At 52.9% G+C, this 140309-nt stretch overlaps 3 protein-coding genes across 6 annotated transcripts in view; 1 reads left to right on the plus strand and 2 right to left on the minus strand.

The window, feature by feature from the left end:
* The window catches only part of CAPN11 (calpain 11), a 13386-nt gene extending 11619 nt beyond the window's left edge, over positions 1 to 1767 (minus strand). The window contains exon 1 of one of the 2 annotated variants that reach the window (XR_015258029.1): positions 655 to 950. The gene's annotated coding sequence lies outside the window, so the exon portion shown is untranslated. Of the gene's footprint in view, positions 1 to 654; positions 951 to 1649 lie in introns of those variants that run through there. The other variant, XM_086743716.1, reaches the window with a different exon arrangement.
* A 2479-nt stretch (positions 1768 to 4246) lies between these two features.
* On the minus strand, positions 4247 to 52341 carry TMEM63B (transmembrane protein 63B). 3 transcript variants are annotated; one of them, XM_086743982.1, is made up of 24 exons: positions 52209 to 52341; positions 23334 to 23532; positions 22620 to 22699; positions 20746 to 20784; positions 17038 to 17128; positions 16189 to 16226; positions 15262 to 15404; positions 14944 to 14995; positions 14555 to 14663; positions 13961 to 14031; positions 13065 to 13145; positions 12815 to 12938; positions 12599 to 12732; positions 12354 to 12491; positions 11917 to 12070; positions 11563 to 11669; positions 10680 to 10766; positions 9199 to 9264; positions 8897 to 9059; positions 8635 to 8740; positions 8314 to 8481; positions 8058 to 8173; positions 7744 to 7824; positions 4247 to 6698 (listed from the first exon to the last, which is right to left on the minus strand). In XM_086743982.1, the coding sequence occupies exons 2-24, from the start codon at positions 23508 to 23510 to the stop codon at positions 6534 to 6536; spliced, it is 2490 nt and encodes an 829-aa protein (XP_086600108.1). In that variant the 5' UTR covers positions 23511 to 23532; positions 52209 to 52341; the 3' UTR covers positions 4247 to 6533. The 3 variants fall into 3 exon arrangements, with proteins under 3 accessions (XP_086600108.1, XP_086600106.1, XP_086600107.1); XM_086743980.1 differs by lacking the exon at positions 52209 to 52341 and adding an exon at positions 38476 to 38580; XM_086743981.1 differs by lacking the exon at positions 20746 to 20784 and having other exon boundaries at positions 52209 to 52334.
* Positions 52342 to 52439: 98 nt separating this feature from the next.
* On the plus strand, positions 52440 to 64330 carry MRPL14 (mitochondrial ribosomal protein L14). The gene is made up of 3 exons (XM_086745559.1): positions 52440 to 52501; positions 61094 to 61187; positions 63685 to 64330. Exons 2-3 carry the CDS (start codon positions 61114 to 61116, stop codon positions 64046 to 64048), a joined length of 438 nt encoding a protein of 145 aa, XP_086601685.1. The 5' UTR covers positions 52440 to 52501; positions 61094 to 61113; the 3' UTR covers positions 64049 to 64330.
* The last annotated feature ends 75979 nt before the right edge of the window (positions 64331 to 140309 follow it).

Genomic DNA, 140309 nt, shown 5'->3' on the forward strand with positions numbered 1-140309 from the left:
CCCACTCAAAGCAGCGGGCTCGCATGCCAGCGCTGGCCTGCTGCCTCCCCAGCACCCTGTCCCAGGGGAGCAGGGTGCAGCCTGGCTCCGGAGAGGCGGCTCTCCTTGTCCCGAAGTTGTGATAGCTAAGTGAAGGCAGGCAACAGCAAAAAGGGTGCAAGCTCTTGTCATGTGTATAGGGCACAAACCTGGCTGCTAACCCAAGGGGCTGCCCTAGCCAGAAGCTTTTCAGAAAGAAAATCTATGCCTCCCCATCACTCCGCCTGCCCTGGGATGCTCTAAACCCACTATCCTTCTCCAAGGCAGTGCCAGCCTTTCTCTCCTCTACAATGGCCCCAAATCTATGAAGCTCAGCACTTTTTCATCATCTCTTCCCTCCCACTCCAGCTCCGCAGCCAGCACCCTGGCAGCCTTTCCCAGTGGCAGGGCGCTCATTGCCTGCAGAGCTGGCAGGATGGCTCCTCCGGTCGGAGCCGCTGCCCAGAGCCCAGGGGGGCTGCGAGAGAAGGAATCCCAAACATAGCCGCCCGCACAACCTCCAGCTCCCACCTCACCACCTCCCCAGCACTCACACAGCAGCCTGCCGAGGGCTGGGGAAGCCCCCCTCCCCACAGCCCCTGCCAGGCTCCCTGCACCCTCTCCCACCCTGCCTACCGGCACTGGACATGGCTGCGGACACGGGCACCATGCAAGTTATTCTTAGCTCTGTGGCTCAAAATACTCGGGAAGGTTGTGCTCAGTGGCAGACGGAGGTCACGCAAGCGCAGAGTGAGGAAAAACATTTCAGACCCCAGGATGGGACAGGAACCATGCAGAGCCTTGAGCAGCGGGGTGGGTTGCTGACACCCCCGAAAGCTGATGCTGATGGTCACTGCAGGTCCTCCACGGGAGAGGAAAGTGCGTGCAGGGATAAGCCAAGCCTGCAGGACAGTTTTCCACACCAGGCAACATCCAACCACAATATGATGCTTTCAGAATCGGAGCCACCTCTGGTCCCTTCCAGGTGGGAGCAGAAAGACACGCCGGTCCCCGCATGGTCCCTGCCACCTCCTGCACCGTAGCCCGTACTGACCCGCCCCCGCCCCTGGACAGCATCATCGCTGAAGTCCAGCCAAAAATCTCTGCAGACCTCTGGTTCGCCAGCTGCTATCGGAGACCGAAGGAAGGGGGAGCTCCCTTCCTTAAAACAGCCCGGCCGAGCCCGGGCACCGCATCCTGCCGCATACTCAGCTCGGGGCGAGGAAGCCAGAGTCGCCCCTTAGGGTCCCAAAACTGCGCAAGCAGCTCTCGGGCCCTTCCCAACCCTTCGGGTCACCAAGACTCCTCGTTTCCCACAATCTCCCCTTGACGTTCCCTCGCCCACTCGACGAAACCCCGGCCTTGCCTTGGAGGTCAGCACCGCATCCCGCCTGGCTGCGGTATCCGGTTGACTCGCCGCCCTGATTTGGGAAGAGTCTGGGTGTCTTTGCGGCTACGTTATCTAACGCAACAATCCCCGCGGATAAAAAGGGGAGGGGTGGAGGGGGGATAGGCAAGCCTGGAGCAGCTCAGAGCCCAGGGGAAGCAGCCGGGGGCCACCCCCCACCCCGGTGCTAGGGGTCGGATAAGGGTGAGGATGAGGATGGAGGAAGGGGGGATGATGGACTTACGGAAGCTGCCGCCGCCACCGCCCTGCCCGCTCCAGCCCAGCCCGGCTCGGCACGGCCTCGCGGAAGGTGGGGTTTGGGCGGGCAGGATGTGCGAGCAAAGCCGAGAGGGAGGTGGGAGGGGGAATTAAAGGGGCAGAAGCGCTGACAGCTTACCGGGAAGGGATTTACCGGGTCTGCTGTCCCCCCCTCCCAGCTCCCGGCGGGGGGGCGGCACCGCCGAGCTCCTTCCGCCGCTGCTCCGAGCGAAGGGCTCGGCGCACACAGAAACCGGCGCTGGGAGAAGAGGAAGTGACTTTCCTCTGGGAAAGGGTTTTGGGGGAGTGACATGGCGCTACCCCACGCTGCTGGCACCCCAGCTTAGCTGGGTGAAACTCTGCACTGCGCCTCGTCCCGGGACTTGTTGTCCTCTTGGTGCCAGGGCTGAGCACGGTGGTCACAATGGATGTCACCCGCTGTGGGGTCTCCTCTCCTTTCCTCATGCCTGGTGAAGCCGTGCCCGCACCACCTCACTCCTGCAAGCCCCAGCAGTCACAGCTGGCAACCCCACCACCAGCTGACCCAGCATCCCTGGCAGTCATGGGTGGGCACCCACCCCACCAGCTGCCCCTTGCAGGTCCCGCTGCCCTGGGGCTTCCCGCAGTGGGGCTGCCCGTGCACGCCCTTCGTGACTCATGGTGTGGCTATGCCGGCTGGTGCCGCTGCCAACAGGCATGGCCACAGCGGCGCTCAGCCTGGCACCGCACTGCCCAGCGTGGTGCAGCATGGCTCTCTCTGGCATGGCACGGCCCAGCATAGACCAGCACAGCTTGGCCTGGCCTTGCTTAGCCCAGGATGGCCCACACGGCCCAGCATAGCATGGCTTGGCCTGGCATGACCAGCTCAGCTCACCTCGTTTGGCATGGCCTGGCCCAGCCCTGGGAAAAAGCTCCACACCGCCGTCCTTCTGGTGCTAGGGCTGAACATGGTGATCCCAACAGACGTCACCAGCTGTGGGGCTCCTTCTCCCCTTGTGCCTGGCTACAGCTGGGCAGGCCGTGCCCGTACCACCTCGCTGCAGGAGCTGCCATCCAGCTGCTCCCCACGGGCCTGTGCAGAGCACCTGCTTTCTAACCTACCCCACCTTGCCCCAAGGCAGCAAACCCCAGCTACGCAAGGAGCAGGCTGCACACAGTCAGGAGCCGTGTCCCTTGCCCGAGGGAAGGGCAACCAGGACATTCAAAACCAGCTGTAGCACGGTCCTGCCACCACACCCACAAAGGAACGCTCTGGCCCTGTCCCCATCCCCACCTATGAGAGCCCGACACAGGCAGCTTCTTCTGCCCACCCTGGCGTGGAGGAGGCTTTGGGATGCCCTGCTTTGGGTTGCCACAGGGGCCGCTCCATCTTACCCTCAGCGAGGCAGCAGCGTGCTCTCTGACAAGGAGCAAGCAGACCTGCAAGGCCAGGGCTTGTTCCTGCTTTGGGCTTCTGCCTGAACGGTTCTGCTGGCTTTTTCTCTGGCCTTGCCCGCTCAGATTCACCCAGGACAGCGCCCGTCTTTGTTGTGACCCTGTTCTTTTCCTGTTCATCTCCTGCCTCTCGGTGGCCGTTAAAGCCGCTTTCACAGCTGACTGTCCTGGGGTAGGAGACAGCTCCTGTGTAATCCTGTCACGTAGGCTATCCCGTGTCCTGCCCCTTGTGCTTGGGAGCAGTTTCCGTCAAACACCTGCACAAGTACTTGCACAATTTCCTTGTTCCCTTCCCGCAAACTTCCTTGTGCAGTGGTGCCTCCAGGGACTTGGCAGCCAGCACTGTTCTTCTTTTGGTCTTTGGCTCTCTTTGTGCCCAGGCGTTGCCTCTTCCCAGTCCTTTGGCTGTGGACTGCCAGGGGAAGAAGTGCTTTTTGTTCCCTGTTCACGCTACATCACTGGCACACAAAGCCACAGAGCCTAAACGCAGCGAGGTGGGAACGGAGCTGGAAGCCTGGGGGTTACTCGTCTGCCTCTCAGAGGCCAGCCCCACACCTCGCCTCTCTGTTGTGCCATCTTCCCAGCAATGTACACAAATCAATGAGCACGTAGCAAGGAGCCGCCGTGGGGACTGGCTGCTTGCTGCCTGCCCCCGTGCTTAGGGGACAGCTGAGCTACAAGCAGCGGCACAGGGCAGGCAAGCGCTCCCAGTCAAGCTGCACTTCAGGGGTCTACCATCCCTCACCCTTTCCCAAAGGCTTTGGCTGTCCACCCAAAGCAGGCTAGGAGACAGGTTCCTGCATGGAGACGGCAGAAGCAGCCATGTAAATTGTTACTGGGACCATAGGTTAGGCTGACGTCTGCCATCAAGGCTACCAGCAAGACTCCCATCCCAGTGCATGCAGCTCCCCATCCACCTGCTTTTAGTAGCAAAGCCTTTGACGCCTCTGCAAGTTGGAGGGAGAGCCCACTTGCGCCAGGAGAGCCCGTGAGCCACAGCTGGGTTCCCAGCAGCAGGGCTTGTGCTCACACCCACTCCTCCTTTTGCATCACGCATGCTCCTGCATCCCTGTTGCAACTGGGGTCCTCTCCTCCCAGGTCCCAGCCCCCAACCCACTCCAACAAAGAAAAGACTGCAAGAACAATAGCTCATTTTTTTCCTTTTTTTTTCTTTTGTACACAAATATATACAGGGTATTATACACATCTCTACACAGACAGTGCCACTCAGAACACACAGCTCTCCACAGGCAGAGCCCCGACAGCTGCAGGGGCAGCCCTGGGCCACAGCCGTACCTACAGAGGCTGGAGCATCCCAGCCCGCCTGCTGGGCTGGGGACAAGGGCAGTAATGTGGATGCAAGAATAGAGAAGCAGGATCAATGTCCTCCTGCCCCAGCCTGGGAGCAGACTGGGAGCTCTCAGCTCATATGTGCATTTCATTTCTAGCCCGCCTCCGGAGGGGACGGGTGACACTCGCAGTGCCCCTCTGCACCCACATGTGCTTCAGCCCCAGCTGAGCCCTGGGAGCTGGGTGGCCTGCCCTCTCCGTGCATCAAAAACCCATATCTCTTCCCTTTCATCCCCCCTTTCCTCCAAGGCCTGAGTTTCCTATAGAGAGGTGTACAGGAAAGTCAGTTACCTCCCCTGCCTGCTCCGAGGGTCTGGCTCCTCTTCTCTAACGGGGGACAAAGCGGAGAAAAGCCATGGATCACGACCGCCCTTCCCTGGAGAGGAACTGAGCAGGGCTGATGCTTCACTTGTTCAGGTCTCTTAAAGTGCTTGGAGCTCCAGGGCCAGCACAGGTGACTGAAAAGGTAAATGCCTGTCCCCTTCCACCTGGCCTGTTGGACCCTGGAGGGCACAGCCCCAGCGAGCCAGTGCAGCACCCACAGATGTCAGGCAAGGGGAGGGTGATAGTGTCTGCAATGAGCACCAAACAGGATGGCGGTAGGGGGTTGAGGGAAATAAATATAGCTCAATAGCAGGGAGATTTATTATTTTCCTTTACATTTTACACAAGGGGAGGGGGGAGGCAATTGAGGGCAACTGATCCTGACCAGAAACCTCCTCATAAGGAGCCTTTAAACAGGGTCAGACGTCCCTGCAGGTGCCAAGGGCTCTAGTCCACATCTCCCATCATCCTGTCCCCTGCCTGCCTCTGGGACACAGCTATCACCAGGGAGGGGGCAAGGGCAGAGGCAGGGGAGGAACAGCCTCCCTTCTCTCAGGCTGGGTGTTCTCTCAGGGGAGCCTATACTCAGTCAGAGCAGGTGAAGAAAGCCAGCACGGCCCCACGAGGCTTTCGCACTCCTGAAAATGGTGGTCTGGCTTGGAGAGGGCTCCCAGGGGCTGCTCTGCTTTCCCAGGGCTCCCTCCATCTCCAGCAACCTCGGCTGGGGGCCTGTGGCAGCTCACGGGGCCCCGTTTCAACCAGGCAGCACCAATGCCGCAGGGTGCTGAAGGACCCTTCCTCCCCTCTCCCTAGCACCCAGGAGACCCCCAGTACAGCCTCCCCACCCCAGGCCTGACCCTGCTGTGCAGACACAGGGCAGCAAAGGGGGCCGTGGTACCACACGGGGGTCAGGTTGATTTGTTTGAAAGGGGAGTAAAATGTGCAAAAAAATGCCACTTAAAATGATGCTGCAATCCCCTGCCTGTGCTCCTGGGGGAAGAGTGGACAGGACCTGGGGGAGAGGCTTCCTGCGCCTCTTCCTGCCCATGGGAAATACCCTCAGCACCCCTCACTCTGCGTGAAGCTGCCCAGCTCACACCAACCATGCACCCCTTTCCTGGGGCGATGCCACCCCTGACCGCAAGGCCAGGCTGTTACCTTCCCCGTAGTGGTCTCTGCCACCACCCCCCTGGTCCAGCTCCTGGCATGTCACATCAAGGGGACACTGCAAAGGGTTGAGAAAGGGCACACATGGGAGGAAGGTGCAACAAAAGGCACCCCCCCCTCCCTAGGGGGGACTTGAATACACTGACTAAAGCTTTTTGTCACCTTTCTGTAAATCTAATAAATTATTAGTGTTTCTCGCCAGGAATAGAGGGGCCTGCTAAGGAGTTCCCAAAGGTTCCCTTTGGGCTCCTCCCCATAAAGCACCCAGCCTTCCTCCTCCCTGTGGGTCCAGAGCAGCACCACAGGGGTCACAGTCCCCCTTCTCCCCAGCCCCTGGGGTTTTGGGGTCCAGGCACCCCTTAAAGAAGGTAGCTAGCAAAAAGCATGCCTGCCGAGCTGCTGGGCCGGCGCAGGGGTGGAAGGGCAGGGAAATGGGAGAGCTTGTGGCAGGGCCCCCGCCCTTGCTGAAGGCAGTGGCCCTGGGGGGTGGATGGGCGAGGGCAACGGCCAGCTCCCTCAGTGCCTCTCCCTAGGTCTCCACGCGCACAGCCTGCCTCGCTCCTGGGCCTCCTTCCCCTCCCTCCCTCTGAGGTCCCTACTGGTGGATCTCGTTCTCTATCAGGCTGTCCTCACACGACTGGAAATCCGTGTCGTTCATGCCATCCGCGTTGATGAGCTCCTCGTCCTGCGATCCCTGCTCCTCTGACTCCGTTGCTTCGCCCTCTGGCGAGGAGTCCTGCAGCACTTGGGCGATGTACTTCTGCCAGGGCCAGGCACAGGGAGAGAGCAGAAACATGTGTGAGCCTGAGTGGCTTCCCATGGCAGCAAAGCACCACACACAGAGCACCATGCAAGAAGCTGAGCACTGGGATACACTGGGAGAGCAAGGGAGGGTCCAGACTCTGTGGGATGTAGCAGGAAAGGGGGTCATAGCAGGCTTGGCTTGGTCTTGCAACAGTGGATATGTCAAACCCCAGCATGCTGGGACAGGCAGCACTCCCAGGGAGCCAGGACTGAGAGAGCATGGGGCTTTTCAGCTCTTTGGAGCCCACGTGGACTGGAAGACTGTGCTCCCTTTTTTTGCCAGTGGGTGTATCCCTCTGAGGTTATGCCTGCCTCCTCTGGGGAATCTCCTTTTGGAGAAATGTTGCTGCTCTTCGGTACATGGAGGAGCCTGGATTACACGTGCACACCCCAGCCCTGCTCTCCCAAAGAAGCAGGAGGCTCTGCTTCAATCCTTCTCTGTGTGTACCCCTTGAACAGCTCTGCACAGAACTCAACTAGAAAAATCTCACGGTGGAAGGAAGCAGCTGGAAGGAGCCAGTAAGCCAAGGAGAAATTCAGAAAACTGACTCTGGGATCTCAGAGTTGGACAGGCGAGGGTAGAGTTCCCAAAGCACCTCCATGGCCTTCAAGGCAATGCCCACGTAGACCTCTTTGTGTTGGCACTAGGGCCAGCCCAGTGGGTGACAGCCTTTGCTGATGGGCAAGAGCGCAAAGATGCAGAACGAGAAGTGAGACTGACCCAGCTGGATGCACTGTGTCAGCCGAAAGAGAGGCAGAAAGTAAATTCATAGTGTCAGAGGAGCAGCAAGAAAGGGTTGTGTGTTGGGGGAGGGGTTACACTTAATCACCAAACTCAGATGAGGAGCACAGCACCCAACGCTTGCCTCCCACCCTCATTAGGAGACTCCGGGTGCTGCCTCAGAGGTGAGGAGTGAGATATTTGGACAGGGAGTTAGCTCCCTCTTCCCAAACCTGGGTAAGGAGTGTGCCAGGGCATGGAGGTGGGGACAGGGACTCACAGCTGATTTGGGAGCCGGCAGACTGGTGGCAGGTCTCCCGTTCTGCCTGTTTTCTATGGTGTCCACCTCCGTGTGGTCAATCTGGAGAGCAAAGGAGAAAGTGAGAGACTGCCAGGGCAACAAGTTAGCTGTCCCACCACGGGAGAAGCATACAGGCAGCAGGAACAGCCCTGGGACTGTCCCGTCCCTGAAGTTAGGGCTGAGAGGCCCTGCCAGGGAGCAGTCTGGGACCTCCCAGAATGCCCACTGTTTTGCAGCTGCCCTGTTCTCCCAAGGACAAGGGTCCCACACTCCCACCCAGCACTTGGCCTCACCTTGTAGTTGTGAGCGCTGAGGTATTTGAAGTGCCCAAAGCAGACATGACACAGGCAAATCACAATGGTGATCACAAGGACCACAAAGGTGAACATGGAAGTGGGGGCCAGGAACCCTGGGGCAAAGGAAAACCAAAGTGGCAGTGTCAGAGGGACCCTGACCATGCTCTGAGGCTGGGGGCTGCCAGGACCACAGCCTGGCCAGGGAAGTGGCTCCATAGGAGGCCAGAGGCTGGCATCCCAGCCCAGCGCTCACCTGTGCGCATGGTGGAGAAGAAGAGAAGCCAGAAGAGACAGAGGATGGGGGCTGCCACCACCTGGTTCACAGCCCCTGAATGGATCTTCTTGTCCAGCTTGGCAGGCAGGTAAGCATAATACAGGTTGTATCGGTCCACCAGGTGCTTAAGCAGCATGTACATGAGCCCTGGGAGAATAGCAGGGATGCCAGCAGAGTGAGGAATCAGCCTCTTACCCAGTATTTCTGACAGGGAATATCTCCCCCATCCCATCCGTCTTGCCTCCTCTCCTTGAGCTCTCCCAAGCCACTGACACAGGGAGGTGGAGTGGCATCACTTACCAAAAGGGACAATGATGGGGCAGGTGATGCTGTACGTCATGACCACAGTGAAGACGCACATCATCCAGGCATAAGCAGCCCCAAACTGGAACTCATAGGCCTGGTGCTGCAAAAGGGAACAGAGACCCATCAGCACGACCCCAGGGGTGTGCAACACACCCAGCTGTACACACAGCATCGGGCGAGCCCCATCGGGACCCCATCACAGCACCCCCATCCCCAGGTGGAGGCCACAACCCACCCCCTCAGCCCCACTACGTACTCGTTTGACATTCCTCCGCTCAGCAGCTGAGCGGGCCAGGCAAAGGCGGATCATGTACATGAGCAAGCCGGGGATGCGCAGCAGGTCCATGGCGTTCCCGATGAAGGCAGAGGCGATGACATAATTGACGAAGAAGGCCCCGTTGTCTGGCAGGAACACACACCTAGGGAGGCGCAGCAAGAGCAGGCTGCAGGAGGTGCTCCCCTCTTGCAGGGCGGCAGCCAAGAACCCCCAGTACCTTTGGATGCCAATAGAAACCTCCCCCCATTGCAAAGAAGGGCCTTCTACCCAACTCCACTTACTCAAATCGCACAGCGGCTTCAGCGAGGAATTTTTTGTCAAACAACCAGCGGAAAAACACATCCAAGCTGTGGGGGAGTGGGACAAAAAAAAGAGGAACAATCAGAAGCAGCGACTGATGGATATGTACGTGCAAACATGTGGAAGTTGCTCTAGGAGGATCCAAAGCTCTGACCATAAACTGTTTTGTTCCCTCTTGAGATGTATCACCAGCGATTACGTAAATCAGACACTGAGAAAAACAGTGCAGCACCCAAGAAGGGACGTAAAGCTTCTCACTCTTATGTGTTCTTCTCCCTTCTATTCTATTAGTAAACTATTCTCTTCTCTCCTTCGTTTGGGCACAACATCCATGCAAGGAACACATGACAGACCCTACAGAAGAAACTGGTTAGGTACAAAGTACCTTCCAACACAGAGATTTAAAAAAAAAAAAAAATCCCTTAGGAGAAACAAATACCATTTTCCTCAACTGTGATTTTTTTTAATACAAAACTGTCCCATCCTCTGGCGCTTTGGATATTGGTGGAGTACAGAGCGCCAGAGGCAACAGCAGGGGGTCTGAGTCCTCAGAAGGAAGTGTGGTCTGTTTAACAGTATCTGGTCAAAGTACAAACCTTCCAAGGGCATTAACTTGCCTAGGTCATAAGGTTGTATGCAACAAGAACAAGGCATTTTTCATCTGGCTGGGAAACATTGCTGTAGTCACTCATCCTTCTGCCTCTATCAGAGGCCTCGTCTATTCTCAGGAGCTGCCTCACTTAGCCACTAAGTGGCTGTACTAAGGGCTATATCCTGAATCCCGAATTTAGGAGGGTGTAGACCCCCCACCCTACAACACGTAAGTAACTCCCTACCCACAGTGAGGGCCCCCCATCTCACTCCCACGCCCCACACTGTTCCTTCCTCAGTTTCCTTACACAGACACTGTTCAGTGCTGGGAGCCCACACCAATGGCTGGCAGCTGATGCACCGCTGTCTGCTACAGGGCATTTTTACAACCCCTGCAGGAAGATTGGGGGCTCACATCCAAACCGATGAGCGTTGCTGCAGCCTACACGTAACTATCCCACCTAGCCAAGCAGTGCAAGCTACTAAATTCTGGGTCAAATGGGGAATTCACTAGTTTTGTGCAAAATTCGGAGTGTGCACGGAGCAGAGAGGCAGGGAGTGCCTCCTTCATCAGCAGACCTCAAGCAGACTTTTCACATTCAGCCGTGCCAATTTTTCCCGCTCTATTTGTAACACCACAGCACGTGTTGATGCGTCTACAGATTGATTCAACAAGCTCCTAGAGATGCAGCCAGGTACGGTCTGGCCTGGACCCCCAACCAGAATTAAACACCACCTTCCCAAGGGGATGGTGGCCAGGGTGCTTGTGCAGTGTGGAAAGGATGTAGGGTAAGAGAACAACCAGGGGCGCATCTCAACCCTCCCTGTGCTCCAGGTCTCTGCCCTTGCTTTTCCTTCCCACCACCCCTACCTGCTCAGGCCCAGTGATGGCAGCAGCAAGACCATGAAGATGAGGAAAGTGTAACACTTGTGCATGGTCGTCCTGTTCTCTCCAGACCTGAGGGCAGAGAGGAGGCTGTTAACCTTTCCCTGTCACCCTGCCAGCCCCAGGAACAATGCCCCCACTGCTTTCTCATCAGAAAGCACTTCCCGGTGTCTAATCTGAATCCCACCCTGTCCACTACGTGTACACAAGTATAGACCCCTTCCCTCCAAGTGTGTCTGAGGTCTGTTCTCAAGTCCGAGTTCCTCTCCCCTTATCTCACAGACCCTCCCATCTTTAGAGGACTGTCTGCAATCATCTCTCTTGACCTGCAGTCCTCAGAGGTGGTGACATCCTCCCCACCAGTCTTTGCAACGTAGAGCAGAAAACAAAGCTTACATCGCACGTCCTGTAGGGAATGTGCAACACAAGCAGCACATTTCTAGTGCTCTGCACTCCAAATACCTTCCCCTGTGGCCAGAAGCCAGAGCATCTAAGGTGATTTTCCCTTGGAAACGCTATGACTTACACATCGGTAGAGGCACACCACCCCTGCCCGCTCACCTGAACCAAGACTTCCCTTGCTACTAGCATGTCTCACAGCCCCAACTCCTCCCAGCTTTCTTCTTCTTGTAGACCTACATCAGGCTCTGCTCAGACAATCGTGCTGCACGACAACAGCTAAGGATTGGCAGAACAGCTGTCCACGGCAGACCCCAAGTGTCCAAGAGGTGCAACATAACACCACCCTTGGAGTGGAAGAGAGAAGTTCAAGAAGAAGGATCCAGCCAGGTGCTTTACGTCAGTGTGAAGTGTCTAGTGGCCAGGCAGCACGCTAGTATGACTAAGAACAGGCACTGACTGCCCTTACCTGGTCCAGTGCGCTTCGAAGAAGGCAGAGTAATACACAATGGTGGGCAGCAGAGCAGAGAAGCACCACAGCAGCAGGGTGGGGAAGAACTGGGTGATGATGGGGTTCTGCAATGAGGCAAAGAGACCACGCGTTACCCCGTGCAGAAGCTCTTGCGCCAGCCACAGGTACAGCTGCCTTTGCTGACACCGAGGCTCCAGCACCACAGCTGCCACTGCACCCTGTTCAGGCTCGGCACCTCCTTCGTGGTCAGCCTGACATGACACTTCTCCCTACCCCCTTCCTTGCAGGGGCTGTTGTGCCTCAGGCTGGTTCCCATGCTACCCATCCTGCACCCATCCCCAAAGGCCTTACATTGAGGTACTCCACAGGCTTGGTGACATTGAACTTGTCCATAGTGGTGATGATAATAGCGGGGGTGGTGAGGAAGAAAAGAAGGATGAAGAGGACCACATTGATCACAAGGCAGCGGATCCACCAGATGAAGCCCCGGATGGAGAGGTGCTCCCTGGGAAAGAGGGAAAGAGGGCATCAGAGTGGCTGCAAGGGGCAGAAGGGGGGATCCAGGGCCTCACATTCACATCATGGCCCAGCCTGCAAGAACAGCATTGGCACTGGGGTGCCAATCCAAGGCTTTCCCTCTCCAAGTCAGAACAGACCTCAGCTCAGCCAGGCTGGGCTTCAGCAAGAACAACTCATTCAGTTTCCACAGGAGCAGATGGGGAGGGAGACAGGGAGTGTGCATCCCTTTCCCATCAGCTCAGCCCACTGAGCCCCACAGAGTTACTCACCAGTAGATGTTCTGTGGGTCAGGGGCATAGCTGACGGTCCAGTTGGAGACATGGAGGGACTCACTGCAGGAGGAGGCCCTGGGCTCCCCACGGCATGCACAGCCCTGGCACTTACAAGCATTGAAATCTTTGAGGATTCTGGAGAAGACAAACAGTGGGATACTTTAGTGCTGGCATTCCTCTGATTTAAGGTGCAAGCTGGGACAAGTCACCTTCCTGGGGAGGGCAGGACCCTTCGCACTCACATGGCCGTGATGGTCTCATTGTGGAAGGTGACAAAGGCCATCCCCAGAGGCTTTTCATTCACCTTCTCCTTCTCCCGCTTGTAGTCATCTTTGAGCTTCTCTTCTAGCTTGGTATAGTACTCGATGGCCTCCACCTGGGCAGTGGGAACAGGGGTCAGAGCAGAGACCTGAGGAACCAAGCCCCCATGTGCCCCACCATCTCCAGCTCTCCTCCACCTCCTCACAGCCCCTGATGACACAGCAGCACAGGTGGCCACAGGGCTTGGGGTTGATCATGGATGGGTTACTCTCTTTGCTCTGCAGGTTGGTGAAGTAAATTCGCCCACGCTCAGCTTTTTTCCTGAAACAGGAGAGTGGAAGAGAAGGAAGAAAGAAAGAAAGCTCAGAAAAGCTCCTGTGGCACCAGACTTGAGGGGGAGCTCCCAGCCCCTGCCCACTCTGCCCTCTCTCCCAAACCAGGGGTTACCTCTCCGCATCAAGGAACATCAGCCGGGCCACATCATAGCAGGGTCGGGCCTCCAGGACGGTGCAGTTGGCATAGGCCTCCCTGCAAACAGGAAGTCACCAGGTTACCACACCGGGCAGCCAAGGCTGTACCCTCAAGCAAACCCCACGCATCCAGGACTTGTCTCCTGCCCTGTCATGAAGTGCAGCAAGAGCTTGCTGGGGGTAGCAGCAGAGCCTGAGGGCTCTGTCCCTTATAGCAGAAATAACACACGGGGCAAGCGTTACATCCTCTGGGCTCTGGCATGAGGAGCCTCTTTGGACTTTCACCCTGTGGCAGCAAGGCATCCCTCTGACCTCACACCCCCTCTTTGCCTTCATGGGCCACAGGGCTTGGGTCAGAAAGAGGTGGAAGGGTTCCCAAAGGGTACAAAGCATTTCTTCTCTCCCTATGGTGCTTCTAAACGTGGCCCTGTGTCCATTGAGGTCCTGACAGAAAAGGAATTAAATTTTTTCATTAAAAAGAAAAATATCTTTTCTACAAGGAATGTGATTAGGGCAGAAGTAGCAGCACAACATCCCATAGTCACTGCTTGAGTGCCTCCTGCCTGCATCTCATCTCTGAACTCGACTACATCTCTGGACACACCCCACCGACTATTTGCCATGCTGACTTCCTACAGCTCTGCAAGAGATAGTTAGGCATATCCCAAAGCAAAAAACCAAGGACGCTACACATTCAGATAAAAATTTGTACAGAAAAATAACAGTGAGATGCCCAAAATAAGAGTGTTCACTGATTTTGACTAGCTTTCTGCTCACCATGTATTACTGCCATTCCAGGTAACACTAGCACTACCCCAATAGAAACATCCCCATTACAGAGCAGCCTTTAATTAGGGACACAGTGAGACTCACTCAAAATGCTTCTTGATCTTCTCTGGCTCAGCATATTTTGAGATCCCATTGATGAAGAGAGTTCGCTTAACCTGGAAGGAAGGAAGGAAAAAGGAGAGGGCAGGTAGGTGTGGATGATGAGAAAGATCAGACTGCAGCAAACCCCCCCACGGCCAGAGTCAGGAATAGGAAAGGGCAGTCCCATCACTTCTAGCACCCAAGGCTCCCCCTTTCCTATCCTTCCACTAGCTGTTGGCATCCTGCTGCGCTGCAGATTGACAGGGTAAGGGCTTACGCTGCAGCTGCCTGAACAAAAACAGGGGGTACTGTTAAGAAATGAAGGTGGCAAAAGCAGCTGGGGCAATCTCTGACAAAGGCACGGGGTCCCCCTGACAGGTTCACCCAGCACAGGCCTCTCCTGTTTCCCCACAGGCAGCCAGAGCTGCTGCTCTGGAGGAGATCTGCCTTTGGCTAGGCAGAGTAAAAGAACAGCCAGAACAAGAGAGCCCCAAATTGCTGTGGGAAGCAGGGTGCTCGGCACTCTCTCCGAGGCCACCTGACTAGACAGAAGGGCATGGGAAAATGTGCCTGGGAGAGCGGCCAGATCCTGCTCACCAAGTCATCCTCTTTGTAGCGCATCTTGGAGGTGTGCCGGCGCATGCTGTAGACTGTCAGCAGCAGGTACAGGAAGGCGAAAGACGTGTGCAGCCACAGCAGGTTATTCCTGTCATAAGGGAGACCACAAAGGTCAATGCAAGGTTGCCACTACAATGGCTGGTCAGGCCCTGAAGGCGCTGGGGCCACAAGCGGCCTAACTGGCACTGTGCCCACATGCTCTACAACCAAATTCCAGGAGCTCAGCTTGGAAATTGGAGCACAGACAGTAGCCTCACAGCAAGGGCAGAAATGCAGCCTTCAAGGAGGTGAGGCTCTGCAGCAAGTTGATATTTACAAAATAGCCCCTGAGGGCCTCAATTATCCATCCCACCCCTGCCCACACATACCCAGAATTCAGGTTAGCGATAGTTGTCCTCCCAAAGCTGTAGGCGTTGTTTTCTAGGGAGAAAGAGGCAGACACAAGCACATTCAGTTATACTGAGTGGCACAGAGCACCACTGGGGTGGGCTATGGCAGGCATCTCACCTGCAGAACACCCCAAAACCCAAACTGCCCAGGTTGACCCTCTGGATGTGCCATACTCAAATTCAGACAGTAGTCAGGGTTTGTCTCAGTCCTGGCCTGCCCTCCACTGCTCCCCAGTGGTCTGGGACGCAGTGTTGAAAGCGGCTCCCTCAGCCAAGCCAAAGGCTCCCTGCTCTCACCTAGCAGGTCCCCTGAGAAGTTGACAGGCAGCACGATGCCCACGGAGAGCACACCCACGGCCACCAGCAGCCCAATGATGTGCCTCTGGAAGGACAGGTAGTGCACCGCATCACCCCCGCACTTGTCCCGGATCTCGTCATCCCTGCCAGGGAGAAAAAGCCTATCAGGCAATCTTCTACATTCCCTCAAGTGCTGAAGAAAAGCACACGGTCATGGCTGCACGCCTGGTTTGAGCCCACACAGCACCACACAGGTTCTGCCCTACAGAGCTGTGGCCAGGCCCCGGGGTAGGGAGCCCAGCACCCAGCCTTGAACCAAGCTGGGCAGAAATCTACCCGAGTAACGCTTACTACAGCTCAACTCCCCATACCCCCGCCCTCTGCCCCCCAGGACATGAAGCTGGACACATGAAACCCCCACCTCACACCCTTCTGGTGGGCCTTGCCTCCCCTGCTGAGGTATGGGATGGCTGACACTGTCTCACAGAGCTCTGAAGCCACAAGGTGCTTAGGAAACAACTCCTGAGCATCACCAGCCTGGCGGGTGTCTCCTGCACCCTCCAATCCCTGCTTTGTAGCCATTCCTCAGACAGCAGTGCCCCTAGCAGGAGTCCCAAGGAGAGGAGCATCTCTCAGAGCAGCGGACAGTGTTTCCAAGATAGAACTGAGGCAGAGAAGACCTGCGCTGGGTGCTCTCCTCTGTCACAGACTCACTGTGCGACCTTAGTTTTGGCTTTAGGACTCCTAATTTAGTCCCATCTTTGCTTGTCCTCTCCAAAGGAGACACTTTGCTTGTGCTCTTCACAGAAAGGGCTGCAACAAGGGCAACAACTTCACACAGCTGTACTGCACTGGGTGTCCCAATGCCCTGCACTGCCTCTCCTCCTTCCCTACGTGAGTCCTCCATGCAGGCTCTGTGGCACTTACTTTATCCTGAAGATGGCTGTCAGCCAGGAGCAGAAACCCTGTGCAAAAAGAAGACAAGAGGGTCTCACATTACTCTGTGTTCCCATACCTCTGCTCCCTCCTTCAAAGGCTCAGGGGACTAGGCTGGTGTCCTTGCAGCTCCACAGACTTGGCACAGAGGGGGACAGACCATGAGCACCCAGATATGCAGAGCCACAGATGGGCCAAGGTGAAGCAGATGACAGTACTACTCCATGGGGAACAACACAGGCTGGACTCTGCCATGTGGCTGTCCCCTACCAACTGGCTACTCAACCTCCTAAGTGACCCATGGGCTCCTGGCTAGCACAGAAGCTCTCCACAGCCTGGGGACACTCAAAACTCACCATACAGGTACTTTATCCATCACCTTGGACAAGAGAAGCTCTGCAGCGACTGAGAAAGCAGGCTGGGCTAAGCTAGTGCTTCTCAAAGGACACCTGAGGAGGGAATATTTCCTGGGACCTTCACCATCCATCCATCACACCTTGCTATCCTACTGAACTGTGCCTCTTTAGAGAGGAAAACAGCAGTAGAGGCAGACAGTGGTGTGAGGAGGAGCTGGCAAGTATTGTTTGTAATGCTGAGGTGATAGGTTGGACAGATGCCTGTTAAGCTACAGGGATGTACAGCCTACTTATTTAAGCACATGACTACAAGCCTCATAGTTATGTCTCTTTGAGCTCTGTATCACACTCACACACTACAAGGTGTGGAACTTAAGGCCCAGGGATGGGTAAAAAGAGTTTCTTCTGAAGCGCCCTTGGTTCAGACAAGCTGTGGGCTCCCGGCCACTCAAAGGCAAGGTATTTGACTTTTGCTGCTACTCACGTTGTCTCTCTGGTCGAAGTCCACAGAGCTGGAGACGGAGGTAAGGCGTTCATAGCGGTCATGGTTGTCAGAGTGCAGGGCGGAGGCTACACTAAAATAACAAGCGGGAGGCAAGGGAGAAAGTTAAAAGATTTGAGGAGGCAGCCTGGCCAGGAACCAAGAACATCCAGAAGATCAGAGGTTAATTCAGGTTAGTTTGACCCAGGTGAGATGGAGAGAGATAAGATCAGAGAGCAGAGGTAGCAGTAAGCAGAGACCCCTCCCCAGAGGCACCCTGAGTCCAGCAGCACCCACCAGCTTGGCCGTGGATGCTACTCACTCAGCACCTTCCGAGAGGCACCCACATTACGCAGCAGCCCCTGCCAGGAGGAGCTGCCACTGGCTGTCACTGAGGAGAGATGAGGTCTGTTCAGGACAGGTTTTAGACAGAGTAGAGGAGGTGGGAACCAGAGGATGCCCCAGTCCCTCTGGCTCCAGTGTGGCCACGAGGCGGCAGCCCCAGTGCTCCAGAGAGGCCCTGGCAGCGGCTCCCATCCTGGAAGGCCTCAAACACCTTAGGGAAGAGGAAGGCTGGGAGTCTGGTAGGCCATATTCCCGCTACATCAATCCTCCCTGCCCTTAGTGCTTCAGCGCAGGAAAACCCAGGAGAAGAAGGAAAGCAGCTGAGTCCCAGCAGCCATGCTGCCAGGAGCCAAGCTCAGCCCAGCCTGCTCCACAGCCCCAGCTGGGCCTCCTGCCTGGAAATCCCTCCCGCAGGAGCGGGGCAGGCAGCTAGAAATGAATGACTGCAGGCTAAAGAACAGGAAAGCAAGGGAGGTGAATATCCCAGACCGCTTTACTCCAGACACAGGCAAGGACCTAGATGAAGAACCCACAGCAGAAGCATCCGAGACAGATAATAGCCTCCACTACAAAGGAAGGTGAGGGGCAGCTGGCAAAAGGAGACAAGAAAACAGTCCAGAGACCTAAATTAAAGAGTACTTGCAAGATGATAACAGCAGGCTGTGATCTTGAAGGTGCAAGAAGATATATGGCTGATCTGAAGGCTAGAAGCAAGGGAAAAAAAACAGATGAAAATAGTCTCCCTGTAACCACTACAGGCTCAAGGAAGACCAGATGGACAAGAATCTGGAGATGAAGTAGCTGAGAGGCAAGTGCTAGAGATGAGGTTTGGATGACGCTATCGGAAGGAGAACAAGCAAAGACCCTCGTGGCCCTGCTGAAGGAAAGAGGATGGGATACATGGCCTTCCTCAGAGTGAAGCAGCACCTGCTGAGTCCCTAGCTGGAAGCAAAGGAGAGAGGGGAAAGGAGATTAGCTGAAGGTCATGGGACTACAGGAGTGCAGATTAGACAGCGGCGTGCAGCCTTGCAACTGCACAGCCCAACACCCTGCTTTGCTCGAGGGACAGAGTGAGCTTTGAGCAAGCTCTCAGACCTTCAGCCCTTTAAAATCCCAGAGGCCTTGTAGCTGGGTGCAGGGAGCAAGGGTGAATTTCTGCTGTCTGCAGCCCTGAGGAGAGCCCAGCATGGTGTGCTTTTGGCTCCTGGAAAGCAGAGGGCAGAGCAGAGCATCACTGGAAAGAAAAAACAGAGAAGTGCTGTGTTATGAGATAACCAGGCTAACTCAGCACTGTTCAGCTGGATGCAGTGATGATAATCAGGGTGACCAGAAGTGCTGAGAAGTTAGAGGGGGGCAAACCTTACCAAAGATGGGAAGCTGAAGAGGAAGCTCCACCAGTACCTGATCTGGCTGGAGGCTTTTTAAAGCAAAGCACTAACAAATCAAGTGAGTGGAGGCAAGGTTACCCTAAACTTCAAAAAGATTAAGGATGAGATCCCAGAGGCCTTCTTCATGCCCACTGCCCCACATTTGGTGCTGGCCCTGCCAGGGAGGGAGAAGGATGGGGTCGGAGGCATGGCTAGCCTCAGGCCAAGGGAGTCACAGGTTCTGGGAGAGGAGGTCAGGCATGCTGTGGAAGCAGCTTGCTGCAGTGCGAGGCAGAAGGTGGCTGTATGGGTAGAAACCCCCCCAGGCCTCTGTGATCACTGCCCTTACACACAGAGGTGCAGGTAGGTCACCACGACCTCCCAGTGCAGACTGAGTCACCAATTAAGAGCGCTGATGGCTACCACAAGCCCTGGCAAGGGACAGGACAAGAGCACTTGCTGGTTCTCAGGCAAGGGGACACATCAGAGGAGGATGCTCTCCCGCACTAAGAGCAATGCTGCACATTCAAGGGCTGGGAGCAGCAGGTGGCATATGCATCTCCTCAACCCACCACCTACCACTGTACCCCAGCACAGAGAACACCTGGGATGGGAAGGTGCCACCAGCCTTGCAAGAGTACAGCCCAGATGAGGTTTCCCTGCTGAGATGCACAGGCTTTTGGAAGTTTCTGGCTACCAACACTGTCCCAGCTCAAGCAGTAGGTTTGGGGGTGGTCAGAAGAGAGCTCCAGCAAGTCCAGATGAAAAGTGGGAGCAGGAAGAAGCAGACCCCTGGAGAGAGACAAGCACTCATAAGGATAACTGAGGTGGCCTCCCTGAAAAGCTTCAGAGCACCTCTGCTATCTCTGCCTTACTCCCCTCGACAAGATGTTAGCAGCAAGACACCTGAAGCAGGACCAACCACTAGTGAAGCATAAGCGAGCAGTCCCCTCTGTGCTATGTGCCACAGCTACCACCACCTCTGTTTTCACAACTTCAATTGCTCTGTTCCTTTGGGGGCGAGGAGTAACCACAAAAACAGGAGCATTCCTGTACCCTCTCAAGGCATGAGGGAAAGCAGCGACGGAGTTCAAGAAGCAAGGTTGCTTCCGAGTTTCAGACAGGCGTTAGCCTGGCTGGAGTGACTATTACAGGCTCTGCACTGCCGGCTGATCATATCCTCTGCAGCGTACACTACCCAAGCCAGTGGGCAAGGCACGGGGGATGCTTTCTTAGGCATAAAAGCAGCAAGAAAGAGGAAAGAACAGGAAGGGATGGTCCGTGACAGTGCTTAATGGGCAACGCCTGGACAAGGTGCCAGAGGATGCTCTTAGCAGTGCTGAGGCAGGAAGTTTGCTTCTGCACAGGGAAAGAAAAAAGGCAGAAGTGCTGTCTAGCCAGGTGTGCTGCCAGTCAGGGGTAGGTGGCAAGGGACAAGGGCCAACACTTGCCCTGGTCCTCGCAGCCTCACGGGGTGAAAGAAAAAGAGAAGTCTTGCAACCGCCTGCCAGATCCTCTCCATGCACCCAGTGGGCTTTGCAGCTGGCGTGGGAGCAGCCTTTGTGGCACCCCAGCACAAGAAGGATCACATACAGGAGGCTTCTCTGCACCTGAGTGACCCGAGTGTGCTGTGGGGTCAGGCAACCAGGTTTATTTTCTGCATCATAAAGTGGGATAGCTGGACACAGGCCGGTAGAATAGGATATGTGACATGGCACTCCCTGCCTCAGCTGAGACTGGGAGCTCCTCAGCACTGCTGCCCTGAAGGAGCATTTAAGAGCTACTAGGGGAAGACTGGGGTGCATCCAGCTTTGGTAGTGGCTGACACAAAGGGGAGGAAAAGAGAAGTGCACAAATCAACCAAGAGGTACAAATCCAAGCCCAAACTCCCAGGCACTTAGATTAGTTCAGAAGACAGAAAACTGTAAGAGAAAAGGAGAAAGAGAGAGAGCATAGGCAAGAAAGAGAGAAGAAATGAGACCCTGAAAAGACGACATACTATTCCCGCTCCTCTCGCTCCGTCTGCCAGCGTCGGTGCCTGGGGGCATAGAAACAGAAAAGGAGAGGTTACAACCACATGACCAGGTGCTGGGTCTCCTCTGTCACAGGGAGCTATGCACCTGACAGGGCTTCACACCATCCTGAGGAAGAGAAACCTGCCAATGGTCAGGCTGGAGAAGACCTTCCTTCCAGAGCCCAGTGCTGTCCCAAGCCACAACATTCCAGAGCCCCCCAGGGGCACAGTGCTTTGCCGCCAGCTAAAGGGAAGCCAGCTTTACTGGAAAGGTGGCCTGGCTCCACACCATGGGTGTTCCAGGATGCTCCTGAGGGATGGGACCAGACAGGACAGCCTGCCAGGGCTGCCCAGCTGCCATCGGAGCTCCCCTTCCATGTCTCTTCTCCCCACTCACGCAGACAACACACTTGCATTGTGCCCTCCCAAAATGCTCATCCCACCCTGTGGATGGGCCAAGCAGCAGGGGCTCCTCCCTGGGATCCCAGTCCTAGTGATCCACAGCCCTGCTGTCTGTCTCCCCACGCTTACCAGCGTTCCCTCACCAAACAGCTGGCACTCCTCTGCCTTCAGCCACTGCTCCCATTCCTTTGCACCCAAGGTGCTCAAGCACTGCCTCCAAGAAGGGCCGGTCTTCTCTCCCCATTGAAAACCAGAGCTGTGTAGCCCCTGTGGCTACCGGCCAACACCTGGGTCTAAATAGCTTAACCCCAAGGAGCCGCTGCCCTCTCCCCTGTGAGGTGTCATATGGCTATTCCCTTCTCCTTGCTTTCCCCCAGTGCCCCTGCGTTGCTGATTTCCCCAGCCAGACCAGGAACAGAGGGGCAGAGGAGCCACAGGGACACAACTGCTTATCTAACACTATCCAGGACTGCTTACCTAAACCAGGAGAGTTTCTGGTGCAGTGTTAGAAGAAAACAACTCAATCTTTTCACTCTTGTGCAGGGAGTGCTCAAGAGCATCTTGCTTGAATCTGTATCGCCAAAGGAACCAAAGAGGCTGGAGCTCAGCCCCATCCGAGCCTCTGGGTGCGATGAGCTCATGGAGTTGATCAAGGGAAAGAAGCTACCACTGCCAGCCTTCTGAAGCCACACTTTGCCTCCAGCACATGACAAAGCACCGTGGGCACAGCAAACCACCCCTGGAAAGAGGCGAACTACCCACACAACCACTCTAGTTTAATCAAGGAGAGTTCTTTGATCTGCACTGGAAGAAAATAATAATTGTCCTTCCTGATGCTGACAGCAAAACCAAGAACAGCATCTCACTCTGCCACGGAGCTGCCATCTTCAACAGGCCCCGGCTTTAAGCAGACAGACACTGTAGCCCATGAATGCATTGGGCAGGAAGGATCAACACCCAGACAAACCCATCAGCACTTCGGATGAGAGCTAAACTCGCACTAGCCCAGCAGTGTGACACCTGGAAACACAGCCTACCACCTTCAAGTGCTCTTAATGAGAGCTGCATCCAGCAGAGCCACAAAGACACCTTCAGAGGTTTAACAAAGCCTTCACTGTGGCAGCCCTCACCCTTCCTGTGACCTCTTTTCCTCTCTCCTCCCTCCCCTCCATCTGCTGTTCCTCTGTAACAGCCTCTGCACACCTCTGTCACTGTAGGGGCCATAAGTGATATGGAGCCAGTGGGGATCACTCCCTGTGTTGGGAGAAGGATGCTGTAACAAAAAAGCCAGTAAGTGGGGATTTTTTCCTGTTCCTGGAGCTTAGGGGATATAACTGGCATGCTTGCCTCTCCTCCTCAGCTGCCTCCAGCACACACAAGGGGATTTATCCCTTCTGTCCTACAGCAAAGAAAGGTACCACTCATGCCTTGCTTTCCTGCCCCTCTGCCGTTCTTACCTGTCAGCATCAGTCACCAGGGCCAGGCGTCCGTAGTCCCAAGCAACTTTACGCAGAATTGAAAAGACAAACAACAGTGCCTGGAAGAGAGCAAAGGGGAAGCTGTGAGATGAGGCATTGTCCAGCTCTGTCTTTGTCCTCTGCATGTAGAGCCACAGGAACAGGGAGAATAGGAGGGGACAGGACTGCTAAGCTAACAGGATACTGAGGCCATGGGACAGTACAAGTTTTCCAGGGCTGTTAAAATCAGACTGTCTGGGTGGCTGTAAGAGGCAGAGGTCCAGGATGCAACACACAGTGGCTAAATTAACCACAGGATCAAAAGGCCCTCAGGTCCCAAGGAGGCAAGATCATAGCTACAACATCTGCGGTCCCGCAGTTCCTAAGGAGGAACAAGCAAAGCCTTTGGGTGGGTAAATCTGCAGGGACTCAGTGCCACAAGCAGGAGTTTTGGGATGCAGGACTGACATAACCTGACCCACGTTCTTAGGAAAATTTGCAACACTGTTCCATGGGCTCATTGTGGTGGTACTGGAGTTAAGTCAATACCGGCTAAGCCCACAGAGGCTAATGGACACAATCAGGGCCATAAAGACAGCCAGCAGAAAAGTCCAGGATGGCACCTGGGGCCCTTAACTCTAACCACTCGACCACAGTGCTCCCTTCACGGCTAACTAAGGGATAAGGTGCTGAAACAACAGTAGGTAGACTTACGAGAAAGCACATAAAGTCGAGGGCTAGGACAGTGGGCACCCCACCGAAGGGCAGCCCCTGCAGCACAGTGCTGCGGATGCGGGCACTGTAGCAGTAGTCCTTGGTGCTGTTGTTGCATGTGGAGGCTTTGCAGGCAGCCCCTGCTGAACCCAGGGTGGCGATCACGTAGGGAAGCATCTCTACAGCTTCATCGTCTTCCCTGGGGAAAGGAGAGAAAGGCCTGGTTAGAGGCACACCAGCTGGACAACACCATAGCCCCGTCAGAGTTAGGGGCCAACCTTGCCCACTGCCTCAGGCTCTCCTGTGCTGCAGGATTTCCCCGGAAATCAGTGTCCAGTGACAAGGTCATCTGGAGAAGCCTGCTGAGTTTGGAGGGCGGTGCTGGAAGAGCCTGGGTGCCCCAGCAGCTGTGGTCCCACCACGCACAGTCCCAGAGCCCCCTTTTCCTTGTTCCCTCACTTGAGTGCACCTCTTTATCATGGCCTACTCCTTTTCCCAAGGACGCAGTGTCTCAGCCCCTTCCCCTCGCCACGGAGAACATTTAAGTACAGGAAAGAACGGAAGGGTGGGGTGGTGGGGGATCGAAGTGACGTCTGGATGACAGAAACTGCTATGGGACAGTTGCTGCATCATGATCCCACAATTTCCTTTGCCTGGCTGTCTGCCGTCAGCTTTATTAGGCTGAATCACCACGCTCTGTGCCTCAGCCCTCAGCTCCCAGGACACCCATCAGGGGCTGGTTACATCCCCTGTTCCTTTTCTTTCCTTCCTCTGACTTGGATGCATTTAGACACAACTGCACAGAGGGTAGAGAGGAAGTTTAGGCTATGCTACTTAGCTGGTCAAATATTTTATTTATTTCAGTGCCCTCCCCAAATTGCTACAAAATCCACAGCCAGGTTCGGGTCAGCATTACTGCAGCATCACTGCTTGGACATGCGGAGATCACCCTCCTGCGCAGAGCAGCTCCATAGGAAACACGGAGAAGATCATGCTAGCAATGGATAAATGCAAATTGAGCATCACCGGGATGCTCTGGAAATGACAAATCGACAGGAGAACACAACCACTTTGTGGAACAGAGGAGAGAAAACCCCATCAGCTGCAGAAGGAAGCAGCGACAACAGATGGGAAGATCTACCCAGGCTGCCAGTCCCAGGAATCACCTCTCTTATCTAGCACCCACCAGCCACCCCAAATCCTTCACTACCACTGCATACCACGCGAAAGGGCTGGCTGGCGCAGCGTCACAGCTGGGCAATGCTCAGGGGCTGCTTACCCAAATCCAGAAACACTGTCCTGCTGGGCTGGGCAAAAGAATAGCCACTTGCCCAAAGCACAAGAAAGCCACCACCACTGCCCTGTGCTCATTTTGGCCTCTTGTCCCAGAGACGCCCTCTACCACCAGCCCTGTCGTTCTAGCTCCGTGTTGGACGGTGACATTAGCAGAGAGGGCACAGAGCTCTCCCCTCCAGCTCACAGGTATATCCTGGCAATCTCCCACCTGGCTGCAGAGATTTATCAGCGTCGCAGCACAACGCTGGTTGGATAACAATCACCAAAGTATTCACTGCCGTGTCCTAGAGAGCTCAGCTTCAAAGTGATCTCTCCCACCTCAGCTGGTACGGATGCAGAGATGCAAACCAGCTGAAGCATGGATGACAAAGGGCACCACGAGGAGCAAAAGCCCAGCTGGGTACAGATATTGAAGTGGGTCAGGGTCAGTCAAATTGGAAAAGTCACCAAGCAGCCTGTTAAGAGATACACACAAGTACAGTACTGGAGCAGGGCTGCCGGGAGCAGAAGAGGGGAGTAGAAGAGCAGGAGAAGAAAGCCAAGCCAGGAGATCACAATTGGGAACCAACTGGGGAGCCAGGCAGGATAATTCACCCTGGCTAAATTAACGAGACACTCAAAAGCTCCAGGGGAGGGATGGGAAGAAATGATGGGATGAGACTCAAAGGAAAGTCACACGTTTTGGAGCATGAATGGTTATACCCCTCTGTTTTTACCTCTGAAGTGCCAGCCTAGATGGACTCATTGCAAAGAGAAATACCTCTCTTTCCTCTTTTTGGGAATCTTGTAATCTTTCAGGTTGTAAATGGTGTCTTGCAGCAACAAGTTCCAGATGTTGCGTAAAAGACTATGATCCCAATGCAACTCCACTGCCTTCAGTTCTCCTTGCACAGAGAAGAGGTAAAGAATAAAAGCCTTTCTTTTTCTAGACCTGCTAAGCTCACTACTGTTAAGTGCCCTCTCCTTCCCATGACACAAAGTGTCTTTCAGCTCTAACCACCCTCACCGCACATCCCCAATATATCCTCTCTTTTGACCCTATGGAAAGGTGACCAGAACCGCATACGATATCCTGGGTAGGAAAATGACCTTGATTGCCAGAATAGCATCCTGATGCTCTCAGCATCTCTCCTTACACTACTCCTCATGCAGCTGAGCATGATTTACTTCTCCGACAGCATCCTTGCCTATTGAGGAAAAGCATCTCTGTAACCAGCCCACAATGCTGCTGCCCTGAGCAGCCGTGGTAATTCAGAAGCCCGCCACGTCCCAGAGCAAATCCTTCTTTCCAATACACTCAGGCTGCATGCTTCTCGGTATCCACTTTCTCCTCCTCTCACACCCTTTGCTTCACGCGGTATCACTTTGGAGTTGCTTTGTCTTGACAAATCTGAATAATTCCAAGGTATCCAGAGATTCTGGGTACCTTGCTGCACATCACCTTTTCCAGGTCATTAACAGCAAAAGGACCTCACCCCTTTGCTCACCACGCTGAAATTGCTCATTCATTCCTATGCTTTGTGGCCAGTTTTTGATCCAGGGCTCAGTCTCCTACAGTGGATAGTTTTCTTAACAGTCTTTTGTGAGGAATTTCAGAGGCTTTCTGAACATTCAAGCAAATCACACAAGCTGGCCAAGTATTACCTATTGTTTTACTGAAGTACTGAAAGACTTGCAACAGATCAGGGAAGTAAGATTTTTTTTTTTCCCCTGCAGAGACCAAATTGTTTACCTCATTCCTGCATGTTTTATAGCCCCCTTTTCCAGTCATCTTCCTAAAAGAAACGAGGTTTGTATGCTCACATTGCCCACGACCCTATCATAATCATTATTTATACAAACCATTACGTGTTCAAGACAAACTTTGCAAGCCTATGGGTAATTTAAGCCACATTTCACAGAGACAGGTCCTAGAAATGTACTTGTGTTTCTAAAGCCTAGAGGACAGACTGACTGGAAGGGACTTGGGATAAACCTTCCCAGCCTCTCCAGTAACCCGACCAGAACACTCAGTAATGGAAAAGCTGTGGCGTATGCCCAAGGGTTACATTGCCTTTTCATCAGCCCAGCCAGGTGGCACAGCAGCAGTTAGCACCATCCCTAGGGTACGCAACCTCCTGCCCAGCTGGTGAGCATGAGAAGGGGCTCCCCATGGAGACAGAGATGCTTCAGGTGTATGGGAAGGCTGGGAGAACTTGCAGTGATGTCCTGAGTGCTTCTGCCCTTCCAGTTCCCCCCAGCTGCAGGCACACCCAGCAGCAGTCTAGAGGCGACCTGCTGTGACAGCACTTCAGGTCAGGCCCACCAAGGTGCCCAGCTTCTTTTAGGCTTACAACACAAATTAGGCAACTAAGTAAAAGCTCGTCAGCTACCTCGGATTCAACTGATAGTGCCGACCTAACATCCTTCATCTGAAGGTCTTCCCTAGGAGCCTATCGGCAGAGCAGGAGGCTGGCTGGTCTCACCAGGCACAGTGCAACTCGTGGGCCTGGCAATACCTCCGTCCTCACGCTCAGTTTTCACCTTGGGTCTCAGATGGCTGCTCCAGGGGACCCTCTGTCCCCGGCCTCGACGGGGCAGGGCACACCGCAACACGTCCTATGCTGCAAGGTGGAGGGCTGGTCCTGGAGGCAGCTGACATCAGGTGCAGTGTTTTAAGCAAAGCACTGGCAGGGAGAACAGAGCAAGCTTGGCCACCTGGGCTGTGATGCTAACATCAGCATGAGCTCCTGCTAATCAAGACAGCCAGGGCCCTGGGAGTTGGTGGGAAGCCACTGCGAGGGCTGGGGTGATGGGAACCAGCCCCAGGCATTCAAGCCCTTTCCTGACCGCAAGCACGGCTTCCCACCAGAGCATGCAGTGGGGCCAAGGAAGCAGTAAGAGCAGGTCATCAAATTAGGTCTCACTCAAGCCCTGGAGCCTTCCCCTGCTGCACTCTGGCATTTAATGCTGACTTCCCCAAAACAGCAAGGACAGCATAGAAAGACTTGCCAAAAGGCATTTTCAGCTCTTATTCAGCAATACTAGACTTCATCGACTTCTCTATGAGAGCAGGAAGTGGGGAGGGAGGAATGGCAGTCGCCCTGCTTCCCTCATCTGCAGAGAAGCTTTCTCCCTGCCCTGCACCACAGCCTCTACATCCCCAGCAGGACCAGCATGTCCACACTGCCCCATGTTCCTACCTCCACGTGTCAGGAGCAGAGGCATCCTGCTTCCTAGCTGAAGTCCCTAAAGCACATCCCACTGGGCACCGCAGCACGCGCGGCCTCCAGCCCAGTTCCCATCCGCTAAGCTCTGTGCAAATGCAATTCTGGGAACTGCTGCTGGTGAGGGCTTGGTGGACCCAGCAGGGCAGGGGCTCTCCTCCCCCTTGCCTTTGTCCTTGGCCTGCAAGTCAGCACAGCTCGCTGGGTTTTCCTCTTGGATAAGCACTCACATAGACCGCAAGCAAGCCTTCATGCTCCCATCCGCCCATTAGGAAAGAGGGAAGAAGGTTGCACGAGGCTGGGAAAGCCAGGATGACACGCCTTGGCCCTTCCACAGCTGTGTCTCAGCCTGCAGAGTGTGCATCAGGATGCTCACGGAGTCATCCTGCAGTCTGGGCAGGAGCTGACACCCGTCAGAGGCCTAAGGGGCTCTTGCAGGTCAGGGGACCAGGAGGCACCGGTTGGGGAGGCTGCCTGCCCCACACTGGACTCTGCCACAGCACAGCATGGCCAGGGCATGAAATAAAGATAGTGCTGCAGGCCCTCCCAAATGGAGCATTTCCCATTCTCCCTGTCAGCTCACCCTGTAGTCTCTGCCCCTCACTCCCAGCACTTGCATCCTCTGCCAAACCCCCGGCACCAGGAGGAAAGAAGAGAAAAGCACTCTGCTGGGACTTAGGCAGGAGTGACGCAGAAGCTGGACAGACAGCTTACAGGCAGACAGATGCACCGACACGGGCAAAGGTCTAGCTGTGTTCTTCCAGCCACACCACTGATGTCAGCCAGGCATGAGGAGATGGCCTGAGAAATGCTTGCAGGAAAATATAAATCAATAAAGCATATGCCTGCGCTTGGAGCTAGAAGAAAGTAAGCACACAGGCTATGTTCATTTGTTGTCTCACCGGTAAATGTTAATAACCCCATCTGTAATTAGAACAGCGAGATTGTGCTCCGGTAGAGACGCATTCATTTATGGAAATATGGAAATGCGACAGTCTCACAACAGGCTAGGGGCAGAGAGACAGGCAGCTGGATACCAGCAGGTCTGGGGTTAGGACACTAAGGACTTCCAGGTTAGAGAGAAGGAAAAAAAAAAACCCCAAAACGTAAATCACAAACAAAACAAAAAACCCAACAAACACACCAACAAAAAAAAAACCCCACACCAACCCCAAATCTGCTAAATCTCTAGGACACGACGTTCAGGGAGGTGAGGTGCGTTTTGGTTCCTGGCCCCAGAGGGTGCTGGTCTGTACCTTGCAGTTCTGCTCCTCTTGCGTCCCCTGGGTCTTCCAAGCACCATAGGTGGTTCATGCTGTGACACTAGGGACCTGAGCCCCTGCCTGCCAGGGCAGCACAGATCTGCCTGCACTGGGAACCCTCATGCAGCAGCTGGCACCCCCAGGTGAAGGAGCCTTTTCAACCCCCAAACAGGCACCTAGGTTACCTGTACTTCAACGGTGAAGCCCAGAGCTCTGTACAAACCACTTGCGGCCGCGAGCAGACCACAGCAAGAACAGTCTGACTCTTGGCAAGCAAGTGGGGAAAAGCTTCAGGAGAGAGGGGGAGAAGGGGGCTTGCACATTAGCTGAAAGCCTTTCCCAGAGCACAGCAGCACAGAAAAAGGGTAAACAGCACCCTTGCTGCAGACAGAGCGGTGAGAAAGCTGCCCTGCGCCGTGCTTCAGAGCTGGCATGGGGCTTTCAGACAGCTGAGGGCCAGAGAAGTGCTGATGCGCTGGGTGCAGTGAGGAGGAACACGATCTGCAGGCCAAGGGAAAAAGCATCAAGAAGCAAACGTGCTACCAGTGCATTTCAAACAAGCCTGGGCAAAGCACCGATGAGCACTCAGCAGGGATCAGTCCTCTATCACCAGGAAGGAGGAGGGCCTGCCAAAGCCCTGCAATTCTCTGCCTCCTTCTCCTCCAGTCAACATTCAAAGCTCCCTGCACGCTTCATCATCTGTACGAGCCAGTCAAGCAGACACTAGGCCTCCAAAGCTTTGATCTGGCAGGCTTGGCTTCTTCAAAGCAAAAACTAAGTGCATCCTTGCCCTGGGTCCAAAGTCCTTCCAGCTGGCTTTGCATCAGGCCTCAAACATCTACTAGCAAAGGGCATCACACCTTTTTTTTCACTGTCACAGCCAGCCCCTGGCCCCACATTGCTTGGAGCACCGCTTTGTGGCAGCTTGTGTACTGCTGGCTGGGTGGACATCCCGCTGCTTGAGAACCCCTGGTCCTGCTCCCAGCACAGCCAACCACACTTCATCTGCGATGGGACAGTGCCTGGCAGGAATGGAAATAAAGTGGAACAGCACAGAGCCTTTGGATCCACGAGACACGTGGGTTTGGTTTTCTCCTAAAGGCAACCAAAACCTTCAGAGATCACTTCATGAGCAAAACAAGAAGGAAGCATGGCTTCCCCACCCAAAAGCAGGAGGGGAACTCCTCCCAATGGTCTGTCCTGAATCTGCTAGAGGATGATCCTGAAGGGACATAGATGTTTTAGAGACCCTTGCTTACTTCCTGGGGCTCAGTACTAGGCTGCTCCTCCATTTCAAAGGCTTGAAACACAGTTCTTTGAAGAACTCCCTTTCCTGGGGAAAAAAACACTCCACAAACTGGGGACCCTCAGTATGAGGGAAATCTTCAAGTTTCAGGTGAAACTAAGCCATTTTGCTTCCACAGCTTCATCTTGACAGTCCTCTCTTGACCAGGCCACATAACAAATCTTTCTTGGAGGTTATTTTCTCACCCATGACTTTTCAATATGGAGAAGAGCTTTTGGATGCTAACTTCCATGAAGGCCAGGGAACCTGTTCATTTCACTGCCCTCTCCCTTTCAAGATCATCCAGGATAATCAATCAGAAAACCTTCATGCAAACATCAGCAAAACTCTTCATGCTGCCTTCGCCCACTGGAAACTGCCTTGCCAAGAGATACAGATTTAGCTCCAGACAGCTAGGTCTTTTTAATGCCCCTCTGTTACAGGAACTCCCTCCAATCTGCTGGTAGTGCTTTCAAGTCATATGGTGCCCTGAACACAATGTACCATGCCAAGAGGGGCTGTACCACAGCTCCAAATTCTGGTACGCTGTGGTGCAGCCTCTCATCTCTGCTGGCTAATCCCGCCCCAATCTAAAGCCTCTTTGGTGTCTCTGGCTCTGTGTTTTGCTCCCACATCTCACCTTGTTGCCCTCCTGCCTCAGCTTTCATGTTACCTTTGGACTGGGTGCTCCTGGGCAAGGGGTGTCTGTCCCTGTCTGGCCATCAGAGAAGGGCTGAGAGTGTCCCCCTCAGCTCCAGGGAGGTTTGGTGGAACAGCAGCACCCATTACAACACCATGCTGTGGCCCTGCTGCCAAGAAGGCACCCTGATTGCCTCCATCCGGCTACAAGGAACCAACACAGCCACAGCACCCACCATTTCTGCACCACTAAGGAGAGATCCCCAGCCTCATCTTGTTTGCCTCCTGACTAACACTATGGAGTTTTGACACTGCATGGACAACCCCTGGGTCCCATCCATGTGTCCTGCCCTAGCCCATGGCAAGGGCCCATCTCCTCCTCTGCCATCAAAAGGAAGCCCAAACCTATCCAACAGTTCACCACATCAATTAGCTCTCAGTCTGCACGGCAGAGTCACAGCCAATATGATTTGCATTAAATTTTGAGTGTTAAGATTTCATGAGTCACGGAATCAAACACTTTAGTTCCAAATATATCCACCTGTCACTTTCCCTTCAAGCACCCAGGCTGTAAATCCATCAGAAAGAAATCAAGTTTGTCTGCCAGCTTGTACTTTACAGTCTATAAAGAAATACCACTTACTGTTTGGCTTCCCTTGTTTCCTGTAGGCATGTGCTGGTAGAGCTACAGTAAATGCAACATAAATAAGTGGAGTGGTGAGACTGAGAAGGTGCTGGACTTCATGCTGTATGTTCTGCAGAGCAGTGGCCATGTGGCAACCAAGCCCTGGTTGAGAGTAAGCCCCAGAAAACAGGGCTTCCTCACCTATCGCCCAACAACCCATCAGTAGCAACTCTACCAATTCCCAGTGAATGTTTACTAAACCCAAGGATGGAGACTCCACCACCTCTCAGCATCAGTGGTTTTCAGCATCTTAGTAGCACACAGGCTGTTCCTCAGAGGCTGCCTTCTTATCTCCTGTATGTCTATTATCAGCATTTACGGTACACGCACATGGTCTGCGCTTCCCTGGCAGAATATTTGTGGGCCTGTCCCAGGTTGGCTCTGCCACACTTTATTTTTTACATGAGTGACTATTCATACAGCTTCTTTACTGCACAAATATTGCTTCGGCTTTCAAGCACTGTTAAGGAGAGCTGTTCAGGTGCATGATGTCTTGCTTGGCTGAAACATGGACCAATCTCCCTGGTGATCCCTTATTTACTCTGAATTCTTCCATGTTTCCTTCCATTTCTAAAGTGACCAAATGCCACCTTGTCCATTTTGCACAGGTAAATGTTTTTAGCAGGAGCTTTGCCCCTCTCTCAGCTCCCATCTTTTTCCTTTGTTTATCAATAAGCTCACCTCATCTTAGAGCTTCTTGTTTATCTCTGATCTTAATCCTTCTGTGCAGAGGGGAGTATTAACTACTTGCCTTCCCTCATGCCCCATATCTGTCCCCAACCAGTCATCACAGATTGGGTATTCTCATCCGCACCCAGCTTTTCCTCTTGAGTGAAGCATATGTGTGTGTCTCTCATAAAACCAAGTTTTTGAGCTAGTCTCTCAAGGTTGCATTGGCTGTTTCCTCCTCTTTGCTTTTGCACTGCAGGAGTCTTTACATCCTTGCAGCACAGCGCTCAAAGACACAGGAATTTTGTTCACTGGGCATGACTACAATTGCTTACCTACACTGTGTGATCAGCACTTCCCACCAAGGAAACCCTTGGTGATGCAAGTCACCAAGCAGTGGCAAGGAGCATCTCTTAGAGTTGTCCAAGCTTCCTCTCATGGCTCCACAGCTGGTTCCTCACCAGGGGCTGGTAGGATACCCTACTGTGTCAGCCCTGGGAGCATCCCTACTCCTTACCCTGCAGCATGCAAGCTGCTCACTCAAAGCTTATTGGGCTTCTCTCTTGCCCGGTCCTCCTGCCCTAAGCACTGACACCACCACACTCGCCATGCACTGAGTTGGAGCATTATCTCTCTTCGATGGTGCTCCAGAAAAGCTTCATGCCCCTGCTTTTAGCAAGCGCTCCATAGAGACCCAGAAAAATTGAAGCCCTGCATCAATTCAGGAATGGTGGCAAAGCAGATGCGCAGGCTGCTTAGAGCAGCATTCCTAGACGTGATGCCTCACAGCACACAGAAAAACCTTCCTTCGCATCAGAAGGTGGGGAAGCTTGGCACTAGCAGAGAAGGGCCCACCAGCCTGGCACTCTCATCCAGTAGGAAAAACACGGGATGTAAAAACAGGAAGCCTAGAGGGAAACCCCTTCCCTTGTGAGCACTGGGGCACAAGCAGCCAGGATGCTGCATGACCTCCAGCAGCAGCAACCTCTCAGTGTTGCTCCTATAACAACAGGAACATCTACTCCAAACCCTGGTGGCACCTGCACCCTTCCTATAACGAACAAAGGCTGATTCTTTCCAAAGGTCCTTAAGCAGATTGCAGCTCCCAGTATTTGCATTTTGCAGGCTGGGGATGCTCTCACCTTTTCCTCACCCTCCTTGCAGCACTCCTAGGGTAGCGCTTGCCTTGCGGGGTTAGTCTACAAAGGACCCACAGCACAGGCAAGCAACAAAGGTCAACATAATCACAGCCCTGCAACAGGCAGAATTGAGCTCCCTTTATGACTCCACGCTGAGAAAAGACTCGGCAGCCACAGCAGGAGGAGGAAAGAAGTCAATTGTTCCTCAACAACAGCAGACATCAGCAAAGGGCTCTCGCTGCAAGAGGTCTGGATGCAGCCAGCAAGCCAGGACACTTAGAGGAGAACATCTAGGAACCAGCATTCTGCATCTTCTGGGAAAATCATGACAGGAGTCAGAGCTCTGGCAACAGCAGCACAGCCCAACCCACGGCACAGCACCAGGGCACTACGCACAGAGCCAGCACAGCAACCAGTACAACCAAGAGCATCAGGGCAACCTTGGCCACAAAGATGTCCAAACTAGGACACTGTGACGCTAGAAAAAACTTGAGGCTTTATGGCACACTGTTCCCCTTACGCACTCTGTCCCAGAAGCTACTGAACTCCAACAAGGGAGACAAAGGCTGTGAGAGACCAATTTTGAGCTGTTGCTGGGCACTGAATAAATAACAAAGAAGATGGACAGAGTGAGATGGACATTAAAAACAACCTTGAGTGTCCTTGCCCCAAAGCTCTCATCTATGCTACACAGAACCGCTGAACCTCACTTGGCATATCAGTGCCCAAAGATTCCTCCAGTTCCTCTTCCTCTTCTGTAGGATGTTTGCTCTGATGCTGACAGAAGGATCTAATCTAGAGGTAGCTCCCCAATAACCTTTACCCACCAGGAAGAATGAGAGTTGAACACCCCTGTTTGAGTTTTCAGGGCAGCTCTGCCTGCCTTTGACTGCCAGAGCTGGGGTCTGCAGGCAGGAGTCACTCGCATGCACCGGGCTGGGGACGCTGGGCTCTCAGCCAGTCACCAGCACTTGAGAGATGCTGACCAGGCTCTTCTTTTCAATGGTCTCTCTCCACCCTCTGGGGCTTGGCAAGAGGCACTGGGCCTGCCTTGGGAACACAGAGAACAAAGCGCCGGTTGGGCGCTGGGCACAGAGATGATGGCATCCAGCCGAGACCAGGAACACTGAAGTGGTACTTCAAGGCAAGCAGCCTGGTTCCCAGACCCGCAGATAAAGGTGTGTGAGATAAAGCGTTTGCTTGGACTTGGAGGAGGGCACTGAATTTTCGGTAAGATGCAGCAGTGCAAGCCTTGTGTCATCTGGACTCTATCTCAACGTTAGGACAAACAAAGAAACAGTACTTTATCTGGGCAAAGCTGCTCTGAGTCACTGTTTATCCACGGAGCACAGCTCCACAAAAGCAAATATCAAGCCTATGAAAGTCCACTGAAGACTTGCAGTTGCTAACCTGGGCTCCTCTTGGCCACAGTCCCAGTTAAGCCAGAGTGCTCACACCTACTAAGACCACTGAAATCCCGACTTGACATGAAGGAGTCCACATGCATGGAGCACACCAAATACTGTGCAGCAAGGTCTGCTGGAGGTGACATCAGGAACAGCCCTCCTGCCCAGATGGACCAGCATCACACAGGAGAACTAAGACTGGACATCTGGCAGCCCCCTGAGGCATGCCTGCCAGGCAGCCACAGCATCTCCTGGGCTCTGCTCCTTCAGGCTGTGGCACTGCAAGGAAAACAGCAGTAGGTGCTTTCATGGGCTTGAGTCTGGGGAACATCCAGGAGCAGCTAAGCATCATGGCCTGGAGCTGCTGTAAGGCAGCCTGCACACCTGGAGGCTGCTTTCCATGGAAAGCACTGCCCTAAACTGAGTGCACATCAGTGGGGAACTGCCTGATTGAAGCCACAGCAGCGGTCCTGAGGGGGACCACACTCAGAAAGACTGTGCTACTCCCATCCCACCGCCTCTGATGCCAGGCTAAGCATTCAGCCTTGGCCCTTTTGTGTCAGTGGGAGCCAAAACCCATCGCTTATTCTGGCCATGTTTACCAAGACCACCTCCCCCTCCTAAAGCACTTCCTCATACTCTGTGCTTCCACAGACAACTTCTAATGTTGAAAGAAAACAGCATGACGACACTGATGGCTGGGGTTCAGGTGCCCCAAGCCTGAGGGGAACCTCCTCTCTGACTTTGTGTCTCCATCCTTGCACGAAACTTTAAAGTTTGAAAGTCACATGGTACCCACAACTCTAACCCTTCCCTGGACACTGGTACCAGCAGACAGCACAACACTGGCAGGACACACCAAGTGCGTCACAGGTTTCCACCAAATCACACTCCTGGCTGTTCCCCTTCCATGGAAGGGGCATCTGGCTGTATGGACTGATGCGAAGTGCAGTGTCACAGAGGTGGGCAAAAGGGCCAGTACAATCAAATAAAAGGGAGCTAATTGACCCCAAAGACACTCAGGGTACCTTTAGACAACAAAACTGTTCATTGCTGGTTCACGTGCTGCAGAGGGTGAACGTTCTGTTCCATACCTCACTTCTGGACCAGGACAACATACTACATGTACTGCATGAAAAGACAAATTGCTCGTTAAAGCAGTGGCCGAAGGCTCCAAAACAACATGACTGAACAGCAAGCAGTTCCTCCACAATTTTCCTTATAGGCATAAAGTTTGCCTGGCCTTCCCAAACACATCAGAGGAGCAGGACTATAAAAACAATTAGTAGATTATAGCATTCTAAGATTAATTAGTAATTAATAACCCAGATGAGGTTAGCGCTTAGTATTTCTTCCAACACAAATCTAGCTTTGGCAGCTGTATGGGCTAATGCTTGTTAAGATATTTCTCCAAGGATCTTCACGCAAAAGAAATCACCCCTGCTCAGGAAAGCTCCTAAGTACATACTTATCTTGAAACGCTCTGAAGTCATAACAACTTAAGTACATGGCTAAATTAAAGTGTTTACCCTAAAGGGGACAGACTTGAGCACCGTACTCTGCTTCAAGCACCAGATGTTTTCCAAGACCATTCTCTGAATCCCAGCTATGTGCACTGGCTATCAACCTCACCCCAGTTGAGTGTCTCAGGGTAGAGGCAATAAAGATCAAGTAGCTTCACCAGAATTTTTCTTTGATTGTGAGAAATAGGTTCCTGCAGTACACTTCATACTGACTGGTTAAATAAATGATCCTAGAACAGAAAGCTTTCTTCTCTTCAAGAGGAAATGGTTCTGGCAGACTTGAAATGCATGCCACTCCTGCTTCTGTTTCCAAATTTCATTACTTCTGCTTCTGGTTGCTCCTCCAAAAATACTGCTCCCCCTTCCCAGCAAGGGAACTGAAGATCCCAGGCTGTCAGGAGACACCTCATCTGCCTCAGCTCTCCTTAAGCCAAGCTCTGTACACCTGGCATTTTTCCAAGCACGCCTTTCCAGCCTCTGACCAACCGCATGGCTGATGTCTCTCTGTGTGGTCAGCACCTTTCAAGCCATGTTGTGCCTGAACGTCCCAAGCATGGATACGGCCAGACCCAGAGGGAGAATGGTATTGCAGGCTCCGTGCTCTGCAGCGTTACTCCTTTGCAATCATAGCCTGAGAGGCCAAAGAGTTCTCTTTCAATCACATTGTGGCCAAATACCTAAACTCCTAAACCCTGTCGTCCTAGCCTTTCCTCTTGCTTTCCATTTCTTTCCTGCACAGCTACCTCCCATGGTGCCCAAACTGTCCACACTGGGAGGGAAAAGCAAGCTTTTTAAAAATTTTTGAAGAAACACAGTAGTTTGACAAGTGTGAACCGTTATATGGTGAACTTCAGGTTTCCTATTTTTGTCAACAAACATTAAATATCCCGGTTGTCCCATTTTTACATAGTGGGACATACCTGAACCTTGTTGCCAGACATGTTACCAATCATCAGCATTAGCATCGGGGCTTGCCCAGCTCTTGGCAAACACTCCTACAACCAACACGGCCTTTCCATCCCCGTCGCTGTTACAGAGTATTTTGAAAAAGTCTCTTGCACTAAAGCCCTTGGGTACCTCAGAGTTTCCTCAAGCAGCTGTATAACCTAGGGTCACACTTGAGCTGGGGCAGGCGATCTACAGATGCTGAGGGCAGAGGTGAACTCCATTAATGCATGATGGAGGAGACGTTTCCTAACATTTGCTTTTCAGATCATGTGCGGAAAAGATATGAGCTACACACTGGAGATAAGGCCTCTTACAGGATACTGCTCTTTATCAATGGAGGAAATGTAGACACACTGCCTCATCTCACATTCTGGTCGGGCTGTTCCCGGGCTGCCTTTTGCCTGGCTCTTCCAAAGCATCCTGATTAACTGAGAGGAGTCAGCCCAATATTTCCCAGGAAAGCACCAGGCAGTATTAGGTATACATGGCTTAAAACACAACCTGGACAATCACAGAATCATAGAATCTTTAAGGTTGAAAAAGACCTCCAAGATCAAGTCCAACCATCAACCTAACACCTCCATCTCCATTAAACCATGTCCTGAAGTGCCACAACTACACGTCCTCTGAACACCTCCAGGGATGGTGACTCCATCACTTCCCTGCGCAGCCTGTTACAGTGCCTGACCACTATCAGCAAATAAATTTTTCCTAATATCCAACCTAAACCTCCCCTGCCACAACCTGAGGCCATTTCCTCTCATCCTATCACTAGTTACTTGGGAGAAGAGACCAACACCTTCCTCCCCACAACCTCCTTTCAGGTAGTTGTAGAGAGCGACGCAGAGCAAGGCCAGACAATGCTGCCAGATCAAGCAAAGCCTCCCCTCCTCAAACTGGAGAGCTTTCAGATTCAGCTTGCACTTTGCAAGCCATCGCAGCCCTCCCGAGAGCTCCCAGACAAGCTCAGCTGCTCCCTCCCCCAGCCACCCTACTGTCTGATAGGGGGGAAGGCCGCAAAGTCAGCAGTCCCCTGCCTAAACATCACCCTAGCAGGAGGTATACCCCAGGCACGCCAACTCACAGCTCCTTCCTGAATCACAGCCGCCTGCAGTGGGGATGTTCCCTCTCCACCCTACGATGCTGGGGCTGGGAGCGCACCTCCCAGGCCAGTCTCCAGAGGGAAAGGTGGCCAGTTGCCCCCAGAGACAACCTGGCAGCCACACTTAGCTCCTCCCGGGCCTGAAATGGGGAAGTACAGGGATGCAGGAGGGCAGCACCTCCTCCAGCCTCTCCTTCTGGGTGGCCAGCCCCGCAGCTGCCGCCCTGCCCACGCCCGAGGCTTGCCAAGGCAATCCCGCCACAAGCAAGCGGGCCGGCTGGAATTTCACCCCTGGCACCCTGCCCTCCGCTTACGCCACCCGACTGGCATCCTTGTCAAAGCCTCTGAGGAATCCCTGCATATGGAAATCAGGCCTCCGCCGAGGCTGCGGAGCCAGCCGCCAAGCATGGCTTCCGGTGACCAACTGCTGGGTCTGGTGGCAGGGGGGCACATCCTATAAGGCTCAACGCTGGGACTTCCAAGATCAACCCTGCCGCATGCAGCTCTGCTGGGCTCTGTGTCACGCACACACCCAGGGCCTGACTCATTTACTGCAGCTCATCAGAAATCCACAGCCCCAGCAGCACTTTATGGTCAGCGCTTGCTCTCCAGGTAGCACAGGCGTAAGGATGTGCATGCGTGACCAGGCAGCAGAGACAGATCCCTCGGTTCGTGCCTTCCACCCAGCACCCCACTGGGCACTGCAAAGCAGCCTGGGGCAGCCATCCGCTCACTTTCAGAGCCTCAACCAGATGCTGGCTGTATACCTTCTCCCAAGTCAGGGACCATCTCAACAACAAGAAGATGACAGCCACCAAGCCCTAAGTTTCACCCCACTGCTGCCAGCTGGAGCAAAAACACCAGTAGCCCCTCAGAGATAACTGTAGCCCAACACAGCCAGGTACATCTCACTCCTTCCTCCTGAATCCTAGCTGCTTTCAAGTCTCCTCTCCAACGCCCCCATCTTCATGCCAGTAGGGGTGGGAGGCGGTGGATAGCTTCCTAGGGCCAGAGCTGGTGCTCAGGCAGCTTCCCGTCAGCCATGCCCACAGCAGCCCTTTGATGAAGGGTCACCAGTGCCTCCACACGCTGACCAGCTGAGCTCACAGCTTCCAGGCCCAGGTCCCACTCTGCCTGTGCTCACCAGCAGAGAAAACTCCTCCCAATATAGCATCAGTTTCCTATTGTTAACATGCTGTTTACCAACACGAACACTCTCTTGTTGGAAGTGGAGGATGAGATGAGTCAAGGGAGCATGAGCAAGGGACTTTTCTCCTGTCATGAGAAGATGAGGAGACCGTAGGAGGGTTACTTCGGAGTGGGTGCTGCAGCATAGCTGATCACCTGCAGTTCTTGCACTAACACAAGCGGACTAAAGGGCACACTCAACATCATTTATTTATTTTTTTTTTTCTATCAGACCTTTAAGCTCTGGGAAGATCTTCCTGTGAAAGGATAAGATCAGATCCAGCACATGGGAGTAAGCCAGTATCCCTTGCAGCCTGCTCCAGGCTCAAGAATCATGGAGTGGCAGCAGGTGTTGAAGAACAGATTTAACAGAAGGTCTCCGTAAGCCTCCTGACAGCTCCTAGGACCCTCTTCCAGCAGCTCAATGAAAGGCTGCTGGTTCCTGCAAGGCTTTGACAGGGCTTCTTCAAGCAGTGCCCATCTTCAAGGGGAACCACAACCCTGCCAGCTGGTAGTCCTCCAGCAGGTGGGTGGGAAGGCAGCGGCCATTGCTCACCCTCACCCAGCCTCCCCTCTGGACAGTCACCCTGTAATTACATTTGCTCAGCATCCCTGGAAAGGGTTAGATTGGGGGGGCTGTAAAAGCTAGGACATCTGACTGCTGAGGCACTAATGACGCCAGCCCTCAGCAGCGGGCAGAGACAAGCTATGGGTTTCAAACTGGGGTTGGGGGGAAAGGATTACAACTCCAGGCTCCTGTGGCAGCATCTCACATTTGAAATACTGTCCAGGAATAGGCTCCTGAACAAGAGAAGGCAAGGAAAGAATACCTCCTAGGGCTCCTTAAATTTTGCAGGCTTTCTCCAGTGTCCAAGCTATACCCCCTCCTGGGTGGCTGGAAACAGACCGCGCATGATATTACTGAACTGCACACCCATATGGTGGCAGATGAGAGTCCTGAAGCCCGTCCAGGGGAAACAACCGGTGCCAGCCCCTGGCTCCTCCCAGAGCCACTGCTACCACATTTTCTATTCCTCCCTCCTGGCTGCACCCAGCTGTCTCCTGATACCAGGCCCATTTTCAGAGCCTCACATCTTCCTCTCTGTCTTCGAGAAAGTTATTGCTTTCCTGCCCTCAAGTAGCCAACACCTTTTCCACCCTATCAAACTGGTAATGGACCTCCTGGCTCCATTCCCCTTGGTCATTTCCCGGATCCATCTCCTATGTCATTGCACTTACCAGCTCCAAAAAGGCTGGCAAGGATGCACACTTACATTAAGAGGCTGGATTGATTTCTAAATTTTTAACCTTTCCTAACAGGCACAGGCAGGGTTGTCCTGGGGGCTTTACCAGAAAGCCTCAGCTGGGGCTTGGTGTGTGCTCAGCCAAAGCCTGGAGTCCAGAAGTGTGCCTGGAGCACATCACCTTAGCTTCAGGAACATGCCACACCATCACACATAGGGCCCAGGAACTGCTGGACAACCGTGCAAGTTTCAGCTATAACTCATCCACTCGGCTTGCCCTCATGTGCCATCCCTTCAGCACGGCTTCTCCCCACTGACACGTCACAGGCTCAGCAGGGGTACAGGCTTCTGCACGCCATGTGCTGCCAGAAGCGGAGGCACCAGCAGTGCTGCTCGTGCCCAGGATTAGCTCTCTTCGTCCTTCCAGCTCACCCCAGTACTTGCTGCTGGGTAGCCACTCTCTGCCAGATTCCCACGCATCCACGTGGCAGCTCCCGGCCATCCCCACCCATGCCCTGGCCCACCTGCTCGTCTTGGCACTGATCCACCCGCCCCTGGCTCTGACTCACTCCCCACTGCTCACGACCACGCATCCAGCTCGCCTCCGGCATCCCCGTCACCCCAAGTCACAGGGTGAGGTGTCAGCACTCTGTTTTAGGGAGCGGCAGTGAAGCAGCATGGACCCATGACACAGGCAGCCCGGCTCTGCTCTGTATCCCACCACGACCAGCTGCATGACCGTGGGAACGCTGCTGATACGCCCTGTGCCTCTGCCTCTGTCAGTTGGAATCAATACAACCCCTCCCAGGGAGATCACGTAGTTAATTCACGGGCGTTAGAAAGACACTCCACTTTCCAGATTAGACGTACCAGCAGCACACAAGTATTTCTTGCTGCTTGCATCCCCACCTATGGTCAGACGAAACCCTGTTGAGTTCCTAGGAGTGAAGGGTACCTCTTGGAGCTGTGCTCCCATCGGTAGGGTCCGGGGAAGCAGCAGGGAACTGTCACTGCCCTGCTGTCCCTTCCTCCACTGGGGTTTTTAAATTTACGAGTCTCCTGGGTGAGTAACACCTGTGCTGTCCCTGCTCAAGAGTGTCACCAGGCACAGGATTAAAACCAAAGATGGTTTTGGATGGTTTCCCAGCTGTTTGCCGGGGTAACTGCAAGAGCACAAGCTTCACGCCACCTCTGCCAGTTCAGGTGAGCTACAAGCAGCCAGGGAAATGCCCATAAGGTGCTGCTGCCCACCTAATTTATTCTTCCATCCAAGGTCAGCGCTCAAGCTCTTCGGGACCAGGTACGCATCTTGCCCTCATGCAGCAGCACTGAGCAGTAGGTGTGCCTCAAGGAGTGAGAAAGAAGGAATAAAATACTACCTGTCCACCCACGGCCTGAGTCATGAGACTGCCCCCCCACCAGCCCTGGTACAGCCTCTCCTGTCTGCAGGCAGTGTCCACCTTCGGGTACCTGGGAGGAGCACAGTGGTGCTGCGGGGTGGTCTACTCAGTGTCCCGAGCCGCCGTTCCCCATCCACGGGCTCTTTATTCTGCACCTCATGTGGCTCCTACACATTGCCTCCTGCTACTTCCCTCCACCATCACCTTTTCTCCTTTAGTTCTTCCCTACCTGGAGAGGACTTCAAGTTTACGTTCAGACCAGGCAAATCTCCAGCTCTATGAGGGGATCCCAACAAGGACAGCACACATACCAGACGACAAAAAGTGGTCCGCTCTTCTCCCCCAGCATCCACAGTCACTGGATTAGGAGCACAGAAGTCACACCTCAGCTATTCCTTTTAGTATTTGTGTTGGTACCGCAGTGCTAGGGAATGAGCGGGAAGTTCCTCCCCCAGCATGGCAGGCAGAAGTGCGCACCAGCAGGGTTTCCTCCTGAATCTTCTCACCTGCTGGGTTACCAACAGATGGGGCAGAAATTCCCGTCTCATTATCCCCAATGCACATGCCTTAAGAAGTAGGGGTAGATTAAAAAAACAAAACAAAACAAACAAACAAACAAACAAAAAAAACCCAAAAAACCTCAACCTCAAACCACCCCCCTCCAGCCACATTCAAGTCTCAAACCCTCATTGATCCCAAAATCTGCCCGGCACAAGGCTCCTGCAGACAAAACGGGGCATGAAAACGGACACACCTCTAAGCGGGGAGGCAGAGCAGGAATAACAAGGCAGTTGAGCCCCAGTGCTGGGGTAGGAGGGGAGGGTGTTGCCCTAGAGCTCTGCTTGGAGCCTTCAAAGCCAGCTCTGCGAAAAGGGGTTGGTAGGAATGGCAGGCTTCACAATCAGTAACGCGTTGCAAGTCAAGGGATGCTCTGAAATGCTGGAGTGGGCTGGGAGGCAATTAGAGGTTGATCAGAATGGTTGACAGGCTGGAAACAGCCAGGAGGAAGGGAGGGGAGCAGAGGGAAGAGCAGGCAGTCGTGCTTGCTATGGGCCAAACAGGCTCCCTCCTCAGCAGTAGCTTTTCAGGACTACGCTGGGAGTTTCCAGTCCATGCAACCATTCAGCCACAACACACAGCTCTACCTGTCCCACTGCTTGGGTGGGCTGGAGTCTACCTTCACTAAATGGCTTTAAAAATCCCTTTTCTTGCTCCAAGAAACGCAGTGCAAACAACAAAAGACAGAGCATAGGTGCTGAAGTCCAAACAGCAAAGCCCCCTCTCCCCAAGCTGTCTGAAACCGGCTGTGCTCCCCATTTACCAGGCACACGCTCCCAGCACTGCTTTCCTACCCAGACACCAGTCACTCCCATGTTTTGAAAACAGGCTCATTAAAACTGCACACCTCTTGATTGCCCCATCTCTCACCTTCCCTAGACTTCTGAGCTCCAACTAGAGGTCCTATTTGATCTTTCACAGCCAGCCAACCCCAGAGACGTTCGCGAGCACAGCTGTGTCAGAGGCAAAGACCCAAGCGATCAACATGTCTCCACAAGCCGATGGAGGTGCAGTTATACTGGCAAAACTGCTTCTCTGTGTTTTGAGGTGGTGGAATAAAACCAGACTGAGAAGTGGGAGCATTTTTGCCAAAGTAACATATCAGCAGAGTAATCAAAACAGGCAATCCTACACACCAAGCAGGCCACAAGCTGCAGGTGTTTTGAAGGAGGCACTAATGCACCCTACAGACACGACCCAGACCAGGCTCAAATACTGCCACCGTGCCATCTTTTCATGCCTTTGATTCGCACAGGCGTGTCTCTCATTCCGTACTTACCAGAGGAGAGCTGTGCTGTAGCTGCTGCTCCACGAGACTCTTCTAGAGCAACTCAGGCTGTTCCACCAGAGGAAGGCACGAACACTTACTAGGGTTATTCCCAACAAACTAAAGCTCTGCTCCCATCAAATGGAACAAAACTTGAGAGAAAACAAAATAGAGCAGTGAAACACCAGGCTTTTTCCCCCTCTTCTCCCTTAAAGCACATCAAAGCATTTACTTTCCCCTGACTCGCAACCGTAGTCAGAAGCTATCTACTAGCTTTGAAATTCCCCTCCTACTCCAGGCAATAATAAAACATGAAGACACGAGAGCGTGAGATTCCAGCAGCACTTGGCAGCAGAGATTTACAAGGGATACATCCTGTCAGGCACACTGGATCATCTTTATTTTTAACAGCATTATAGCGCTAGTGGGTGAAAGGGAAGTTGTGGATGTAGCAAGATTTCAGTGAGCCATCTGCTGCGGCATCTCACCCAATCTCCTTCTCAAGGTTTGTTCATCGTGCTGAGGCAGAAGCGTCACCTCACGGACTGAAAACAGGTGTGATGACCCAAAATAAACCAGCAGATAGAAGTGACAGAGCACTGGACCACAGGCTGGCAGGAGCCAGAGGCGAGGGAGACATTTGGTTTCATTCATCATTTTCACCGAGCAGGGTGCAGAGTTTGGAGAGACGGTAGGTGCTGGCTATTGCCAAACAGGTACCTGGGAGCAAAGTCAGGTGCCACAAGGGAAGGGATGCTATAAATCACTCAGAGGCAGATGACAAGCTGAGGCAAGCAGAGACAGGGAGCAATTTCAGAGGCACATGCACAGAGTGGGCGTAGGTTTGTCAGGGCATCACCCCATGTTAGCTGGGGCCAGGCTAGTTCTTTCTTTTACTGGAGATGCCTCCTTGTAAGGTAGAGGAGCCTCAAGGAAAGGGCTTAGACAGATACCAAGGCAGGAGCAACAAACAAGGAGGGCTTTGAAAGCTAAAGAAAAGGGGTGTGCAGAGAAAGTGGTAACAGGTGAAGACAGGGACCTCCTACCACACAAGAGGAGAAAGGAGAGCTGCCTGCAGGGCTCTGAAGGTGACCACAGCCCCAGCATCTCACCACTTTTCTTGCCACTCTTCATGGCCTAGCATTTCTACCCTACCAAGCTAATGATACACAATCTTAAGCTATGTTATGCTTACACAGGATAACCAAGTCCCACTTTAATCTTTTCCTTCATTAGATAAACAGATTGATCTCCTTATGTTTCTCACCATAAAGATTTCTCTCCAGCCCTCAGATTATTTTGTAACTCTTCTGCATTCTCTTCAATTTTTCAGCATCCTTTTCTGAGTGCTGACACTGGATTTAGAAGGGGTATTTTAGTACCAGTCTCTCCAGCACCTCCTACAGCAGTTAAAATCTCATTCCTAGGGCTACTCACAGCTGCATTTCCAGGTGTCAAACTTTTCACATAACTGCCAAGCTTGAAGGGGCTTTAATAGGTCATCTGGTGAGATTCTTTGCTTCAGGCACAGCCAGCTGCAACTCATTCATTTCTATAGACTTTTGGCTAATTTGTTCTAAAACAAACATTCCCCCACCATCACAACCCCCCAAAACATATAAAACCCTTCAAAATAGCCTCCTTTTCTGCTTCATCATCCCAACTTATATTACAGAAAACCATAAAATCTGAACTCCCTCATTACAGGTAAAGGGACTTCCTGCCCTGTCTTCATCACAACGACAGTCTTCTAGAAGTACATTGCTGTACATCCTTGAAGACCATGAAGTTCCCTCTTCCATCTCGTCTTCCCCAGGCTACACAGTCCTAGTCCTTCTCATCCTTCCTCCTACACCACATTTCTAAAGATCTTAATCACTTCTGTTGCTTTCCTGGATACTCTCTTGTTTGTGCACAACCTTCTCCAAGGGCTGCGTCTACATCTGAGCCTGGTCCTTCAGAAACACCTTATCTATGTCGAGGAGGGCACTAATTGCTTCCTGCACTTTAGAGGTATCACTCCTCATACAGCCTGGCACAAGGCTTGTCTTGTTTTTTCCCTCTACTCAGCAGAGCATTAACTCATCCTACTCCCAAACTTTGGTACTACCAACATTTTCCCCTGCCCTGTCAGTTCTTACTGTCACCTTTTATTTCTTCCTCTCTTCCATGCAGCCAGGAGCCAATTCCTTCTTCTATCCAACAGCTGCATCAGCTTCTTCTGCCCTAGCTGGGAGTCCACCACAAATCCGGTTCCTTCCTCCTAGATTTATAACTTTGCGACTCATGCCAACTCAAGCTGCCTTTTTTTTGTGTTGTAAGTCACAGCAGAGCCCCTGGGCAGCTACCGCAGTTCAGCAGACACACAATAATTCATTTCAAGGTCTATGCCTCAAACAGACAAGAGCCCAGCAAAACCAAATCACTAACTTGTATAAGCAGTCATTTTGGAGAAGATGTCAGCTTTACCAGCATCACCTGAGAGCCTCTAGAGTCCAATGCTTTCACATAAAGGAAGTCTAGACCATATGCACAGGGAGTTGAGGGATGAATCCATTTTAAGATCTTCCTTGGGACTCAGAGGCACTAAGGTTTTTCGTTCAAGAGCCCAAGTATCCTAAGGTCAGTTGCAGAGACCCTCCCCAATCTGTGTCCCTGCCAGGCTCTCTCTGACCTCCCAGCAGAAGACATTCAATGTTGACAATTATTGCAAGCGAGAAACAAGGCCTGCTGCCATCTGAGTTTCCTAAAAGATCATGCCAAGATTGTCTCATCCCCCCAGCTTTGAAGGCTACTAAAGGCCACTGTTTAATTAGCAAAAGCAGGGCCAGGCCAACACACAGCTCCCCTACTAAACACACTCTTGTGAGAGACTGCGCTTGTAGTAGTAAGCGCCCTCCCCCTGACCCATGTCAGCAAGACATCAGGAGACAGCAAGATGCTCTCAGTGAGCCTATCGGAGCTGCTCTTCCACGCAGGTCAACAGAAGGGAACACAACACCTCCCCATGAGCAACACCACATGGCCTCGCTGGTGTGACAGAGCCAGAGGTCACATTGCCGGTGGCAGCTGGCTGTCTGCAGAGCGATACTCTGCCCTGAGCCGGGAGAAGAGACCGGCACGGACCCAGGGAGAGCATCCCTAGGGGAAGGGGAAGGGGGTGTCAAAGCAAGCAACCGCTCTGCACACAGAATTACAGGGGCGCAGAGGGGATGAGCACACGCAGCACAGGGACTCACAGGAGTAGCTCTGGGGACAGACAGTCCTCCTAGAGACTGACAGGCAACAATCGGACAGGAAAGGCCCACAGCAGCCACTTTTCCAGCCAGAGAAAGGCAGAGCAGTTCTTTGGCTTTGCTGCTCAGAGGCGGCACAGTTGTGGTGGTTCAGGAAAGCAACTGCAGAACAGACTGAAACCAGGTAGACATGAATCCTGCCTGCAGCTTCCTTCTCCTGGTGCTGATGCAATGTGCCACCTTTTGAATACACAGTCTCTTAAGAGATCCAGCCCCTTTCCTTAAATGCAATAGCACAAACATCTTCCTAGACCAGGGCACAGAAATAGGAATCTTCAAACCGTGCTTTAAGCCAGATCCGTACCACCGACTGCCAATTTCTCTGGGGAAAAAACAGCACACATAAACCAAGACCCCTTTCTCTTCCCAACACAATAACTACTGGGCAGAAGCTGCTGGCATTGACAATCAGACCAAAGCACATCAAGAACAGGAGGCCTGGCTCAAAAGGTGGGCCATGCCAGCAGCATTTTGCCCACAGAAGCTGTGTAACCACTGTAACAGCCTGGCCTATGGAGAGCACTGGGGTACTGGGAAAGCATTCCCATTCCCCCACCTGGCTTTGCGAGGGATGGGGAGCAAGGGACTTGAAAGCAGAAGAGGGAGAACAGCAGGCAGGCAATATCAACACACGAGAGCCATGGGGAGAACAGAAGTATTTCCAGCGCTGCTTAGCAATCATGTGCAGGGAACACATAACAAGTGTGCAGAGATAACCCTGTGAAGGGCAGCAAGCACTGCAGAGAAGCATGGAGGAAAATGTTCTGCATCTCGTGCTTAGCAAGAGCATCTCAGGCTTCCTGCAGCTAATCTGTATTTGGAGCAGAGGGCAGATGCCCAGCTCCACGCTGGAAGGACATGAAGCGAGAAGGCAGTGCCAACCACACGCCTACAGGCTTAAAGAAAAGCCGTTTCATACTGCAAGCCTTTGCTCTACAAGCTTGGCACTGGCTTCATGAGTCTCACCCTCTCTCTGTTGCAGAGCGTGTACACACATGCGCTTTTCTTTTTTATTCCTCGATTTTTGGTTTTCTCCTTTTAACCAACTTTCTAGCCAATGCATGAGGCCTGCCCTCCAAACTCACTCCCTCGAGTGAGCCAGAGAGCTGCTGACAGAATGAGGGCTGCAGGCAAAGAGGTGCCTCCTGAGAAGGCCACTCTCAGGGCAGTTCCTGCACACATCAACTCCTCATATATGGCTGGCGAGATGAGGAGTCCTTCCTCAGGCAAGAGCCTGAGCTGCACAGGGCATGAGAGAGGGGCCAAGGGCAGCAGGCGCTCCCACGATGAAGGCACTGCCACCATCAGAGCGGCCGGCTGCCCCTCGCCACGGTCGTTCAAAGCTAGAGCTTCAGGCCAGCAACACACTTGTGAAGATCCAAGTGGCAGAGGGACACATGAACTCCCTCCCTCTCTCCCTGCCTGGAAACCTGCATTTTGGTTTCAAGCTCAGCCTGCAAGCAAGCTCTGAGCTCCCCAGGCTTGTTTCCAACAGACATGGCTGCAGTCAGACCCCAGGCAGGACACCTGGGGCTGGAGGAGCAGAGATGGCTGCAGGGCAGCGGTGAGAGCACCACTGCAAGTGTGGTTCCTCACCCCACGCTCACACCAGCACTGCCCTGCTTGGTGGCGGGGCTGCCTGAGCAGCGCTGGGATCACTGGTGGTCTCAACGAGTGCCAGGCTGTACCTCTGGCCTTCCACTCCCACTACCAGTACCAGCTGGGTGAGAGCAGCAGGGCTCCTTTGCCAGAGCCCTGTCCTCATGTGTCAGGTCAGGAAAATCCTGCTAACACTTGAGTGGGGAAAGAAAGAAAGAAAGAAAGAAAAAAAAAAAAAAAAAAAAAGAGGACTCTGCAGTGCTCATAGCTGCCAGGCTGACCCAGGTGAAAGCAGGCAGGCATGTCTACAGAAGGGAGCTTGCTTCCCACCAGCTCAACCCAGAGGCAGGCCCCGGGGAGCCAGGAGGAGCAGGAGACAACTCTGCTGAGACCAGACACAGGCGAACCTTCCTCTGACTCACCCAGCATCCCAGACGCCATGGCCCACTTGAGGTTCCACTGCTCTCCCCCTCTCAACACCTCCTGAGCCATCAGGCAAGACCTGGGACCCTGCAGAGCCAGTTCAGGCGGTAGCAAACCTGCCCCTTTGCTTCAGGCTCCAAGCAGGGCCTCCACCTCCTTGTGTGAGAAGTAGTGTGGAGAAGAGGCAGTGGGCTGGCGTTTTCCAAACATTCTCATCATCTTTTCTCATCTCTGCACCACAAAAAGCCCCGGGGAAGATCCAGCCCCAGCAAGCCCTAGCATCCTTGCCTGTGTTACCCACCGCGCGGAGTTCTCGGATGCTTTGATATGCAAATCAGACACAGGATCCATAACCAGCACCGCAATTACTCTGCGCCCAGGGCCTCCTCCGACACAAAGCAGGGACCTCACGGCTGTACAGGCTCCACGTCAGACAGCGCAGGTCCCGGCTGTTCTTTCTGGGAGCAGGAGGTGCCGCCCACAGAAACCTCGAATCTCCAGCATACAGCCTCACCTTGGCTGCAAGGATGGAGATGGGGCGCCTACAGATAGGATGCACCTCGGTATGGATGGGCAGGGTGGCAGAGGAGCTGCCAGCAGGACACTGCAGGGCTCCCCGTGACCCCAGGCACTCCAGCTACCCTGGGCTCAAGGAAAGTGTAATTAGCAACCGACAAGAAGCAGGCCCTCGGCACTGCCAGCTCTCACACTTTTATCACAAATCTCACTCTATCCGGGATTTTCTTAAAGTCCTAGTTCCCTGAATGAAGTGATTTCATGAGGATTTTTTTTTTAAATGTAAAAACTTACGGAAAAAACACAAGCAAGTTCCTAGCCTATTTTATTGCTGAAGAAAGCTAAAAAAAAAAAAAAATCAAGGTTATTTTAAAAGCCCAGAAGGAGGGGGAAAAAAGTTGTTGTTTTTTTTTTTTTTTTTAAATAATCAACAAACATGAAGTAAAGCACTCAGTATTTTTATTTTTTTGGCTGAACTCATGGCTTCAGGACACTTCAGGATAGTTGCACCACATTCCAGTCAAAGGGGAAGAAAACGGAGCATTGCAAAGCCTCACAGCAATGACTTTTTGACAAGATAACCGACACCCTCAGAAAAATACAGGAGCTTCAGTTCCTTCCAAGGTTACTGAAGACAGGAACAGACAAAAATAGAGCAAACTTAGTGCAACAAAACACACTCATGAGCCAAACGGTCTCTTCCCAACCCCCTCAAAGGCATCTTCTTTCATGTTTATCTTGCTCCAATGGTATCCAGGTGAAGGCTGCAGAAAGGACTTACCACCCTGTAAAGAAAGCATATTCCTACCACTAAAAGGCTCAAGATGAAAAAGGCTTTTCCTAGGTAGATACCAGCTAATTGCATCATTAGAAGCCATTGTCCTTAATGCTTTGCTATTTCTGGTTTGAACTGAGTCCTCCTGTAGCCTGTTAGAAGCTGCGTGGCTGACTTTCCGCTCTCTCAGAAGCATTAAGGGAATAAAAGGCTATTAGGGGCCACACAGCACGGCTGTTTGGAGGGGAAGGGCACCGGTCCCTGCTATGCACTTGCAAAGGCTTTGTCCCATGCCTGGGTGGGGCATCTGCAAGACCATCCAAGAGGCACCTGTGCCACGCAACCCTTCAGTGGCTTTGTGACTGCTGCTAATGGGATGCTCCTGCCACGCAGCCGGTGGCTTTCCCTTGGCACTTACTCCAGAGGATGAGGCGATGGAGCAGGACACTTCCACAGCAACATACAGATAAGGGGCAGGGGACTCCTCGTGGACTTACGCACAACTAAATTAGCACACCCCGAGCTTGCACTGATCAGCCATTTGCTGCCAAGGGAAGGGTGAGGAAGGGAGGTGCCCAAAATCCCAAATTCTCCAAACGCCTGGTCTCCATCCAGCCGAGAGCCATCAAACCTGCTACGGCCACCAGGCTGACTGCAACCACGTCACAGATTTTTGGCGTGATGCCTCCGGAAGGTAGCTACGTACAGACATCCTAGGCGCACTCCAGGACAGGGAGGGGGGCGGAAAAAACCACGGTGTGCTGATTTGAAGGGGCTGGTGATCAAGACAAGAGCAGAAAGGGGCTGCTTGGCTGCGTGACCATAGACACAAGCTCTTTGCCAAGTTCTCTAGAGGCAGGGCCATATCAGAAAAATTCGCCTGCTGTTTCCACCCCTGAAACACCCCTGCTGCCCTCCCTCTCGGCGGTGCCCGGGGAAGAGAGGCAGGGAGGAGGGCAGGCGGCCCTCCCGGGACCCAGCACGCACAAAAGCGGCCTCAGCACCCCCGACCGGGCTCGCAGGTGAGATGGCAGCCGGTGCCACCCGGCAGAAACGGGTCCGGCGACCCCCAGGGTGGAGAAACGGCGGTACCCGAGGGTCGGGGCACCGGGAGAGGGCAGAGGACGGGAGTGCGGGGCAGGCGGGCGGGAAGCCCTGAGCCATCCCGCTTCCAACGCAGCCCCGGCAGCCGCCGCACCCGGGCGCGCCCCCCGCCCCGCCCCAAGATGGCAGCCGGCGCCCCCCGCCCCAGGCCGCCCCCGCTGCGGGGCTCCGCGCAACAGCCGCCCCGCGCGACCCGGCCCCACTCCGGCCTCAGGAGGGCCCGAGGGGCGGCCGCTGGCCTCCCCACCCCCTCCCGCCCCGGCAAGCAGCGAGGCTGAGGGCCCGGGCCCGCACGGCCTGGAGAAGCCGCAACCACCGCACCGCACCGCACCCCGCCTCGCTTACCCCGTGTCAGGCGCGGACGGGCTCCCCCCAGGCTGCCACTCCGCTCCGCTGGGCCGGGCGCTGCGGTACCGCGCTGCGCTGGGCCGGGCTTCGCCGCGCACGGGAGCGAGCGGCGACCACCCGGCTCGGCTGTGTTCGGCCGGGCTCGGCTGGGCTCGGAGAGGGGCGGGGCCCCGGGTGGGCGGGGCGCGGAGGCGCCGGCCCTGCACAGGGGTGGGCGGGGCTCGCGGGCGGTGGTTGTGCTGCGCATGCGCGCTGGGCCTGCGGGCGGAGGGCCTGCTTTCCCTTCGGAGGTGTGCGGTGGGGGCCGGGGGTGCGGGGTTTGTGTTCTGTGCGGGTGGGGGGCGCAAAGGCGGCCCTGGGAGGAGGCGGGGGCGGTGGGGAGCGGAGCGGAGCGGAGCGGTGCGGGCGCCGGGTGGGGGCAGCCGTGCGGCAGCGGCCGCCCCGCCCCGCCCCTGAGGCGCGGCGTCGCTGTCGCGGGGCCTTAGGCCTCCCGGGCGGGGCCGGCCGCGGCCTGCGGACCCGGCGGCCTGCGGGCGGCCTTGTCCCGCCGCCGGGCTGGGCCGGGCTGTTCCTGGGGTGCTGGCCTTCCGCCGCTCGGGGCGCGGGCAGGCCCCCCCGCAACCGCCGGGCACTGAGGCTGGGTGAGAGCAGGCCGTGGTGCGTGTGCGGCTGCCGTGGTTGCCTCCGGGCCCTGCGGCGCCTGGGCTGCTCGGGTTCTCCCTTCCCCCGGGTGCCGGCCCTGCTGCCCCTCCCTCGTAAGGAGCCGTTTGCAGGCGTCGCCGATGCTGTGTGCAGAGGGCCTGAAACGTCTGAAAACTAAGGACGGGGTGCTGCTCTAAAAAAGCTGAGAAACGCTGGCCCTGAAGATGGCGTGTGGGTTGAGTGGCAGGCAGCAGGGCAGATAGTTGTGACATCTTGCAGAAGCAGCTGGGAGACGGAGCCTGGGCTGTGCGGAGCCTGGAGCCTTTGTGTCATCTGCAGACAGAGCACTGCAGGTGGGATGACTGGCAGCATCTTGCTTCTCCAACAGGCAGCACCCTCTGCTCCCGCTGGGCTTCAGCCCATGCCCTTGCAGTCTAGCCTGGGAGAGGAGGAAAACACAGTCTATTCTGATACTCTTGCACATGTGTCCTTCAGAATGTTCATTTGCTTCAGAATTCATGTGAGGCTGTGCTGCTGGGATTAGGCTTGTGTGGGTAGGAGTAGTCATGCAGCAAAGTCGGACCAAAATTCCCGTGCCCTGACAAGTGCGGCATTTACTCATGTGTGTCATGGGGACTCAGGAAGTGTGGGCGCTAGTTTCTGCTTCGCTAGTTATTCTCAAAAAAACTCCTTTGGAGGTCCAGTGAGTAAGGGGAGGCAATTTGGGGAAGACGATTGCGTGACAGGTTTCTTATAAGAGTGAAAGACTTACTCCTTGTAGTAAAAGCAGACAGACAACCAGGACACAGGTGCTCATCTGAGCTGTGTTCACTTGCCTTGTTTGAAAGTTCCCCAAGCTTGCCTGGGAGGGTCTTGTTTGGAAGGAGAGAAACTGATAAAGTTTTGGAGTGAGAGGCTTGTTCCAGCAAAGCTGCAGGTAGCTCTGTGCACCTTTGTCTCCACGTTAGGTTTCTCTGAAGCCTGAATTCTGTCTCTATTAGGCATCCTTTTCTGGTGTAGCTTTATCAGGAAGGCCTGGAGCCAGTATCATTCTTTGTTCTGTGAACTGCTCGCTAGGTCAGCGGTTCGTGACTTTTTTTTATGGTTAAGCCACAGCTCCTCACCTTCTCTTCCTTCTTGTTTGTGTCCTCCTCCCTGCCACAGCTCATTCCAGCGCGGTTACTGCTATCTGGTTTGTGATCGCACCTTGCTGGTTGGGACCTGGTCACCCAGGTCAGAGCTGGGAACAGAATCTGGTCTTGTGGCTTGCCACCTATTGTGCTGTTCCTGACACCTCAATGCTTTTAGAAGTAGTAAAGAGACATTTGAGAGGTGATAGCAGCATTAAGTTGCGGGAGTGTGGGCTGTTCTCTGAATTGACGTGTAATTCTGGAAGGCAGAGACAGGGAGGGACCTTGCTGGGCTTCACCTCCAGCCCCATGGACCTTACCAGAGCAGAGCTTCTGGGGTTACGTACCTGTTCTGCTGCTCCTTTCCTTTGACCTCACACAGGAAGTCGTCCTCTCTGTAGCTTAATTTCCTGCTGGTGCACTGGGAATAATCCCTTCCTATTTTAGTACAGTGCTGTGAATGTGAATGTATAGAACGGTTTAAGGTGCTCAGATACTAAAACGATAAGAGCCGTAAGTACCTTAGAGTTGAGGCTTCTGGATGCTTAAAAGGTCAAAAGCAAGTTTTCCATTAAAGGTATTCAGCTCTTTTTTTCATCTGCCTTTCCTGATAGTGATCTGGAAAATTAGGTTAGTGTATTTTGCTTCAAAATTGTTAACAGATGTACCTGTAATGAGTTTCTGTTGGTGGCTTGGATCAATAAATATCCCGTCTAATAGCTAATCCTATTCATAAACTGAATTGAAAAAGACTTAATTCCTCTTTGTGAATCCTGGCCTTTCTGGCTGTCATTAATGTAAAACCAATTACGCCTTGGTAATGAATATCTTGTGTATTTTTAACGCACGCAAGCCCTTAATCACATTGTTTCCTTTGTGAGGAGAGCTGTGAATGGATTGAGTCCCGTAGTTCACAGTTGGCTCTTGTAGCTCACCCTGGCAGACGGTCTATAAATAAACCTGCAGTGACAGAGTAGGGGTTTAGGTATTTGCATCGCGCATATTGTCTTGGATTTATTTCCTGCATTTTAATGATGGATGACAGATGCAGTTCAAATCTTTGTGGTGCCTGGAGCATGTCTATTTTGGTCTCTTAGAAGAATAAAGGGGATGTTGGCCCCCACTGTTTGACTGTGCAGGTCAGGTTACTTCTATTAAAATGAAGAATATTTTTTCCTGATTTATTTTGTATATTTGACAGCAGGCTTTGGGTAGTAGGCCTCAGGATTTGCTTTGCAACATCCGTTGGTTTACCCTGGGCACTGTTTGTGTGGATGAGTTACTAGCAGAAAGAAGGAAAATAAATAGCTGAATGGCTGTGGAACTACAGATCTTGGGAATCTAGGGAGCAGGTGTCATTCTCAAAACTTGTGATTAAAAAGGAAAGTGATACTGGATTGCTAGGTAACAGCACTATTTAAAAGTACGTTTACTCTAGGATGCAGGCAGGGTATGAATGTCAGCTTGGCTGTTTTTTAAGGTATACACCACTGATTAAAAACTTGGTCAGAGCTATTGCACTGGCCCCTTGAGTGTTCAGATGGAGACCTTTTTTTTAGCACTCCCATGGCTGTGTTAATAGTGCAGATTCGTACGGACCATTCTTGTGAAGCACATCAATATTGTTGCTGAAATGACAGAGATCCTTTCCTTGCGCAAATCTCTTGGTGTTTCTCTGGAGCCACTGTCATGATGTAAATCTGGGTTGGCAGTGAAAGGAGAAGTCCCAGTCTTGTGTTCTGCCACATTCCCTCGCAATGGCATTCCTGCAGCTGTGGAATGAGCTGGATCAGGGAACTGATCTAACTGAAAACTGTGGTTTACATGAATGCTGGAGCCAGCATAAGGGAGGTGGTGGGAATGTGTGTTGGGGGAACACAGGCCTTCCTTTCTTGGTACTGTGTGCCCTGACATTGTGTCGTAGTTCAGCCCCGATCGGGACCAGACTACGTGGTTTCTCTCTCACTCCCCCCCACCCTCTGAGAGAACAGGGGGAGATGATATAAGAAAAACGGCTCAAGGTTTGAGATAAGGACAGGAAGAAATCCTTAAAGTTACCATCACAGGCAAAACAGACTCGACTTGGGGAAAAACACTCATTTATTTCTAAAACTAGCAGGAGAATGAGACAGGGAACAAGATAACCTCCCTCCACCTCTCCCTCTTCCCGGGCTTAACATTATCTCTACTACCTTCCCCCCCTTCCCAAGCGGCACAGGGGGGAAGAGGGAATGGGGGTTGCAGTCAGTTCATCATGCGTTGTTTCACACTGCTACTTCGTTGTCGGGGGAAGAACTCCTCGCATTCCTCCCCTGCTCCATCGTGGGGTCCCTCCCACGGGCCACAGTCCTTCGTGAAACTGCTCCGGCGTGGGTCATCTCTTCCACGGGGTGCAGTCCCTCCAGAACAGCTGCCCCAGCGAGCCCTCCATGGGCCACAGCCCTCCAGGCCTCCACCTGCTCTGGTGTGGGGTCCTCCACGGGCTCCAAGTGGATCTCTGCTCCTCCGTGGACCTCCATGGGCTGCAGGGGGACAACCTGCTTCACCATGGTCTTCACCACAGGCTGCAGGGGAATCTTGGCCAGGAGCCGCATTACTCCTCCCCATCCTTCTTCACTGACCTTGGCATCTGCAGCCGTTCCTCACAACAGGCTGGCAGATGCCTCTCAGGATCCTTTTTACATCTCATTCACTTCTCATCTCTTCTCCACTTCTTGCAGCCGGGCTGGGCCGAGTTGGGCCCAGTCGGCTGCCCGGCAGGAGGCCAGAGGGTGAGGCCTGCAAGGTCCACAAGGCTCGTGCCTCCCCCTCTCTGGCCCCACTCAGGTGCTTCACATCTTCTCCCCTTTTTTTCCCGTTCTCCCCTTCTTAAATACGTTATCGCAGAGGCGTTATCATGGAACATTGTACTACCAATCGGCTCGGCCTTGCCCAGCAGTGGGTCCGCCGTAGGCCTGGCTGACTCCACTGAACAAAGGGGAGCGACTTCTAGCAGTTTCCTACAGAAGCTGCCACCTTAGCCCCCCCCCTCCCCCTCCCCAAACAGAACGAGAACACATTGATTCAAAGTGAGTACGTAATTCTGTCCTCCTTGTCTGGAAGATGTCCTTGCTTTGTATCAGCTCCTTGAGGTGGTCTACTCACGTGTTTGCATGCGTTTGACGAAAGTATTTTATGTGGCCTGTTTCTGTTAGCTGGGATGAAGTTTTTCAGAACTCCTCTGTTCAAAAACCACTCAAGATTACAGTAAATATAATCTCAAGGGAGAACAGTGAAGGTGGTAGCTTCAGTATGGCACTTGAAAATGGTGGGGTGGGTAAATAACTCCCACAGGTTTATAGCTGGTGAAGAGTTGCTTTGTGGTGCGGTATTAGAATTTGATGTTGGTCTGTTGCATTGAATGGAGTACGGCTGACGGGCCCTTGAGAAGAGAGTGTTTGTTACAGCAGGTATTGCATGCTCAGACCTATTCAGTGAAGTAGAAATTGGGTCATTTTAGTGAATATTTGATTAACAGGCACCTTCACCCTTTCTGAATCTTACTCTGAACTCAGTCTGAGGTCTGTACTAAGTCTTAACTGGTGTGTGGAGCAGAGAGAAGCAAAGCATCTCTACGATTCTGGTTTTAAGAAATTAGTCTCTCTAATCATGAGATGGAGCCACTGCTAGAATTTGGGGGCAGTGGGGTAGGAGCTGATAGAGAGGTTGCTCTGCATGATTCTTTATCACTGTTTTGGTGCAGCTACATGTGGCCTATGATATATCAGTAGTTGTCTTTGTGTTGGGCATTTCATTTTAGGATAGTGTCTGTTTAAGTATTGATCTTGCTTAGTGTGAACGACTTGTAAACTAATCCTGCTTGCGAGGGAGATTGGACTGGGTGACCTCCAGAAGTCCCTTCCAAGATAATTCTTTGGTCAGGAGTGTATTAGTGACTAAGTACTAAGCAGTGGTGGTGTTTTGCCTGTCCAGGGTATTGTAGGGTGCACTCCTGTATCAGTTGGGCAGTACTGACAGCAGACTTCTGGGAATTCCTGCAAATTTTCCTGTGCTTGAGGCTTATGGGGATACTCTTCCCATATACCTCTGAGCGCTGAAGCCTGATCAGAGACAGCCATGGGAGAACCACCCTCAGAAACAAACTCGGGTCACAGGCATTCCCTGTGCTAAGTGCAGCCTCCCCAGAGCCTTTTTAAGGTCTGCTGGTGTGAGGAAGCATCAGCGCTGGGAAGGAGAGGGGTGCTGGCTCCACTGGGGCTGACGGCTGTCATTGCTTTATAGCAGCTCTTCAACTTTGGTATCAACTCGGAGCATTCGTGTGGCAGCACCCAGTGTGACAGGGTGAACGCGTTCTGGGCCTGTTGGAGTTTAGTAATTAGCTGCTTCACGGAGGGGGAAGTGGAGGGCAGATGAGATCAAGTGCCCCGTTCACAGTCGCAGAGGGAGCAAGTCAGGAGTGGGTCTGGTTGAGGAGCACCGGGAAACAGACCCAAACGGTTGGCTGTTTGTTTCTAGAAGGCAAGCTGGCATGTTACGATAGCTGAAGATGTGATTCACACTTTGTGAACTCACTTACACCCTTGCATGCTGTACTCCGTGCCACCGATGCGTTCTTCTCTTCCTTCCACTCTGAACCTTCCTGCTAATTGGAAGCATCCCCGCTGTTTAGTCAGTTGCTAACAGGACGCTTCATACCAAATAATCAATCATTGCATTTCTTAGCTTGTGACACATCTTAACGTGCTGGGGAATAATTCTTAGCAAAGAAGGGAGTACTGAGTCATCTGTAAAAATAAACAATCCTTGGACACTTAATGCTGTTGATGCTTCTGACGGCAGTTTTGTAACTTCAAACCTTCACTGCTGCCACAGGGTAGAAACAAACAGTGACTCCTTCCAGGAGCGCAGAGTGAGTTCAGAGTTTAAGCAGCGCTTTCGGACTCTGACATGTGTCCTTGGACACATCTAGCTACGCTGGTCATGATGTTGCTGTCCCTCTGACGCCAGGTAGCGTGTGACCTGTGCCTGCCCTGCCACGAGCCAGCAGACCTCTCCTGTTGGTCTTATGTAGTGGTGAGGATGAGCAGGCCCATCCTCTTCTGCCACCGAGGCCACGATGCCTGCTAAGGGAAGACAGCTGGACTCCCTGGGAAGGAACCATAAAAGACAAGAGAGAGGCCAACTCGCTGCTTCTTGTTTGGGTCTTCTAGAAGGATCTAAGTATTCCGTGCAATTCTGGAGGAAGTAGGAGCAGTATTATCCGCTGGGTTTGAGTTTCACACGGGGAAACTGTACACCCAAGCACAGAGCGGGACACAGGCTGTCCTCCCTGCCAATGCAGGGTGTGGGCTTACAGCAAGGCAGCGTAGTGAATGTTCTTGGAAATCCTAGCAGCAGTAAGGCCTGGGTGCTGGCAGCACTGTAAGTACTGCAGGGCCTTATGTTTGTAAGGGTCACAGAGCCACAGGTAAGGAGCTGTGGCCAAAACACAGCCTTTTTGGAATCTCATTTCAGAGAGGGAACAGCACAGGTGAGCTCTGAAGGGAAGCTGTGAACTCATTTCGAGACCTACCCCACTGAAAAGTGGCTTTGTTTAGCAAATAAATGTGAACTTTGACTGTTGCTGATCTCTGTTCCAAGCCTGCCTGTGTGACAGGTGAGATGGGTTGCCGCCTATTTGAGAACCTGTGCTTTGCTCAGGGAGCACTGCTACAAAATTGCTGTGGTGCTCATCTCCAGTACTTCTCCTCTTGCTGTCAGGTTGTCCTCTCTAGGACAACCACAAACCCTAAAAAATACATATATCCCCAAGTAAGCAAACACACGGGGTGGGGGGGGAGGGGGGAGGAAGGAAGAAAAACAACAATAAAGACAGTGAAGATTTAGCTTGGGCTTTACATGGTTGTAGAAGAACAGCTGTGGCATTGTCTGTCAGAAGGCTCTGTGGCTATTTTTTTCCTCTGGAGAAGTTAGGTCAGCTTTGTTTTTAAAAGAAACGTTAAGAAAACGGCTTTACAATGTACTGCTGCAGTTTGGCCCTAAGCTCATCAGAACTGGCAAAGGGAGATAAGAGGTCAATGTATTTTTAATGTTTACTTTAGAAAGGAGAGAAGCAGAGCACGTGTTGGTTGCACTGCCAAGGTCTAAGCAAGCAGTGTCACACAGCGGTAGTTGCAGTCAGCTGGAAAGTCTTAGCTCTACCTGAGTTGGCCTGAAAGAAGACTGGCTCTAGGTCCGTATTCTTTTCTCCCTTCGCTCAGATCTGCCGGCGTAGCTTCCTGGGTCGTCACTCCCTAACTAATGTCTGGCCAAATGATCTGGGTTCAGATAAGCCTTTACGATTGCACGTGCAAGCTGGTCCCCATCACTCTGACAGAATGAGGTTAGGGAACCGCCATAGATGTAGTCAGGGAGGAGAGTGTGGTGAAACTCGGTCAGAGGTTACCCTTGAAACCCATCTCTGCTGCCGTCGGAGTGCTGGTTCAGTTTGGGTTGAGCAGGCACCGTAAAGTTACAGCGAAGTGTTTCATCTGGGCAGCCTTAACAGAGCGAGGCTGGCAGAGGTGTGATTCTGGTCTCAACCACAGGCTGCTGAACACCTTGTACATGCTAAGAGGGAGCATGCCCTCACCAGGAGAGCTTTGTCTTGTCTGGCAGATTGTTTCTTGAAGCTCTGATGCCAGTCTGCAGAGTATCTTTGGCTTTTTGCTTCGTTTTATAGGTAACATTGGTAGCTTTTACAAGTAACTATGATAACTTTTACTGGTCACTACGGCCTCTAAATTGGTTCACATCCAAAATTCTAAAACCTGCTTGTTGTTACATGCTTCACAGTGCACACAGAAGGGCCCTTACCTCTGTGTGCAGGAAGCTGCAGTGCAGTGATTTTGAATTCAGCTTTGTAGTCTACACCATCTGAATTATGCTGTCTGCTGAATTCAGGCAGGAGTTGTTGATCTGCTTTGTATTGTGCTGCAGATGCTGTTAGCACTGCATGCTGTGGGTTGCGGCGTCCAAAGAGGTGCTAGTGTGTGATTCACATAAGGAAAAGGAAGTGAAACAAATTTTGCCCCATTTCCAGAGTTCATAATTCTCTTGTTTCTTATGCAGGGTGTGTTACCAGAATCCAAATGGCTCTCTTGAATGGGCGATTTGGTTTATCCTTAACCCATCTAAGCAACACAGTGATCCAGCGACACTTCAGGTAATTTTCAAATCCTGCTTTTGCTTTTGTTATCTTGGGAGAATTTCCTGATTGAAAGAGATGCTGTTAAGTAGGTCAAGCATAATATACAGTATTTCTAATTCAAAAAGGATAATATAATAAAACAGACTCTCCTAGTATTCTCTTCACAGGTTGTAAAGTGAGCCTAAACACCGTAACAGATACAGGTTCCTGGCAGTCTGAGCGTGGTCTGAACTCTGCGTTTTTGTATGCTTGTAAGGAGGCTTTTAGGCCTTGGAGGCTAATGCAAGGGCCTGCGCACTGAAGTTGAAAGTGCCTGTGTTTCTCGGCCAAGTCCAAAAAAGCAACAGCCAGATGATGACCCCTGCTGATGTGAAGCCAATTACATGTTTAAAATTATTCCAGAGTTTATAATTTCAGTTATTTAGAACAAGAGTAACCTGAAAAAATATTGCCTTGTACCTTAACAGTGCCCATTTTGTTATTTTTCTTTAGGCCCTTGTTCCAGGCTCGAGGCATTTAAAGCTTCTTAAATTTATGGACCTCATGTTTTACAATGCCTTGCACAAATCTTAGAGCCTAATCCCATAGTATGCTCAGTGCAGGTATGGGGAATTTCTAGCATACAGCTCTTTGAAGGGTCAGGGCTTCAGTTTATAGGGTGAGAATAGTCATTCCCATGACTGTGGTCTGAAGAGGGGATTAAGACAATGCTCAGGGCTAGGTTGTGCGATAGTCTCAGGAGCTATCTCGAGGTAAATGGGCTGCATGAGAGCATTGGCCAGTAGACATTTAAAAGATGTATATACGCTGACAGCGAGAGGGAGGCCAAGTCCACAGAGGTGAGCAGTGCTATTGCAGAACGTCAGCGGTCTTAATGGGGAAACCTTTCCTTTGTGGTGAGCCTGCTTTGGATGTGGTGGGGTTTTGCTCCAAGACTGTGGCAGAAATGAAGAAAGGTGGGGGAAGAAAAAGTCCTCCTTGTGCAGTTACTCTAGTGGTACCTGTGCAGTCACACTTACAGTTGTTTGCTACTGCTGCCTTGTGGCCTTGGTCCCACCTAGGTTTCCCCTACTCCTTCCTGTGACATTTGTCCCTTTCCAGCTTCATCCCTTCCCTCTTCCCTGCTGTGCAGCCACAGCCTGGCAAGCAGAGGATAGTCAGTGTGGTATGGCACAGTTCTGCCAGGGGATGGGATGGGAAAGCGTGGCTGCTTGCAGAGGTGAGTGACTTCTGAGAGAAAAGAGAGGTGTCCGGTTATAGGGGGAGGCTGGGATAGGTCTCTGATGTGGAAAACAGATCTTGGAAGGCAGCACTGGACATCTGGAGTAGTTAGACTAACACAGACTGACCCAGCTGGCCTTCCCTTACTGCATGTGAAAATGTCTGCTTCAACGGATGCCCGTCCACACTGTGTTTGATACGCAAGGGATGACTTGCTTTTCTTTTAGGCAGCAATGCAAATTCAGATCCTTCGTCTTCAAGAAGGGCTGGTGGTCCCCATTGGTCTTTATTTACTATACATCCTTCTGCTCTGCGAAACAAGGTGAACGGTTAGGGTGATTTTGTATGCTGTCTCTTTGAATAGTTAGCTGACAGCAGCTTGGCATTCCTGCAGCGGTCTGGCCAGCATGTTTCTAGTACCTTACCGCAAAGCAGTTGTTTGCAGCAGAAAGGATCTTCCTGCTCTTCCGATCGTCTGTGTTTGGGCGTCCTTTGAAGAGAAGCAACAAACCACTTGAATTTGAGCTAAGTGGATAAAAGGATAGCTGTTCCTCAAAGGGAGGTTGAAGTATTTCTCAGTTTATTCCTGCTGTTCCCAGGTGTGCTCAGAGTCAGATCTAACAACTTAGTATTGTGCAGTTTATTTCTTACTCCTGATAATCCCACAGAGCAAACAGATGCAGAAAAGACTACATCTCTCTGGGTTCCTCCCTCGTGGGGAAGGTGATGATCTGTTAGATTCTAGTTGATGGCAGCTTAGCACAGCCACAACAAGACCTCAGAGGTCTCACTGAGAGCAGGATAAGATGAGGGACACTTACAGACTTCGCTGAAAAGAAGATTGGTCAGAAAAGTCCCTATCGCTGGGGACTGTGTACAGGATTGAAAGAACCTGACTTGAGTCTTAGCTTCCTGTAGGCTATTTGTAGCAAAAGCAAGCACCTTTTTTTTTTTTTTTTTTTGCTTATAAATTGAAGTTGAATGGAATAATCTGCAGTCGCAAAAAGCCCAGTAAATGCCAGCCACTCTTCATGCCATCTTTTAGTTCTGTTTCAGAGTAGAACGGTCGTTTTATGTTTGACATTTAGTGAGGAGTGTGCAAAGCCCAAAGTAGCATCTGGCTTTCAAAGAGCAAGTTGAATGCAGTTAATGCGTCACGCATATGGTATGTATTTGTTGCTGGCGCCTTCTGAGTGATTTGTGTAATGACAAGATCCTGTGCTGGGTTTGTCCTTGCTCCCCAAGGATTATTGAGGAGATCTGTGTCTCATTCTTTCCTGTCTTTTGCTAGCATCACTGGAGCATGCCAAGCAATACAGAAACTCACCCGCGTGCGAGTGGTAGACAACAGCGCCTTGGGGAACACGCCGTACCACCGGCCACCAAAATGTATCCACGTGTACAACAAGACCGGAGTTGGCAAAGTAGGAGATAAGATCCTTCTGGCTATCAAAGGAGAAAAGAAGAAGGCTTTGATTGTAGGACACAAGATGCCTGGCCCCTCCATGACTCCTAGATTTGATTCCAACAATGTGGTACTCATAGAAGACAACGGAAATCCAGTAGGGACTAGAATAAAAACACCAATACCCTATATCCTGCGACGGAGAGGAGAGTACTCCAAAGTGTTAGCCATTGCCCGCAACTTTGTATGAAGGCTAAGAAAGGTTTATTGCCATCCTGTTTGTACAGTAGCTGTTCCTTGGTCCTTTTCTAGGAAATGGTGAAATGGGAAAAAGTTGAGGTTCGTGAAGAGTCTTTCTTCCTGTTTAAGAATTGCAAACAATTAGTTTAAATAGCGAAATAGCTTTTTTTTTCCTCCAAAATAAAGTTGATTTGCAGAACTTCTGCAGTGTGTTGGGGAAATGCTCCTTCACTCTTGCTGCTGCAATGGTATTAATTTGGTCTCAGATCATTAAAATGAGAACATGAAAATCCTTCTTGTTTTGTACTGCTTATGCTCTCTTTTCCCTTTTTCTGGCTTTCCCAGTTCCCTAGGAGCAAGACACAAATCATAGTCCCTGGCCCAGTGACACTGGGATCTACAAAATGGATTCACATGTAATAGAGTAGGAGAGAGATATGATGAAATATTGGTGCCTTGGGCATGTTTAATAAAAGGATTGGTTTCTACATCTTTGCGTAAGAAAAGCCTTTAGGAGGAAGCAGGATTGGAAGAGCTTGATGGCCTACAGCTTTGTTGGTGTGTGATTGAACAGGGTATGCCAGAGACGGAGAAGCAGAGGTAGGAAGGGGGTAGATGTAAGATGCAGCCTATGCTCTGCCCCTGACCAAGCTCAGGAGATTGTGTTCTCCGAGTAATGCAAGGGCTGGGTTCAGATTGAAAGCTCCACAGAAAGAAGCTTCCTTTTGGACTGCTTTTTGGGACCGTGTCAGACGTTATCTGTGATGACAGCTGGTGAGACTGGCTGTTGTCCTGCCGTGCTTCCTAAACACAATAGTGGGCAAATGCTACTGTGTTGCTTTCAGGGCCAGCTGTGATGCAGGAGCCAAACAGCTGCTGTTATATGGAGCTGAGCTGAGAAACTTGGTGCTTGTGGCAGGTAAAGGGACACTGGGGCAGAACACTCCTACAAATAGCAGTGCTGGGGAAGAGGGTGCAGGGGATGCAGCCAGCGGGACTCTGGTCAGCTTCTGGCTCCTGAGCTGACTCATCACAGGTCTGGTGGCAGCAGCAGCTGGCTGTGCCTTGTCCTTCCACCTCCACTCGCTGTCGTGCAGGGAAAGCTCCTCACCGTGGCCCTGCATTGCCCCTATGTGCAGGTCTGAAGACTGCAGCGCTGAGCTGCACCACATTCAACCAGTTACTCGTGGCAGGTCTACCTGCCCCATGCTCCCCACTGTGGAATCCACATTGCCCATGGAAAGGGTGAGCTCTGGATCTCCTCATACTCCATTACTCCAGGTAACACAGGTAAGATGATACTTCAAGTTTAAATTCAGTCTCAACCTTTAAGTAACAGCACTGTCCCCCTTAGTAAAACTTCCCTGTGAACAGGAGGGGCCCAAGCATACGTGCTGCCCAGTTCAGTGGGAAAGCTGAATCGACTGCTGCTGGCAGCATGTTCCTTGTTTGCTGTTGTCCATGGGGCAGTGGATGTTGGGTCTGCTGCTCTGAATCATCCAGAACTCTGTGGGAGTTGCCTTTAAGCCCTCAGCCTGCTTGCTTCTTAGGCTTCTGCCTGCTGGTGTAGCAGTGAAGCGGACACCCTCCTGGCTGATGTCAGTCTTTCCAGTCTGAGTGCAGTCCTTTTCCAGGAGGAACTTTCCATGCTCTGAGGTGATGTTGATGCTGCTTTGCTAAGCAGGATGGTGAACAAACTGTGCGTGCTCGTCGCAGCGATGAGCGTGACTGGCCTCCCTCCCTTGGGTGGGGTTTGCTTCCACGTCACGGGAGCATGGCACAGCCTGACTGCTCGGGCATTGTTTGCCTCCTTCTTTTTCCTGGTCGAATTTGTTCCTGGATCAGTGTGGGATGCTCCCAGGACTCTTCTTTTTTTTCTGGGATAGATGCTGTTCTGAGTGACTTCCCAGCCCTTTGCTGATGTTCGGTCCCTGCCCCGCAGGTACGGGAGCCATGCAGGTCTGCACATCGATGCCTGGAGTCGGGTGACAGGGAGCAGTCCACATCCTGCCCCACCCAGCTTCAGGAGCAGGCTTGGGCCGGGGGCATAGGACTAGCTAGGCTTGGCTCAAGGTCTAGGGGCATTAGTGAGTGCTGGGTGCACAAGTCAGATCTGGGCACCAGGGAAGCTCTGTGCAGGGCTGCAGGGTGCTGATCTATTCCAGTTCGGCAAAAGGGTCAGAAGCCAGCATTGTGCCCTGCCATCAGCGGATAAGTCTTCACAGCCCAGTTTAGGTGTGTTTTTTAGCTTTTTCCAAGCTCGTCCCAGTAGCAGGCTGAAGTATTTCAAGTTAAAAAAAAAAAAAGGTGTGTTTTCATGCATATGTAGGAAAAGTGTTTACATCACTTAGCAGCTCTGCACTCTTCCTTTAGAAAGCCTTCTGCAGCCTTTGAAAGTTCCCCAACCCCAATAACCACATACACAAATACTTTAATAAAGTATTTGTTTTTTATAAACAAATCGTAAGCCAATGGATATGTCTGTCGTGCCCCTCCTGCAGACAGAGCAGCTCAGGCTTCCTCATTGTAAATCCTTCTGAGAACAGAAGAGGAAGATGGCTTGAAAATATACTTTCAGGTGGCACTTGTATGGATTATTTTGTTTCTGTGCAAAAGCTGTGGGCAGAGTGGAAGTGAGGTCCATCCCAAGCTGGAACACCTGGGTCCCAGCTATCCTGGTTTATAACTCATCTGAACGGCTGCTTTGCTGTGAGGTTTTTGCCTGGCAACAACTCCAGCCTCGAAGCGTCTCCCAGTAGGACATGGGGGCCTGCAAACAATCCCTGTTTTTCTTGTCCTGACCATAAGGGCTACGAGTCCCTCATGGGATGCACAGACCCCGCTGTTTGGATATTAAATATTTCACAGAATATTTGCTAATAACTTTCTGGCGTTTTGCTGGGGAAGAGGTCGTGGGGAGAGGGCATGAGAGGAAGCGGGCAAGACAATGCAGCGTACTTGAGATTAAAATGTGAAGTGATGCTTTATTTCTAAGTAAACTGATATGTGGAACTAAATTCTTAACCTTGGAGCTTAATAAGCAGACATGCAGACAGCTAAGCTAAGCATATCCCGTAGAGCGTCTCCTGCAGTTTTTACCCATCTTTCTCTAACGAGGAACGTGGCCTCGGCAGAAATTCCCGGCTCGTGGTGTCAGCTCCGTGCTGGCAAATTCCAGGCGCTGCCTGTAGCAGCATCTCTGAGGGCAAAGGGTCTGGCTCGTGGATGAGCCCCTAGCCAGCTTCCACCCGTCCCACAGAACTTGGCCCCGCTGTGGTTGTGGGAAGGTCGGATCCTGACTGTCCCAGCACTGCTTCAGTGGCGGAGCCCGTACAGGCAGGAGCAGATGGGTGGCAGCCCAGGCTGATGTGGGTTCTCTGGGCTCTCTCTTTTCTTTTAAGCAGGCCCCATATTCCAAGTCCTCTCTTTTGTTTCTGCAGAGGGAATGATACCTGCTTTTTCTCACTTCCAGGATGGCCCTGTCTCCACCGTGGACATGCCAGAGCCTCTGAGCAGCAAGGCGGTGGTGTCCCAGGAGCAGCTGGTGGGTTTCCTGGGCGCCGGCTTGAGGCATCCATCTTTGGGTTCCATCTAAGACTGTGCTCTCTCCAAACAGGAGGCTTTTCCTTGTGCACGCATCCTGCTAGAAAATCAGGTGTGATTTATTCTGTGGGTAGCAATTCTTGCGAGTCCTTTTGTTGAAGGATGGCTGCAGGCTGGTGGGATGACTCCATCGAGTAGGGAAGAGAAACCAAAACACCACCTACCTCAGCTGCTGCCAGAAGGTCATTCTCTTCCCTGCTCCCTATTTATTATTCTGCCATTAACATGATTTTATGTGGTAAGTGGGAAAATTTCCCAGTGTGAGATGGTGCTTAGGAGGAATTTTGTCATCTCCTGTGCAGCCTGGGGGAGCTGCCACCCACTGCAGAGGGAAGGGGAAGCCAAAAGCAGAGTCGTCCCAGAGTCCTGCTGCCCAGTTACAAATGTGCCTTCCTGGTCAGCTCCGGCCGGGTCCCAGGCTTAGTGTGCATTCCTGTGTGTTTGGATGTGGGGTTTGCATCAGATGAAGCTCTCGAGAGGATGTCTGTTGCCCTGGCAATGGTGGGGACTTTGTGCCCAGACATTCTTCCATGGGAGTTGGGGGAGAGGAGTCTTTTTTTAGGTCATCCTGCATGGATAGGAAGAGATGGCCTTTTGGGAGATACTTGCCCAGAAGAGACACATGACGGGGCTCTTTGTCAAGGACCGGGGTTTGGAAAGAGACAGGCAAGCACTGGGGATTAGTTGGCCGTGAGAAGGGGTGTCCCTGAAAGGAAGCGGGTGAGACAGATTATCGCGGAGGGATGCGGCGGGGAGCTGATGTCTTCCATCTGCTTGAAGACTGAGGCGGGGAGACAGGCAGCCCTGTCTCGTGGCCATGTGCCAGCAGGGTGGATGGACCGCAGAGCTGGGGGAGGCAGCTAGTGACTTTGGGGGCTGGGAGGAGGGGGAGATGGCCAAAACCCTGACCGAACCTAGGCCGGACTTTGGTGCAAAGCAAGCATTGCTGGGTTGGTAAGGGTGAGGCTGGTGAGCTGCACATCCCGGAGCAGGAGGCTAGATGGCAATGTGGGTGTGATGGTGTGCCCGGCAGCCTGCCCCCACTGCCCCGCTCAGAGGGCCCCTAAGCCTGACTGACGCGCCGAAGCCAAAATCTCCCTCCGTCAGCACGTTCCCCAGCCGCCAGCCCGCAGCAGGGCAGCGGAGCCATGGCCAGCGAGGAGGAGGAAGATGGAGACTTTGGAGGAACTAAGCCTGACCTGGTCCCTTGGGGAAAGACCTGGCGAGAGTCAGGGAGCTCTGACCATGGCTGAGCCCTGACTCCACAGAGAGGTGTTGAGTGGCCAGGAGTGACAGGGTCCCATCTGCCCCCTGTACTGTTTTGGTGGGGGCGAGCTAGGCTAGGGAAATCAATGGAGAGATGGGTCTGTGAGTGGCACCGTGACTCCCACAGGGCTGGTGGCTGCTCGTGGTAGGGAGAGGAGGGACATGATGCCCTGCTCAGTGGTGGGATGCTGGCTGGTGGGTGGCAGGGGACAGGGGCTGGCAGCTGGGAGATGCAGCCTGGCTTTCTTGGGAAGCCTGGAGCTGGGCCACTCTCCTGATGCAAAACAAGCCCTCAAAATGCATTGAAACCCCCTGCCAGGGGGGCTTTTCACTGAAAGGCAGATGCCAAATCCCCTTCCCTGAGAGAGAGGCTTGCCAAGCCTCAGGCAGTGAGCGGGGTTTGCAGGCTGAGCAGCATTTTCCACTCAGCCGCTTGCAGAGAGGCAGCAGAAGGACCCTGCCGAGCCCTTCTGATGAGACAAGTGAAGGTTGTCATTTTTTTTTAGCCGTCTGCTTCTCTTCTGGACGTGACTGTGCCATTTAGGATCCACAGGACCCAGGGAGAGCAAAGAGGACCAGCTGGACCCAGGGCCTCACTTGTTTATATCCTGCAGCTACTGTTCAAGATAGACAAGGGCAGCGGGAGAGCATCCATCAGGGAGACTGTATGGGCTGGATGCTTGTACTGGGAATCCCAGAGGGGCTGGAGGGGGAGAAAAGCTGGGAGTGAGGGGAGGAGGCTGGGGCTGGCACCACTGCCAGGGCAGAGCTGAAGCTTGTGTGATAACAAAGGGCTCTCCCGTGAGCGAGTTAGCACCAACAGCAGCCTTGTCAACTTGTTTTCTGGGGAGTTTCTCCCATTCTCCAGCGTAAGAAGTGGGATGGTGAATGATACTGAATCTAGTCTGAATGCGGTTGTGTAAACCAGTGGTGGAGCCTCAAGTGAGCTGGTGCGTGCTGGGCTGGTCAGCTTGTCTCAGAAGCTGTCCAGTGTAGAGGATGGGAATTTTCCTAGGCCTGTTGCAGACACACCCTCTAACAAGAAAACAGAATTGGAAAGCTCAGGAGTGTCTAGCCTGGAGAGAAGGAAGATTAATGAGGGCTCATGACAGAAGGATAAAAAGAAAAATGTGGAGAAGGCACATCAGGCACATCCATTCTCCCTCTCTGAGAGTGCAGTAGAGGCGATATTCAATCAAACAAGCTGATGGAGGAAATAAAATTAGCTTTTTTTTCATTTTTCCTTTCACTGAAAGCACAAGTTGCCCCATGGAATTCATGGCCCTAGGGCACCAGCAAGCTTCACTGGTTAATACAGCTCCAAATGACCCTGGATGCTCACTTGCATGCCAGCTAGAGTGAGCCTGCTGGGTATGAATAGGACACATACCCACCCCAAAAGGTTGGGAAGTTATTTGCCTGGTGACTGTGGTGTGGACACCAAAGATAGGCTGTCACTGGGCATCTGAAATACAAGCATGCTTTGAAAATGTCTGAAGGCTGTAAATTCTGTGAACCTAATTTGGTTTCTTTAAAAAAAACACAAGCCCTTAAGATACACCATGGACCAAGGCAGAGCTTGTGAAGCAAATCCGAGGTCATTTGGTATAAGATCGCATCCCAGACCTTTGTCTCTCTCTCTAGACATGGTTATGGCGTTGCAGCATTGTGGTGTGGAGCTCAGGAGTGAGGGGAGCACTGGTGAGTATTCCCCAGGGCCAAGACCAGGACGCGGAGGTCCTGTGGCTCCTGTATGGTGAAGCTGGCCCTCTGCTTGCCTGGCGGCATGGCAGGGTGAGCTCTGCTGGCATCCTGGCCTGCCAAAGGACTGCAGCTCTGGGAAGGGCTCGGTGGGCATCCTGTGCTGGGTACTGGGGTGCTTCCAGCAGTGACCTGCAGCAGCTATACCCCAGGGCGCCTGTGGAGTGTGGGGAGAGGAGGTGAAGCTGTGTTCAGAGCCCACCAGCTGCTCTTTCTGCCAGGCTCTACCAGGGCAGGGCAGGAAAAAGAATGAGACAGGGTTGGGCCACCACAAGGAAATTCTTATCTCCTACCCCTTGTATAGCAGTCCCCCCAGTTTAAGCTGTCCTCACACCAAAATCAAGGACAATGCTTTGGTGAGCTTCCTGACTGCTGCTCTGACTCCCCAGTATGAATGTGGACAGTGGCTGACCTCCAGCCCTTGAGAGATGAAAATTTATGGGCACAGTAACATCACCCTCTGACATCCACCCCTGGCCATTGGGGGCCCTCATGGAGCTCACAACCATGGCCGTGCTGCCCAGACTCTGAACCAAACCTCCTCCTCTGATGGGACCCCAGTTGTGACAGTGGCATCCCAATGTGGGTCCTCTGGTTTCCTGTATTAGATGCAGCTCTTGGAATCAAAGGATTTGTTGCTCGAGCTTCCAAGGCTGGGGGCTGACCCCAGAGGAGGTAAAAAACCCCTTCCTCTCTTTTCTGGGACAACATGATGCAGGGACTGGAAATTACAGTGGTGCCTTCTGGGCTCTGAAACGAGAAACCTTTTGTGGGTTGGGAGAACAGCAGTCAAGCATCAGGGACAGCAGGTACCACTGGGGAGCATGTTCCACCTCTTGCATCAGGGATGTAGGAAGAGCTCAGGTGTTCCCTGACGTTGGTCCTGCTGAGCCTGGTCCTGCTCACCCAAACAGGCGCCCTATGCTGGGACAGGGGAGTGAGGTGCCCGAGCCGCGCCACTGGCCCGGCAGCAGCTCCCTGGCAGCACTGACGACAGCAGGCCATTCTTTGTTCACCAGGCCTAGCGAAAGCCAAACAGGACAAAGTGCTTTTCTTATCGCTGTGGCTGGTGCTGAAAGTCCTTCAGGCCGTCCCTAGGGGAGTCCTGGGGCCCCCTGAGTGCTGTTTTTGTCCCGACTTTCATACTTTGCCCCATGGTCTGGTCCAAGCTGTCTGGGATGCACAGGAGGGTCCAGGAGGGTTGGGTGGCATCAGGCTCCAGTGCAGAAGGGGCTGTTGCTTCTGCATGATGGGCTTTTGGGCTTTTGCATTTGTGCATGCCTGGAACAGAGAAAATGGTTGTGTGCTGCCCAGCGAGCTGAGCTTTGCTCCTAACCATGTCTACATTCCTCTGCAAAACAAGGCCCAGGATCCCCTGCATGCATCTGGGAGGTGGTGGGAAAGGCTCCAGTTCACTGATGGCATAAAACTCATTGCTCGGAGGGGCAGATAAAGTGAGGAGAGGAGGTGGTAGCATGGTGGATGTTATCTCTGCCCTTCTTTCCTAAGCTTGATGCTGGGCTCTTGGCCCTTCTCCAGGAGGCCCTAGACAGCTCCTTGCCCTGCTTCCTGGGCTCCCTTGACTGCTAGTGTCTCCACTCAACGTGCTCAGAGCTGCCCATGTCGCTTGCTGGTAAACTCGATGGCAAAGGGCTCTGCCAACATAGGGTCGTGGCTGTCTTCTGTTTGTGCAGAAAATTGAGCAAACTTTCAGACTTTCAAGAATGGAGAAATGCAGAGTTAATGGGCTGTCCATTGCAAATTCTAGGCCATCTAAGGCTGGGCTGAGCTACCTCTACAAGCACCAGCTCCTCCTATGTGGTCTGGATGAAGGATGGAGAATCCCCTGAGGGATCCTTGCCAGATGGCATCATGCTGGTGGGAGAGAGGCTGTAGGGAGGGGTGTTGCAAGTCAAGAGCAAAGGGGCTGCGTAACCTGGGAGGCATGTATTGTGGTTTTAGGGCAGGTGTAGGCTGCTCTGGTGCTGCACAAAGGCCAGGTGCTGCTGAGAAACAGAGAGAGGTGCCATCCCAAGAGAGACATATGAGTTGGTGCATCAGCTCTGTGTTTCCTGTGCTTCAGAAGCTGGGGTTTTGCTGACTGAGAGGATAGCAGATCCCAACTGCATTCTGCCATAGCTCTGCTTTTTCCTACATGGGCTATGTGGGGTGGATAGGGACTGTTCATCGTGTCCGGGGATTATAGTTACATAGTTTACGGTAGGGATGCTCCTGCGACCCTTTATACTGCTGTGCAGAACCGGACCAAGGGTTTCTGTGGTCCTTGGAGAATGTCTGAAGACAGGCATGCTAAGAGAGGTGGAGATCAAAACCAGGCTGCATTTACGGCTCCACAATCTGCCACTTTGTTACAGGGCGGTTAGCGGAATTTTGGAGTGTGAGTGAGGGCCGATGCTTGCCTTTCCTTCTCCATCCCTTTGCCCAGCCCTTCCTCTGGTTGCTCTCTTGTGCCTGTCCCATTCGGCAATGAACACACTCAAACTGGGCTCTGATGCTGGTGGGACAACCAGCCCATATGATTAACCGGTCCTTCCTATACATCCCCCCCACCCCTGCTTTCGCCAGGCTGTGCCTCAAGCCCGCTGCATCCTCTCTCCCTCTGAATCAGCTGTATCCAAGGGACTGTTCAGTTCAGATAAGCCAAGTTTGACGGTTCCTATGCCCTCATCCTGAGGGACGCTGAATTTGAAGACATGCTGAGGAAGGGGGTGCATTTCAGAGCATGTTAAAGCACGTATTCTAACCGTGGGCTTTCTGGTCCCAGGGAGGGCAGAGGGAGTGCTGTGCTGCAGGTGGTGACCCCGCTGGTGCTGCAGGACTGGAGCAAGGCTCCCCAGGGTTACCTGACTCAGTTTCACACATACCTGACAACTGAGCGTGTGGGGTGGAGAGCTTAGCTGGAGCCAGCAAGCTTCTCACTCTGGGGCCTGAGTTTGTTGGCCTGATATCTGTAAGGTCAAGTGCTCACCTGGGGATGCAATGCAGCACCACCTCACTGACACACAGCCTCCCCTGCCCAGGCTCTGCCTCCGAGCACTACTCACTGCCCTGTCTTTTTAATTAAGAGGTGTTCTCCCCCTCCAGGTGTTTGAGTGGGCTTTGGGTTGACTTTCTGCCAAATATCAGCCTGGCTTGGGTGCTGGCCACGTAGGTGCTGAGATCTGATGGCAATGTAGTGGCAACCTGTGGCTCTGCTGCACTGAAACATCAAACCAGCACCGAAAGCCCCCACTGCCATGCAGAAGGGTTAACAGTCCACTTGCTCCCTCTCTGCTTTGGGGAGCTTTGTTCATTGGAGTATTAAATTCCACAGCTGTAAATAATCTGCAGCAGAAGAGATTATCAAGGCCTTGGGAAGAAGCAGCTTTTATTAATAAGATCAGTTCTCCCTGCGAAGTATCACGTAGTCGCTCTCCACCCTTTCCTCGCTGCCTCACCAGGAGTTGCTGAGGACTGGCAGTGTTGCTTCCCCACCTCTATCCTGTGCCACCCATCCTCCTGCCACGCTCCCTCCGTCTCACCGGTGCCGGTCGGCAAATATGTCTCTTCACAGCGACTGGTAGCACAGGCTAGAAATGCTCCCTGCAATAGGTGCTGCAATAGAATTGTGGTTTCACGTGGCTGGGCTGCTGCTAGCCAAGACAGGAGGCAGCAGGACACTGGGACAGGCGCATGGTGCCACTCACCGTCACGGCACCGGCCTCTATGCCAGGCTGGAGGCTGCTTCACCTCTGACTCCTGCCGGGGTACAGCTGCAGGCAGGCATGGCATGGGGAGCCCAGCTGTTGCTTTCCACAACTGTCCCGGGAGCAGAAAACGGGCCTGGAGGGTGCTTGGAGGGAGACGCGTTCCTAGTGATGCAGAGCCACGTGGTTTGGTGTCTGGGAGCTTTTTTTCCAGAGCATCCCAGGAACATGGGGTGAAGGCGGGGGGATCAAAGCTACCCAGGGTGGACGAGACGCTAGCCGCAGACCAGCCTGAGACAGGCTTTTTAGGATGGACACTAGGGCTTGGCCCTCTTTCAAGTCTCCCAGTCCCTGGGGATCCCTCACTTCTACGTGAGGAACCATCCCGTTGCCTAATTCCTCCTCAAACCCCACCCCCCCCCGCCATTCGTTTCTGGTGTTCTTAGCGCATCTTCAGCAGAGAGGGGTCCCCTCTGCCACCAAAGCTGAGAGCATAGGAGGGCTTCACAGCTCACTGGGAAGGACATTGGACGTACTGGTCGTTCCTACCTCCAGGAGGTGGCTGTGGCTGCGGTGGCTCCCTGCGGCACTGCAATAGCCTCCCCTGTGCAGGGCCCTCCTGAGCTTTTAGCTTTCTTTTCTGGCAGCGACAGAGAACCAGCACGAGGCCCCCGTGCCCCCAAACATCCATAAGCAGCACACAGACATCCACCTTCTCTGTCGGGAAAGGGATTGGTATCCGGGCGCTGCAAATGCTTTGAATTTGGGGGAGGGAGTCCCTCAGGTTGCACTGGGCTTTCAGGGCACTGTAAGTGTTGCCAGGAGCACCAGCCCGGTGGTGAGGTCACTGGGAAGGGAGCACCAGCTCTGCTTCTCACTTCCCTTGCAAAGCTGTCAAGCCCAGAGCTAACCCTGAGCAGGCACGTCTCCCCCCCACGTCCCTCACTCCTCTCCACATCCCCAAAAAAGCCTGTGCCCCGCTGACCAGAGCATCCCTTTTAATTAAAATGGTTCCCCTGCAATGCGTCATCTGAATGCCTCCGGTTCTCCCCGCTGGGCTCAGGCCAGAGGGACGTGCTGGAGCACAATATCACGCCGAAATCTCTCCGAACCGCAGCCAGTGCTCCGAAGTCAGAGCAGAGAAAGTGGCTGGTAGCCACACCATCTTTCTGCCAACGGGCCCTACAGCGGGGGCAAACTCTGCCCCAAGCTCTGAGAAATGGAGAACCTTGATTGTCCACCCAGGAGAAGGGTCCTGGGAATGAGAAATGGTCTCTGTCCTTGCAGACCTGGGGATGCCCGGGGGAGGCTGCGAATGCTGTGAGCAGTACGGCAGGGTTGGGAGTCACCGGCTCCCTGGGCACGGCTGCCGAACAGGACACGGCTGCAGGGCAACCAAGCCAGCGGCCATCAGATGATCAGCGCTTGGTGGGATTTGGAGGTCTCTTCCCGCAGGCCCAGGAAGAGTCAGGGTGGGACATCCATTGGGGTTTATAAAATGGAGAAGGGAGGCAGGTGGGTATGCAGAGGACCTCCTCCTAAATAGAGACAAGTTTTCCCATGAAGGTTGCAGGGCTTGGCTTGGGTGAGCGCCTGGAGCAAGGGCTGCCTCCTCCAAGGTGGCTTGTCTCTCAAAGCCCTCTCAGCAAACATCTGCACCGCCCCTCACCTCCAGCATCCTGGCAGCTTTTCCAGGGGTGTGGACAGACCTCAGCTGTCCCCGCAGGAAGGGATGCTGAGGGTCAGTAACTCCCCTGGGACGCCGCACCCTCCCGCTTCCTCGGGAAGGCTGAGTGCCAGCCCCGTCCCCTCGGGGCCCCCTCGTCCCTCGGGGCACTGCCACCACAGCAGCCCCCTGCTTTGCTCGGAGCCCTTTCCGAGTGAGAGACCCTGCCCGCCCGCTCCCACACAGCCCTTCCCCTCCTTCCCTGCAAGGCAGGCGGCGGCCACACGGTGTCAGGCGGGTCCCGGCCTTCCCACGGAGCGCGGGGCGCCGCTGGCTGACACCCGTGGGACCGGCCAGCCCCGGTGGGCCCGGAGAGGGAGCCCTGGAAAACAGCCCGTCAACCGGCTGGTGCGGCCGTAATCGGTACCCCCGAGCGCGCCTTTCCGTAGGGCAGGGACGGCGTCTGCTCTTTTTCCCTACGGCGCGACATTTTTTTCAGGTGCTGTGTGAATTTTTTGTCTTGGTCTTTGACAGTGAGCCAAGGCCGGGGATGGGGGGAAGGAGGGGAGGTGGTCTCCTGCCTGGGGGCACCTCAGGTGAGATGACTTGTCCTGGGCCTCAGCCCGTCACCGCGAAAGGCGGAGGAAGGCAGCCCCACGAGGGGAACAAAGGGACTTGGGCAGCGAGAGCGACGCTTGCAAGCTGGGAGTGTTGGCAGCACGGCTGCCGTTGCTCGGGGAAGAAAGCACCGGAGCAGGGGCGTGGGGAGAGGCTGAGCTCAGGGGGGTGTGGGTCCCCAGCAGGAAAAGGGGATCGGGAGGTTCGTGCTGCTGAATGCCCTCTGGAACCGGGGTGGGCACGACCTGGACCTTAAATTGAGTTCGGTTGTGCCTCTCCCAGCTCTCTGCTTCGTGGCTGCGCCGGGTGTAGGGAGGGGAACCCATTTTTCCCGCTGCATTTCCATGGCGGAGGCGGGGGAGCCGGTGCAGAGAGAGGGCAGGCTGGGGAGGATGCATCGGTAAGTGACGTGTGACGCCAGAGTGAGCGGTGGCCCAGCCTCGCTCAGGTGCAGCTCTCCGTGCTGTGCCTCACGTACAGAGACGCTGTCTATCCTCCAGCTATTTACCGCCGGCTCATTTTGCAAACGCTGCATTCACAAGATTTTTTTTTTTTCCCTCTCTGCCTCCCTCCCTCCCTCTCTCTCTTCCCTGTAGGGATGCTCAGACAGTGCTCCCCATTCAGCTTCAAGTGCGAGACTCCCACCTGCACACGCGTTGCACATGCTGACCTGCCTGCACGTTGTTCGGCTGGCCCGATCCAAATTCACCACTTTCCCCTTCTCCCGCTCCCCTGGGCCTTTAGTCCTGGTAGAGCGGGGGGGAGCCCTGATGAACAAAGAGGGAGGCTGGTGTGAGCTGAGATGCTGCCAGGGTGTAAACTCGGCCAGGGAGCCTGCTGCTCCTGCTCGCCCAGCCGTGAGCCCGGAGGTCCGGCCCTGGCCACCCCGCTGGGCTGTGGGGTTGCCATCTTTGCTTCCCTGGGATAACCCTCCCTAGTGAGGGGAGGGAAGCAAGGGTATGAGGGATTGGTGAGCATCCCCTGACGTGGTGGTGGGGAGTCAAGACTTTATTCCTATGGGTGATGGTAAGGAAAGGGACATGGAGTAAGACCTGAGGAGGGATTGCCATATTGCACGCTGAGGAGGGAGAATAAAATGCTGTAAGCAGAGGCAAGTGGGAGCCCAGGCTGTCCCCTGTGGGGAACTGGAAAGGGATCGTTGAGGGAAAGGGGCTGCCCCTCAGTGTCTCCTCATGGAGGAGTCTGCTTACCCCTGGGAGGGCTTCTTCCCGAGCAGGGACTATGGCTGATGGCTAACTCTCACCCTTCTCCTGGCCAGCACGGCATATGCTACTTTCGTCTTTTTTTTTAAAGCCTCAGGCCCATGGCTCGCTACAGGAGAAGCTGGGCTTTTATCTCCCCTATCTCCCCGCACTGAGAGAGGGCTTTGCGGTTTTAAGGAGGTGCTTGGAAACACGAGACGAGGGTTTTCCAAAGGGTGGGAGACCAGACAGCACAGGCAGGAGACCTCCTGATTTCTAGCTGCTCGGGTGGCAGCGGTGGGGCTGATGGCCCAGCTCTTGGCTGTGCTGCCCCAGAGGGTGATGAGGAGACCCCCTCCTCAAATACAGCTGGGGCAGGCCTGAGGCTGAGGTGAGAGGCTGGATGGAGAGACCCTCCAACTTGGCGTGAAGGGCGAGGACAAGGATTGCCTTTCTGCCCCGTGGGGAGTCTCCCGGGGGCTTCGGGAGCGCTGCTGGCATGAGGGCTCGCGGTGGGGCCGGGACCCACGGGTGGGGGTCAGGGGTGCGGGCGGGGCGGTGGGTTTGGGGCGGAGGGGGCGGGGGGGGCAGCCGTCGCAGGCTACGGTAGATGGCAGTGCCGCCCGGATTTTATGAATGGAGGAGGAGGAGGAGGAGGAGGGGAGGCAGATGGATGCGGGGAGGTGGTGATGGAGAAGGGGGGGAGGGGGGGGGAATTTGCTGGCTGGGCTCCGGCCTCCACCTCCGTTCCCCCTCGCCCCTGCGCCAGGCGCCCTCCCCCAGCCATTAGCATCGGCCTGCCCGGGTTGACATGCCGGGCTGCACGTTGCCGCGGCCGGATCCAGCAGCCCAGCGAGCGCTGGCAGCCGCCCCGAGTCAGCTGCTTCCCAGCCGGGAGGAGCGGGGCGAGGAGCGGAGCCGAGAGGGGAGGCGGCCCGCAGGCCACCGCCGGCTTTAAGGTCTCCTCGGGGAGATACCGCCACCGCCGCCGCTTGCTCACCTCACCCCGCACCTCGGTACCCTCCCCCCGCACTGGGGTCCCTGACCCCTTGCCCCCCGCTCCTTGGGCCTCGGCATGCCCCAGTGATGCTGTCCCTGCACCCCGTGGAGATATTTGGGCAGCCCCAGGGTGGGGGTCTGGGAGCAGGGTGGGCTTTGGGAGGCACAGCTGCCTTCTGCCGTCAGCAATTTCCCTTTTCCCTGCTGCCCGTTTCTGTCCCTGGCCTGGCAAGGCATTGCTGGGGCATCCTCCTGCCCTGCAGCTTCTTTGTGCCCTGGGGGATGTTCAGAGCCCCTGCCCTGCTCCCCCATGGCCTCCCAGTTGCATCAGAGGTCCCATTCCGTGCGGAAAGCCAGGAGAAGAGGCTGAGTAACTCCCAACCATTTGCTGACAGAGAATCTGGGGGTGATGAGTGCTCAGTGCTTTGAGATTAGGAGAGGAAAAGCCCCTTTTTTTTTTTTTTTTTTTTTCAGGTTTTGGGGCCTCTGAGGCATCACCTGGAACTGCACGTGTTGGTCACCTCCAGCTGCAGCCAGGGTTTCCCGCTCTAGAGACAGGGACATCAGTGTTGCTGGCACCGCTTGTGGGACGGGTGACTGAGCAGCAGAAGCGGTGACTGCGCACAGCCCCAAAGCCCTCTAACACCCCGGTGGGCACGGGTTGTGCCGCAGCGCAGCGCAGACAGCCCTTGCTGTTCCTGGGAGGCAACGGGCTGGAGGAATCGCTGCTTTCCCATCCATTCTGCCCACTCTGCCACATGGGGGATAAAATTTCCTTCAGAGGCAGCTCTGGCTGCCTGCATTGATGAGGCCTGCATTTCCTTCTGGGGAGCGTTCAAGGTGCAGAGGTGCTTAGGGAGAGCTTTGGAAGAGACCCCCAAAAGCGGCACTTCTCCAGAAAGGAAGCTTTAACATGGCTTTTCTGAAGAGTACGTTGATCCAGTTCCCACTGAGGGCATCTCCCCTTGTGCCACCCGTGTGCCACAGCACCCAAGCAGAGCCAGCCTGCGACATGGGTGAGGGACCCCGCAGAAAGCCCCAGCATGGTGCTCGCAGTGGCTGGGCCCCATTTCTCAGTGCGTTCCTTGTGGGATGGACAAGGCTGGTGCTGCTGCACTGACCCCTCCAGCACGGCCAGCTGTGCCTCTGGGGTGGTGTCTTGCAGATCTGGTGGTGCCTCTGCCACTGTTTGAGCACTGATTCCCACCTGCTGGTCCCACTCCAGCCTGTGTGTCCTAAATCCACCTGCCCAACCTAAATCCCATAGCGGTTTCAGCGGGACGCGAGGTTTTTCGTCACCCCTTGTCTGAACCAGTTAGGTAGGATTGCTGTGTGCCGGGAGGTGGTAACTGCGTGCCACCCAAAAGGAGTCCATACTTCAGTGACATCCTGGATCCTGTAGGATCTTTCATTCAGAGGGGGACTCTCCAGCCAGCGGGGTGAAGTACCCCCAGGGCCAGGAGGTGATGGAGGAGGAGGACAGGAGAGCCTGCAGCGGGGTGGGTCCTTCCACCTCGTGGTTGCCAGGAGGTCCCTGCCTGGCCCAGCACCTTGTGGTGCCTTGAAGCCACAGGCAACACAGAGGCCTTGATGGGGCTTAAGCCCAGGGAGGATTAGGGCACACCTTGCAACCCCATGTGAGTCTGGATTGGGCAAAGGAGAGGAGCTAAACTTCAGAGTGAGCCTGAAGCACAGCCCAGCCTGGGCTGCTCAGCGGGGCCCGCAGTTTCTCACCTCCATCCTGTGACCAGCGTTGGCTATCGCTCCTTGGCTGCCACAGCTTCCCCGACGCCCTGTGTGTTTGCCAAGCACCCGGATAGTCCCTCACTTGGAAGAGTTGACAATCCAGGGATTTTTGTTTGCATATTAAACCAGCTAAGTATTCAGAATCGGCTCCAGCTACCGCTGCGGGAAAAGCAGCTCCAACATACATAGTTCCCTGCCAAACCTGCCTGCGCTACCTCCGAGGCAGCGGTGCTGCTGCCCTCCGATGCCATCAGGAGCAGGCACGTGGCAGGGCTCCGACCTGCCAGCTGGCACTCACATGGTGTCCGGCTGAGATCGCGGGGAGAGCACCCCTCTGCAAAGCTGCCAGAGAGTGCGCAGGGAGCTCACCCCACTACTGCTGTGTTGAGGGGCTTCCAAATGCGTGCCTGGCTCTCCGTCCTCAGGAGTGGTGGGAAAGTAGTGGGTCACGCCTGCCTACAGCCCCCAGCACAGGGGAGTGGGGTGGGGGAGCTGGTGTGCACCCCACCATCCTTTGCCTGGTCCCTGTGGCCGTGGGTAAGACAGACCCACTCCACATCCATGCATGCGGCAGGGTGAGACCTCGCCATGTAGGACAGTCATACTCGGGCCATTTGCTGCGTGCCTGGTGCTTCATCTCGCTGGTTTTTCCCCATGTGGTTTGCGGGACCTGGAGTTGGCTGGCCTGCCGGGCACGGCACACAGCGTGTCCCTTTTCCAGGGCAAGCTAGTCTGGCTCTCCTGGTCCTGTTTTGGGAAGCAGGGATCAGGGGAGTACGCCCTGCCCGGCACGTAGGCCATCCTTGGGTAATGACTGTGAGTGTTTGGCTGGTCTGATGCAATGAACTAATTAGGAATTTGCTGTCACCACAGCTGGACTCACCTGGCTTCTAGGCTGCAGCCGGGTGATTCTCACTCCGTGTGACAGTCCGCCAGCCTCCCCTGGGACCAGGAATAGCAGCGAGGGGATCACATGGCCACTCTGCCTGTCCTCCCCTGCACCATGCCAGCCTCCTGGCAGCCACGTGTGCGAGCGTCATGATGTGGCTTCAGTGGCCGCAGAGGAATGTGCTCCTCCTCACCAGCCCTGGGGACAGGCGGGTGACAAGTCTCCTGATGTGCCGGCTGCACGCGTGGCTGGGGCACAGCCCTGGCAGGAGGGAGCAGTGCTCGTGGCACACCTCCTCTCTGGGATTTAGCCAAGAATAGCCAAGGGCGCTGGGGTGACTTGATGCCTTTGGAAATATCTCCCCGCCAGCTTGCAAAGGCCCTCCTGCCAGGCAAAGAGCTGAGCGGAGCACCCCGGTGCTCCTGGGAGTGGGGAAGCATCCTGCTGCACGTCCAGGCATGGCACTCTGCTTGTGCTGGCCCCCACGGTGGGTGCCCAGCAGTTGTCAGGTGGGGTAGGCATAACACACAAGGACTCCACAGCCTGAGTCTGTCCCAGGTAATACACAATACAGAGAATCTGTCAATGCCAGTGGATGATTTTAGTACCTATCCTGGTGGCCCAGGTCAGCCACTGGGCCTTCAGTGCTGATGCTAGCCCAGGGCATCCCAGCATCACTGGGTTTTTCCACAGGGAACCCCTGGAATCCCCAGTCCCAGCATGTCCCAAGGGCTGGGCGTCTGTGAGTGGAGACGCTGAGCGCCACTTTAGTGACTGTGAAGTTGGGGGGTCCTGGGGAAGGCATGCTGGGCAGAAGCAGAAATCAGCTGCAGTTGCTGGAAGAGCCTCCGAGAGGAAAACTGTGTCACCCACAGAAAATGAATTAGTGTTGACATTCACAGAACATTTGTTTAGATTAAGCAATATAGCTCAAAGCTGCTCAGCTGTGGGGAGATGGTCACCACGGCACTTACTAGACATCTTTTGGTGTGGCTCTTCATGGGACTGGCCAAGTGGCTGGGTGGTGGCGGGGAGAGCTGGCCCTGTCCTCCTGAGCCTCCTCCTCCACACGGCACCTTCTCTCCCTGGTTGCTGCACATAGCCAGAGAGCTGAGCAAATGTTTTTCCTTCCTAGAAGTGGATGATCTGAGTGACGCCCTCACGCTAAAGGCATTATCTCTTGCAGCATTTGCAGTGGGGGGTCATCTGGTGCAAGGACCCATGGATGTGGGTGCTGGAGATCAGGAGGTGACAGGCAGCCTTGCCCTGGCTGTGCCCCAGCTCTGCTGGGCTGGTGACGCTGGGGTCCCTGCAGTTATCAGGGCATCAACTCTGCCCCCAGTTTCCAAATGCAGGGTTTAGAAAAGGCTGTGGCCAGGGTGCATGGGCTGCGCTCCTCTGGCACCAACGCCTCGTAGCTGCTTGTGTGCGTGGCTCTGCCGGCTGGGGATGAGCATACACAAAATACCTCAGAGGCACGGAAGAAAACATATTTATTTCCTGGAAACCTACATAAATTGGAACCATCTCCCAACAAGAAGCGCCGAGTTTGGTTTCCCGATGGAAAGCAGCAGCTACAACGAAGAAAAAGACAAAAAAAGGCTGGACCACCCACTGTCTGGGGAGAGAGCACCCCGGGCCCCCGGGGCATTTGGAGGGGGAACCGGCTGGGTCCTGGGGTCTCCGCAGGCAGGATGCTTGCTGCCTGCAAATGCGGGGAAGCCTTCCCGCAGCCCTCCCCAAACCCAAGGGAGCCACCTTAAGAGCTCTCCCTCCATAGGACCAAACGGGATCCGCCAGGCGTTTCATATACCATATTCTATAGCCAAGGAAACCTTAACAAAGAGCCGTACGCTCTCACGTTTCGCTTCAGGCTTCTCCCTGCTGCAGCTGGGGCTGAGTTTTTTAAAAATCTTTGTGTCATTATTTCGTTCCTCTTTTGATTCAGCCATCGAGGGACAAGGAGATGCCAAACGAAAAGAATGGGCATTTAAACAGAACTAGATTGAAGAGGCAGTGTGTGCGCCAAACAACAAGTCTTTTTACATTTCATATGATCTTATACATGGGCTCCATTCAGTATATTTCCCCTCTGTTTCATTTGAATGTACAGAATTAGCCATTCACATCCTCTGGAATTACAGCTCTTTAACATTTCCATTCTGAGCTGCCTCCATATTTTGGGGGTTGGGAGCGTTATTAGCTCAGCTGGGGAAGCACAAGCTGAGGTCAGAGTCGGTCTTGCAGGCTGGAAATGAGCTTTTTCTTTTTTTTTTGGAAAGTGCAAGATTTGATGCTTGATGACTGCGGTCAGAAAAATATACGAGCGTACACAAATATACATATGTGCCGGAGCATGCGTGTGTCCGGTTTCAGCGGAGGGGGGTCCTTTTCACATTAATCCTGGTGGAGTTATTTCTTCAGATGGAAAAGCAAGCCTCAGTTTTCCGATGCAGGGTGTGCTCCGCCTGAGGTTGTACGCGTGGCCATGTCCTTGTGCGTGTCTGCGTGTCTGCTGCCTCATTGTCTTTCTGAAAGACAAATACTGGAAACAAATATTTACTGTGTTATTTACTAAAGCTCCCTGGATACTTGTACAGATTTAGAAGAGTTGGCCCAGAAAACTCAGGGGAACCGAGCTGGGAGTCACAAGAGGAAAACCAGGAGGGAACGTGTGTGTGCAGCTCATCCTGCTGAAAAGCTTGGGAGCCAGCACCACTGTCCTGAGCAGGCGTGGGACTGTGTGGTGGCACTTGTGCGTCTCCCAGCCTGCACCGCCTTACCTGAGGGTCCCGCAGCATTCCAGTGGCTTTACTTCTTGCACCCATCAGCACAAGGAAGGAGGCTGGCGTGGGAACATTTCCCTTGTGAATCTGCCTTTTTTTTTTTCTGCCTTTACTTTTCTGCTGGTACAGCCAGGCCAGCCTTGGGGAATGTCCCACCCTTCCCCAGCATCTACATGCAGGAGGGTGTCTTGTCAGACAGCCGGGATGTGGAATCAGTGACAACCCGCACTGAGGAGAGAAGAGGACCTGCCACTTCTCCTCTGGCCACTTTGCAATGCCTCCGCGCTGCGGAGAGGTGCTTCCGTCAGAGAACCCAGAGCCTGGGGATAAAGTCATCCGCAGGGACCAGTGTCCCCAAAAGAAGGCTCTGCATCTTCTGCTGCCTTTTCTTTCTTGCATTTTCTGCTTTTGTTATCTATCTATCTATGGTGTCTGCATCATCATTTCCTCAGGCCACCTTATCTGGTTGTTGCGGAAATGAGGACAAGGCGGCAAGCAAGAAACAAGGCCCCCCGCACCCTGATGGGGCAAATAAATCCAGCAAGGCTGAGCGTGGCCCACAAGGCAGCCAGGCTCCCATTTTCCCTTTCCTGTGGCTTTCTGCAAGGCACAAAGGACAGGAGCACAGACCCAGGGGCTGGGACATCATGCTCTGCAGGTGATCACAGCCAGTTGACTTTGCTCTAATAAATAGCATCTGCAGGAGAGGCTTCACCTGGGCCGGGTGGAAAACCTGCGTCCCTGGTCGACCACCCCTGAACCAGTCAGACACAATCAGGCTGCAGGCTTTCCCGGAGATCCCTTCAATCACAGGCCCCTGCCTTAATTTAACCTGGTTATTTATACCTTTTCCTGTGTGGGTTTAATTATAGTAGAACCTGGCAATACCGCTGTGCTTAACGGTCTGTTGGCGTTTCCATTATGAGCCCAGACTGGAAGGGATTATATAGCCTGAGTGTTTGAACTGAGCCTCAGACAGAGACTTGGCATAGCCTTGCAGCCCAAATACAAAGATTTTCAATTGGCTAATAGCAGTTTTGAAAAGGGAACATTTTTCACATGCTTAGCCCCTTCCGTTTGCTTAAGCTGCCTTCCTCTGTTTTAAACTCGGCAAGCAAGGAGTCGTAATTCAGGCTGTTACAGCGGTGACTCACGTTCATTGCACAGCGATGCCGTAACCAGCCAAGGCAAGGCCTTCTGCCTTAAGAGGAATTACGTTCAGAAAGACGACCTGGGGAAAGTAATCTTTTTTCACTCACTGGGGTCACACCATCTGTGTGTCCAAACTGCAGCTGCTGTGGCCAGCGCAAGTTGTCTGACCATATCTGAGGCTCTGCGGTGGAGACCATCTAATGTGACCAAGATGTCCTGGGCTTCAGGAGCTGCCAGCAGCACTTACTGGGTATCAGTTGTTTCAGCCTCATGTAGACATCTCAAATACGTTAGCCTGATGGAGTCCTAGAGATGGTTTTTCTTCCCACCAGCTATATGGGGAGCCTGGGGTAATTGGCTCAGGCAGCAGCGTCCACGCTGGGGATAGTCTGGTGGGACCAGTCCCACTTGGAGGGAGTCTAGAGTAGCTCCTGTGGTGGGATGTGCTCCATACATATGTCTCCACAAGATTTTTCTGTAACAGCATGGAAAGCAGAGCAAGAACAGGGGAAAAGCTGTCACTTTTTAATGCATGGGAATCTCTGGTACAGAAGGATCAAGTGATTCGCCCATGGTCTCACAGCAGGTCAAAGGGAAGTCTTCCCTGGGAGCAAACCTGGATCAGCATCGCACACTGATGCCTCTGCGATGGGCCTTCCCCCATGTGAATGTGTTAAATAAGCAAGCTGATAAAACAAGCAAGGGAATATCATGTGCTGGGAAGAGCTGTAAGTCAAGTTGGCCAGGCACGAGCAATTCATAGCTAGCAAATTTAAGAGGAGCTTGTAGCAAAGATTGTGGGTTGCAAACCGCCTTTCTCTCCAGAAAGCTTGCCTTTGGCTTTGGTAGTAGGTGCTCTGTGTCTGTGTCCCAGGGAGAACTGCTCCATCCATTGCTGTCATCACCAATCTTTTGCCTTTCAGAGCCTGACTGGAGGCGAATACCAAACCCTGCACTCTGCCAAACGAGAAGCAGCAAACCCCAAAGCTGCTCCATTTGCAGCCTGGCTCTGGAGGGACACTCCGATATGCAAAGTGTCCTGGCTGCTGCTCCCTCGGAGCTGGGCTTGCACTTCATTACCCACCTCAGGGGGTGTTGGGATTGGGTGTTCTCAGCCGGGGCTGTGTCAGGTGGCTGCACCCCCGACCCAGGAAGGACAGGGGGAGACGGGGCAGAGGAGACAGCTCGGTTCCCACCAGGACTGTCACCATGGGAACTTTAAGGACCGAGGCCATTTACGGCTGGTTGTAAACCCTGACTCTGACAGCAAAGGCTTTCTTTGCCTCTTCCTCTGGGTTTGGCCTGGGCTGTCTCAGAGAAAGCAGGCTCGCATTTTACCTCCGGCTGGCTCTGCGCACACATCCCCTGGCACCGAGCGCTGGCCCGCTGTGTGGGAGCTGCTGGCGCCCAGGGAAGCGCCCTGGCCATCTCTCCCAGAGAAAGTGGAGCAGACGCCTGAGGCCAGGCTACGCCACTGAGCATGGCAGGTCTGATGGCTCTGCAGACACCTGTGGATGCTGGGGGGAGAGAAATGGCGGGCTTGCTTTTCTTCTGCAGTGCTGTTGCCCCTTGGAGGAGCTCTCAGATCAATTTGCAAGGCGAAGGATCTCCGCTGAGGTCTAGCTCCCCTCTGCAGGCTCTGAGCTTTGAGCCTGAAAAGGCTCATCTCACAGCTTGGCCAAAGCTGGCAGTGCTGCGGCGAAGAGACGGAGGAACAGCTGGCAGGAGCCGGCCTGTGGAGGAGAAGTTGAGGGCAGAAGGACTTCGTCAGCCAAATCTCATCTGGTCCTTCTTCTGATGCCAAATACTCCTGTGAAGCTGCTTCTGCTGTGCAGTTTTCGAGGACTACCCTGCTTGGGATGCCTGCCTGTCCCCCCTCTAGAGAGAGAGGTTAAAATGCTTAAAAAAGAATTGCTGCTTCTCCAGCTGCTCAGCTCCTGTGAAGAAAAGTCACTCTCACAACTCCTTGGTGCTGCTCTGCCTCCGGAGAGCGGCAGTCCAGGTGGCCAGTGCTCCTCTTGCTCTTTCACAGGCCCAGCACCCTGGTTGGACTGTTGATCCATCTGTGTGCCAAGATGCCCTGATCAGAGGGCTGGAGCACCTCTCCTGGGAGGACAGGCTGAGAGAGTTGGGGCTTCTAGCAGCCTTCCAGTACATAAAGGGGGCCTACAGGAAAGACAGGGGAAAATTCTTCAGTAGGGCCTGTTGTGACAGGACAAGGGGTAATGGTTTCAAAACAGAGGGAGGTAGATTTAGATTAGATATTAGGAAAAAAAAATTCACAATGAGGGTGGTAGAACACTGAAAGAGGTTGCCCAGAGAAGTGGTAGATGCCCCATCCCTATAAACATCAACGGGGCTCTGAGCAACGTGATCTGGTTGGAGATGTCCCTGCTCCTTGCAGGGGGGTTGGACTAGATGACCTTTTAAAGGTACCTTCCAACCCAAACCATTCTATGATTCTATAACAAAATGCAGTGGCATGAAGTTTGACCGAACTGCTTGGCTCCCAGGAGTTCAGGTTTGTGTTAAGAAGTAAAAGCTCCCTGCAGAATCCAGAACCTGCTGTTAAAACAGAATAAAAGATTCAATAAGAAGAAATAGCTCCAACAGATAATCTCCAGCTGCTCTGGGTAGGAAGCATTTGAGTGGAGAGCTGCCCAGAGATGCTCCCTTTCTCAAAGACACCCACATGCAGAAACGCTCTCCACTGCAGGTTTCCCCACAGCTTGAGGTCCAGCTCTGCCCACCGTGTCTGCCAGGGCCTGTGACCCTGTCTGCACAGGAAGACATCTCCTGGAGGAGTGACGCACTTGGAATAGCATGGACCACTGCTTTCTCCATTCTTCTGTTTTACAGTCCCTGATTTCCATCGCAGATGAGTCATTGGCTGGCACCCCGACTAGAAGATGGGCGCGTTACCCCCGTGCTGCTGACACAGCCTGAATGCAAACTTTCTGCTCTTGCCTAGGTATGAAATGAAGAAGGGGAGATGCGTTTCCTGAGAAAAAGTGGCAGGGTTTGTCCTGGGCTTCCTGTGGGATTCTAGAGCAAAAATGAAAAGTTATTGCTGCTTTGTGAGTGTAAGTGCATTTTTTTCTCTGTGTTGGTTATATTTTTTTTTTATTTTAAAGAAAGTTGTAAGAAAATTTCCTCCTTAAGGGAAAAATAAAGCAAAAGCAGAGCCTGGTAGCGTTGACCACTCATCCGTGGAGAGTGGCGGTCCCATGAAAGGCCAGCTAACGTCCATGGAGAGACTGTTTGCATTGGTGCCTGGAGCTAATGAAGTATGACTGTGAAGGGGGCTCTTAATGCTCATGCAAAGCAAAGCTCACAAGCTTCAAATGTTTGCCTGGATAGTCTCCAAACCTTCTGCCCTCCTTGGGCCTGGAGCTGAGGTCAGAGACCTTGGAGCTGCGAAGATTTCAGTGCAGCTGCTTCCAAGCAAAACCAGAGCATCACAATGAAAATAAATAAACAAATGGAGCTATTCTGAGCCTCTGCCACATCGGAGGGTTTCATTTTCACCACACCAAGCAGGTGTGTCCCTCCCTGTTTGGAAGCAGTGTCCTGATTTACAGTTTATTACTTTCCAATGAATTCCCTCCTCTCTCTTCAGAGCGTGGAGCCTGCACATCTCTGTGAGACCCTCAACTCACACTTACAGAGCTCTGCTGATTTCCAGAAGCAGGGCAGGACCTTGACGTCATGCTGCAGGACTGATTCAATCCCCTGGCTTTCTCCAGGGCTGTGTCCTTGCGGGATCCTCTGCATCCTTGTGCCATGCTCTTGGTTCTTCAGAAGTTCTTCATACTGAGTCTGCATGGAGGCTCACCTTCATTTTCCCTCCTGGATCCAGTCCAGTTTCCCTTCAGACAAACCCCCATCCCAAATCCTCTCTCCTCCTGGCAATTCCTGTGGTCATGTCTCTCTGTCTGGTCAGCTCCTCTCCCCACCTGCCCACGTGTGCATTGCTCACGCTGCCTGGGCCAGATGGGGAGCGTGAGGAGGTAGGAGCTGCCTAATCTCAGGGAGGGACCGGACTTGTGGTCTGGATTGCAGTGATCTACAGCTTTGCTTATCTGGAAATCCTGCTCAGCCCCTGGCTGGAGCGCATCCTGAAAGGGGACAAGTTTCGGAATGCAGCCGGTGAGCACTGTAAGGCTGTCTTAAGGGAGCACATGTGAAAGGGAATATTTCAAAGACTTGACTACGTTTGGCGGCAGCAAAGGGTGCATCTGGATTAAACCAAAGGCCTTCCCTGCTTCTCCTTTTGCCAAACTTCAAGTCCGCATGCCAAAAACATGCAGCTTCGAGAGCTCTTCAAAGAAAAGGTCATCAGATTTCTCTGTAACAAAAGCAAGAGAAACCAAAGTATTTCCGCTTACAATGTTCTTGGAAGCAGATGAATCATTTTGGCTGAAATTATGTATTTTATATCTATATTTGTATAGATAGTTCAGGATTAGTCAGCCAACCAACAAGACGAAGTTTAGCCCAAACGGTTTAAGTATGGCCAAGTTAAAACCGGCTGAAAACCGGCGCTTTGCACGGGAAGAGTGACAGCATGTTCACGGTGCTTGGCAGGAATGGATCTACCTGCAAGTCCTATCCCTTCTGTTTCTGCTTTCACAGAGCTGCTGGAGTGGAGATTGTGTTTGCCAGGGGCGAAGGAATTATAGAATCCTAGAATCATAGAATAGTTTGGGTTGGAAGGGACCTTTAAAGGTCATTCAGTCCAACCCCCCTGCAAGGAGCAGGGACATCTCCATCCAGATCAGGTTGCTCAGAGCCCCTTTCAACCTGGCCTTGAATGTTCCCAGGGACGGGGCATCCACTACCTCTGTGGGCAACCTGTTCCAGCATTACACCACCCTCATAGTAAAAAAAATTCTTATATCTAGTCTACATCTACCCTTTTTTAGTTTAAAATCATTACTCCTTGTCCTATTTCTACAGGGTCTATTGAAGAGTTTGTCCCCATCTTTTCTGTAGGGCCCCTTTAAGTACTGGAAGGCTGCTATGAGGTCTCCCTGAAGCCTTCTCTTCTCCAGCCCAAACTCTTTCAACCTCTCCTCATAAGAGAGGTGCTCCAGCCCTCTGATCATCTTTGTGGCCTTCTTCTGGACTCGCTCCAACAGGTCCATGTCCTTTTTATGTTGGGGGCTCCAGAGCTGGATGCAGTACTCCAGGTGGAGTCTCATGAGAGCAGAGGGGCAGAATGACCTCCCTTGACCTGCTGGCCACGCTTCTTTTGATGCAGCCCAGGATACCCTAAAACTTCCATCCTTTTCTGCCTTCACTTTCTTTCTCCCTCAAGACAGGATGGCAGTGCCCAGTCTTTAACCTGTGAGCAGTACCCAGGCTCCAGACTTGGTTTGGAGATGGAGCTTGGGTCAGATGAGGTACGGTTGCTTATGCTCAGGAGAGTTGGTCAGCTTATACCAGTGCTTTCCAGCTACCTCAAACTTGCACCTCATGGCAGCTCTGAATGGTGCTGCATCCTGTGTGCACAGTGGGAGGCTGTGTGGTCCTTGCAGCAGGGCCAGGAGGGGAGGAGAGAGGGGAGCCAGGCATCACAGACTGACATTCTGGAAAGTGCGGCTGTGAATTGCAAGAAATCACAGAAGATGAGGGCTGCAAGGGCAGGCAGGGCTGGGCGAGGCTGTACCACTGCTCAGGTCTGTACAGGATCCTCTCCCATTTTTCTGCAGCGTGATGAAACGGTGGTTCACCAGCCTCCCTCCTGGTGCTCTGTGGCGCGTCTGTGTTCTGTCAAGTTGGGGAGTCAGCATCCCGAATAAAAGTGATGCTGCCCAGAACAGGGAGGAACCTGTACTGCGAGAAGACCGGCACTGGGCTGTGTAGCCATGCCATAGCAAATGGCATAGAGTTGCACTGAGGCTCCATGCTGCCTTTTTGGCTTTTGTGTCGGGATGGAGGCATTAAAGAGTTTGGAAGAAGCCTGAAGTCCTCGGTTAGCACTACCTGCTGCAGCACCGTGGACTCAGAGGTGGGTATGGATGCTGCATCAGCACAGGGCCCTTTTCCCTCTTCTCTCCCTTGCCTTGCCGCTGCGCCCTGACACTGGCTGCTGCCGTGGCAAACGATGGAAGACAGGAAGCTGGCCCAGCCGTGGTGGGGCTGCAGGGCTGAGGAGCAGGGCTGCCCCTCATGAAGGTGCTGTGTGTCCTCAGAGGTGCTGGTTTGGCTCTGCAGCTGTAAGCATGCTTTTCCCTATCCAGGAGACTAAATAGCCTCTGCCTGCAAGGAGAGTCTGGCAGTCACTGCAGGCTCTGCCAGGTTACTGGGGTGTTTTGGGGAGAGGAGAGAACACCCTGAGAGCAGGGGCTCCTGGTGGAGCAGCTGCAGTCTTCATAAGGAGCCTCCTTGCTCCCCACCTCTGCCATGGGAAGGGCTCTCCATGTCTCATCGGTGCTCAGCTAACAGCAAGCTGCATTTTTCTTTCTGCCCATCTACCAGGTCTGTGGCACCAGGCACTCTCTCACAGGACCTCTTGTCCTATTTCTACAGGCCCTGCTGGGTGGTATGGACAATTTTGACAAAGGAAGGAGGGCATGGACGAGGAATGAACATTTAGACCCAGATCCACAGAAGATAATGCGATGCTTTACATCTGGCTGCCACCAAGGTGTGCTGGTCAGCCTCTGAGGTCAGGAAGGTTTGCCCATCCTTGATGCGGGTGGCCGGTGGGTGCTCAGCACAGCTCCAGCATTGCGGTGTCTCCTGCCAGCCTCGGTCATCTGCTGATGTTTCTCGGTCTGAAGCTGATGGAGGCCGGGGTATGTGAGTCACCGGCCTCTGCTGGCCTTCGTCCATGCTCTCCATTTGGTGCTGCTTTGTGTGTGTGAGAGCGTGCTCCCCTCTCCCAGCTGTGCGTGCGTGCCTGCCTGCCAGTGCGCGGCTGATCGAATTTGCAGCTGTGCTGGTTTTCGCCTCTCCTCTAGCTCTCAGAGTCTTGTTCATGGATTAGGGAGAAAGAAGGAGGAGGAAGAGGAGGAGGGAGGGAAAATGAAAAATAAATTAATAAACCAACAGAGGGAGAGATGCCTAGTAGAAGGGGATGTCCGCTTTCAGAGCTGTTTTCCCCCCAGGCAGTGTGGTGTGCCATCATCCCCACTGCGCCTTCACCACCAGCAAGCAGAAGATGCTGCCTCCCCACACCTTCCTGGAAGATGAACTGGGGTCCCTGGTGGAAGTCCCCCTGCTTTGCTCGGGGGCTGCGAACTCCTCTGGGCACCCCCATTGATTCCCAAGAGAAACTGAGCCACTGTTTCACGCCTTCTGCTGCTTCTGGGGCTTCCGCGCTCTCCACATGGTGAGGAGGGCTGCTCATCCTGCAGATAGATGGACGAACTTCCTCAGTAGGCACTGTCAGCTCTTGACTATGGTGTATGGCCCATAGAGAACAGAGGTGGAGAATACAGAGCTGGACAGCCTCTCCAGCAGGACCTGGCTGGCAGCTGCAGAGCTAGGACAGGCCACCTCATGACCCTACACCCTATAGCCACCTTCACTGCAGTAGGTGCACAGGAGGTCTCTGGCTGTGGCACCTTGCAGAGGAACCATGAGACATCTCAATGGGGAGAGTCCCACGTCTGAGGAAGTGTTTGAAGGTAAGTTCTGCTCTTTCAAAAACGTTGTGAAGGGCCCCAGGGTGGACTGCCCAGGATCCTGATTCCTGTTGCATCCTCCAGACAACACAAACCCCAGAGGGTCTTGTGGGTCAGGAGATGAACTAAGAGACATTTTGGAGAGCTTGAGTGCTGTTCTCCTCTCTCCATTGGGGTGCTGGAGACTTGGGTGTGTCAGTCTGAAGCTTTCCTCTGCATATCACAGAAGGCTTTGCCAAATGATCTGTACCCCAGTGTGCCCCACAAAAACCTGCAATGGGTCATGGCATCCATCACATGGGGTCTTCCAAGGATGAGCAGGACTGTGAGAAAAGGGGTGGACCAGCCAAAATGGTATGGGTTGTGCTATATATTGTCTTGCTTCCTGTGTTCTGTGGTTGATGGATTTGATGAAGACCCCACAGTCTTCAAAATATTGTGTCCCCCTCCCAAGCCTTTCCTGTAGCAGACCCAGTTTTTGAAAGGGGCCATTTGGATTTCCCATTGTTTGGCCATGTTAATCTTGTATTTTCTCCGGGAACAGCAATGGCCCAAAGCTTGATTGTGCTTTAGCTGGCATGGATGCAGATCTGTGGACTCCAAGGGTTCCCCACATGCGGGACACCTGTGCAAACAAGATTAGACAAGGCCCTGGGGACACAGGTTAAATTGGGACAAAGCAGTGGCTTCCCAGCGAAGGGCTGGGAGGGCTGTAACTTCCTCAGCAGCTGGGAGCCTGCAGATATGACGGGGAAGGTGCTCGAGGGGTCTGCGCCAGTGTTTAAGCCGTCTGGAGCGGAACCAGGCTGACTTTACAGCTTACAGCCAAGGTGTACGCTGCAGACAGCGGAAGGTATTTTCCCATTTTTTCTGGCGGTCCCCACTCACAGCTGGAGAGATGCTTTGGATGTGGGAGCCTCCTGCTGAGATGTCAAGCCCATGAGCTCTGCAGGCTGTGACGGGCAGGGGCTTCGGCATGAGAGAGTCGCCACTGCAGCAAAGATCCCCTTGCTTTTCCCTGAGGTGCCTGGGCTGGGCTGGGGGGCGAATGACCTCTCGTGGCCTGATCCCCAGGCTACTCGCCACTCCCAGCCCAACCTTGCTCATCTCGTAGTCCACGGACTTTCCCCAGCTTGCGATGGCTGGGGGTGATCGTGGCAGACCTTCCCTAATCTGGGACTTTGCCTCCTGGCCCAGGTGTGGGAGGTAACGCGGTGCCATCCCTTGGTGTGAGGCTCTCCCTGCTCTAGTGAGGCGGGCGCGTGGGGTGGCCCCCACTCCAGTGCTGGGGACAGGCAAGGAGGAGTGGGTCTCGATTGCTTGCAGCATGGTGTGCTGCGTGCTGTGGAGTGGGGTGAGGAGTGTGGACCCCGTGGCACCAGCCCGTGTGTGGGTGAAGGAGGGGGGTAGCTGGGGGAGTGGGGGAGGAGAGAGGGGAACTCCCATCCTCTGAGATGCTGATCTCCAGAGGGGGACGCTGGGTGTCTCACAGGACAAGCCCTTTAGAACATGGTACCCCACAGGGGGGTGGGGCGGGGGCAGGGGGGGCACAGCTGACACCCCAGCTCAAAAAGCAAGACTGGGTGCAGGATAAGGAGCTGGTCTCCCGCAGCCCCTGGTGCTAGGGGGGGCAAGCAGGAGTGGGCGCCCCCGGGCAGCCCCTGCCGCCCCTTCCCTTGGGCTGTCTCCCTTTGGGCAGCCCAGCAGGCGCCCAAATGTGTTCCCCCCGCCCCGCTCCGACCCTGTTGGGCAGCACGGGGAACTCCAGGCAGCGCCTAACCCATCGCTCCTCTTTTGGCATTTCCCCAGCCACCTGCAGCTCAGCCCCGCCGCCCCGGTCCCGCGTGGGCGTGGGAGGCACCTTCCTCCCTTCTGCAGATCCTCCGGCAGCCCCTCCTCCCCACCTGGGAAACAGGCTCCCTTCTCTTCCCGGCCGGCTCTGCTGACGCCCGGCTGCGCACGTAGCAAATGGAGGCGATTTCCTCCGCAGCGGCAGCACATGGAAAGTATTGAGCTCTGTGGGCTTTTCTTCTCTTTTCCTTTTTTTTTTTTTTTTTTTTTTCCCTTCCCTTGCCCGACACGCTCTCAGCCTGCTTGTTGGATGCGGCGTTACAGCTCCCGCTCTTCTCTGCTCAGTGTCCATCTGCTCCCGGTCATCCTGCGCGGTGCTGAGTGTCAGGAAATGGCCAAATCACACAGCAGGCACAGCCGGACTGTCCTGGCCGGGGCAGGGAGGAGGGGAGCGAGGGACATTACTGGGAGTATTGGGAAGCAGCAGGGGAAAAGGAGGTTTCTGGGAGTTGTGGCTCGACGGAGATCTCTTGCACTGCTTCTCTCCGAGTGGGGAGAGCTGTGGGGGCCCTCTGGGTCTCTCCTCTCCAGTCTCGTCATTGTCCCTCAGGTTAGTTTGCTCACAGACAGAACACAAGGGTATGTATCCCTTCACTTTTCCAGTGCAGTATTATTTCCCAGTAACGAAGGAAGGTGAAACCAGCAGGCAAACCCTGGAGAAGAGCCCTTTGCTCATCCTGCCCATGATCTGGGGCCAGAACACAAAGACACTGCATATATTGATTGTGTGAAATGCCCATCAGTGGGTGGGACTGGGGTGGCCAAAGAAACCTTGCACTGACTGGAAGGGGGTCTCTTAAATACCCAGTGCTGGGGGTAGTCTGCCCTGACAAGGAAAAGAAAACACCAAGGACCCAGAATGGACAGGCGCTATGGGTCATGAATTGAGTGCAGCAACCAGCTTAGCATCAGTGCTTGCTGTTTTACCAGGACTTCTCCCATCACCATCGTCTTGCGGCAGAGTCATTGTCCCCACAGACAAGCTGCAGCACCAGGGAAGGGAGAACTGGCGGACCCCCAGTGCAGCTATGCTGCCCCTCAGCCAGTGTGGAGGGGCAGGATCCGTGCAGGGCACTGGTGGCTGTTTGTGTGTGGGGGTGACTTTACTCTGGGAAAGGACAGCAGCTAGGTGGGCATAGAACATACATTGACACCCCTGAGCTACCGGTGCCAATCGTTAGTCACCACGAGGACACGGTCCAGGCTCCGTGCTGGGGGTAAATGACTCATATTGAGGTCTGTGGCCCGGAGCACCATTGCTCTTGGCGCGCAAGCCAGCTCAATTTAATGTTAGGTTGGGTACATCCTTCGGGACTGGTAGAGAGTCCTTCGCAGCATGCTGTGCCATTTGCAAGGACAGCACGTATGCTCTCTGGAACAAACATCCTATGAGCCCAAGAGCCCGTCCTCTCCATCAGTACCCTGCCATGTGTTTGAGGGAGATACCAACGGAGTCAAGACATTTGCCATAAATCCTTACATGGAGTGGGGAGAAGGGGGGAGTTTTTGCACCGGGCAGCTCACCAGCCTGTCTGCCCCTGTGCTTTGTCTCCCCTCCCTGTATCGCACACTGCCTGGTCTGCCTGCCATGGCAGCGCTGAGTCCACACACAGATGTCGCTGGAGGGCAGGGGCACGTGGTGGGCAGGCTGGTTTAGGACATGTTCACAAGGCGATTGCCTGGGCTGCTGCTATGTTTTATTCTCCAGCGCATCGAGGAGCTCCCCTGTTCTTGCTGATCTGAGCTGGGCAGGTGGAGTGAATCCTTTCCCCTAGGTGCTGCTGCTGCTGGTTGCTCTTGCAGGAACCTGTGGTACGTGAGGGCCAGAGCAGGGTTTCAGGGAGAGGAGGTGGCGGCCCCTCTCTCCACCTGACTGTCTGTGTTTGTCCTCTGGATCATTTCCTTCCTCTGAGTGCCCATCTGACTCATGTTTGAATCCCTTCCCTGCTGCTGCTCCAAAAACTCATTGCACACAGGAATCGCTCTGTGTGTGCAGATTTTGCACCGTGCCATCCCTCAGAGCACTGTCCCTGTCCTCCCACGAGCTGCTCTCCCTGAGCTGGTTACAAGCTTTCTCTCTTCCTTGGACTATTTTACATCCAAGCCCAGTCTTTCGTCTCCAAAGATTTTAACACTGTCCAAGTTCTCCTTAAGATCTGAGCCCTCTTCTGCAAGTTGCAGTCCCAGTGTGCCCAGTGCTTGCAGGTGTTTGTAGGCACGCGGAGCATGAGGTGTGTCAGAAAGGTGTGGGGCTCTTTAGCCAGAAGACATCGGCGACATACCACCTTCTCATTGTTTCGGTACTGACCTAACCCCTCGGTGGGGTGCTAGGAGGGTGAATGCAGGATGCTGTCTGCTAAACAAGCTGCAAAAACTAGCTGCATCTTGCTTACGAGCCAGAAAGATTTTGCTCACAGAGCGTCTGGGGGATCTTTGGGCAGTGGTTTGAGGTTTTCTTTGTTTCCAGCTCCTCAGTAGCATCCGCACATGGAACAACCTAGGATGGGCTGATCCGAACAACACCGATGGACTCAGCTCTTGGTGGCCAATGGTGGAAGAGGCGACCGTGGGGTGACGGGAGATGCAGCCCATCAGGAGCCAGGGGAGGGCCCAGGAGATGGGGCTAGCCTGGGGGAGGTTCCCAGCATCCCGGGAGGTCCCCCCACCCCTCACCACCTCCACTACTGCAGGCACACAGTCTCATTCTGGCACTTGCGCACCAGCTGGGCTGTGAGCTGGGGGATGCGCTGAAGTGGGAATGAAGGCTTGGGAGGAATGAAACATCCCTGGGCGTGGGCCTGGCAGTTGGAGCAGAGCAAACCTGCCCCGACTTCCAGGCATCCCTTGTCGCTCAGGGTGCGACTGCAGGCCTGTTCTGACACCCGGTGTGCACTGCCGCTGCTCGGTCCTTGTGGGCTCTCCTTGCTTCACTCTCCATCTGAGAAGGGCTGATCCAAATCTTCTCTCCTCCACATTACCCCTTCGAGACCCCACCATCTCCTGGGCCCTCAGCAAGCACTGGCCCGCTCCTGGAAGACAACCAGCACTGCCCCAGCACCCCGGTGTCCCCCAGCTCCGCTCGGCCCCATTAGCCAGCGAAGTGCATTGCTGACGGTTGCCAGCAAGGAGCTGGCACCAGCTCGGAGCAGGTCCCCCGGGTGTGGGCGAGAGGTACAAGCTGGCACCCTCCCGCCTGGCTTGCCCATGGCTCTGCCCTGCTTGCCGGGGTGTGGATATGGGAGCGCGCTGCCTGGGATCCCTAGGCAAGCCTTAGTCAGAGCCCTGATACCGTACGTGCAGCCTGGCACTGAGACGGGGCGTGAGCCTCCGTGAGAGGCAGGGAGGGAGAGCAGTGATAAACGAGCCCAGGCAATTAATTCCCACTCCTGATTGCATGTTTACACTCCAGAATGTGTGTGTTGGCATGATCCCGGGCAGGGCTTGGCCCGGCATCCAACAGACACCTCCTTTTATCTCGGTTATTTCATCAAATCTGTTAATTGTATCTATCTCAAGCCCTGGGCTCAGGATGGAGATTTCACATCAAACAGGAACGGCTCATAAAGTGGATCCTAGCCGGGCACTGAGCTCGGCTGTGAGGCTGCAAAGAGGAGTAAGAGACCTCCCAGACTGCAATTTCATCCCAGGCTCTCTGCAAACATCCTCCTCACCCCGCTGGGGCAGCCGGGGTCTGCAGAAGGCTGTCAAACCCTGCCTTTGGCAGGCTAGGCAGGGAAGGAGTTTCCCACACTGATGACCTCTGCTAAAGGATGTCCCAGCCTTGACTGCAGCAGTCGGGAAAAAGCGGCCACCTGAAGCTTGGAAACATGTCACATCTGCAGTGGTTTGGAATTGGGAGCAAGTAATCTCTGTGAAATCCTTATCTGGAAGTCAGGCAGTGAGGCTCATCCCAATATACATGGGCTTACCGCCAAAGCTCCTTGTGTAGCACTGACACAAGGACATTATGCATGATGTCCCTCTCACAGGAGCTGGCCGCCCAGCTCCAGGAGGTTCCCAAGACTTCCAGCCTGTCCTGCACATAGCCTGCAGGCAGCTCATTAATTTCCATTCCACAGCCCAAGCTCTTCTTCCTCTGACACAATTACTTAATTTCTTTTCAGCCCTTCAGGCGTCCCACCCTCTCGCTGGCTTCCCTTTTCTCAGAGCTCTCCAGCTCATCTCCACAGGACTTTCCCCTGAGCTTCCCTTCAGAAGAACTTCATCGCTGGGGCCCAAGGTGGAAATGTATGGGAAGACTGCAAGGGTCTTCCTTGCCTTATAGGCCAGACCTGTAGCTTCAGGCCAAGATGTGAGAAGCCCCTAAAAAGGGCATGGGGGAAAAGGGGAACGGTGCTTTGTTTGCAGGTGAAAACAGTTCTGGTCTGTGCTTAGAAGGGGCAGCATCTCAGAGGCCCTCCCAGGGCTGCTTTTGCACAAGAGGCTTCAGGCCAATGAACCAGGTCAGCAAGCACAGGCTTGCTATTCTGGAGTGCTTGTCTCTTGGTGACATGAATAATAATAAAAGGCTTTGCTGCCTTTGGTGTCCTGCACCCCTGGGCCACACCTTGTTTCTGGAGTGCAGGAGCTGGTGGGGCCATTTTGACCAAGCGCTCCTCATGCGACTGGAGTCCCTGCTGTGCTTCTGGGTCCTGCTGAGCTCCAAAACTACAGAAGATGGCTCCTTCCCAAGGATGTACATCTCCCAGAGCAGGCAGCCAAGTAGCAGCCCCAGCCCACCAGGAAGGTGGGGAGCACCGGGGAATCTAGCGGGGTGAGTCTCCAGCTGGGATAAAGCAAGTGGCCAGGCTCCCTATGCTCTCCAGCACCATGGAGGAGAAAGTGGTTTGGAGGAGGTGTCTGGGAAGACTCTCCCAAGCACAAGTGGGTGAGAAGGGAGGAAGCATGCAGGCACTTGTTGGGAAAGCAGGCAGTAGTGATCACCTGGCAGGGCCGGTGGAGTGGAGATAGGACCTGTTCTCTCCCAGGAGTGTAAGAAGATGGGGAGGGACCATGTGGATGCTGGAAGTGGAGGTGCTGCGCATGATGGATGGGGAGAAAGACTGGCATCCAGCAAAGCTGTAACCGCTCACTATCATAAGCTGTCCCACAGGACATCTATGGCTGTCCCATAGGCTCATAAATCACCTATCAGCTGAGCAGTGCTTGAATCGTTCCAGCAGCGCAGCAATTTTCCACACAGCTTCCCTTCTCTACCCAAAAAGGAGCTGTTCCCTTCCCCCCGCTGCCTACCCACACTCGCCAAAGGAGAAACACAACTCTTTAATTCCAATCAAAAATTCTGGAAATGATTAGCGGGCTGTCACCACTCAGCCCCAACGGATATCAGGCACGGGGCATTTCCGTCCCCTGTAATTAATGGTGTGCAGGGCTGCCTGGCTCTGTGGCGGGCAGGGGAAGAAGCGAGTGAGAGGTGGGTGTAGCACTCCCCCCGCCTGCCTTGCTCACTGCCCGGCTGGGAAAACTGCTGGACCAAAAAGCGGGCCAAAGAATAAAGTCATTCATGGCTAAAGGTAAGGACAAGGCAAAAGGGTTCGCCAAAGAACGGGGCCACTCCTGTCTGGGAAAAGAAAAGGAAAATAGTGTGGCTGGGGCAGGGGGGACAACGCTGGGGCAGCCTCCTTCACTGATGCGCAGAACTGCACTTCGTGTGATTGCTATCGTGTCCCGCAAGGGGCCTGGGAACTCAGCGGCCTGTTCGTCCCCTGTCCCTTCCTGGGTACCCGGAGGCAGCTGCCAGCTCCTGCCCGACGGAGAGGATGTCAGCATCGCACCCAAAGCCTCCCCATGGCCTTTGTTTTCCCCTCTGCCTGCCCCTTTCCCAGAGTGTTCTCTGGCTCCCGGGAGCTGCCCGTTTGCCAGCTGCCTAGCGAGAGCTGCTATCTGCCCCGTGTGAATGTTGCGCATCCATCCAGCAGCCTCCCGGCCCTCTGCTGAAACGCCTCATTGTGCAGCTGGCCGGACTACGTGAGCCTGGCTACGTGGAGCCTGTTTTGCTTTGAAGCTAACTCTTCCTTTCGAGTCAACAGAGCTGTGTGGTGCAATTGTAAAATTTCCCCTCGTTGGCCAACGTCCTGATGTTAACAAAAGCTCCCTGCTATGTAAACAGGCCAGATGCTGCGGAATGCTGTCTGCAGGCTCACGTACCCTCCTCACGCTGCGGAAGGTGCTGGACCCACACTTGCAGGCTCCCTGAATTGAGCAGAGAGGTTCGAGCCGTGTGCCCCCCAGCTGGGGCAGAGTCACCACTTCCCTCATCCTTCCACCAGTGACCTCAGATAAGTCTCTCCCTTCCTTTTGGATTAGCTGGCCCTGCTGAAATTCTGTCTGAAGCAGTCTCAAATATGGTAGCAATTATCTTATGAAGAAGGGGTAAGGTTCCAGTGACTAGGGAAAAAAAGGCATAGAGATAGTACCTGTTCTTAAAGGAGTGAAGGAAATGGAGCCACAGGACTGCAAACCTGCCAGGCTGCCTTCAGTGCCAACAAGGACCCTGGAGCAGGATGCTCTATTTGTAAGACTGACCACAACGGCAAGGTGAGAAGTAATAGCCAACGTGGATTGGGCAATGGCCTAATTTCCTTCTACAGCAGGGTTGGAGGGCAAGGAGGTAAGGAAGATATGTCGTGGTTCTACTGCTAAGAGTGATTTGCAAGATCAGCTTGGGTGTTGGTTTCAAAGATGCGTATTACATTTGCCGCCAATGATCAGCCCTGTGGTGGTTGCAGGCGCTTGGGAGATCAGGATGGGGTTTCAGGCAGGTTGTGACATTGATGAAATGGATATAAACAGTATGCATTTCAAAAGGCAAATGCAAGCCACAGCTCTTAGCAGGATAATTTTCTGTATGCGTATACAAGGGGGCAACAAGGCCTTCAGAAAAGGACATGGGTGTAATTACTAAGTGACTTGACAGCACACAGATGCGAAGAAAAACAAACGACCCTACTAGGCCATATAAACAAGTCCCACAAGCACCGTGTGTGCTGCAATCATTCCGCTTTATGCAGCATTAGGAAAGACTCATACTTTCTGGATATATCCCATTTTGGGCAACGCAGTTCAAGAAAGGCTTACACCTATTCAGGTCTGTGGAAGATGATCTGCAGTCTAGTAACCACGACCTAAAAGTAAAAAGAACTGCATTTGTTTAGTCTGCTTAGGAGAAGAGGAAAGGGAAAATATTACAGCCTTCAGATTTGTAAAAAGTGTCTGAAAAAGGAACAGAATAGATTGTTCTCCATCTCCAGGAGACATAAGGTTAGACATCCAGAAAAACATTTCAGCTCCTTAAGGAGCTTAAGGACTCCTGTCCTCTTAAGACAGAGTGCCTTGCAGAGACCATAGTCTCCTTCTCTAGAAATTTCCAAAACCAAGGTGTTACAAATGCCTGTCACGCCCAGTTAGACAGCAGTATCCGTCCTTGGCAGAGATACGTCTAAATGATATCTCAAGTGCCCTGTTTTCAGTCATGCACAGTTACACAACTGAATGGCACAGCCACACAGTTCCAGGAGTGAGTTGGTCTTTGCAGGCTGATGCAGAAGTGCATCACTGAAAATCAGAGAGCAGTGATTCTCCTCCCGTTGCCATGTTGTTCAGGCACCACACCATATTCTGTTTCAAAAAGTGAATAGCCTCACAGCATACGTGTCACAAGAGTAGCAAGCTGTCCATTGCCCAGATGAAGCTTAACCCACTGTTCAGACAACCCTACCCTTCAGCTGACAGAAGACAGCAGGCTGCTATCGCTTCTTGCTGGGAAATGCAGTGGTTTAGTTGCACTCTGGAGACTTTATGGAACTGGGGTCAACTGGAAAGGCTCATTACATCATTCCTGTCTACAAGAATCAGATGAGAAGACTTCTTGAATGTGTCCCTCAGCTGCTCCTGGCTAGATAACAAGGAAAGATTTAGACAGGTGGTGGATGAAGCCTACCCTTTGTTGTGGCTGAAGTTAAACCACTAATCCAGGGTCAGCTGCGAGCATGGAGTAAACATGAGTCCTTGAATGAGCTTTCATGATAACAGGAGAAAGAGGGCCTATCCACTAGGCTTCACAGCAGTCCTTCAGGAGGAGAACACACTGAAGCTGGTGAGTTCTTCAGAGCCAGGCCGGACTTCTGCAGAAGGCTGTTCAGAGCAGACTTGAGCTACTTTCCTTTTCAGGCAGACCTGACACCATATTCTGTATGGGAAATCCTCTTACGGCTGTGCTGGTTCAGCCCCATGCTGAAGCGTATAAACCGCCCCTTCGAACTCAAATGCTCTGTGAAGGTTGACTCAAGCAAATGGGTGTCTCTGCCAGAGGGCAAGCATGTTCACAGAAGCTGGGTGGAGGCTGCATGGAAAAACTAGACCCTAAGCCTTATTAGCATGGAAAAGCCAACCCACCGCACGCACTGAAGGAGGCATTGGCAATGAAAGGGCTGACCGTTGCCTGGATTACAGCACAGAGACAAGAGAGGCCACTGTGGTATAAACATCTGTCAAGAGCAGATGAGGGTTGGAGCAGAGACATCCCCCACAGGTTTATATGATTTTCAAGGACCTGAGGCCAATGGTCCATTTTCCGCTTCTCGGTGATTTCACAGATGAGTGACCTCAGTGATCTCATGACCCATTAATAATAATTCTTCCAAAATTCTTGGCTGAATCGCCCCTGTGTAACGGTGCGGGAAGAATCCAAGGGGAATAGCTTTCTCCAAGATTTCATATTGCAGCTCAAGAGCATTTGATAAGGCCATCCCTCAGGGAGTACAAAATCCCCTGTGCTTGGAAGGATGGAGAAAGGGGTCACAATGGATAACACAGCTTGGATCTTGGAAAGTACCTTCTCTGGCTGTCCTGCTCAGCCAAGATGAAACTGCCCCAGCAGTTGGTTCAATTCTGCTGGATGAAGAGGTACACGACTATCCCAGCAACCCTCAGAAGGTACAACTGGCCCTCCAGACATTGCCAGCTTTCACTGGAAACCAAAGAGGATTGCATCTACCACTATTGATTTCTACCAGCCAGCATGGCTTTGCTGCTCAAGGGTGCGAAGCAGGGAGAGCAGCCACACCAGCCAAACATCTCATAACATCTCATTTTGGTATCTGGCAAGTTTGTTCTGGGGGCTGAGCTTGGAGGAGTACCATGACCTCCTCCCCGCCACATCTGACTGTGGTGCTTGGGAGAGTGAGTCATCCATTTTTCATGTGGAGCTCCCCGTCGTTCCAAGGGAAAAGGCCACGCTTCCGGCATCCCTTGGTGCATGGGTTTCCATTCATCTGCTGATGGCCAGGCAACATGCCATCCCCAGGACAAAATGGCTGCTGCTTTGTTTCTCTGCTATTAGTGCCTCCGTTAGGAGGGCAGGAGTGAATCGGACCTTTTGCCGCTGCAGCTCTATGTTTTCAGGCAGCAGAGGTGCATCTGTCCCATGGCTCATCAACAGGCACTGTTAGCAGGAGACCTTCAGTAAAAAGTTAGCGAATGCAGTATCACCTCTTTTCTCCTGGCAGGGGGAATATTACATGAATAAATATCTCAAGGCAGACCCAAGGAGAAGTCAACAAAAGCAGACTGGGTGGTCATCAAACCATCCCTTCACTTTGAGGAGCACATAACACATCATTTCTTGGTGGGATCAGCTGGCTTTCCCCTTCATGTGGACAAAACTCCCCTGTTTCACAGAAGGTGGTAAACAAGCCCTGGACCTCATCCCTTGGCTCCAGGGCACACAGTTGCAAAGCTCCTCTGATCAGTGTGGGAGGAAGCGCCTCCACCCTCTTTATGGCTGCCCCTGTAATGAGCCCCAGCTGCAAGAAGCCTCTCCCTTCCATGCCTGGAAGTCCAGGCTGGCCTCACAGGGTGGGGCATGGGCTGTTTAACCCATTCCCTGGACAGGAGAATGGATGGACGGATGGATGGACGGACAGATGCTCCCCAGCTGCTGCTGAGGCACTGGGAGCCTCTCTCTGTTGGCTTGGCCAGCCATGTTGCCAGAAAGGTGCTGAAATGTTGGGGGTGCAGAGGTGCGCGGGTTCATGCGCCAAGGGGGAACGGCGATGGTTTTGCTTATTCCCGTCTCGAAGGCGCACCAGGGAGCGACCTCTCCCCTGGGTGCTGGCTCTGCTGGCACCCAAGCATAGCCAGGAGGTGTGGGGCTTGCCAGGAGGGGGTGGGTTGTCCCCAACACCTTCTTCACAGGGCTGGGTCCTGCCAGCACTGTCAGGCTGGGGACATCCATCCTATGGGTGCATGGGTCCCTGAGTTACTGCAGGGTGCCTTCTCCTCCCACAGCCCAGCATGCCAGCAGCACCTGGGGCTTTGGCTCCTTTTTTTTTTAAGCAGCTTTTGTCCCTGAGAGAAAATCGGCAGCGAGGAACTGTCTCTGGCTGGCCCTCCCGTCCAGGCGCAGGCGAGTGGCCAGGCAGCTGCTGGTGTGATGCCTACGTAGCACCGCGCCACGGAGATGGGGCAGGGGATTCCTGAGGTGATGAGGCTGAAGCGCGAGAGTGGAGCGGCGCTGGATGGTGAGAGGCTTTCTCTGCTCGTGTAGCTAATAGACTAATTAGCAAAGAGCTCGAAACTTGGCTGTGCTTGTTGTCAAATGCAGGCCCCTTTCCAAGCAGTGTTAACAGCCTTCCCTTTTCACTCCAGGCGCATTGTAGAGCCAGAGCTTTTCTGCCGCTTCACAGAGGATTCTTCGTTCAGTGATGGATATTGGCTGAATAGCTGTTGCAGCTATAGCTGACACCAGGGTCAGGAGCGAGGGGGCAGGAAGGGGGCAGGGTGCTGGGGCTGGGAGAGCAGTGGGAGGCTGGGAGAGGGGATGGAGGGGGCACCGACCCAGCCATGCGTAGCGCGCAACTGGGCTGGGGGACAATGGGGGGCTGTGGGCACGGTGCGGGCTGCCAGGGTGGACAGAGTAGCTCGGGTAGCTGAGATCCCTGGGGACCTGGTGGCGGAGTGGGATGGCTATTGGGAAGAGAGGAGTGCATGGGAAAGGTGTGCTTCTGAGCCAAAGGTATGGCTCCTCCTGCCATTTGCCCACTTCTAATTAAGATGCCAATGTTTAAAGGATTCCTTTGAAAAATGCTCGCCTTTCACATGAGAGACAAAAAGTTCACACAGGCGAAAGGCTGCCGGTGCTGGCAGGACGCTGGCAGTGTGCGGGCAAGGGCTGGGCGAGCTTCCCCATCGCCCCGCTGCCAATGCAAATCTCCCGGCGCAGCTGAGCCGAGCCCAGGGGAAACTGGGAGGGTTTCCGCTGGGTTCTCACAAGCGCAGGAGCCGAGGCTGTGCCTGTGATCACGTCTGCCCACAGGCAGTGGCCTTTGTAGGCGTCCTGGATAATGGTTATTCACTGCTGGTGGGAAGGGGGACTCCTGCCCCATGGGGCCACCCGTCCATCCGGACACCTGGCATTTTGGTTCTCTCCAGCCTCCCATCTGGTCTGCTCCTGACTCTCCAACTTCAGCTCCTCCTCAGGAGCATCGTCCTTTGGTTCCTCCTGGGGTGCCTGAGAGCAAAGTGGCTTCTGGGGCTGCCCTGTTCCCCCAGGCCGGTGCTTTTTGCAGACAGGGCAAGGCCGGGAGATGAGGGCTTTGCTTCCCTGCAACCAAGGCTGGAGGCAAGAGAGATGCCTGCAGTCCTGGCTGTCCCTCAAGCGCTTTGCAGTGCCTAAAACAAAGTATAATTCACACCTTCACCACACACTCAAATACCGCCCCAGCCAGAGCAAGGTGAGCACCTGCCAGCCGCACACAAACACTATCTAGGTGTCACAGCAAATATTAGGCATGGGGCCTGGAGCATGCCCAGCCTCCCCCTGAGCTCCATGAAAGCTGCTTGCCTGCGGCAGGCCTGGCTTTCCCGCAGACACTCGCAATGGCATGGCATCGCTGCTGGTGTTTTCTTTGGATTGGGGCCAACTGCTTATGGAAAAGCAGCCGGAGCAGTGCGGAAGGCAGGTAGTGCAGAGCTGGGGGGTGCCCTGCCAATGCGATGGCTCACATCCCTGGCATGGCGCAGTGGAAATCACCCAAAACCTCAGAAGTAGGATGGTGGTTTGGCAGAGTCATGACTCCGTGACAAAAGCCATGACTGAAAGTGTTTCGCAGATCCACACTCATTCATATGATGCTTGGAGCCAGAAAAGCATGTCCCCTCCTGCTGCTGGAGATCCAGGAGGAGTTAGCTCCCTTTAATAGCAGCCAGGAGACCTAATATCAAACCAGGTATTTGAGCCTTCTTATGCCCTTGCCATTTACCACCAGGCTTTGGCCCCTGTGAGATCTGTTTGAAGACCATCCAATGAGCATTCCATGCAAAACCAGGGTTAGCCAGCCCACGGGCTGCCTGGGAGCTGGTCATGGCATGTGGAGCGTGACTAGCCACCTAGTCACGCTGGCTGTGCTCCTCTTCCCCAACTGAGCCAGCAGCAAGGCTGCACCAAGGCCAGAGAGGCTTCTGAGATCCCTGTGCAGCCTGCTGAGGTGTTGAACCTCGGCACCGACAAGCTCAGGATCTCACCACTTGGACCTTGGGGCCGAAGTTTTCCATGAACGTCAGCTTCTAGTCTGGAAAATAAGTTTGGCGACAAGGTCAGATTTCCAGCTGAGAAGAATGAATGATCTCACTACCAAGCAGGCTATTTCCAGAGCAGCGTTTCCCAAATGGAGTGCTCTGGTGCTAAGCTCCCCGAAGCAGTGCTGGCGGTGCATGGCAAGGCTAGGCTATTTCCAAGTGTGCCAGCTCCGCTTCGTCATTTCCTTCACTCTCCCCCCTTGTGTTAGGGATTTCAGGGCAGAGAACTGGCTGCTTTTGCGCTTCCTACTTCTTTCTATGTTTGTCTTTCTGGGTCTGGACGTCTCCTCAGTTTTCCGAATGCTGGTAATTCCCACCCATTCATCTCCCTTCTAAGCTCTGTTTTGAGTTCACACATTTATTAATTTGATGCTCATTTGGGATCCAGGCCTAGAGGCTGGGCAACCATGGAGGCAATCTCTGTCCCAGGTAGTTCTTGGTTGTAATTCTCTTTGAATAACCTCTTCCCTTCTAGACCTTCCAGTTTATCCCTTAACTCGGCTTATTCCTTCTACCCCTTCTACCCCTTCCCATATCTGATCCTATCACTTCTTTTCCTTTTCATCCCTGCTTTCTGCTCGTCCCAGCTCCTCTCTCTGCTACTTCTTGCCCTCTCTTCTTCCTCCCCCTCAGTGACCTCCTTGCTTCCCCAGAAGAGATAGGGAAGAGGCACGGGGGTCCTCACTGTTCTCGTGCCTCTGGGACAAAGTGGTGAATTCAGAGGTGTAGCATCCCAAAATTGGCAGCAGACGGAGAACTGTGGGCTTACACAGGAGAAGATTTCAAGGCATTTGGGCAGACAGCCCCAGTAAGTAGCCTCAGCCTAATGCACCCTGTTATTCCCGCAGGCAGCTCTCCCCTTATTGTTCAGAGCGGTGCTTGTAGGAAGGTGAGGAATGGGTGGAGGATAGGTGGGAAGCCTGCCAGTGGCACAAAGCTCCCCTGCAACTCAATGCAGCTGTCCCCACCTTTGCTTGGAGTGGGGTGATGGGGGGAACATCATTGCCGGTGTGCAGACAGAGGGTCCTGGGGAGCTGGGAGTGGGAAATGCCCTGGCAGAGCTGAGGGTCCCTGGGGAAAGCAAGAAAATGGCTGGGCAGGCGATAAGGCCTGAGTACAATGCCCTGGCTGAGGTTTCCATGTGAACACAGTCAGAGAAGCTGCTGCTCCCATTTCCTATGGCAAAGAGCAGCCTCCCAGCAGCACGGCCCAGGAAGGTCTGTGCCTGCTGAAGGGCTGCTGGCCTAGGGGAAGCTGCAATAGCTGGCAGCAGGTGTGCATCTGCCCTCGCCACCTGGCTGGGCTGACAAGCTTGGTGTCTTTTGCATCTCCTACTTTTTTTTGTGTGTTGTTGGTAAGACCCTGCTTCTCCCACCTGCCTTCAGGTGTAATGCTCCCAGTAGAGTTATGTCTGGCTGGTTTCCAGAGGCAGAAAGGGAGAACCGAACCTCCTCTGACATCCACTTGGTTTAAGCACCATGATAAAACCCACCTTTTCTGCCACAAATGGCAGAAAGCACAAAACCATTGAATGAACCTCCCTTGGAGAACATGGGAGGGCAGGTTCACCTCACTCCCACTTTCCTGTTTCAGTGGTGCCTCATTTAATTTTCTCCACAGACACCAGAAACAAGTCTCTGCAGTGGCCAACCTTGCCTGTGTGCCACAGGCTCTTGCAAATCAGCTTCCTCTGCTGCTGCTGATGCAGACTCTGAGCACACCTGGTCATGCCCTTCATGATGAAGAGGTTGAGGAAGGAAGTGCTGGTGGTGCCCACCTGCACCAGCCTGGGCAAGGAAGGGGGAGAGTGTGCTGGGCACGGAGCTGGGAAGCTGTCTGCAGCCAGCTGGCACCCAACACAGGATGGGCAGAGCAGGGCCTTTTGCTTAGTCCCATGGTGGCAAAGAGGATGTCACATCACCCCAGTGATGTGCTCAGCGGTCTGAAACGAAGTCCAACATGCCTTTGCTGGGCCATGCCTTGGCCAACAGACCAAAACGCATTTCAACTAGAAGCACAACACTGAACAGATCCCACGTTTGGAGAGCTCCGTAGGGTCAGTTTGGACCCAGGCGCTTGGACTTTGCATCTCTACCCATCTTAGCTGCTGTGCTCATGCCAGCTGGATTAAAGGCTCACTCTTCCTCATTGAACACTGCAAAGGCAGTTTGTAGAATGGGGTGGATAAAGGATGTGATTAGATCTGCCTCGTCTGCCTCCTTTGTTTAAGGGAATGTGATGGCAACTGATCTCAAATCAAGCTTTGGCCAGTTTTATAGATATTGCTCAGTTGCTTCAGGAAACCTGGATTATTATTTGACTTCCCCCCCGCCCCTAGAAAATAAATCTTTTACTGAGGCTGGGAGTATAAATCACAAATCTGCTGTCTATGTGTTGCGGTACATGGCCTTTAGGCGTGCTGCAGGGCAGGAGCAGGGGCAGGGGCAGAGCCGGGGGCCTGGGGCTGGGTGAGCACCTGCAGTGTGAAGGACGTGAAGATGAAAAGTGCTGCCTTCGCGCAGAAGTTGTTAGGTGTCAGGCCTGCTTGCACACTTAATGCTCTTTAACGCTTTTGCCCTCTGATAGCTGGAGGCTAGATAGTGACGTGCTACAGTGAATAACTGTGAAATTAATAAAATACAAGCACAACTGCTGTGAGCTCAAAAGCTGGTGTTCCTGCCTCCCCATGACATCAGACTCTCCCTGCCTGCAGCCTTTTTCACGTTTCCCTTGCAAAGAGCTGGGGCTCTGCGACAAAGCCTCGCTGGACTGTTCTGCAAGTGACACCCACAAAAGGAGGTAACCTGCCACCCAGAAGCGTCATCGTACCCCAAAAAGGTGCCAGCCACCCCCTACCACCCCATGTGCTACCACTTCCCTTTAGGTTTGTCTGCTGTGGGGTGGACATCTTTCTCAGAGGATTTCAGTGGGTCTGTTTTACATTGAGGAGCAAGTGAAATGGGTCAGATATACCAAAAGTGAGCAAACACAGGTGCGGATGGCAGTGAGGCACAGCTGACAGCCACCAGCATGAGAGCCGTGACCCACAGAGGCTGCTGCGGGCTCTGTCCCTGCGTGGCTGCACTGCTCTGACCTCCTCAGAGAGCTGAAGTAGTACGTGCTCTCCGGGACGCAGGGACACCTTGGTTGTGGTGCTGATACATTCTTAGCCGCGCCAAGGATGAGTTTCAGCAGTCAAGTTACTACGTGCCTATTGTCCAGTATGTGATATTACAGGGACTTTCCTACCCCAGCAGTGTCACCCACGTGTGTGTGTCACTGTTACCCACAGCTGCTGCCTCATGGGTTCAGCACACCTCTGGCTCTGGAGACTGCTCTCTGGTCTCCAAAACAGCTGGAAACCTCGTTCATTTTCAGAAGATGAGGAGGAGAAGGAGTCTAAGACTTTGTTAACTCCCAGCTGGCCCATGATATAAAGCACAGAGCTGTGCACGAAGAAACCATGTCTTATAAAATGCTCCACTGTGCTCTTCCCTTCCCTTCCCTTCCCTTCCCTTCCCTTCCCTTCCCTTCCCTTCCCTTCCCTTCCCTTCCCTTCCCTTCCCTTCCCTTCCCTTCCCTTCCCTTCCCTTCCCTTCCCTTCCCTTCCCGCACCTTCACTTTCCCTTCCCGCACCTTCCCGCACCTTCCCACACCTTCCCGCATCTTCCCTTCATGCACCTTCCCGTACCTTCCCTTTTGTGAGAATTTGAAATGAATGCAGGGGAAAGTGTGTCTGAGTGTGGAATATGAATTCTGGGTGCTTCTGGGGAGATGTTTTTGAGTGGGGGCTGCAGGAGACACCTCTTTTTGCTCCTGAATTGCTGTGTGAGAAGCAGGAGCAGAGCAGGATGCTCCCAAAGAGGGGTGCAGGAGCGTGGCCAGGCTGCACGCAGGGGGTTGAGCAGAGGGAGGGAGCGTCGGTGCTCTGCGGACTCCTCAAGGGCATGGGAGCCGTGCTGGGCTGGGAACTGCTCCAAAACTGCTGACAGAGGCAGAAGGGAGCAGCAGCAGCGTGATCCCCAGTGCAGTGTCGCCCGTGGGTCAGCAGGAGGAGGCATATGGCCTTGGGCCGGAGGAGGTCATGATTTCTCCTTCTTAGGTCAAAAATGGTGGGTGGGCCGGTGTGGTAGAAAAGCACACCTGCCTGCTTGGCAAATGGTGACCACCTGGATGGCACGGGCCAGCAGCGGGGCCGGAGGGGCCACCGTGGATGTGCAGGGTGGCAGGTGCTGCCCTTGGGGCAGGTGTGGCCCTCGCCAGGGCTGGCTGGGCGCAGCGGGGCCGGGGATGAGCAGTCGGTCACCGGTTATTCTGGGTGCCTGCCAGCTGCTGGGGGCTGGGTGCAGGGAGGCTCAGCTGACGGGCACGCCGGCTGCCAACCCAGGCCGTTTGGCTGGGCAGCGCGTGCCTCCCGGCCCCGGCACACAGCAGCTCGCACGTTGCTGACCGCACGTACATGCCCCACAGCCCAGAAGGCCCTGGCAGTGGCCACGCGTCCTGGGCTCCTAGCCGCCCCTGCCGCGCTCCTTGTCTGCCTGCCAGCCAGTGCCCCAGATCCGCTTCCTCCCTCTCTCTCTTTTTTTTTCCCCTTCTTTTTTTCCTCTCTCCCATTTTCACAAACTGGAGAAGGCGAGGGACAAGGCGGGGAAAGAGGGGATGCCAGCAGTGAATGGGAGGCAAAAGGGGACAAGAGAAGAGCCAGGGGGTCACTGCTCCGTGTGCCTGGAAAGAGATGGGTGCTCATCCCGCCGCCACACGCACACTTCTCTTCCAGAGAAGTCACTTCCTTCCCTCCCTCCGCTCTTTGTTTCATGTCACAAAGGAGGAGAGGATGATCTCCGTGCCAGGCTGGGAGCACATCCCCCGTGGGGAGGCAGCATTCTCCCAGCAGCTGCTGCTCCTGGGATTGTCTCTTGCTCCCTGCTGCCACTACCCAAAACAGAGGGGTACTGCTGCCCGGGGGGAGCTGAGACCTCTGGGCTCCTCCAACTATGCCATCTCTGCCCCTCCTTCCCTGTGTCACCTCAGGGTTCTGCTATGACACATAAGACTGAGTGGCCTGGCCTACGTTTTGGGGTAGGTAGTGAACCCATCAGGAGGCTGCACAAAACAGCAATGGATGGTGACGGGGAGCTCTGTGGTAGGAACATTGGCAGATGAATCTTGCAAGGCCTACGTGTTGCCTGCTGGGGACAGCTTAAGGGATGGGGGGAGGATGAAAAGGTGCCCCTCTAGGTCTGGAGACACCAGGAGTCGTCTGGACATTATCAGTGTGCGGGGTTTGCTTGCATTCTTCTTTGTTAGTGTTCCCCATGGCTTTCAAGATGATGTCCATCTCCTCACTGTTCCTTCAGATCCTTGGCTCTTTTCTAGCTTGCTCTAAGTCCTTTCTCCCCCAGGTTTCTAACCCAGGGCTTTTCCAGCCTGAGGTCTTTGCACCAGTTTCTGGGTAACCTACTCCTGTATTGTCATGCCACCGAAAAGCAAAGGTCCTATAGCAGACTCTTGGCCATAGTACTGTGTAAAGCCCTCTGATTCATTTTTCTCCATCTCTCTTTGGCAGGTGGCCCGGGGCAGAAAGCAACCAGGTGGACTCTGACTCCAAGTTTGAGAAGGAACTATAGAGCCAACACGATGAGTTTTGTTTGCAGTAACCCGTGAATCCTGTTCACAGCAACAGCACATTTGGCACTGCATTATTTTTCTCTCCTTTTTTTTTTTCCCTTCCTTTTTGTTTCCCTTCCAAAAAGTCTGTCCTCTTGAGGTGTCTGCCTGGGAATAATGAACTCATCCCTCAGCCAGGCAGGCTCCAGGTTCTCATGGTCACTGCCCTAGACTTCCCAATCATCCTACTGTTCTTAGTCTCTCCCTCCCTGTTAGTAAGAGGAAGGGCCAAGAGCATGATTTTTCCTTTGGACCCTCTCATGGTGAACGTGCTTGTCTGACTGTGCCACACGGCATAACCTTTACTCACCACGGGAATGTCTGCTCACATCCACATGCCCACAGATGTCAGGGGGCAACTTGCCTCAGCAGGACATCCTGCCAGCAGTGCTTTCTCATGCCAGCAGCCTCCGTGCGCCCAAAGGACTCACTCCACAAGCACGTCCTCCCCAGGATCTTGCTTCCCTCACCCATGTTTCTCCTTTGGCATTTACCCCTTCGTTTTTTACCCCACGGGTTTTCCCCGTGAGCTCTTTGCTGTTGATGTCCCACACCTCTGCTAGCATTGTCAGCCCCCTCTGACTATCTTGTCCATGGAGATGGTGACCAGGTAGGCCACAGGGGTGACGGGGTAGTTGTTGTCACCGATGACAATTGGATCCCCTTCATTTTCTCCTGTGCATGTGCCGATGGGGCTTTTAGATTCCCACTGGTTTCTCATTTCAGATAAATCTGTCTGTCCATTAACTCTCAGGGCTGGAAAGCACAGTTGTGTATGCTTGTATAGCTTGAAGGATATCTAGCCAGCCCTGCCAATTTTGAAGAAAAGTGATTTTCACCTTTTCATCCAGTCACTTCCCATAAGAAAAGACATGTCCATCCTCTTTGAGTCCAAAATCTTAGAATCATAGAATCATAGAATGGTTAGGGTTGGAAGGGACCTTCAATGGTCATCTAGTCCAACCCCCCTGCAAGGAGCAGGGACATCCCTGCACGTGCCAGCACTGGCTTTCTTCTGTCCTCATTCCTGGAGGAGATTCTCCTGGCCTGTACATACTTTTGGGTCTCCAAAGTCATATTTGAATATAGAAAATCTTCCTTCAGCAGAAGATTTGTGCTTTGTTAGCAAAAGGAAATCCCCAGATTTGTGACGTTCCTGAGAAACTTCTCCAAGACTTTTCCCCTGGTACTGCAAGGGCAGTGTGGAGAGTGCTGACTTCTTTATGTGAGCCCGGAGTATCTCAAGCCATACTTCTGGCTGTGGGTTGCTAATCAGGCGGGTCATTTGTTCAGGCTCCTGTGGATAACTATATCAGGGCTGAGTGCTGTGCCAGTGAGCTTTGTTTAAGGGCCGTTTTCCTTCTACACAGTCAACACACAGGCAGCCTATTATCAGCCTCAAAGCCTGATAGCTTGCTTTGCGTTGCCATTTTAGTCTGCGTTTTCACTGACTCCCACACACAGCACCTCTATTGTCTCCCTGCTCTTGCTTTGAGCCCCACCTGTCCAGACCACCTTTCCTAATGTCACACCTCAGTGAAACTTGTCCTGTCTTTCACCCATCCACGAAGAAGCCCTGTGAGGACAGCGTTGAGTTTTCAGTCAGCCTGCCCCGATTACTTGTCCCAGCAACCCACTGGAGTAGGGAAAAAATGGCCTTGCTCTTCTAGATGGGCAAAGTGACATGCCAGCAGCAAGGGGGAAGCCAGGAGCAGAGACATCACCTGAATGCAAAGCTCCAGACTGCCAGGCTTAGGTCAGGACAAATGCCACCCTCCTGAAAGACAACAGCAGGTGAAAGCATGTATTTTGCCCACACCCAAGCAGCTATGTCACCACTGATCGCAGGAAAGGATGAGTTTTGCTGCTAATAACTAATTGTGAGGCTGTGCCTGAGCTCAGACCTCCTGCTTAAAAAGTCCCTCTGCATGGGAGTAAGCATGCGGCGGTGACCTTAGCGGGGCAAACCTCAGAGGCCGCGGGAGGTCTGAGGGTGCCAGGCAGAAGAAGGGATGAGCCTATGCCAGCCCATCTCCGTGGAGAGGTGAAGCAGGCTTCCAAAAATAGCCCACCGCCCCGCTGCCAAGAGCAGCAAGCCTTTGATAAACAGTTTTAAAAATAACCTCAGTGGGAAAGATGTCGCAGCTCCCTCCATCAGAATTGGATCTGTGTCGTGTTTGCCTCCCCATGCCCCTGCCAGCTCGCCACTGAGCACGTTGCTCATGTGACACCCGCTGCCCGCAGAGGCTGGCCCTGGCCGGGATGCGGGCAACCATGAGGGATTGGGAAGATGCTCAGAAGATGCAGCTATATTTTGCTGCTGCAGCAAGGGTTTGTCCTGGTCAGGAGCAGGAGCAGGGAGGCAGCTTGGCAGGGACATGCCTGGTTGGGGCTACAAGGTGCTTTTCGTGTTGCGGCTTCCCACCCTCCTGTTGACACAAGGGAAGGGCTTGTGCGGGTGTCAGGCAGAGAGGGAAAAGCGCAGGGAGGTCTGCCACAGGAAATCGGACCCAGACGCACCGAGGGCCAGCATGTCCTGGAGAACCCTTCCCAGGGAAGGGGGGCAGTGGGGGCCCTCTGCTCCACGTGCCCTCACCCAGCACTGGGACACAGAGTGGGGGCAGAGAAGAGCCCTCCCCACCTCCCCTCTGCTTCCCTTGGGTAACGGTGTAAGCCATAGCCAGGAGAACACCCTGGGATGCAGCCCCATTCCTGCCTGGATGCCCTGGGGCAGAAGCACCTCTCCCTAGAGAAAATGGGATTTTGTGTGGGATGGGACAGGCCGAGTTCCCTGGGATGCTGGTTCTGCACGGGGGACTTCAAAGCTCTGGTCACCTGCGTCCACAGCCCTGGCAAGCAGCAGAGCAGCAGGGCTTGTTGCACCGACACAAACTCTTGGGCAAGATGGTTTCTGCATTATATGAAGGGACAACACTTACATGCCCCACAGCCCCATGCCACCATGCACACACCCCTCAGGGTTCGGGACACAGACCCTGCACTGCTCCCCTGCCCTGGCTGCCTGGCAAAGCCCCCTCCAGAGAAGCAGAGCGCAGGGCTTGGAAAGAAAAAGTCACACAGAAACAGGAAAATCTCATACTTTGGAAGGTTCTTGTATTACTCTTGTGGGTGGGGGAGAGCGGGAAGGAGGTGGGGCAAGGCAGGGGCAGGCGATCCTTCTCCAAACGTTGTCACTCCGGCGCAGTGATCCTTGGAGAAGACTTGCCATTCTGCTGCCAGCAAGCAGGAGCCAATTAAGGGCAATTAGGGTGGAAGCGGAGAAGGCGCCCCTTTCGCTGCCGCCAGAGCGGCCGCTGGGAGCCCTGGCAGGGCTCCACACTGTAAGGTTATTAGAGTTCTCCCCCGTATTGTCCTTGGAAGAGACACTTCAGAGCTGTCTGCTCGGAGCAGCGAGATGAAAGGGAGACCTGCTTTGATGTGTTCACCCAGAGCCTCTGCTGTGGCGCGTGTGATCAGCCCTAGCACTTCTCCAGCACCTTACACTGCCACTAATTACCTAGGCCAGTTACCTCAGTATCTGAGGTCTCCCAGGCAGAGCAGGACCCCCTGGGGCACAGATGTGGCCTCTGCCCCACACAGCAAATCCTCTTCCGTGAAACAAGATGCAGCAAGCAAGGGCAGAGAACAGCAGTGAGGAGGAAGGATCTGGGGCAAAGGGCTGGCCAGGCTCTGTTGGGAGAGGAAGAGAGGCACAGCTGAATATGAGCGGGCTTGCTCACAGGCACAGGGGCTGTGGCATGGACCCAGGGCTCTTCCTGGGGGCCCATGTGCTCAACAGCTGGAGCCTGATGAACTCAAAGGCTCCCTCCAATCTGCACATGCTGGACACCAAACCATATGGAATGACAGTGGCTGAGCTAGCAATGGCTTGGTTGCTTATTTTCTCCCAAAGTTTACAAAATCCCCTTCCTTGGTCACCCCTTCCTCCCTCACAGCTCAGCTGAGGAACAGCAGAGGCAGGAGATGGGGCAGCTCTGTTACATGTCATGAAGATGTCCTTTTGGCACACTGGAGAGATGCTCTCTCTAGTCCTTGCTTTGCAGCCCTGAGTACTAAGTGCCTCTCGGAAGCAGTGTCCTGCCAATGCAGAGATCTCACCACAGCACAGAGTTTCCTAATATGCTGCCCACAGCACCCTTATTGCTTTCCCCCCTCCCCATTCTGCTTCTTGGACAGTCCCTCTCCCTCCCCGGGGTCACACCTCTCCATCCTTATTCTCACACTTTACTGCTTCTGATGTCACTGTGTCCACCCTGTGTCTCTCCCCCCAGGCGGGGCTTAGCGTGCTGCCCTGCATTATCCTCACTGCCAGAGGACTGCAGCAGGGGCAAAGCTGGAAGAGGAAAGAGGTTCAGCTTTTGCCACTGGGCATGAGGCCCTGGTGGGACAGGAAGAAGGTCCACAGTAACTTGCCATCCTCACAGAATTTTTCCTGCATCCAGAAGCTGCTGTTGGATGGACTTCATCTTCATCCTGACATGGAGGAGAGCAGGAATGCCATCAACTCCAGACATCAGTCCTTGTCTCCAGCCTCTGGGCATTCTTGGTTTGGGCCAGGTTCCCCATAGCCCTTTGCAAACCAAGTGGCTCTATTTAGGTGACCTGTTGGGTAGGCCCATTGCCCTGCCACCCTCTCTCTTCGGCTGGATGGCTCCTTGCATTTCCCAGACAGGCAGGACTGCTCACTAAAGCTGCCGTCTCCAGCACTGTACACAGCAACACGGTGGGAACACCAGGCTCTGAGCCTGCTGTCTCACATTCTCCAAAAGAAAGGTGGCCCCAGGGCACTTCCCAAGGGTTTTCCACCCACAGGTGCCACCTCCCATCCAGAAGGAAGCAGTCAGCCCTGTTTTGAGCTGCTGCCTTGTAAACACATTCTCTCTGAGCTGCATGTTCCTGCCTGACCCAGGACAAAGCAACCTGTGGCTTCAAGAAGTGAAACACCGAGTTGAAACCTCACAGTGCTGCACACAGCCAGAGAGGCCAACGCTTGCCACCAGCTCTCATGACAACTGCTTTTCTGCTTTTCAGTCTCTGTGGGGAACAGGAATGATCTAGACAGTTTCCTTTCCTGCCTGGTGCTGCCCTTGAGAGTGCAACTGCTGCAGAACAGAAATACGTACAGATAGGCACAGACCTTGGTCTGTCTTATGAAAATACTTCTAGTGCCATCAGGTTTGGTAAAGCTCTTTCATTTACTAATCCTACCGACTGACCCCAAAGCACCTGAGAACCTCTCAGAACTTTTGCCAGCACCCATGATGCTTTTGTGTCGCTCCAAACAGGAAATAATGCTCTCAGAAAAGCTCCTAGCAGCTCCAGAAGAGGTCCCTGGGAACCTGGTAGGGTAGTTAAAACGCAGAGCTCAGAAATGCTCTTCCCACATGTACTGCCTTCTGGAAGCCAAGGAGGGATTCCTAGGGCCAGGAAGAGAGAGTGGATGCCACCATGTGGCAGTAGATTCCCAAGCGTGGAGCTCGGGAGAGCTTCCAGCAGGCGCAGCTCATCGCTCAGGCTGGAGCGATGGACCTCTACATGCAGAACTTCGTCAAGGAATTAAGACCTTCTGTGGACTGACAGTGAGGTGCTGTACCAGCACTCCCTACCTTCCCCAAAGATACCAGCCACCCACTCAATGGAGGTAAGATTTATTCTGCAATTCAGCAACCCTGGAATTTACCATAGAAGCCAGTATTTGTCTGAAAATTGTGTTCCAGCACCAAAGACCCATTATTCACAGTGACAGCCTGAAGAACTGAAAACAAAGAACAAAGTCAAATCAAGTAGCTCTGGACATAAACCATCCTGCCTCAAGGCAGAAGACAACTTCTAAGCAAGAGAGACCACTTCTAAGGGAGAAACTCCTCTGGCAAGCACATTATCCCACTGCTGTAAAGCTTCTTGCTTTTTTCTCAGAAGTGACCCAAACAAGCCTGCCAGTAGACATTGGGCTAGATGGAGGCTTAATTTGATCCAGGCTGACCATTCTTATCTTCTACATGTTCACTGCAAAAAAAGAGAGAGAAAAAAAAAAAGAAATCAAAAAAGTTTTATGTCTTTCTGGCAATGAAGAGAGCTCTAAATATTTGAAGCTCATACAAGAAGATGCAACCGCATTGTTTGTGGTCTGGAGTGTGCTGCAACAAGGGCTCTGAACTGTCATTCATGTGAAGAGGCTGTTAACTCCATCTCAGCAATGGCAACTCAAGCCTCAGCTTTCCTCACTCCCCCACGTTGGCTGAGAATGTGCTTGTCCCCTGGGCTCTTTACTGCCCTGCTCAACACATGCTCTCTCCTAGCCATCAAAATGACAATTTTTGCCCCCTCAACAGCTCTTCCAGAGCGTTGCAGCAGGTAACTGCTGTACTGTATTCTGTAAATACAGCACTGTCAGCTGAAAATACATTTAAAAATTATGAAGAACAGTACAGGCACAACCACCTGGTTGGGTTACTTACTTGCATATTTCATCCCCTAAGTTCTGCACTTTAGTTTGAAGGTGTGAATTCCTATTGACAAGTTTGAGGTTTTCTGCTCTAGAGATCCAAATAATTCAAAGGGCCTCGTTCTCAAAGAACTTGGATTAAACCTGCCTTGAGCATCTGGGTCCATGCAAACTGCTGATATATCAAGGTTTACTTGACTTTGGTTTTTGGACCCTGATCACGCTGGCTATTTTCCCAATTCTCCAATTCTTTGCTCTTCAGAGCAAACGAGGCTAAGTAGTGAGACTCTGCTGGCAGAACTCCAAGGCCTTGTGCTGATTTGCCGTTGTGGAGACTCCAACCTGTTGTTGCTATCTGGGAAGACTAGGTCCATGTGTCCTTGGGAAGAGCACATGGAAGATTGAAGTGTGGAGTGGGGCAAAATGGAGCAGACCCATCGCTTCTGCTTCTCTCTGTGCTTGTGCAGGGTAGAGCAAAGCACCTGTCGAGGGGCAGAATGAGCTGTAGCACGCAGGAGGAAGAAGGACCTGAGCTCTGCAGTATCATAGGATGGGAAGAGGGGACCCTGACTTGCAAAGGGCACAGAGCTGGGCCCACACCAAGGGTATCTGTGTGGGGGAAAGGCAGCTATAACCACGCTGAGGTGCTGGCTGGAGAAACAGGTCTTGATAGACAGCAGCAAACACACAAACCGAAGAAGAAAGCATTTAAAAATATTGGCCTGCCTAGCTGCTCCATCTGAGTTTTATAGTGAGTCTGGGGGTGCCTGGTGCCTGGAGTGCTGTGCTCGCACCACGCTGCCCACCAGCTACATGGGAGCAGCGCTTGTCACCCTGGGTCACCAGGGACGGACACCTTAACTAGCTTAAACCACGGCTTGACTCAGGCCCTCAGCTGTGTGGCCCATCCCAAGGGAAGGTCCCTGAAACAGACAGTGACCACCATGCAAATTCCTGCGGCCATTTTCCTAAACCCCTGTTCAGCTCAGAGTGGGACAGAGAAAGCGGTTAGTGGTCTTCTGTCTTTAGAGAGCAGCCATGTTTCAGCTGTGATTTATGAGTCTGGGGACTTGGCCTGTTTTGATAATTTGTGGAAAGCCTGTTCAGCAGAATTGCTAACCAGCTGTTTGCTGGTGCTGCTGGTGCAATGTGAGGTTGTCACCCCCCACCTGGGAGATCTGAGCGATGCTATTGCCGACACAGAGAGGGACACAACATCAGGCTCCAGCGAAGACTTCAGGCCATGTCCGGCTCAAATAATTTCCTTCACAACATCAGTGGAGATGTGCAGAGATGGGGACCAGTCATCTCTGCAGGGCTAGACCGGACTGGTGTTTCTGGACATTTCTTTCTTTGAAAGAGTAATAAACACATTTGGACCTCCTCATGGAGGGCTGAGTTGTAGCACGTTGCCCTTGCTTTGCCTTCTACTTCCACTGCCTGTTGCTCCTTTTCTGGCATGTGTGAGGATGGATGTGTCTATCCCCCAGAACTGTCTGCAGCCATTTTGCAGTCTCTTTGACATCTAACAGACCACTTGTGGCCCACAGACCACAGGCTGAGAAACGCTGGATGGGGTGATGCCTCTCAAGGTGCCTCCCAGCCCTTCTCTTAGGTCCTCTGAAATACAGTCCCTGAAAGAAGCTGTTGCCTCCGGCAGACAAGTGTGGGGGAAGCAGGGACAGAGATACCCCAACCACTCAGCTGGGCTGGTGGCCCATCCCTAACCTGCAGCCCAGGGACCTGACTCTCCCAGAGATGCTGCCTGAGCAGCCCAGACAAAGACTTAGGGGATCCCACTTGCAGTTGTGCGGTGGCACGGGACGGGGATGCTGGCAAAGGGCAGGCAGGTAAGGGAGATGCAGCGTGGGTCTGCGGTGAGAGGGAGCGGAGGGGGAGGAGAGAGCTCTCGCGAGCCCCACCACACTCCAGCAATCAAAGCCCAGCCTCTGTAATTAATACTATTTAGCCCAGGTTAGTGGCGGAGGAAAATGTCTCTTGTCAGCCTGGCTTTGCCCACTGGCCCTGATTTAGCAACATGAAAGCATTTTTTCTGATTAACTGTTCACTGAAGGAGATAAAAGAGATGACCATGAAATGTTTTCTTTAATGTGATGAATGTAAAGGGACTGGTAGAGCTGGGAAGGGTGAGAGGCGAGAAGAGAGAGTGCTCTGACAGCAGATGAGGCTGGGGTGGGAAAGGGGCGTAGGCCAGAGCTGGGGGGCTGGGGCTGGGGCTGGGCTGGAGGGGGCTGTGGGGCAGGGGCAGAGATGGGGGTCCTGGGCTGGGCTAATGGTGACTGCAGGGCAGGAATGAGTGGGCATCCAGGATGAAGGTTAGTAATTGAAACATTTCTGGAAAGAGTGACTATGAGGGCAACAGTAATTGTTACAGATGTGTGTGTGTATATATATATATATAAGATTTTTAAAAAGGATTTTATGAAGTCACAGTCTGAAGGCCAAATTTCACTGCTTATCTCCAGTACTAAGCTAAAAAAATTGTCGGTAGCTAGGAAACAAAGTGTAGTAGTAAAGCTTCATTTCTAATATGATGTGGCTAGGATATTTTGGGGAACAGTCATGCTGCCTCTGCTTCATAAAATCATACCAGAGGAGTGAAAAGCTGTATTTAAAAGCTAAACGCAGTTTCCTACCAGCCCTTAAAAGACATTTTGCTGGCATGTAGTCCAAACTGGTCTTCAATGGCTCCCAATGTGCTTTTACCTCTGCATTCTGGATAGCTTAGATTTCAAACTTTTCTCAAGCTGGACAATGAAATTGTTCTGACCTCCTTAAGATTAATTTCTGGTTCCTGTGTATGGTCAAGTAGTGACTGCGAACTTGGATAAGTTCTTGCCCAAATGAAAAAATACTGATTTAGAAGAGAGAGGGAGAACATCCAATGAGCATCCCCACTCGATTTTTGCAGTTGTATGCAGAAAGGATTTTGCCCTGATGCTTTTGTGTACTCTGGGAAAGAAAGGGAGAGCATATCAAATAAAATGGTTTCAGTTAAGAGTGTCTTATTGAAAGGTAATTGGGCATAAGGTAGAAGATGGAAGTCCTAATAGATAAGTATCAAGTCACACAAACCAATGTATCGATGCATCGTGTACAAGCTGATTGTGCCAAAGGGGGTGCAGCTTTACAGGCAAGCAAGCAATCATGTTATCTTCCCAGGATGCACAGTGATAAGCTCAGACGTGCACAAAAGCGTTGGCTGTGTTGAACATTAGGTCGGCTGGTCTGAAAGCGGATCGGATGTCCTCTCACCAAGCCCCGCTTTTGAGTCAGCTCGGCTCCTCTCCCAGGGGTCAGAGGAGACATAGGAAAGGTCCCCGAGCAGGCAATGGAAACACTGAAAGGGAGGTGAGGCTTGAATGCAGATAAGAGGAGTGAAAACTAATTGATCTGAAAAAGCACGGTGATTGTGAGGCATAAAATAATGACTGGAAGTCTCTTTTATAGAGGCAATAATAGCAGAGAGCAGTTGATAACACTGAAAGGGTAACATTTTAGGGCTCTTTAATCTAGCAGAGAGAGGTGTAACAAACAGCAGGGATTGCAATTTAAAGCCAGGCAAATGTAAATAAGGAATGAGGTACATTGCACAGGGGCTGCTGGCACGCAGCGGAACACAGTGGGAGGGGTCTGGGACTCCCCATCTCTTAAAGCCTAGCTTTGTGTCCAGACAGACTGATTTTCTGGGAGGCAAACACAAGATACTGAGCTCAACTGCGGCAATGGCTGACATTCAGCGGTTGGTAATGTATGGCAGAGCATCAGCCAGGCTGAAAAGTTCCTAGGATACTAAATCCCTGCCTTTTCTTCGTTTAGGCAGAGGATTGACTGGAAAAAACACCTCACCCATAGGGACTGTCTCAGACTGGTGGCGAGCACAGTCACCTTCAAAACGGGCTGTGATGTTCACACAGCCCAGACAAGCCTGCATCCTTTTATCACCCAGGGGAAAGCAGGGTTAGTCTGTGTGGAAGCACAGACTTTGAGTGGAGCAGTGGTCTTCGAGTGGGAGCTCGGGGCCAGGAGAAGTCATCGCGGTATCCGTCTGCTGTTCACAGTATTGACCTGACGCCAACCACCGTGAAAGCCATGCTGGACGATCCCCCCTGCCCGTGACAGCCTGTCCTCATGGGAAAACAAAATGCTCGAGCCTCTGCACCCCATAAGTGCTTCCAGCAGCTTGTGCTGGGGCTGCTGAGGCACCATCCCCACTCCCCAGCTTTTCTGTGAAGGCTCTGTGGCCATCTCAGGACAAGCCTCTGCCTTGGCAACCTTTATTTCCCCTGCTCAGAAATGTTTCCAAGGCTCATCCATTAGCATTAGTGCATGTTTCCCTTGATGCGCCTTTCAGGGTCCCCTCTTGCTGTGCACTCCCTTCTAACCACACCACCTGTTCCCAAAACCTTCATTTCTGCAGAGCGCCCTAAGCCTCCCATGAACTCAGCTAATGTGCTGTGACCCAACCTGCTAATCTACAGGCAGCTACCCAGGCTGCCAGCGCGTCGCAAGGGTTTAGGGTAAAGGGAATCTCTGCCGAAAGCTCTGCCTTGCCTCTGGCATGCGGAGTGGGGCAAGTACTGCACAGCAGGTAGGAAAAACACCTGCAAGTGATCATTAAGTGGTAATGTTTTCCCAGAAAGCAGCAAATCTGTCAGCCTGGAGTTCAGCATTGTAAACAGCTTTTATTTTAAAAGCAAACAAATAAACTGGTGAAAGTCTCCCAGTAGCAGGTGCCAGCTCCACGCTAAGCCCAGCCTCGCAGCCCATAATTCACAGTTGTCTGTTTATTCTATCTGCTATTTATAGCTGGTCAAGTCTCTCCATCCCACCCCGTGTTTTCTACTTGCCATATCTTCCTAACTGATGTATTTACTGACAGTATGTTAATAAAACAAATAAAAATATTTGAATAAAAAATATGGCCTATGGCCAGAGTGCTGCTGACCTGAGCTGTTTGTGAGGGCATGGGCCAGCCAGGGAGGCTTGTGTCGTGATGGAGGTTGAGGAAATGGTGAGACGGGAAAGGAGGTGGCATGCAGATAAAGCAAGTGACAGAGATCAAGAGTCATGGGGCAGGGTCTCTCTCCCTGGTGTGAGCCGCAGTATTTTCAGTGGCTTCGTTTGAACCACCCATGCATTGTGTGCCAGCTGCGGAGGTTGTCCCAGGTCTCAGCCAGAGTAGCCTGCCTGTGGCAGGTTGGCCCCTGGCTGGGTAGGGTCAGACAGGCATGGGAAAATTGATGTTGCACTGGTCCAAAGGGGAAGCTGTTTAATGAAGAGACCTGCCATGCTTTTGGAGGAGTTTGTCTGGGACGCAGATGTGGCCTTTGATTGCAGGCTGGCAGCTGTGGCTGCCTGGTGAAGGCAGACTGTGACTCTGCAGCTGAAGCTGCTCTGCCCTGAGGCAGAGAAGAGCCCTGAAACCTCTGGGGAGCTGTGACACCAGCCAACAAGGAATAAACTGATTGAACAAGCTGCGTATGAAAAGACACCCGTGTGCCGCTGAATCTCACATCATCACCTGCTCCTTTGCAGTTGTCCCTCACTGCAGATCAGCTTCCACTGGCCAGAAGGGCCAAGGCTGCAGCCACCTTGCTGTGTCAGCTTTGCATTTTCTTCAGTAGGCTTAAATTTCCTTACATACGTGCAAGTCTAAGCATTGCATTATAGCCTCAAGCAGACACCAGCCATGGCTCTCCCTCATTTAAATTCATTTTACCTGCCAGCACAGCACAAGGTTCTGTGAAGTATGGATATAACTGAGCCCCTGCTTTGTGGGGAGGTGTTTTGGTCTGTGTTATGAACTACATAGCCTTCATTGGCCTTAAAATAAAAAAGGCACTGCCACTGCCTTTCTGAAAAGGGCAGTTTCTTTCATTTCATATTGGGTCATTAAGGCAGTAAGCTCTAAATCAGAAACTTGCTTCTCTTTCATGTATAGTCTGTGATAAACACTTGTTCTGGATTTTTGAACAACTGCGCTTTGCACTCGTTTGTGAAGGGAGTGTAGTCCACCTGGTTATTGCCTGAGTGGATGTTTTCTCATTTTAGGGAACATGGTAATGTGATCTCACCGCTCAGCAGGAGAGCCAGGTCCACAGCCTGGCACGATCCCCTGAATGATTGCAAAGAAGCCTCTCTCCATCCCCAGGAATCTCCAAGTCTGGGGAGTGGGGAGAGCCTTGTGGTGAAATGATGAAAGCGGTGCTATCTGACGGGGCATGGTTCTGCTCACAGAAAAACCTAGGCAGCTAAGTGAATTGGGTATAAAGTGTAGATAGATAAAGCCCAGTGCGTTTTCTTTTTTTTAAGTGGTTCTCTACCCAGGTTGCAAATTCTGAACCCTTAAAAAGGCCAGCTATGACTACTTGTTTATAAATATAATGCAACTGATCTTAAAAAGGAGGTTTAGGGTGTGTTTTGTTACTCTTAGGAGGTCTGCACTGAATCAGTTTATGACATTTTTTTTTTACACTGGATAAGTTTCAGGCTGTTTTTTTTTACAGGGTTGCTAGTGTAACAATAGGATGTGACCGAACTGTTAGCAGCCTCAGGCACTGTCCAATGATTCACCAAAGCATTTCACTTGTACCACAGCTGATATTTGTGTGTTGTTCAGCGTGCCAGACTGGAACATTCAATATTGGGGACTCAATTCCTCCCAGACAGAAAGGCGCTTGGGAGGGGCTGCAGCCTATCTCTGGGCTCCTTCTTTAAAAAAAAAAAAAAAAAAAAAATCGGATTAAGTTAATTGTGTTTTGGGAAAAAAAAAAAAGAATAGCAAAAACAACTTATGAGATGTTGGGAAAAAGAAATGGAAAAACCAAACCTTTCTGAGAAAATGGCTTGAAACAATGGATTCCTGCCATCTTAGCAGTCTCACCTTTCCTACTGGCTAGGCTGGGATTTACATTTCTATCAATGGAACAATGATCTTGATGTGAAACAGCTCTGCAAATAACCAGAGCAAAATCCATGCATCTCTTCACAATATTCCAGCTCAATATTTTAGTGGAATGAAAAACAGAAGAAAATGATTTTTTTTTTCTTCTTAATTGACATTTGCTTTGGAAACTGGGCAACAGGGTGATCTCTTCTGGAATTGCCTTGGCAGATGTAGTAGCACATGGACTGAACACTCCAGGAAGCAAGGGCAGGCTCTTTCCCTAAAACACCACCCTGCATTCCAGCTCTCTCACCTAAGCAATTTTTTTTTTTAATGCCAAATATTTTTTCTGACAAGATTTACAGGGGTCTTAAAGAGTCTTATCAAAAATCAGATTGGAAAAAGGTCTAATAGCCCTTCCCGTCTGGTACAGAAGGGAGTTACCAGCATAACGATGCGAGAATGTTTAGCAGTTTAAGTGATTGCACAAATATTTCTTTTATTCCTACAAATGGGACCCAAAAAAAGAATTTTATAGGTTTGACAGATTGCCCTGTTCTACACTGTCAGTTGCTTTTTTTTCACCTCCAAGGATAAACAGCTGCAACATGTTTGATGTGCCTATGAGCCCAAATCAAAGCAGTGAACATCTCCCTAAATATTTCTCTAAAGAAACCTGCTCGAGTAGACTAGATTATCTACAGAAGGAGTCCTACAGAAGCACCTGCACTTGGGTATTTAGTTCAGCATTGTGTTATCTAATGCTGCTGACCTGTTCTGTGATCTTGAAAAAAAATGCTTTCCTTTTGTTCCCTCTCTGATCCCATCACTCTTTTGTCCCCTTACATGCTGAGTGCTTCATGGCAGAATCTGCCTCGTCCCCTTTGTTTGCAGGAGGCTCTGTGCCACTCAGCCAAAGCCTACAAAGAGCAATGTTGTATGAATAGTGCCTGTCACCTGGGCAGAACAGTGAAGAGATGTGTCTCTTTTGCCCCCTTGTGTGTTGTGGCACCGTACCGTTTTATAGTGTTGTGCAAGTTGGTGACATGGGCAGAGAGATAAGACCTCACCTTTGGATGCTGCTGCCGTTCCTGGTTGCTGGCGCAGTAAGACAGCAACGCAGATGAATTTCCTGCTGATGCCTGAACTAGATGCAATATAAAGCAACTTAATAAGGAAGATTTGTTCAATTCCAACTTCAAAGCAGACTTGAGGGTATTTTTGTCAAAAGAGGAACATCAACATGGTCTCCTGTAAAGCTGCAGCTGCTGCTCTGAGACATGAGCCTGGGTAAGCGAAGTGAAGTCTTTCAGGAGCAGCGGAGCTGTTGAAGCCTAGCATTCAATGACTGGATTGCAATGCTGTAACTCCCTTCCTGTGTCTCCCGTACTTACTCTTACAATACCCCCCAGTCCTCTTCAAATACTCTACCTACCTCTGGGTTGTCTACCAGACAGCGAAGACTGCACACGATGCCTGCAGAACCAGGCTCACCACTGCCTCTGATGCCTGAGGGAGAGCCCATCAGCTCCTGCTGCCTCAGTCCATGTACCTGTAGCACATGGATAAGAGCACTTTCCAACCAGAGGCTACTCTGAAGAGACAATGTTTTGGGCAGACACAACATGCACTGAAAGCAGGCAGATCACCAGAAGAGGGAGGAGGGAATTTCATACAAAGATGGTCTGAGCTGTAAATGAGAGAAGAGCGTATAAAAAAGGAAAACTGTTTTCTGTAGCTTGGATCAGCCTGAGCTGTTAAGATTCCCAGTTTGTACAATGCTTCTGTCTTGGAGTATTTAGGATTCTTATGTAACCAAGCTACCTGGCTTTGGGCTGTTCTGTCTCACGGAGCTTCTTGCAGTTGCTGGACTGAAAACTTGGTTGCATGCAGTTTTTCATTGCAAGTTTCATGGGGATAAAAACCATATGAAGGTAATGGAGATAAAAATATTGTGACATCTGTTTGCACTTTAAAAAATTGCATAAAAACTGAAAACACGCAAATAAGCCTAGCAATTGACGAGTGATGAGCAGTCTTCCCTCTGCTTGTGTGACAGCCTGGAGCTGCTAATGGCTAGACAGGCTATGAATACAGCTAAGAGAAAAACCACAAGAAAACAGCACTTGATTAGTAAAGCCAAGTGCCAGCTTTCAGCCTCACTGGAGTCCCCAGACAGGTGGGTTATGACAACCCTGAGCAGTCCCTATAGCCGTTGACCCCACCAGGCTGGCTCAACACACAGTCCTTAGTGATTCTGGAGCAGGCAGTCATCTGCCTCTCTTCGAAGTCACTCTGCCACTATCAAACCCTCGATCCTGAAGGTCCAAGTGGTTCTCCAGACTGTCACCATGATAGCCAGGTTGTAGCTGGTGGAATCAGGCAATCAGATGATGAAGGATGCTCTGGGTTTCTCTTCAAGTGCTGCAGACAGTAAAGCTTGGAAGGTCATGGAGAATGCACTAGCCAAAGCCTGCAACTGTGCTTGCAGCACCAGAGAAGAAAAAGAAAGGGGACCACTGGAAATGTGCACATGGGGTGAATGCCACCAGCCACCTCTTTCCAGCCTGTGTCCAACAGTGGCCAGCACCAGTGCTCCTAGAAAAGATGTCAGGGTTCGGAGGGGGCGAGTGCAGAGTAAGCACATCTCTGCCCTTCACCCTCTTCATGGATATCCATTCCAGCCAAGCAGCTCAGCCAACGAGCTGCCAAAGACAGGCCCTGGAGCAGGATAACTCACACCCCTTCTGATACATGTGGTCATTATTTACAATGCTCCTGAGCCTTGCTCCCTGCCTTCAAAATTATAGAAGTTGGCCTGATGGTACAGAGCTCGCTTAAGTCAGACAGTGCTCTCCTCATACTGAACTCCCCAGGCCAACTCTCAAAAGCCAGCAATAAGAATGGGAAGAAAAATTGCATAACTTACTGCTATTTGCAATGGCTCTGGGCCTTCTAGATACCCAGGTCCCGTCTGAGTTCTGCTAAGTTCATGGCTGGTGTTAAAATGTGTGTTATTCCACTGGAATTCCCCACCCGTAGATTTCTTTTCTTCCGCTGCTTTTTTGGTTATGAGGGAAAGGGCAGATGTTCCCAGCTGTCCTCTATGAGACCATTAGCACACTCGTATGGAGTCTCCCCTTGCTCTTCTCCTTTCTGAGGCAATGCATCCTGGTACTCTCAGGGTCTTGCCAGACAAGAGTTAGCCCACGGTCATTCTCACTGCATTATCTCCCATGTGATGGGTGAGCAGACCTCTGGCGGGGGCTGCTTGCCAGCTGATATGAAGGTGTTGGGACCTCAGCAGTATTCTTTCCCAGTCCCTTTTACACCATGCCCACGGTGCCAGCCTCCTCCCTGAATATTGCTACAGAGCCCCACAAAGCCCACGAGTCAGAGAGGTGCTCCAGGCTGCCTTAATTTTCCATCATCCTGGGCTTTCTCCTGCAATGGGGATCCCTCTTCACTGAGCCACGGAGGGGTGTCTCCCCAAGCTTTCTCCAGTCCCTTCTTGTCCAGCAGGCATTTGCATCACTTTTATCTCATTATACATCTTCCTTATTGTATTACACATCCTTCTTGTATTTTTGTACATCTTCCTTTCCAGATCATTAAGGAAACCAGCACGTGGCAGTGAAGAAGGGCTGCTGACTGGTGAGGCATCCTTGCCAGGGAGGAAAGTGGATAAAAGGGTAAGTACTCTTGTCTCTGGATGGCAACGTGTCAAGCTCCAGATCAGGGAAATTCAGGAATGTTGTATAAAGCAAGGGACCTCAAGATGCTAAAAAGACAAACTTGCCAGCAAATGTGCTAGTACAGATTTGCAGCAGAGCCCAAATGATGGGTGGACAGAAATCCCAGCAGACCCAGACAGTCCCACTCGATCAAGTCCACCAGCCAGTGCCTTTCACTTCAGGGCTTTACGAAGGGAGTTTCAAAAACAAGGTATATCCCATTACTTCTTGCAGGAAAGCTTGAGTCCACTGACTCTTCTCGCCTAGCAGAGAAAAACTCCTCCTGACTTCTGGGCCTAAATTATCTGCTCTTTTATTCTGTGTTGGGACTGAATCGATGGGATGGGTGAGCCTAAGAGAGGCTGTGTTAGAGCCCAGTACCCATTTACCTGTGGGTAAAAGAAAAATGAGAAAATGGAAGAGAAACTGAGGAGAGAGTGTCGTGGTTTTGTTAGTGAGGGGGGGCCTAAGGTGGTAGCTTCTGTAGGAAACTGCTAGAAGTCGCTCCCCTTTGTTCAGTGGACTCGGCCGGGCCTAGGGCGGACCTGCTGCTGGCCAAGGCCGAGCCGATTGGTAGCAGAATGTTCCGTGATAACGCCTCTCTGATAATGTATTTAAGAAGGGGAAAACAGAAAAAAAAAGGGAGGAGAGAAGATGTGAAGAAGCTGAGCGGGGGCAGAGGTGCAGAGGGGGAGGCACAGGCCTCATGGGCCTTGCAGGCCTCACCCTCTGGCCTCTCGCCAGGCAGCCGACTGGGCCCGACTCGGTCCGGCCTGGCTGTAAGAAGTGGAGAGGAGATGAGAAGTGAATAAGATGTAAAAAAGATCCTGAGAGACATCTACCAGCCTGTTGTGAGGAATGGCTGCAGATGCCAAGGTCAGTTCAGAAGTGAGGGGGAGGAGTAAAGCGGCTCCTGGCCAAGATTCCCCTGCAGCCTGTGGTGATGACCATGGTGGAGCAGGTTGTCCCCCTGCAGCCCATGGAGGTCCACGGAGGAGCAGAGATCCACTTGGAGCCCGTGAAGGACCCCGTACCGGGGGAGGTGGATGCCTGAAGGCAGCTGTGGCCCGTGGAGGGCCCGCTGGGACAGCTGTTCTGGAGGGACTGCACCCGTGGAAGAGATGACCCACGCCGGAGCAGTTCCACGAAGGACTGTGGTCCGTGGGAGGGACCCCACGATGGAGCAGGGGAGGAATGTGAGGAGTTCTTCCCCCGACCATGAAGCAGCGGCGTGAAACAACGTATGATGAACTGACTGCAACCCCCATTCCCTCTTCCCCCCTATGCCGCTCAGGAGGGGAAGGTAGTAGAGATAATGTTAAGCTTGGGAAGAGGGAGGGGTGGAGGGAGGTTATCTTGTTCTCTGTCTCATTATCCTGCTATTTGTAGTAATAAATGAATAGTTTTCCCCAAGTCGAGTCTGTTTTGCCTGTGACGGTAACTTTAAGGAGTTCTTCCTGTCCTTATCTCAAACCTCGAGCCGTTTTTCTTATATTTTCTCTCCCTGTTCTCTCGGAAGGTGGGGGGAGTGAGAGAGAGACTGCGTAGTCTGGTCCTGATCGGAGCTGAACTACGACAGAGAGACACCACGCTCCATGGATAGAGAGCTGGTAGAACCTCACTCCAAGACATCTGTTAGAGTCAGCTGGATTTAAGCACTTTCTTTCTTGGAAGTAAGTGTAAGCAGGGCAAAGCCTGACAGTACAAACGTGACTGCAGTCAGAAAGCAGTCTCCCTTTCCCTGGAGATACAAACTCACTAACCTCTGTGGGATGGCGGGGGACAGCACTGGGCATGAGAGCAAGGATTGCACAACCCACTATGCTAGAAACCAGGCTTGACTCTCAGACAGTGTAAATTTGAACTAAGTGTTACACTGGGTCAGATCAAAAGTCCACCTAGTTCATTCTCCTGGCTTTGACAACAACTAAAGCATAAAAAGTGGACCTCAACAGAGGGATCTGTTCTCTTATGGGCCCTCTTGGAATCTGACAGCTAGCACTGCAGACATGTCCAGAGATGGAGCTTTGGCTAGACCATTGTGTTTGACAATGAGAGGCTTCTCATTGTCCAGTGCTTTGTTGGAGCCATTGAGACAGTTGTTTTCCGCAACATCCTGCAGCAATGAACTCCACAGAGAGGAACCGTGTGAAAGGGAGGACCATAACCAAGTGGATCAAGAAGCCAAGTGAATGTACACTGTGCAAAATGCCTCCCCTCACTCCTTTCTCAACATACACAGAACTGAAGACTGAATCTTTCAGACAGTGCTTATGAATAAATCCTGCAGCTATACCATGCAGAAGAAACTGAGGAAGTCCAAGTTTGAAATGGGTTGTTGGTCATTGCCATGTGAGGGACATCTTCACGGGAATTCTGCCAAGTAATTTGAATTGTGATGCTGTGAAAATGTTGTGTAAATAATGTTTCTGTGATACAGATGTTGCAAGTTATTACCAAGCCATAAAAGAACTAGGAAAGAAGAAATCAAAACACAAAACGCTCTGTGATGCCAGAACACTCTTCTGGTGAGTATCTATTTGCAAACCGCAACGTAAGTTTATGTCCACAATTCAATTGACCTCCTGAAATCAAAGATAAATAGGAATAGAGGGTCAGGTGTCTGCGGTTCCCTGTTCCCTCCAGAGAAATTAATTCTCTGTCAAGCTCTGCCCTGTTTCACTGGCATTCTCTCAGCCCCTGAGCAACTCAAAACAAAATTACCAAGAAATCTCCTGCCTTAGGTATGCAAGGAAGGGGGCCTGTGAGACACTCTTGGCAGTTTTGAAAGCAACACAGAGCTCCCAAATCTAACAAGGAAACCTGACGCCCACCCCAAAAACCACACAAACCAAAACAAAAAGATGGCTTAAGAAAGCAGTCTGTTCTAAAAAGCTGCACTGCTGTGGCGGAAAGTGTCTGAACCAAACTCTAGCTGGCCACAGCTGAGAAAAAAACAAACAAACATGTTATCTCTCTTCCCAAAAGTTGCTATCAAATGTCGAACTCTGGTTTGGCAGAACTAACTGGTTTCTTTTCTTTAAATATGGTCTGGCTGTAGAAGAGTGTCAAAACAAGCTGAGGAAGCACGAGGTGTACCCACTCCCCTGAGTGAGGCAAATTGCTGTCCCCAAGGGCTTCCACAGGAAGGCAAAGTCTGTCACCTACCCCACATGAGAAGACCCCTGGGAGTCAGGAGGTGGGCTTTTTCCCTTGCTGTAGTGGCTGGTGGTGTGAAATGCTGCTCCTGTAGAGAGAAATCTCCTCTGGGAACCGTTTACCGGCTCCTTTTTGGCAAATATCAGTTATCTGCTGGGTGAGCTGGAACACACATTAGTATTACAATTACACATCCCTGGTTCTTCATCTTGTTTAGTTTGTTAGCACCTAGATGTATGGAGTCTGAGTCATGGCATTTAATGGGAAGAAAGGCAAGTCCTAGAATTAAGCTGTCATCCAGGAGAAGATGCTAACTAAAGAAAAGTCACCAAGAAGGTAAAGCCAGAGACTGTCTCGGCCCCAGTGCCTGTTCCGGCTCAGCCTCTCCCATACACAGACCCTATTCTGCTCCTGTTGCACATCTGTGTTTGAGGAACCAGGCTAGAGAAAGGGCAGTAAGGCTGCTCGCATATGCTAAGGACCAGCTGGAGAGCTGCAGACCTGCTTGGTCCCATCGGCCTGGGGCGTGGACAGGAGATGAAGGCCCCTGGACATCGCTTTCTGCCTCTGAGGCTCCCGCAGGCAGGGATGCTATCAGCTTGCTGCTGCCAGGCTCCCAGCTCTCAGGAGCTTCAAAATGAGATGCTTTCTAGGCTGCAAAAGGAAAGAAGGACAAGTGGAAGAGGGCAGCTTGGGAGTGCGTGATTCCCGTAGTGGCAGAGGCACTTTGTGACCCCAAATGGGCTATGGCATGGGAGGGTAGAGTGAAAGGGATGTGCTCATAGCTCAGCCAACCCAACAGGCAGACGCTACCTGTAAAGAGTCACTGTTAGCTTCCTAAATTAAAGCTGTCAGCAGGTTTGAGCCACTCAGTGTAGCAAGGGAGATGTGCTCTTCAGCAGTACTTTCCTGCCATTTTGAACTCACTGTGTCCTGCAACATCAAGGTGACTGCAGAGATGGGCTCTGGCACAGGACAATGTAGCCCAGTTTTCCGGAAGCTGCAGTCCCAAATCTCACATTTGCTTTATGAAAGGAAGCAAGCCTGGCCACACTCACTCCCGGAGAGAGCCCAGGGAAATTAGACAGGGAGAAGAAACACAGCGGGCACTGAAAGTGGAGAGGTGAGGGTGAAGGGTGTGAGTCAGGGCTTTAGTAGAGCCCAGTTTCCCCTCTGGAGCAAGGGGGTGGGTGGGGAAGGGATGTGCTCTAGCCCCTGGCCCTGCAGCTCCCCATTTCACATGTCCAGCCAGCATGAGGGATGGCAAAATGGGCTGCACTGACAAATCGTGACTGCTCATTAGCAGGGTCACATCAGTCGCTGGCACAACGGAGCCAGGAGCAAGCACAGTAGAAGCCAGCCAGTTGTAGAGGTGGCTGGCTGGCTTTGCTCTGTGTGTACGCATGCTCAGGTTCACATTTATGTACATTTATGTACATCTCTACCCACACAGAAACAGAACTGGAATCAAGATAAGTCGAAATAACAGAGTGGGGTTTCCTGATGGCAAATCCAACCTGAGTTTCGCACTACTTGTATAAACGTCCCGGCCTTTCCATCACCCTTTCCCACTGCCCACCATCCCCTTGCAGCCAAATCTGTCTTGTAACACCTCCGCTCACCAGCACCAAGGTGGCTCAGTGTAGAATCCCGTTCTCCCACACGGGAATGCCAGATCAGTGTGGTACTCCCGCGAGGCATCGCCTGCAGCACCTGATACTCGGAAGCCAGTAGGAGCCCAGTGAGCGCCTGGGAGGAGCTGGCAGCTGCAGCCTGGCTCTGCTAGCATGAGAGGCTCAGAGTTGATCAGCCCAGGAGACACCTTCCAGATGCAATTAAGATAGAGGTAAATTCAGAGACATCTTGCCTGTCTTCTGGGACATACGTTGCTAATTAAAAGCCAGCCTGTACATTCAGGATCAAGGACTGCGACGTGCAGTGTAGTGGCAAAGAGCACTTCTGCATGTTCATGTGACACTGGTGTCTGGATCTACAGAACATGGTTGTGGCTACCTGTAAGTGTCAGATTTCAGACTCTTTTTGCTTGTTCTGCATACTTACTCCAATTTAAAAGCTTAGAAAAATGAGAGGCAGGACTGTCCCACAGGTGAGGTGCTGGGATGAGGCTCAGTAGTTTTCAGTTTTGCCCTTATCATAGAATCTTAGAATAATAGTTTGGGTTGGAAGGGACCTTCAAAGGTCATCTAGTCCAACCCTCCTGCAAGGAGCAGGGACATGCCCGACTCGATCAGGTTGCTCAGAGCCTCATTCAACCTGACCTTGAATGTTTCCAGGGATGGGGCATCCACCACCTCTCTGGGCAACCTGTTCCAGTGTTCCACCGCCCTCACTGAAAAAAATTTTTCCTAATGTCTAACATGAATCTACCTCCCTCTATTTTAAAACCATTACCCCTCATCCTATCCCAACAGGCTCTGCTAAAGAGTTTCTCCCTGTCTTTCCTGTAGGCCCCCTTGAGGTACTGGAAGGCTGCTATAAGGTCTCCCCAGAGCCTTCTCTTCTCCAGGCTGAACAGCCCCAACTCTCTCAGCCTGTTGTCATAGGAGAGGTGCTCCAGCCCTCTCACTTGAATCAGCTGGATTTGAAGCACAATGTTGGGAAAGCCATCTTACTTGTGCCTCCATTCCTACCATACAGGCCAGGGAGTGCAGAGTGCCTCCTCCAGTGGGATCCTGCCTGAATAATAAATCTTTGAGTCAGGGACTGACTCCTAGCACAGCGTGGCGAGTCCCTAGTCTCTCTCACCCTTAAGACAGCTGTGATACAAATGGTCAATCATCAGAGGATTTTTTTTTTTCCCAACTGTGAATTAAATTTTAACTGGACATAATTCTCTTCCGCTGACAAGCATTTCTATAGGACGTTTGGTGACCCCAGCAAGTGAATAGGGTTCGCAGCCTAATGGTAATTAAACGATAGATTCACTTTTGGGTTGAGGAGAGAACATGTCGTCTAGGGTGGTCCCCCAAATTCAGAAACAGCACCACGCAACTGAAAAGACAGCTCAAACAAAGGATTTCACAATGAGACTTTTACAGCTAAGGCATTTGGGATCACTGGATCTGGATCCAGGTCCCAGCCACAGCTTTGCAGCATGAGCTGAGGCTCTCAGGTTCCTCATGGGAAGATTGCAAAAAAAAAATGCAAAGATATCTGATAGACCAGTGGAGCCTACAGCAGAAGGAGCCACATGCACATGGTGAGACCACATGCGCGACTATCTTGATGGCTGCCTGCGTGACCTCAGAAGACTAAAATCCCTTCTACAAATCATGTGAAATCACAAACTTAAGAAAGCAGAAAACCCAAAGACAAATAATTGTCTGAAAATGGAATATGCGTTAATGGAGAGTTTTTATTTTGCAGAGTGAATATTTGTGTGTATTTATTTATATTTCCCTGTCCTTCCTCTTTTATATTTTTTTTTATAAAGCAATTCAGAAACAAGCTAAAGATATGTTTCACACCAGTTCCTTCAAGTTTGTGATCAAGTAATTTTTTTTCCTCCTTCAGCTGTCAAAGGAAGCTGATTGCTGGGAATTGCCCAAAGAGCAGATTAGCGTCTGCTGAATGTTGCCAGTTCCTAGAACTGATCAAAAGCCACCCCCGCCCACCACCCCCCCTCTGTCATTGTTCCCCTCCCAGCCATCTCTGATGGCCACCCAGCTGTTCTCCCACTCCAGCCCTCAGATTTACAGTCTGTCACAGCTCACAGCTGCAAGCAGGACTTGAACAGGGCTGGCTTGCTGTGGTTGGAAGGACTAGCCCTTGTTTCTGGAGGCTGCCACCTTGCTTTCCAAAAAATCTGAGCATTCAGAAGAGCGAACAAAACCACACAGTAAAATCTTCAGGTGGATGGGTCCCAAAGCAGTGGATCTGCCCAAGCATGCAAACAGCTGGATGCAAGGGCACCAAGAAACAGAGTCGCTTCTTAGATATTTCAAAAGACTCTTAACTGTTGTTTGGAAGGTCAGCACAGCCAGTTGTTAAGCAGCTGCTCCAAACAGATGAGAAGAGGGGACTAGTGAAGATTTGCTACATCACCATTTGGCCACTGGGAGGAAGACACAATCCTTCATCAGCTCAGTCCTCAGCCCTGGGACCATTCTCCAGAGTACTGTCTTTTAATTCTTCAACACCAAAAGATCAGACTATTGCCTGCCAATGGCTGACAGTTTATAGGACTGATCTGAGACCCGCAGTAGTACACTGCTGACTTGATGGCAGGCTGATGGCTCTTAAAATGGGTGCAAGTGTTGTTCCATATATATATATTTTTAATGCTTCCCAGCTGGTTATATGCCATCCTGGGCCAGACACCTAAAGGAAGAGGTCTAGAAACAGCACTGGGACATCAGCTGCTGCTATTTCAGCTCTAAGTCTAGGCATATCAGCTTCTGTGAGGAATCCTCAGAAAACCACTAGACCCCTATGAGCTCACAAGCTCCAGAAACGCCCAGCTCATGCAGCTTTTCAAAGCATGGCCAGTGTATTCATGCCCTTGTTGCCCAGGTTTCTCCCTGAATGCTGTGAGATGTGGTGCCACAGCAGTGCAGGGAGGCAGCACAGCTTGAGGACTCCACACCACCACCACCCCATCGAGCCACAAGGTGCTCTTCTGGCTTTGGAGCCTCTTCTCCCCAGCTGCCATGAGCTTGCTCACCAGAGATGCTCTAGCCTATTTATTTGCTCTGGTTTCAAATCCCCTCCCTCCAGCCCATGTTAATATTCTCACACTGTTGTTCACCCAAGCTGCTGCATCTACACGGTCCTCTCCCCTAGCCCCTCTTCTCAGTTTGCCAAGTCTCTCTCTCTCTCCCTCCATCTCCAAGCTCCCTTTTTTGGTTGGGAGCAGACTCTTAGACTTACTGCCAAGCTCAGCATAGGGCTGGCAGTTCCCCCTTTCTCTGCTGAAGGGTCGTGCCAAGCTCTAGAGTCACTGCCCGGGGAAAGGCCTCTGTAGTCATTCCCCTCCACCCAAACGATGGGAGCTGCTTTAGCTCTTTCTGTGCTTTTATCCCTCACACCAAGAAAATTAACTGCTAATGAAAACCATTTGGCTTGCATGTTCTCACTGCTCTTTCATATCAAGGTTGTCTAAAACTACTCCACTAGCTCAGAGACATGGAAAGTGCTGGTTGCGTTGCTTCTGCTCCTCAGATCCAAAAGCTTTGGGCTTCACAGCCAGCCCGGACTGCTGCTTTCCCTCTGGTCCAACCACTGAGGCTGCTGGCCACTTCTGTGTGGAGGTGCTGCAGCTGGCTGGGACCTTCTGAACAGTTTCTAAACACTAGCAGGGCTTTGCCAGCTCCTGAATTTATCAAGTTTCTCTTCCGCTCCCTGGAGCTCCAGAGTGCATCTCCCATTTCTGAGCTTAAGTCAGTTAAATAATTGCAACAAATAATTGACCTTCTCCACAGTTATGGTGTCTGTCATTCCTAAGGATCCCAGCACACACCTCAAACGCACTGTGACACAAAAATGCAGCCATGTCCAGAGTAGAGTCTCCCAGGTGGGACCCACCTAATGTCTAGCAAAGCTCACGGGCATGCTATTTCCTTCAGAGAGCCCAGGCTGTGACCCCACGCTACAGAGCAGCACAGAAGGATCATTAGTATCCTTTCAGAGCTGGGAGAAAGCTGGGGTCACTTGGTCTGAGATGAACAATTATGTAACGTGTACGGGATGTTTTAGATGTGTCAGCGCCAGAGTGGGAGCCCCGTATCAAGTCAGATGTTTGCAATGAGCAAGCCCACAAGGACTGGATGGGTTGCACAAACCATGGATAGTTCCAGGACCAAGGAGCCAGGAGTCAGGGAAGCTTGGAGTCCTGTCTGATGGGGAGAAAGGCGGCTTGGTGAGCAGCACCAAACACTGTTCTCCAGAGGGGGCTGCATAAACACACTCCTTGGCACTTGGGCAGTGAAAAGAGAAATTTCTTTTTCCTCCCAAAAATGTGTGCAGGGTGTGATCTTGGAGCCTGGCCTTTGAGTAATGCTGGTGGGGAAGGGCACGCCACATTCCTCCTCTGCTCAGCAGGGCCAAGGGGTGTGCAGGGTCCCCTTTAGTGCAGGGCTGCTTACAGTTGCTCCCCTGGGGAGCCAGCACAAATACGTGACAGGATTCAGGATAAAGACCCTGTGCTCCTGTCATTCCCAGGAATTACTAGGATCAGCGTCAGGACTGACAGATACTTCTGTGTGTGTCTGGGGTCTGAGACCATTCCCTCAGGATCGCACCAAAGACCTTCAGAGAAGGATGCAGGCACAGATCATTCCTTCAGTGCCTGGAAGCACTTCCATACTGCAGGGAGGCCTCTCTGGGCGGCTGGTGAACCAGTCTGACCCTGGATACAGCCAAAATGAGAACTTGTGCCTCCCCGGCAGAGCCCTACCTCCCAACAGTTCAGGGCATCCTCTTCTCCATCAGCCTCCCTGCAGCCAAAACATTTGGCATCATTAACAGCCAGGGCTTTCCCTTAACGGGTAATGACTGTCTTATCTCCCACGGGGCCCTTAATGAGTTAACTGCTTTGGAAATGTCCAAGTGACTAATAATAATAGGAGTGGCACAAATATTCCACAACAGCACCCTGTCAGATTCAGCCATCTCCTTCTTTTCCTTGAACTACACTCACTATGAAGTTGCACTCTCCTTGCATTTGTTTGTTGATCTAATATATGAAAAAATCCCTTTTTTTTTTTTTTTTTTGTGTTTGTGTGTGTGTGTGTGTTTTGGTTTGTCCTGTGACTTGACAGCAAATATTTGAAACTCAGTGCTTATTAGTAGGAGTGGCTCCTCACAAAGAGTGGGTGTTGCTGATCCCCGAACAGATGA

This window comes from Chlamydotis macqueenii, chromosome 3 (assembly GCF_036417535.1).
Source record: "Chlamydotis macqueenii isolate bChlMac1 chromosome 3, bChlMac1.mat, whole genome shotgun sequence".
NCBI classification, from domain to species: domain Eukaryota; kingdom Metazoa; phylum Chordata; class Aves; order Otidiformes; family Otididae; genus Chlamydotis; species Chlamydotis macqueenii.

Coding starts and splice junctions, on each gene's coding strand:
- TMEM63B (XM_086743982.1), bottom strand. CDS start 23,510: ATGCTTCCCTACGTGATCGCCACCCTGGGTTCAGCAGGGGCTGCCTGC. Junction 14,996..15,261: donor CTTCTCAGGGGACCTGCTAG/GTGAGAGCAGGG, acceptor CTTTCTCCCTAG/AAAACAACGCCTACAGCTTT. Junction 13,146..13,960: donor AAGATCAAGAAGCATTTTGA/GTGAGTCTCACT, acceptor TCCTGTTTGCAG/GGAGGCCTATGCCAACTGCA.
- MRPL14 (XM_086745559.1), top strand. CDS start 61,114: ATGGCTCTCTTGAATGGGCGATTTGGTTTATCCTTAACCCATCTAAGC. Junction 61,188..63,684: donor GTGATCCAGCGACACTTCAG/GTAATTTTCAAA, acceptor GTCTTTTGCTAG/CATCACTGGAGCATGCCAAG.